The 144,179-nt window shown below is 30.2% G+C and overlaps 3 protein-coding genes across 4 annotated transcripts; 2 read left to right on the top strand and 1 right to left on the bottom strand.

Annotated features, from left to right (window-relative positions):
- The first annotated feature begins 61,586 nt into the window (after positions 1-61,586).
- LOC107439434 (calcitonin receptor) lies at positions 61,587-122,050 on the top strand. 2 transcript variants are annotated; one of them, XM_043039960.2, is made up of 14 exons: positions 61,587-61,769; positions 85,872-86,029; positions 91,173-91,372; positions 93,790-93,915; positions 102,515-102,609; positions 105,739-105,830; positions 107,360-107,504; positions 108,212-108,362; positions 110,960-111,020; positions 111,393-111,459; positions 114,112-114,197; positions 116,761-116,899; positions 116,983-117,024; positions 119,071-122,041. In XM_043039960.2, exons 1-14 carry the CDS (start codon positions 61,722-61,724, stop codon positions 119,233-119,235), a joined length of 1,575 nt encoding a protein of 524 aa, XP_042895894.1. In that variant the 5' UTR covers positions 61,587-61,721; the 3' UTR covers positions 119,236-122,041. The 2 variants fall into 2 exon arrangements, with proteins under 2 accessions (XP_042895894.1, XP_042895895.1); XM_043039961.2 differs by lacking the exons at positions 61,587-61,769; positions 85,872-86,029 and adding an exon at positions 88,599-88,754 and having other exon boundaries at positions 119,071-122,050.
- A 1,115-nt stretch (positions 122,051-123,165) lies between these two features.
- ClpP (Caseinolytic protease proteolytic subunit) lies at positions 123,166-134,311 on the bottom strand. The gene is made up of 6 exons (XM_043039959.2): positions 134,023-134,311; positions 133,191-133,364; positions 131,340-131,436; positions 129,616-129,803; positions 125,956-126,061; positions 123,166-123,390 (listed from the first exon to the last, which is right to left on the bottom strand). The coding sequence occupies exons 1-6, from the start codon at positions 134,053-134,055 to the stop codon at positions 123,266-123,268; spliced, it is 723 nt and encodes a 240-aa protein (XP_042895893.1). The 5' UTR covers positions 134,056-134,311; the 3' UTR covers positions 123,166-123,265.
- A 3,885-nt stretch (positions 134,312-138,196) lies between these two features.
- On the top strand, positions 138,197-138,670 carry LOC139425846 (uncharacterized). Its single transcript, XM_071181847.1, has one exon. The coding sequence runs from the start codon at positions 138,197-138,199 to the stop codon at positions 138,668-138,670; it is 474 nt and encodes a 157-aa protein (XP_071037948.1).
- The last annotated feature ends 5,509 nt before the right edge of the window (positions 138,671-144,179 follow it).

Below are 144,179 nucleotides of genomic sequence, written 5' to 3'. Positions count from 1 at the left end.
TTTCTTTATAGCCGGGATAGCCTGGTTGGTAGGGCACTAGGCCCATGTCCACAAGGTAGAGGGTTCCATCCCCGCAGGCCAAAGAATCCCCATGTATTAAATGGGGACTGATGCACGTTAAACCTATCAAGTCACAAAGTCCTCTATGTTCCCATAACAAATCATACCTCTGGGGGTGCTGATCCATAAGTTTCCTTGTCTTCTGAATTGGGTTCAAAATTACAAAACTAGGGAGTTGAACATTAGTAGTCGTAAACCCAAAATTGGGTCAGCTATTCAACGATGGTTATAAAATATAAAATAAAATATACAAGCATCTTAAAGTAATTCACATAGGCAATTTATATATAACTAGTGGGCTGCGCCCCCTGCTCGCTAACGCTTGCCAATTCCCGAAAATTGCTACACAATCTTATATGGTTTGCTTCGCAAACCAAGTTAGCTTCGCTCGCTACTAACTTAGATCCATTGCAAATAAAAAAAATTCTAAAAATTCAAAGCAATCATTCAAATCCATATAACAACTTTTTTTTCAGAAAAAAATTACATCTTTTTAATAAATACTAAGTCATTAAAATAAATTTGAATTCAAATAAATGACANTTTATGATTTTTTTTTTTGTTCCTGCTATGTTCGTGGATATAACCAAAAAAAAATAATCAAAGGCTGATAACTTATCTTACCATTCCATCGGCCATACACCCCGTTTTTCATGAACCTGATGTGCCTTTGTCTCCAACTGAATTGCCAGTCATCTCTTTAGAGTCTTAAGTCTCGAAACATCCAGAAATTCAAGGCTCTGATATTGAAAACTGTCCTTCTTCCTTGTGGGAGCCAGTAGGCATCTGCTCCAGTTGGACACTCGGTGTATTTAAAAGAATGCTATGAAAAACTGGCTCTCGTCCTGGACAAAATAAAATTTATCGTCCTCAGTTGGACTATTTGTGGTGATTTGAAAGTTATCTCCATGCTTCTTGGTCAACAAAGTGCATTTACAAAGTTCCCATGTTTCATTTGCGAGTGGGACAGCCGTAACAAACCTGATCATTGGGTCAAAAAAGATTGGCCGAAAAGACAAAATCTTGACCCAGAAACCAAGAACGGTATTCGAAGCAACTTAGTTGATGCAAAAAAAGTATTGTTACCTACTCCATATAAAAATAGATGTATTGAAGCAGTTTGTCTAGGCTGTTCCAAAAGATGGCGATTGTTTCGAACACATGTGCAAAAAGTTTCCAGGTTTATCCCAAGCCAATTTGAAAGGGGAATCTTTGTTGGTACAGATATCCACAAACCCATGAAAGATAAAGATTTTGAAACTAACATGACTGGAACGGAAAAAGAAGCTTGGGTTGCTTTCAAAGATGTCGTCAGTAAATTTCTGGATGACTACAAGGATCCTGATTATAAAGAAATTGTAATGAAAATGCTGGACAAATTTAAAATTTTGGGTAGCTCCATGAGTGTGAAAATGCATTTCCTTATCTCACATGTGGACTTTCCCCCCTAAAATTTAAGAGCAGTGAGCGAAGAACAAGGGGAAAGATACCATCAAGATGTCAGAGATATGGAGCGTAAATATCAAGAAAGATGGGACAAGAACATGCTTGCCGACTGCAGTTTGATAATAGCTTAAGATAGACTTGAGATTAACTATAAATGAAGATCATCAAAATTAAGTTTCAGAAGTAAACGAGTATGTACTTAAAAGGAAACTTTTTTCTTCTGTTTGTTTTGTGTTTTGTTTTAAACTTTTATGTAGTACACATGCACAATATATGCTATTCTTGGTCAATAGTCAATTTTACGTAAGTTATCTTAATAAAAATAAATTAAAGTGGGATGAAGGCGATTTTCTTCTAGAAACTGATGTAAGAAGTTTAAACACAAGGAACTTATTGTTTTTCTCTCGACTAGACGCGACTCGTACGATCTGGCAACAGTATTTTTTGTTTATTTTAACCAATAAAAAATTGGCAGATCACTCAAAAATCAATTTACTTTCGGTAGATTCAATTTTACATAGATCAAAATGACTGAAGATGACAATTACCAGATAGTACATGCAAAATTGTGTGAGAGAATTCCCTTCCAAATTGGATTTTAGTAAAAACATTAATATTGATTTTACAAAAAATCCTGATGTGATTGGGGAAAATGAAGGTCATTTTCGAAATCAGCACATCAAATAACATATAAATCAAGAAAGACATCTCTTGTATTTTTCAAAAACTTCAATTTCGCAGGCTTGTGTTATTAATGAACCTAGTTTCCCTAGTTTCCATATTATTTTAATAATGCTTTACTAATTGAAAGCATTTTAGGAAATCGACTTAATTTGTTATTTTTAAATTTAAACACTGCAGTTCTACAATAGTTAATTACTTTTCAAAGTACACTAATTTTAAAAATCTTAATTTTAACGCTCATTTAAGAAAAATTATAAAAAGGCGAAGAATTTGCATATGTTTTTCATTGTATCTAACTTTTTAAACGCAATTAGGAATATAAATATGTTTTAAAAAAGACCCTAATGGATAAATAATGTTTCTGAAGATTATAAAGTAATAAAATTATTACGAATAAATCTTTCTGTTTTTAAATTAAGGAGCTTTTAAAATAAATTGTAAACACTTAGTTTGTTTTAAAAGAGTTACTTGAAAGTTATCTAAAAATAACTTACTAAAAAGTTCACTGAAATTGTTGTCTTTTTTTACACTGTGCCAAATGACCTTTTAAAATTGTCAATCAAGTTTTTAGTCTTTTTTTTAGACAGTAAGAAAAACATTTTAAAACATTAACATTTTCTCTATCCGTTTCATAAAATAACTTCAGTCAAGGAGACCATATACTAAAATTACAACCAAGAGTCTATGAGATATGTCTCAATCTGTAATTGTTTTTATAACTGTCGTTGAACAGCCGACCCAATTTTGGGTTTACAACTACAAATGTTCAACTCTGTATCCTTGATTTTTAGAACCCAATCCGGAAGACAAGGGAACTTCTGGAACAAGTATTGGGAGAAATTTGCCTTCTTGGAGGACTTTTTGATGGAACAAACCCGCATTTGTGTTACATGGATAAGAAGACTACGAGAACCACCCACGGTTAGCCTGACAGCTAAGGGACTATAACCCATGATCCGTCTTCCACTGAGGATATTTCCAGTCAGCACTGAGGTCGGTGCAAGACGGATGCGGAATTCGTATCCAGCCATCGGTGGGATTCAAACCCGATTCACCTGATTGAAAGGTTGTTGTAGTTGTAGTTCATTTACGTCGCACTAGAGCTGCACAATGGGCTATTGGCGACGGTCTGGGAAACATCCCTGTGGATGATCCGAAGACATGCCATCACAATTTTGATCCTCTGCAGAGGGGATGGCATCCCCGCTTCGGTAACGCGTCGACCTGCACGCGAAGTCGAGCACTTTACGGTAGAACAGTTTAACGAGGACCAATACCGCACATCCTCGGCCCCTGCGAAGACTGATCCAAGTGGTCACCCACCCGCACACTGACCGTAGCCAGTGATGCTTGACTTCGGTGATCTGCTGGGAACCGTGTCTTAACGATTAGTCCACTGCGGGACCCTGATTGGAAGGCGAACGCTCTGTCCCCTGAGCCATCGCGGCTCCCAATCTGTAAATTGAACTTAGAAAAAGAGTCTCTTAGAAAGGTAAAATATGGTATAGTTTGTCTAAGCTAAGAACTCCTGCCGCACAAAATCTGAGGCAGTCTGGTGCTATGGAAACAAGAATGATGCATTTTAGGGAGGGTAGCTTCACTCTAGGACTAACACAATTGACCGAAGAAAATCATTCCCTTTCTCTCTCCCACCCGAGTTGAAACCATTCTAAAACAGTGACCCCGCACCCCTACTCGAAATAGTCATATATGGTTACCATGGTCACAGCCACAAGTCCAGACGAATGTCTGGGAAGATCTTACTTTTGACAAACTATAATTTTACGATAATACCTAAAGCATGGTGGCCGGAATAGAATCATTGGCAGTTTGAATACAGCCAGTCGAAGACTCCCCGTGTAGTAAATGGCGACTGGTGCTCGTTAAATCTGTATGCTCACAAAGTGCTCTATGTTCCCGTAGTAAAATATACCTCTGGGGATACTGAATTGGAAATATTCGTTCTCTGGTTCAGGTCAAAGTTACGATCTGTGGATGAATAAACGGATGTGTGAATGGATCCTCCCTAGGATCGGGTGTGATGTATAGGTGTGGTAGAAGTCGAATTATTGGCAATAGATGGCGCCACTGGAAAAGAAGAACAATCGCACCCCTTGCCTTAATAGCCTAAGGCAACAACAACAACTTAAAGCACGGCACCAAAACATAATGCCATAATAATTGGTAAAATTTATTTTTCAGTTTTGTATTCGTACAAAATGTGTGATAATAAGAGCTATACTTTTGAAAACCAGAATTTTTGGTAAACCACTGCCATACGAGCGGAAAAAATTTCCAAATAATTATTTTAGATATCGTATATTTTGGTTTTGATACCAGAATCGGGAAGATTTTTTTAGAACCTAAAATGCCATTACCAAACAATTTTCTTTTCAAATTTCAAATTACCATACATTGTAATTTTAACAATTTTTTTTTCTCCGAGTCAAGCATATAAAGCAAATTGAAACTTTTCAAACATTAGCCAAATATACCCATATTTCTAAAATATCAATAAAAATGCCTAAGTATTCTATAAAATATCTGCATATATTTTTACCAATAACACACATAAAAAAAAATATTGACCTTGAATAAATACACATTAAATTTAGTCCTTCGTAGATCGTCTTTTCCTTTTGAAAAAAGAGAAAAGGAAAATCACGAAATATGAAAATCGAATATTTTCGAATAAAAAGAGAAAAGCTGCGAATCGTCTACCAATTTGCATAATTTATTTTTCAACATCTATAATTCATCATTTTATCAATTCTTCTATAATGATTTGCATAAATCTTATAACTTCTTAACTCACAAAAACATAAAATTTTCTCATTAGTCTTAGAAGAGTATGATTTATTTTAAGTTACCTCAAACAATAAATCATAATGTCTGACAATTTCGATTGAGGTCAATGAGTTAAAAATGAGCTTAACAATGAGTTAAATTTTTAAAAAATACGCGTATTTTATAGGTCAAGATGAATAATCTAAAATGAAGTTTAATTCATCAGTATCAGACAAACTTTCCTTAGAGTATTTTGTATTTCTTTTTATTACTTGAATGTGCTTTACTTTATTTTAAAACATTTCCTTTAAACATAAATTCATAAGTCATTATCAATTTTCTGAAATATTTTTAGCTAGGTTTAATATTTACCCATTACAATTGAATTAACATGGACAAAAAGGTGGATTATATGTTTGTTTCAATTAGAATTTTATTACATATTCTTTTTAATGGGCCGGGATAACCTGGTTGGTACGGCACTAGGCCTTTGTCCAAGAGGTCATAGGTTCGACCCCTGTCAGCCGAAGACTCCGAATGCACTAAGCAATCATAAAAATAAAAACCTAAAACTCATAAAAAGAAAATCACTTTGAAGAACATAAAATTTCAACACTAAGGAAAAGAGTATAGTCAAAACTACGAGAATATGGTAAAATGTACCATGTTTCTGGCTCTATGAGAACACTAAAAAGCTCGTTACTTTTTACTGAAAAGCTTCGGTAACGATTTTGATAAAACTAACAATAAAATATGGTTTCATAATTTTGTCATGAATCCTTAGATTACATGATTATTCAGAGAACGTATGTTTTAATGGCTGACTTTTAAACTCAAAATATCCTTTGCAGTTGTTGATTAGCATATTTAAGATAAAGCCTTCGATTTATATTAAGGTAGCATATTAATAAGTCAAAATCCGACCATTCAATAAGAAGTTATTCAGATTTCTCATTTTGACTTTCACACTTGAAATACCCAAATAAAATTTACAAGAAAATTACAATTCTTTCAGCTTTTATCAATAAAATAATTAAGACAATCATTAATCTCAAATATTTTCCTTATAGCCGAGATGGTAGGGCACTGAGCCCATGTCCACAAGGTAGTGGGTTCCATCTCCGCAGGCCGAAGAATCCCCATGTATTAAATGGGGACTGATGCATGTTAAATCTGTCGAGTCACAAAGTCCTCCATGCTCCCATAACAAATCATGCTTCTGGGGGTATCCAGGAGTTTCCTTGTCTTCTGGAATGGTTCAAAATTACAGGGTTATGGAATTGAACATTAGTAGTCGTAAATACAAAAAGTGGGTCTGCAGCTCAACGACGGGTATAACATATAAAAAATAAAATATCCTTCTTATAGCATAAATAGTTCTAGGTGATATTATGATCCAACTTTTGGGTGAATTCTATAAGTTATTTTTATAATTCATAAGTTTTTTTGGTCTTATTTCCATCGTTGTCCGCTGGGTAATTGGACATTTTATTGCTTTACTAGTAAGCTAAGTCCTCTGATCGCTGCAGCGCACCAGCCTGATGATTGCTTCACAATAATTAATGTTTATCTACAAAAAAACAGTTTTATATACAAAACTGAAATTATTCACTTAAAATATATGTGAACTATTAAGAATTCTCCCCCCCCCCCTATCCAATGTCCAGCGTACATTTCTTTAAGTAAATTTTTTATTTTGTATCAAATTTGATTTACAAATCGTATAAAAGATCCTCATATGATTTTATTTCCTTTATGATTCTAGATCCTGTTGGAGAACATAAATAATTCTGCTTAGTAACAGTTGAATGTCAGAATTTCAACCATCTTTCAACCCTTCCCTTATTTTGAGTGAACAACAAAAACAGCAGAACGCCTGTTTCTGTGTCAACAATGCTCAGTACGGAAAGAACTGTATGAGGGTTGGCCGTGGGTTCTGTGCTATTTTTAAAAAGTTTTATTTTCGCTGCTCCCACCTCTCAATCTCGTTTCATCCAACAACAAAAAAACAAAATTTCATTTGGATCAGACAATTTCAACGCAAACCTCGAATGCCTAAAAATAGGAACAGTTGTCGCGAATTTAATATGTATTAAGTCCTTGTTTTTCAGCAGCACTACAATCTTTATTAGGTAACTAAAATTAAAAATTTGTATAGCATAAGAACTTATTACTTTGCATAGAACGAATTATGTTGTTGTTTCTAATACACTTGTCCACCAGCAAGCCTGCTTTTCTTGTTTTTAGTGGCGCCATCTGTGGTCAAAAATACGACTCACACGTTATGCCAAAATACCGTTACGACTCACCAAAAATACGACTCACACACACACACGTTACAGCCCATTTATAGGGCGGATCAATTCATGCAGATCGTAATTTTGACCTGAAACAGAGAAGGATGAATCTATAACTTATTATCCCAAGAGGTATGATCCCAAGAGGTATGAGAGGTATGTACCTATTATCCCAAGAGGCGGACGTGGAGGACTTTGTGACCTGACAAATTTAACGTGCGCCAGTCACCATTTACTAAACGGATAGTCTTCGTCCGACGGTGATCAAACTCATGACCTCTTGAACATGGGCCAAAATGATTTAATCAAAATTTAAAAACAAAATGTTTATTTTAGATCGGGGTAAGATTCTTCAATTCCAAATAACTGCTCCTTAACATGGTTTATTAAATAAAAAATATTAACTACTACTCGCATTATGAGTAAACACCATATACAGAATTTTCTTAACGACAAGAAATAGTTTAATACGAAACGGCTGAAAAAATCATAATCAATAGCTTTTCCATCTACTACAACTTTCTTAAAAGGATTTAGCTTTAATCTAATGCTATTCCAGAGTAATGCAAATGTGCAATTAAATTTGCATTAAGGAAATAGCTTGAGATTAAACTACCAAAAAAAAATGAGAGATGAAGTCAGAAATCAATATAAAATTGTTTTAACATGTTATTTATTTCCGCAAACTTATTTACCAGTATTTTTTTATACTTCGTTTACTAATTCTGAACTCATAAATTAATTTCAAAACTAAACGTTCCTAAATATACTTTCAATACTTATTCCATATATAATATTTATAGTGATGAAGAACAATAGAGCGAAAAAAGATAAATTATTATTGTTTGTTTAAATATGTATTAAAATACAATATTTTCATTTATGCTAATTTTTTCTATTCATAAGACATTTTCAGTAAATCAAGTTTCATTTGATGTTCAATCCTAAATCCTAATTTATTTATTTTTTTTAAAAAAAGATCTTTTTTTTATATCTTTGCAACTTACTGCCCTAAAGTAACATAAAAAGGAAAATTTTAAGAAAAAAATTGTGGTCAATTTATTCTAGAAAATTAATTTTTTTCCGAGGTATGTGTTTAACCAATAAAATTATAGTTCGGGCGAAAGTGCCTCACGGATAGAGCATTCGCCTTTTAATGAGATGAACCGGGTTTGAATCCCAGCAAAGGCTGATCGATACGAATTCCGCACCCGGCTTGCACTGACCACAGTACTAATGTAAATCATCTTCCAAAATGTCCTGTTACAGTTGGATACTTGCAAATGACATCACGCGTAGGTGCGAACGTATAAGGCAGCGAAATCATGGCATTTGTTCATGCCATGATTCAGTGGACAATTAGGTTCTACAAACACGCATGACGTCGCTTGCAGGTACCCAATAAAATCTGATCCGAAAATTGCTTCAGTGTAATAATAAACCAAGTATACTAGCTTTAACCATAACACGCTGTCTTGTTTATACACAAACAGCAGATTTCAGCTGTTCATTAAAAGGCGAATTCAGCTGTTATCTTTGCCTCGAGTTCCAGGAACCCAGTTCATAGGTAGATACTTTGTTTAGGTCGAACTAGAGCTGCACAATGGGTTTTTGAAGATGGCCTGGAAAACATCCCTGGGGATGCTCCGAAGACGTGCCATTGCAGGTTTGATGCTCTGCAGAGGGGATGGTTCCCTGCTTGGTAGCCTAACAACCTGAGCACGAAGTAGAGCTCCTTACGGTAGAACAATTTAACAAGGACCGATATCGCGCACTCTCGGTCCTTACGCAGGCTGATCAGAGTGGCCACCCATTCACTTACTGACCTCAGCCAGTGATGCTTGACTTCGGTCTTCTGCTGGGAGCCATGTCCAGTCCACTGCGGGACAGCAGTTGAGAAACTTTGACTCTTGATTTAATGAGTTTAGCTAGCTATAAACAAATATTTCAGTTTTTCTTACTCCTATTTCTTTTAAAAATTAAAAGCAATAAGTATTTTGTAACAATTTTATTTCCATAACAGCACACTAAACAAAAAACACATTTTTTAAGTACACGAAAACAATTTGAAATAGTGGGAGGAAAAAATTGCAAAGTGAATGTTAAACAAAATATTAACAACTTGCCAATGCCATTTCAATCTATGAAAACATTTTATTTTATTTTTTAACCAACAACTTACCTATTTCTGGGTTTGCTGCTATGAATGTTTAAGTCCATAGCCTCGTAAATTTGAACCCAACCAAGAAAAGAAGGGAACACGTGAATTAAGCATTGGAGCAAACTAGCCTTGGAACTTGTTAACGGAACTAACCTGCATTTTCGTTATGCAACTAATAAAACCAAAAAAACCTCCAAAATGAGTCTAATGGCAAGTGTGTTCTAGCTCATGATATGTCTAGCTCTGAGGTTATTTTGCATCAGCAATGTGGTTGGTGCAAGCTGTAAGTAGAATTGCTATTGAGCTGTAATCGCTGGAATTCGAACCTGAATCACCTCAATCTCAATGAGATACCTTCAAAAAATATTAAAGAAATATGAAATCTGAATCCAAATATTAAACTTTAATGAAGTTTTATTTAAAAGTATCTTAATTACACTACAATTTAAACCACTCATACATGTCAATCCATTTACATTACTCTTAAAGCGTGAATACATTGTCCCAGCTCAGACATCGCATAAGCATATTATGAGATAGTTTACGAACTTGAAATAAATCTGACTTGTAATATCGAGTTATAACTGGCAAAACTGATTATCCTGATGGAGAAATCAGCTTTACTGTGACGGTGTGACACATTAAGCAAATTATATTCATTACCAGTGGTAGCTTATTTCGATAGTTGAGATGGAATTGAAATTCTAGACAGGATTTTATAATCGTTATCTTCAATGTCCTATAGGAAATAATCTGCAACACTACAATCTATTTTGATTGCAAAATCAGGATACTTCAAATTCACATTTCCCGATACTTTTTATATATATATATATATATATATTGTGAAGAAGTTGATTACAATTAAACATTTAAAAACCAATTATTGCTTTCTTTCAGCTGCCGCTACTCTCATCGTAGTTGAGGTTGTCATCAACTCAGTGGCTTACGAAGAGCGTTTCTTGTCTGACAGACATCCAAAAGGGGCTGTTTGGTCTTATGGCTATTCATTCGTCCTCGCCTGGATCACTTTCGTCATTCTCGTTATCAGTGGTCTCACCTTCTTAATTTGCTCCAGGAAAAGAAAGGGGATACCAGGAACTGGAGACGACACTCCAAATATTTTGGGAAGAATGTGAAAAATGTATTGAATTGTCATTGAAACTTGCGCATATGGAGTCAGTTCTGGGCATTGAGGATTGTTTGCATTGGAAACTCGTAATGTGTGTTAAAGTCTAGTAGTACTGTTGTTTTGATGTNTATATATATATATATATATATGCTTCCACCCTATTTATATTTATTTTCAACGTATTGCATTACAATGTAAATCAATTGATACACGAACGTAAGCAAGTGTAAACCGGTTTCATCTGCGTAAAAACAATAAAGCTGTACAGTATCACCTGATAATTAAGATTTTACATAGAATCTTATAATGCGTCTAATAATTTGGCCTGGGACTATATATATACAGGGACTATATCATCTATTCTATCACTAATTTCTCTTTTTCATTTCTTCGTTTTATAAACTAAACTCGCTTTCTTAACATTTTTACTTTTTTGCTGAGTTTTTTGGTTCAGAACCAACTTAGTAAGTTTATTATTAATGTAAGTATTTACGCCGCATAAATTTGTAAAATAGCTGAAAAATTTTCCTTTAAGCATATACAAGTTCAACTCTAGACACTGTAATAAAAATTCCTGATCAAACTAGTGTTAAAAGTACTCAGGGTGTCAATACTTTTTACATTAAAATTCACTTTTTTCCTTAACATTTTACGGATCACGGTAATTTTCATAGTAATATTTACCGTAAAAAATCTCTATATCACTATAGTTAAATTAATATTACCGTGAAAATTAATGTCAAAATTTGACACTAAAATGGATTTAACGAACTGTTGCATTCAGGGTGCCACTTCTTTTTACCGTAATTTCTTCCAGAACTTTTTACTGTGTTTAATTCTGAGAATTGCAGAGAGGCTGGCATGATGTTTTTTGCTACAAGTTTAACAAATAATAATTCTTTAACTAATATATAAATTCTAATTATTTTTTATCCCTTTGTACTTTCTATACATTTGCTTATACCTCTTAGTAATTTCGAGTTTTTAAGTTTTATAGTCATTGCTGGCCAAAACAAAATGTAACGTTAAGTTGCAATGCCTAATACAACGGTGGATGGGCATTACGACTTTTTCGTGTCAAGGAAATTTTAAAATGAGATTATTTCAAATTACAATAATAACAACATTCCTTTTTCTTTTCCAACTCTACTAACCTCCCTAATGTATATGGGATTGTAAGCCACATACATTTTGCTTTGTATGTAATATACATGGGATAGAGCCCTATGTATATGGGATTCTCTACAATAAAGCTCCACGTCATTGTTTTCCTAGATTTCCTTATGCAGTTCATATTTTATTTTTTTCCAGGTCTTCATCAATCTAATCCAGCCATCTTTGGTTTGGTCTTCCTTTTTTTTCCTTTTGTTATATAATTTTCTTTCTGTGATTTTCATAGCTATGTCTATTTTCTTGAATCTTTCAATAAAGCACTATCCATTGTGTACTTTGAGACCGGGGTAACTGGGTTGGTAGGGTCTCTAGGTCTATGTCCAAGAGTTCGTCAGCTCGATCCCCACTGAAAGCAGACTCCCTGTGTAGTAAATGTTAACAAGTGCACGTTAAATCTGTCGGATCACAAAGTAAACCATGTTCCCGTATAAATCATGCCATATGGGGTACTTAATTGGAGACTGATCGTTCTCTGGTTCCGGTCAAAATTACGATCTGTGGATGAATGAATGGATGCATGAATGGGTCCACCCTATAAACGGGCAGTGACGTGTGTGCGGCTGAAGTCGTATTCTTGGTCATAGATGGCGCCATCCAAAAGCAAGAAACGCACCCTCTATAGTGCGACTTTCAGGAAAACTCCTCCAGACACCCGTCTCGCGTCGTGGTGGGTACTATGGTTACGAGGAGAAGATAATTCGAATAGGGGTGTAGGGTTGTTTTGCCTTAATCTTCGGATAGGACTAAACCAATTGACACCTTCTTTCCTACATTTCACCCTCATTAGAAATGTGCTCTCGCTTGTTACCATAGTAGCAGACAGCCCCAGACTTTTAAACTGGAGGAGTTCTCCTCAAAGCCGCACTATACCTTAAATTCGCTTGATTCCACCAAGCAGGATTGCCAGATTGACAAGTGGCATTATTAACAACAACAAACTTTGATAAATCTTATTATATTTATCTTTTTAAGGTATCAGACTTCGTGAAATTTCGGCAATTTCGACGAAAACTGGGGGGGGGATATTGTTATCCATACTTGTTTGTTAGTTTAATAGTTTCCAAGCTCCCTAAAAATTTTGATCTCTGACTTTTAAAAATAAATTTATAGTTGTTTTTTCGTATACTGACAGACGAAACCGAAACTGGAAATAATCTCCAGAAAAATAAACTAAAATGTTTTTTTTTATGCTTTGTGTATTTCAAACTTATTTTATTTGAATAAATTATGTTCTTAAGACAAAATAAAATTCATTTTCTTAAAAAAAATTTCTAATTATTAATTTTTTATTATCAGAATTTTCTTTTTACGTTTCTGGCTTTTCTTGCATTTTAAATGTATTTTCTGAAGGACGTCAATTTAGTAATAGTTTTTAAGAAAATCTTTTTTCGCTAATACACATTACAAAAAAAATTTTATTATGACATATTTAGAAATTTCGAATGTAAATTTTGTATAATGTTAGCGATGTTTCGAAATAAAAGCTAAAGTCTAGGTGTGAATTTGTTATTTTTATCAAGCTTCAAATAAGAATATTTTGAATTTATCCTTAAAAAATATTGAATAATATATTTTATTTTATATTTTATAACCGTCCTTGAACAGCCAACCCAATTTCGGTTATACAACTACTAATAACTAGCTTAACCCCGCCCCGCTCCCGCAAGGGGACATCCGGGGACACTCTGAAAGTTCGAAGTACTCGCAACAGTTCAATCACATAAGCAAACATATTCAATACGTATTATACGACTACCAATGTTCAACTCAGTTGTCTTGTAATTTTGAGCCCAATCCAGAAGACAAGCGAACTCCTGGATCAAGTATTGCACGAAATTTGCCTTCGTGGAGAAATTTTGATGAAACTAACCGGCATTTGCGCTACAGGGAGAAGAAAACCACGAAAAAACCCCACGGTTACCCATGATCCGTCTTCTACTGAGGATATTTTACGTCAGCACTGTGGTCAGTGCAAGCCGGCTTCGTAAGTCGAATCGGCCAGTCATTGATTTGAACCCAGTTCACCTCATTGGAAGGCGAACGCTCTATCCCCTGAGCCACCACGGCTCTAAATAATATATTTAGCCGTATTCGAGTTGTTGTTGTTGTTACTTTACGTCGCACTAGAGCTGCACAATGGGCTATTGGCGACGGTCTGGGAAACATCTCTGGAGGATGATCCGAAGACATGCCATCACAATTTTGATCCTCTGCGGAGGCGGTAGCCCGACGACCTGCGCGCGAAGTCGAGCACTTAACGGTAGCACAGTTTAACGAGGACCAATACCGCACACCCTCGGTCCCTACGCAGACTGATCCAAGTGGTCACCCACCCGCACACTGACCGCAGCTAGTGATGCTTGACTTCGGTGATCTGCTGGGAACCGTTTCTTAACGATCAGTCCACTGCGGGACTAGCCGTATTCGAAACAACAGCAACAAACAATGCTTAAATGCTATAAAAATTATAAATATTTTCTACAACATAAATGAAAATGAATGCCAGGTGCACTCTTTAGAATAAGAGTATAAAGTTGCGCTAGTTATTCCATTTTAATCGATAAAATAGTTATCTTGTCTTTAATCTTGCGCATTCAAAATCTAACTATTCTGGTGTCAGCATATTTCTTCGCATCAAAATATTTTGATAAGGAACATTAAACTGTTGAGAAAGATTGTGAAATAGAACAGAACTAGTTTAGAACATTGAACGTTGACAGTTCAAAGTGATCATTGTAAATACTAGAAATTGGATTGCAGAGAGTTTATTCTGTTGCCTCAAGGGCTAAGGATTACTTCATATATTGTTAAAGTAAAGGCAAACTTTGAATTACCTTTTCCTACGACAAATATGTTGAAACTAGTTTTCATACTTCACAAAATTCACAAACTACTGATATAAAATAATTTGGACACCCAAAAGGCATTAAATGTTATTGAATTACAAATTTGAAAATAAGAACAAGTCTTTTTTACTGAAGAGTTTTTATTTCTTGTCTTGTTTGATAAAAAAAACATTAAGCATTTTTGGATTTGAAATAGTATATAAGAACACAGATTTTTCTTTTTAATTGAGTTTCCTGCCTTGTGTTTTACTGAGAAAAAAAAACAAATGTTAATAATTTGAAATAGGAAATAATAATGCAATTTCTTTTTACTACTTGAGTTTATTTGCCTTGTTCTATCGGAATACCTTAAATATTCATGAATTTAGAATAGCAAATAAGAACATAATTTTTTGTGAATCAAGTTTTTTTTCTTTGTTTAATAAGAAGATATTAAATATCATCGCATTGAATACAGCAAATAGAAACACAATTTTCTTTTATTTCATTTAATCAAATTCGTTTGCTTGTTTTTTTTTTATAAACACTAAATATTATTAATTTAAAAGAGCTTTAATTTAGACAGATCGAACGCAACTAGCATAATTTCTTTTTTTTTAACCTTGTTTTATTAGAAGACGGATTAAGATCGAAGATTCGAGCATGGCTTCTTCTACCAACAGAGTTTATATACTTCCAAAATTGTTTTACTGCTAATAATATTAGATTGCTGTTGCGTAATGTTATAATATAGATCTTTCCTATTTTCTATTTTAATAAATATTTTAAAATCACTTTTAAATTTTTGTTTACCGAAAAAAGATTCGCTTACCGTCGGCTAGGACAGAACAATGGATCTTTGGTTCGCAGTCTAAACATCTAAACTGAGCATTAGTATTGAAGAAAAAAAAGAAAGTTTCCAAAAAAAATTAAAAAAAACTTTAAGGGTTTTTTTCTGAAAAATTCAAAAATTGTATTAGAAGTGTTATGTTACATTCTAATCATCATGGAAAAGGAGGCAAAATCAAATAAGGTTAGTTAGATTTATATAGTAGAAGCCGCCAACACATTGCTACGATTTTTATATTTTTATATCCGTCGTAGAACAGGTTACGTCGTAGAACAGGTTATATTTTTATACCCGTCGTAAGTTTACGACTACTAATATTCAATTCCGTAGCCTTGTCATTTTGAACCAATCCAGAAGACAAGGAAACTCCTGGACTAGTATCCCCAGAAGTATGATTTGTTATGAGTACAGGGAAGACTTTGTGACTCGACAAATTTAACGTACATCAGTCACCATTTACTACATGTGGCGGCGTAGATCGAACCCATGTCCTCTTGGACATGGGCCTAGTGCCCTACCAACCAGGCTATCCCGGCTTACATTGCTACGATTGTACAAATCCTTTAAAATAAAACTACAAAAAAAATGAATGCTCAAAGTGCTTTTTTTTTTTTTTTTTTTTTTTTTTTTTTTTTTTTTCGGCGTTTAAATGATTTCACTTTAGTGGAAGAAGAGAGCAGTATCAAAAAGCCAAGATTGTTTTTATTTTGATATTTAACTTTTATGTATTCGAAAACAAAAAAAACCTAAACTAAACCTAACAAAACCTAGAAAACCTGAACCTAATAAATAAAATCTGGGTCAATGATCATAAATTTTATCCATTTTCCGAAAAATTACCTATTATCAGATTAAATGCAATTTTATGGTAAATTTATTTTCTTTTGAAAAATTAAAGAAACCATTTTAATTAAAGATTAACACACTTAAGATTTTTTTCAGTGCAGTTTAATACATGATAGAAATCATTAGGTTGTTTTACAATTGATTATTTATTAATAGATATTATTCTTACTATACCTGAAAAAGCTCTTAATATATACGCAGTTATATATTATCCCAATATATCACTTTCCCTAGAGAAACACGATAGTAATTGCTCAAAAGTAAACGTATAACCAATCACAATACCCCAAGGGATAATATTTCTAATAATTTATTGGAATGAAACCTAATAAGCTAGATCTTCAACGCAAACAAAAGGAACAAAATAACTTCTGGGCGGCTAAGATTTTATCAATAATATCATACTTTGCGAACAAAACAAACGGGAAAAATCTAATAGGTAGCAAAAATGAACACTCTTAAAAGCACTGTAAGTATTTGCTGCGTATAAAGTGCAATGGGATTATGTCCTTTTTTATCAATATGTATTTTTAAATATCAAAGCAAATTTTTTGTAATTTAAAATTAACATTTTTAATGAATTGATTTCGAAAGAAAAAATTTCTTCATTAGTTTTCCGTTAAATGTTCGGTTTTTCATGTACCAAGGTACAATCATCAAGAATTAAATATATCAACGAGAAAAAATACACCTCGTGTTACTTTACGGTTGTAGGTGTGACATTTACTAATATTCAATGCAAACTTCTTGCCTCACTCGTGTTTCTTAACGGTTGTGGGCGTGAAATTTACTAATATTCATTGTAACTATTAGGTACTTCTTTCCTCACTTATCAAAACTGTATGGAACTAAACATTCCATGAGTTATTACCAATATTCTATAAAGAGCCTGGCTCAAGGGATAGTGCGTTCGCCTTCGAATGCGGTGAACCAGGTTCGAATCCCAGGCATAGCTAATCGATACGAATTCCGCATCCGACTTGCACCGACCACATTGCTGACGTGAAATATCCTCAGTGGTAGACGGATCATGGATTAGAGTACCCTTGCCATCAGGCTAACAATGATAAGTTCTCTTGGTCTTTCTCTACATGGAACTGCGTTCCATGGAGCGAGTTCCATGTGGGTTAGTTTCATCAAAATGTTCTCCACGAAGCCAAATTTCTCTCAATACTCGATCCAGGAGTTCCCTTGTATTCTGGATTGGATTCTAAATTGCAAGGCTACGTAGCTGAACATTAATAGTCGTAACCCAAAGTTGGATCAGCTTGTCAATGACGGTTAGAAAATAAAATAAAATTCCGGGTATGGGTTCCTATTCAAATTAAATCCTGATTATATCACTGGTTTAAAGCTAAAACGACACTTCTGCAATCACTTCTCATTCAAATAACGTGAGAAGTCAGTGCAGAAGTGTCGTTTCAGTTTTGAACCAGCGATATGTCCACACTCCCTCAGAAGTGTGTCGCAACGTTTACGCTACCCCTGTAATATATAATTTCGGCAAAAAATAGAATAAAAATGTCATTTAAGAAAAAGTTCCACAGTACCAAAGTACAAAAGTACCACCGACCACATTGCTGACGCGAAATATCCTCAAAGCCAGACGAGGTGTTAGAGTACCCTTGCAGTCAGGCTAACAGTGGGAGGTTTTGTGGTTTTCCTCCCCTTGTAACGCAAATGCGAGTTAGTTCCATCAAAAAGTCCTCCAATAAGGAAAATAACTCCCAATATTGAACATTAGTAATCGTAAACCCAAAAAAAAAACTATATTCTATAAAATTCTATATAATATTTGATAAAACTAGGTTCTTCTTGTTAACTTACAAACACATCATCTATCTACTCTATACGTAACGCACCAATACTCCAGTTAACCAAATATTTTTTGTGCCACTTTCCAGGGCTCCGTGTACCTATATTCTTTACACTTGACTCTTCCAATTTCCAAGTAACTATATACTTTTTTATTACTTACCAATGCCCCATATAACTGCACTGTTAAAAAGGGTTTCTCAAAATTCAGTGTAAATGTGTCAAAATAGCTAATAATCGAATTTGAAAATATTCATTAATAGTCGAATTTGAAAGTATTCAAAATCGAAATAAGACATTTTTAAGCAAAAAGCATGTGAAGGTAGAAATGAATGAGAACGATATTCGTTAGAAAAGGTCGAACCAAGGACTCCCGAGATCGAGCTATGATACATAGGAAACAAACAGGAAAACTCTAAACAACAAGTTGCTCTTACCACCATAGCTGTACACTCATTCTTAGGAGAGTTAGGAAGCTTTATATAATGGCTGCCGCAATGACATACGTTCCATTTGCTTGAAAGTTTTTAAAATGTGACAAAACAAGCAAAAAGTTAAAATTAAAATCACCTATCATCTGACTAAGCTATTATTGACACCATGTTTTTCAAATTTGCAACTATCATTTAACCATTGCATCTTTGTACCATTGAAATTGGAAATTAGTGCGTCATGATGTGTCATGGCGGCGGCCACTTTATAAAGCTTCCTAACCCTCCTTTGACTGGGGTGTACAACTATGGCGGTTAGACAACTCTCAGCTACGTACCCGGAAGACCTTGGTTCGACTCCTGTTGACAGCCAACGAACATTTATTTCACTCATTTCTGAGATTTTAAAATTCGACTATTTTTTATTTTGGAGCTATTTTGACGCATTTTTGCTCAATTTTGAGAAACCCTTTTTTTATTGTGTATGTACTTCCTATGGTATGACACTTGAAAATAATCCATGCGTCATTTACCAATATAGTACTTTATTTAAGTACTTTATGTCACTTATCAATTCACCATATAACCAAGTGCTCTATGCGTTGCTGTATAAAAAGTATAATAAACACTAGATTGCCTAAGGAAGTCATTTTGACTGCTTTTTCATTTCAATTAAAAAAGCAATGATGTATGTAATGAAACAATTTCTTAGAATTTTGTGACCTTTTGTACAACATATAATTTATTTTATTGTTAATGTATACTAATAACTTGTTATTATAACTGCAAATAATATAAAAAAATTAACTTTAAACAAATTTCTTCACACATTAGTTATTCTTTCACAATCCAATCATTTTGACTACTTTTGGGCAATATAGGTATATACTAAGTTTCAGTCTTTCTAGTGTTAATAACGATTTAACAAAAATTGTTAAAAGTGTTTNATTTTTTTTTTAATGGCGGGCACTTGGAGCTATTGTCCATTGGCCACAGAAAGTGCCAGAACTGCTAATTCTCTTTTCGTTACCCAGTGGGCACCTGTGGCGAAGCCACGGCGGTGGAACAGCGTCGCCCACGTCACACTACCACAACCCGTTTATAGGGCGGGTCACATTCACACATTCACACACAAAGGAGAAAGGACACAGAGCACAGGAGGGAAAGAAACATCCATGCCTTGCCCGGGATACGAACCCAGAACCTTTCTGATGCAAGGACAGTTCCCTGCCCCCTACACAGACTGGTCGACAGATCTAATATTATTGTAATACCGTTTAAGAAGTTTTAATTAAATTACCGTGTTTAAATTACCAATGCTGCTAATTTTACTGCTTAGAAGCATTTTATCGAAAAAAAAATTTAAAAATTTTAAATTGCAATTTACCTTTCAACTTTACTTGATAGTATAATACTTGATACTATAATACTTCAGTAATCACCCTATTCTATTTAGTTTATTCTCATGAAATGGAGATAATGTTTTGGCGGAAGGGAATAATTTTATTTAACGCCGTTTGGCGACAATGCATTTAGCATTTCTTTCTGAGGAAAATATTCTCTCAGCTTAGAAGTTCAGAGGAAATCGTGAACTTCCGAAAAGAAAGTAGTTACTTCCTGATCCAGATGGCTGATTTAATTCGTTCATAATATATCTGTATTAAGATAGATTAAATGAATTTGTATTATTCACGAATCGTTTAATCATTTTTTCATTCTCATGGGCAAAAGTAGAAACAAAAATTAATGCAAGCTATCTTCCTATCCAAAAAAATTATGACATTATAGATGGTTATTTGCACCATTTTGTGCAATTTTGATCATTATTTTCACGAACAAAAGTTATATTTACCGAGGTAATTTGCTCGCTTCGTATTATCTTTATCTAATTATCTTATGTATAATAATCAAGTTTTCGATCTTGTCTTCCAATTAACGCGACGGTGCTTGGAAAGTAAATTTCCGAAGCTTTTTTTTATTTTGATTTTCCTGAATTTTGATTTACGATCAAAAAATATGGATTCAAATTATCATTTTTTTAATTCATACATTTTAGGAGCAAGGGTCAACAGTTTCATCAACAAAAAATTTTTAAATTTTAATCATGCCTTCACCGAAACCACATTTCTTACACTCGTCTAATTCAGATATCAGAAACTATTCATCTGATTACTTTCATTCCTTATCTTTGATATTATAGACCATGGGTCTCGAAATTCTTTAGACTTAAAGCTACTCTGACTTTTCCAGTAAGTCCTTTTTTGGCCTTGATCCAGCCAGCAAGAAAGCCTCATTAAAAGAGGATTGGATTATTTTTACCTCAACTTCACAAAACTAAAGAAAATGGTCGTGTTTTGTGGTTTTGGGTGAAATTTAAGCATTTTCGAAGGCAATTCGATCCTTTGGGTAAGATATTTCGAAATAAATTCCCCATTTAAAATAAGGTCATTCATGTAAGTACAATAAAAATATACGATCTCATAGGGTACGTCGTTGAGTTTCTTGATTATTTTGACGGATTTACTCATGTTGAAAATTTTAAACTGAAAAATAGCGTGTCCGAAAGGGGATTAGCCTGCGAACCGTAGTTGAGGGAGGTATGTAACCCTTCATTTCATAAATTTATAATTTAATCCTTTTTTTTTTCTTTTTTTTTTCCTTGAAATTTTGAATAAAGGTTTTAAAACAAGAAATTCTGTTTTCGTGAAATACTTTTCTGCTATATATATCAAATTTATACACTGAGAAAAAAAAAGTATAGTTTAAACCAGTGGTTTCCAACTGGCGGCCCAGGGGCCGCATCCGGCCCGCGAATCTTTTTTTGTGGCCGGCGAACTAAAATATATTAGTTGTCATTTTTTGCGGACAATTTTCGTAAAAAATCTGTATGGGTTTAAAATACTTTTCTCGCTAATAAAGAACTTAAAATCTCTGTTTCTGCAAAAATTTAACATACCAACGTTGCAAAAAAATTTATTTCACAGGTTTTGCATTCAAGAAAATATTTATTCAAATACGAAAACTATCGTGTATGTTGCTTTTTTTTATTTCATTTTTTTGTATTTTGTGAATATAATTCAGCATGTGTGTATCAGAAATTTTCTAGACGAAATTATCCGATTTAACTTTTTGAAACTACTCATTTTGGACGAAAATATTTACACACACATTTGTAAATTTTAAATTTAAAATGTAAATATCTATTCTCTGGTAGTTGCAACAGATAAACCTCAATTTTCTCATTGAACATTTTGTGTGCTACTATGTAAGTTTTAATGCCAACCTTTTTAAATCTTTATATCTTAACAATTCGATATCTGTTGCACATCAATTGTTTAATACATAGGTGCACATTAAAGTTATTGTAACCTGAATTTTTTAATATGAAATTAAATATTTTTAAAAATCTACTTCTTATTTTAATTTGTAATTCAATACTTTTGTTTTGTACAACTTGGTAAAAATCTGACAGTAGTATTTAATGTTCCTTCAAACATAAAAGAATCCTACATAACATTTTGATAAAGTTGCGGCCCGCCATTTCATTTGTGTTTTTAATTGTGGCCCCCCGGCCTCATGTAAGTTGGAAATCCCTGGTTTAAACTATCATAATATGGTAAAATTGACCGTACTTCTAGTTCTATGGGAAGATCAAAAAGCTTGGTAATTTTTACCGAAGTGATTTGGTAACACATATGGCAAAATTAGCAATTAGATTTAATTTTATATTTTGTGTTAAAATTTGGTAAATGTGGTAATTAAATTTTTTTAATTTTTAGGTTTTTTTTTGCCAAGTGTTTGGTAATAACAACTATAGTTATGAAAGCCAGAATTTACAGCAAACGGTTATCATATAAACGGAAAAATTACTAAATGAATGGTTTAAATACCATATATTTTGATTTTATTTATTAGATTTATGGGGGGGGGGTTTATCAGAAATGTCATTACCATGAAATATTGTAATTTCAGTAGAATTTTTTTTTTAGTATTTGAATTTTTCTGTAGTGTGTTGCACACTTACAACATTAAAAGTATGCTAAACATATTGCATCGAATTTAATTGGCGGGAAAACTTTGGAAACTGTTCTAATCTTTCATGAAGCAAATTAATTACCCGCATTATCACATTTGAAATGTGCGTAGCCTTTACAATTAAGTATTTTATTGCAGCAATGGCAATAGAGGGTTCGCCTTTCAATACGGCGAACCGGGTTCGAATGCCAGTCGATACGAATTCCCCATCCGACTTGCACCGACCACAGTGCTGACGTGACGCTCCCCTTGCCGCCAGGCTAACCGTGGGAGGTTCTCGTGGTCTTACTCTCCACGTAACGCAAATGCGAGTTGGTTGAGTTCGTTAAATCGAAAAGTCCTCCACGAAGGCAAATTTCTCTCAATACTTGATCCAGGAGTTCCCTTGTCTGCTGGATTGGGTTCAAAATTACAAAGTTATGGAGTTGAACGTTAGTAGTCGTAAACCCGAAAATTGGGTCAGCTGTTCAACGACCATTATAGAATAAAATAAAATTAGGTACTTTGTACCTCTGTCTAAACACGTAACATTTTGTACAGTGTGATGCCTGGTCCTATCTTACATTAAGAACCCTAACTCCAACTGTTAAACACAAGCTGAACATTTTCAAAGCAAGAAGGCTTGTTTTCAAATTTGCAACATCATGAAAGAGCCACTTGTTCCATTTATAGTCAAATGCGGATGCAATAAAATCAATGTGGCAAATTTGCAGCAGCGTGTAATGACGGATTAAATAAGCAAGCTCTTTACAAGGTAGTTCAGGATCTTAGTATGTATATTTCTTAATTTCTTGTGAACCTTAGAGTTCTGTTTTTACGCTTGAAAAGCATTATTTTTTTTTAGAAAATTTCAATCTTGTTTGTGTTTGTGAAAATTAAAGAAATATTACATATCTTGGTATAGATATTTTTTCCCTTCCTTAAATAGCTTTTTGTAGTTTATTTTAGATCCTTCAAACTACACTGAGCTTAAACGTATTCTTAAAAACAAAAATACGAAAAGCAAAACAACAAAAAACTACAATAAAATATACTTAGAAATGCATTTTTAATATCTTCCTACAACATACAAAAAAAGAGATATTTTAATTATTTTTCTAATTGAATAATTCCAAATTCTCTCTGATAAAAATATATTTTGAAAGGTGTGTTATTGTGTTTAATAACATCTTATTAGATTTTATAACATACTTCACGAACGTTCCACAAACTAAGTTCCGTGTTTCCAAAAAACTTGAAGCATGGATCTTAGAATGATTTCTTTATAGCAAGCCACTGATAAATTAAAATTAATTGATAATTTGATGAAAATGACTACCTAAAATGATTTTATTAATTACAGAAATGTTTCCAAAGCTATCCTTAGAAATCATAGAATTTAGTTTCAACAATAAATTAAAACCGCTTCAGAAAAACGAACTTTAACTCACTCGACTAGTAGCTAAATATTTCTGGCCATTTTTTTGAACAAGGAACTCCAAACTTAAGTAAAAAAGACAGTAATTATAAAATTGATATTTATACGGAAAAACTTCTAATCTCTCAGCTAGCACCCGTCTATTTAGAAGTTAAAACAGTTTTGTCAAAACTACCATGATATGGTAAAATTTATGGTGTTTTTGGTTCTGTGGGAACAAAAAAAAGCTTGGTAATTTTTACCAAAGCGCTTCGGTGAAATACGGTTTGGTAATATGCGATAGAATCTGGAAAATAAATCTGTTACATTTGCTTTTCAGTTTTGTATTTACAGCAATAATAACTATAATTTTAATAACTAGAGTTTCTGGTAAACAGTTACCATATGAACGGGAAAATTATTAAATAAATGGTTTAAATACCGTATATTTTGATTATGTTATTATCATACAGTACATTATTATCATACAGAAAATGTATATATCATACAGTACGGTAATTTTACCAAAATGTTTTTCTTTGTGTGGAAAAACAAAAACTCAGGCTCAAGAAAATGAAAATATCATTTTTTTTTATTCAGCATCATTCTATTTATATTATTTTTTCTGCTTATTAAGGTTTCCTAAACACGAAATAATAAACGAGACCACTTATTAGACTTTGACTGGAATTGCCCGTGAATTTTATTATCTCGGAAACGATAGGAAAAAGAGAACTCTAATAATAAATGCTCGAATTGCTATGGAAACTGCTCCATTTTAATTGCATTTTCAAAGAAAATATGACAACTTTGAAGTCGGGGCACTCTTATTAGATTTAGAAATGTATATTAATAAGCTTTTCGAAACTACTTTTAATGAGTTAATTCTTTTATATGGTTTTATTCTGTACTCTAAGATTTATTTTAAAAAACAAAAAATTTAATATTATACTTTTAATGCGAAATTTTTTGCTAGATCAAAAGAAGCAAATCATCTCCTTAATAATTTTGTCTGAAAAATGTGAATTAAATTTTTAAAAAAATAGTTAAAACAGTAGAATAATTCCGATTCATTTAGTCAAGAACTTCTAACAAAGATTTTAAACTTTCCAAAAAAGAAGGATTTTATATAATAGGGTTTTTTTAGTTTTAAAAGTACCTTAATTCAAAATATTTCGAAACTAATTCTTTTTTTAGTAAATTAATGTAAATTCTTTGAATTTTTTGACCGACTCCGGTAAGCGATAGTTTATACTTTTCTCTTGATCAAAACTTCTTACCAAATCAAGCTCTTAAATTTTTTTTAAAAAATTTGCAAAATAAAAAAAAACGAATTATAAATCCAACTCACTCATAGCAAGCCCTAATTTAACGCAATGTCAGGTGTAATAAGCAATAAAAATAAAAATAGAAAAGTAATAAACACAAAGTGACAATTGAACAGGTTTTCTTGTTAGCGCATATTCTTATTCTATTCAACTATGTATTAAAAATTTTTTATGGAATCCTAATATTCTCTTTAACTTGATCTTAAATAAAATAAAAAGGATTAATAAGATCTTGTTTACCTTGCATTTATTACTCAAAATAAAACCTGACAATCAAAGTTTTAAAGAAAATCGATACCCATTTAGAACGAATTGTATGGTGAAATATTCTGGACAAGTCGAAATCGAAGAGAAAAAGAAAGAATTTGACGTTTGGAAATCAGGAAATCGTTATTTTCGAAAATTGACGGAAATGCTCCGACTTTCTTAAGAAACTTTAATGTTTCCACCCAAGAAATAAAATTTTCAGTACAGCATATTGACATATTCACGAATTTCCTATGAAGGTAACAAAACAAAAAGTTATTGATTTTGCCTTGCGACTCACAATTCTCAGGTTATGGACGTTGTCAATTTATATGAAAACTTTAGAGTTTCACAGCTTAAATGACATACGATAAGATGAAAATAATTAACGAACAGCCGTAAGTGACACTTTTTTAGTTGAATATTGAGATATTATGTATTATAAAAATAAATTAAATTATAAAAGAAAAGAATTAAATTTCATTATGAAAGAAAAACAACTGAAAATTATTTGAATTGTAAAGTACTATTGACTTGAATCATATATTTAATTAAAATTAATGTATATGTATGGTTTTATTTTTACTGTGTTGCATACATTAATATTATGTAAGTTGTCAATTTATTTAAAAACCTAGAGTTTCACAGATTAAATGACATACGATAAGCTGAAAATAATTAACGAACAGCCATAAGTGACACTTTTTTACTTGAGTATTGAAATATTATGTATTATAAAAATAAGTTAAATTATAAAAGAAAAATTAAATTACATTATAAGAGAAAAACAACTTAAAATCATTTGAATTGTAAAGTACTATTGACTTGAATCATATATTTAATTAAAATTAATGTATATGTATGGTTTTATTTTTATTGTGTTGCATACATTAATATTATGGAAGTTGTCAATTTATTTAAAAACCTAGAGTTTCACAGATTAAATGACATACGATAAGCTGAAAATAATTAACGAACAGCCATAAGTGACACTTTTTTACTTGAGTATTGAAATATTATGTATTATAAAAATAAGTTAAATTATAAAAGAAAAATTAAATTACATTATAAGAGAAAAACAACTTAAAATCATTTGAATTGTAAAGTACTATTGACTTGAATCATATATTTAATTAAAATTAATGTATATGTATGGTTTTATTTTTATTGTGTTGCATACATTAATATTATGGAAGTTGTCAATTTATTTAAAAACCTAGAGTTTCACAGATTAAATGACATACGATAAGCTCAAAATAATTAACGAACAGCCATAAGTGACACTTTTTAGAAGAATATTGAAATATTATATGTTATAAAAATATAAAAAACTGAAAATTATGTGAATTGTAAAGTACTATTGTGTTGAATCATATACTAAATTAAAAATTAAGATATGTGTATGTAATTATTTTTATTGTGTTGCGTAAATTAAAATTCTGAAAGTTGTCAATTTATTTAAAAACTTTCATTTAAAGACTTACGATAAGCTCAAATAAATTAACGAACTATTATCTGTCATTTGTTAGGCAGTCTTGGGTTATCCTGTAAATTTGTAAATGTTTTCTATTGTGTTATGTTTAACTGAATGTAAAAATGATTAAATATTATAACACACCATATGGCTTGAATTTTTTAGAAACCACTCCAATATATGACATCTGAGACCTAAAATAGGCTTTACGTTTACGCACTTATAAGCCATTATTAAATGTAGATCCACGTCTTTAAGATATCTTTCTGAAAACAAATAAATTAAAAATAGTTTTTTTTATCCCTTTTTTTGTTTTGAACTGCCCAAAGTTAAATATTGCAATACAACTTAATGAGAAAAACACTAAATCACGAAAACTTGGTTTAAAGAAAAGGTAGAAAAGCATAACTAATAAAAAATAAATAAAATTATTTTTATTAGCTGCTAATTTAGCATATTTTTTTTCAAATTGGAGTTTTTTTCGTTAACTGTATTATTTAAAAACATTAACTGCTTTTGTTTCAATTGTTCATAAATAAGACGTGTCCCGCAGTGGACTGATCGTTAAGACACGGTTCCCAGCAGATCACCGAAGTCAAGCATCACGGACTGCGGTCAGTGTGCGGGTAGGTGACCACTTGGATCAGTCTGCGTAGGGACCGAGGGTGTGCGGCATTGGTTCTCGTTAAACTGTTCTACCGTAAAGTGCTCGACTTCGCGTGCAGGTCGTCGGGCTACCGAAGCGGGGGTGCCATCCCCTCTGCAGAGGATCAAAATTGTGATGGCATGTCTTCGGATCATCCTCAGGGATGTTTCCCAGACCGTCGCCAATAGCCCATTGTGCAGCTCTAGTGCGACGTAAATGAGCTACAAGCACAACAATATAAATAAGACGAACTTTAAATATAAAAGTTTATATACCTCATTTTGGCTTATGAAAATATCTTCCATGTAATTATATATTGCAAAATGTATTGATACAATCTTACAAATCGAGAGATTTCAGGTAGAATTAATTGAAAAAATATTTAAAATTATAAGTTCCTAAATGATGTAATTAGACATTTATTTTTAATATTTCAAATGCATAGAGAATATTATATTTGGAGATGCAAATGCTCTAACTATTTTCCAGATTAAAATGTTTTAGACTCTTAAATACACTTTTGGACAGTTCTCGACAATTTAGCGTAGTTTCAAACAATTTTAAAGAGTAAACATTAAGTGTCCTGTCCAAAAACGATGTAGAATATTTAAAAATTTAATCTTTTTTTTCCACTAACCAATTATTTTTTTCCTAAGGTGGTGATTATTTAAAAAGTATATTAGTTCATAGAATAGTTCGACAAATATTTTTCCAAGCAAATATGCATTAATCAATGAAATTCTGCTATCCAGAGTATAGCTAATGTTGTTGTATGTCTAGTAAATCAAATCTCATTCGGTGATTACTTTCATCATTATGAAATAAGATCAAAGTTTCGGAAGAATCGTTTCCTAATTATCTCATAAATTTATATTCCCCTTCATATAAATTTGACTGTGTGAAATACTTTTCTACTAATTAAAATTTATACCCAATTCATGCTTGAAATTTAACTCCATAACTTTGAGATAAATTTGAGAGATAGTTGAGATTCTATACTTGTTTTTAAGAGACAATATATTTAAAACACATTTAGGGTAAAAAGTTTTCTAACAGATTGAAGGAACTTTCGACATTATATTCAGGCGACTTTTATAAATATCTAGTTAAGTATATTTTAGTTTAATCGAAAAAGTTTAAAAATCACAAAAAAATATTATATATTTATAATTAACAAATAATAGTTTAATTTAAAAATTTAAATTTAAACTTGAGAACTTTTCTACTTGAAATTGCTAAATATATAAAGTTTTTTCATAAAGTAATGTCTAATAAGCCATTTATTGTAGTTTGGGTTGCATAAGCTTATAAAATAAAAATCGCATGAGAGAGTTCATTTTTTCTACCAAATTAGGTAAATAATTATTATTTAAAACAGTAATGCCAACTTTGACATGAATCTGAAGAGGAAGGAAATTTTCTCCAGATCCCTGTACCCATGGTACTGATCAGCGACAAACCATAGGACGGTGGATTAGCGGGGTCAAGTATTGAACCCAAAGTCAGACCGGAGTCAGATTTTCTAACTACTGGGTTTACCACGATCAGTACAAACTCTTCCGCCCTTCTATAATTATCGATGTTAATAATTATAATTAATATTAATAATTATCGTTTTTTTTTCTTTTGCTTACTTTAGGATAATTGCGTTCTGTATTAGGTTGAAAACAAAACTTGTTTTTCAATAGATGCTTTTTCAATAGATGCTTTTTCAATAGATGCTTTTTCAATAGATGCAAATTCAGAGTTATAAACTGAATGCTCACAACATTTAATATTTTAAAGTTCAAAATGGATGGTCGACTTGTCGTACTCCAGAAAAGGCGGTAGGTACCTTACAAGTTTTCGAAATTTTTACTAAATAGACAGAAACAACTTATAGCTTGCATGGAAACTGTGTTGTTTTCTTCGAAAAAAATGTTCTCCTGAAGTTTTTGAGAATAGGACTTATTCTAATCCAAGTCTTAAGTTTGAAACTTTCAAATTAGAAAAATATATAAATAAAAAAGCTTTATCTTCTTGTAACACTTTCAAATTTAACAATGTGACAAATAGAATTTTTCTGAGAAAGTTTTAAGACTTCTTTAAAATAATGAAAAAAAAATTTCCAAAAGAAGCTTAAGTAAGAAATCATTCTTAGTTAGGAAAGAAAGGAAAAAATAATTTACAAAAAGTTTTCTTTAAAGACAAAGAGTAGGAAAAATTGAATTCTCTTATCTCTGTTTTTTTTTTACAAAATACTTCATCAAATGTAGTTTGTGCTTGATGCAAATTTCACTTTCCGAACAAAGTTATTTTTTAACCAAAATAAACACTCTTATGAGTCTATGCAATCTTTTATCTCAAATAACTAACTATTCCAAAGAAAGAGGTATAGTTATTTTTATTGTGAAAGCACTTGAAAAACTATTTTGTACTGAAGAATACAAATTTTTAAGAAAAACAAGATGAAAAAGCGTTTCCTGGCTTTTATAAATTTTATTAAAAAATTCTGAACTTCGTCAAACAAAATCAATCGGTAAAAAGGGAAGAAAGAAATTGTTGCAAGATTTAAAGACGAAAAAAAATAAGCTTTTAAACTAAACTTAACTTAAAACTATGTAGGTGGTGGAAATAAAGGAAAACAAACCAATGAACTGAACTGAAGGTAAATTTAATTATGATCTATCAACTATACGAGAAACAATGTTATTTTTTTTATTGCTATTAAAGCGCAACATAAAGAATGAGAAAAACAAAAGAAAAAAACGCATAACTTTTTCTCTTATCATTCGATACGGAATAAAAAATTCTGGAATAAATTTTATTGTGTGGTAATAACTATTCTGGTTGAAAAAAACACATTCTTAATTAATAAAACTAGTATTTAAATCATTCATTAGGTAGTTTACCCTTTCATCTGATAACGGTTTACCGGAAATCCTGATTTTCAAAGTTATAGTTATTATTTAGTAAAAAATACAAAACTGAAAAGCAAATTTAACCGAATACGTAGCTTTTATGTCATGCTCTAAGGTATCATGACAAAATTAAAATTTCCACATTTTACCATATTTACCAAATTTTATGACATATTATAAAACCATATTTTACTGTTTGTTTTATCAAAATCATTACCAAAGCACTTAAGTGAAAATTATGGAGCTATGTGGTGTACTCTTAATGCCTAAGCCGATTTACAAGGCTTTTCCTCTCCCCCCTCCCTAAAAAGAAACTGCTAGAATGGCTTATATCACTCAGAGCAAAATTTTATATTATTCTGCGTAATAAGTGTTCATATTTAATATTTAAAAAGATAATAAAATTTTTAAAAAAATTTCTTAATTTAAAAAACTTTTTTTTATTATTTTAAGGAAAATTTCAGTAAAAATTACAGTGCTCTTTGGTGTTCCCATAGAGCCAGAAACACTGTAAATGTTAGCCATACTTTTTTTCTCAGTGTGCAATCTTAATGCATTAAAACTAGACCTTGTACTCAGAATAAAATAAGTAGTCAGTATAGAAATTATGAAAATGTATACGCTACGAAATCAGACACAGAAACATACCTGTACTTTCCGATTAAATCTATATTTTTTCTATAGATTCGAATTAGTATTGCAGAAATACAATTTTAAAATGAAAATATATCATATTTAATACAGCACACGCCTAAGGATTTTTTTTGATCAAATAAAATCGATGTAAATAGAAATATCTATAAATATAACAATGTAAAAATAAAGACAACAGTTTGCTTTTAAGCCCTTCTGCCAACATTACAGAATAAAATTTCGATTTTAAAAGTCTTAAGACATCGTAAAGTTCAAAAGAACTACTTTCGTCTTCTAAATAATTCACTACTTTTAAAACAGACATGATATTAATTTTCTACAATATTTCATTTTAAATATGTGTAAGGCTCCATGTCAGGTAAATTTTTAATAACTCTGCTCTCAAAATGCAAATATGCTAGAGATAACAAGTTTTGACACATCGATCTCTATATGTGTATACATATAGGTGCGTTTAATATGAAGCAAATCGCTTACTTATGCAATATGTTTTTAAGGAAAACCGGAATAAAGAATTAAAAAAATTACAAACTTTAAACTCTACTTCTTACTAAGGAATAATGAGGTAATATGCTTCAGTAAATGCAATAATTTCGAAAAAAGTAAATGCAATAATTAAAAAAATTCTGGGAAAATTACCGTACTGTATGGTAATGACATTTTTGCATAAAAAATTAGCATTCTAGTTAATAAAACCAAAATACGAGTATATTCTATTAAAACCATTTATTAGGTAATTTTTCCATTCACACGGTAACGGTTTACCGGAAATTCTGGTTTTTTAAAATTGCAGTTCTTATTATCACACATTTAGTAAAAAATACAAAATTGAAAAGTAAACTTATCCGAATAAATGGTTTTTATGCCATTCTTTTAGGTATCATGATAAAATTACCAAATTTCAACACATTTACTAATTTATATCACATATTATAAAAGCACATTTTACTGTTGATTTTACGTTAATTAATTAAGAAAAGAATTTCGGTAAAAATTACCGAACTTTTTAATGTCTCACAGATTCAGAAACAAGGCAAATTTTTAGATATTCTGGCAGTTGTGATCATATTTTTTTTCTCAATGTGTGATTGTTACGCAATAATTTTTACTTTTAGTTTCTAAATGATAAATAGATAGTTGCGACAAAATAAAATAGAAATATTCAATTAAAGAACTCCAAAATGTTTATTCCAAAATATGCTCCATATGAACATTCTACTTAATAATACGGAAAAAAATAACATAAAAAATTACTCCGCATTTTTCCCTATGACGTCAGAACTCTTTGTCTCTTATATGATTTTTAAACCTATTGTTCTGTGTAATAAGGTGATACAAGTCTTGACGCGCAGGTTTTTGAAATAGATTTCCCGAACTCGATTCCTGGTTTGGACTAAGTATTTATTCCGCCGGCTCTTTAATTTTCTGTATTATTTTCCAGTTAGTTCTTTTAATCGATTTGATGCATAACGCTTAATGCTTTTGTATCCTGAAACGAGTGGAACATATCAACATAATTTCTTCATTTTTATTACATATAATGCTTGTAGTACTTCCTAGGAAACAGTTTACTTAAAAACAAAGAAAACTTCTCGAAATTTCAAGATCATGTTTTTACAGTTAATTTTAACACGAATTAAAAGCAGAAAAAATTGAAAACAGTCAGAATTCAATTTTTAAATGAAAAAACAAAGTGTGAAAAAATTCAAGTTAAAATTTAATGCCTATAAAATATAAATATTATAATATAAATAAACGATATTATAGTTTGCTTTTACACCCTACTGCCAATATTATAGAAGAAAATTTCAATTGTAAATGTCTTAAAACTTTGTAAAGTTCGAAAGAACTACTTTCGTCTTTTAAATAATTCACTACTTTTAAAAGACATGATATATATTGCTTATAATATTCCATTTTAAATATGTATGATTTTATGTCAGGTAAATTTTTAATAACTCTGCTGTCAAAATGCAAATAGGCGAGACTTGGCAGATTTTGGCAACACATCGATCTCTATGTATGTGCTTGCGGGTACATTTAATATGAATGAAATAGCTTACTTATACAATATGTTTTTAAGGAAAACCTGAATAAAGAACTGAAAATTTTATAAAATTTAAACTCTATTTCTTATTAAGGAAAATTTAATGAGGTACTATGCTATAGTAAATGTATTATTTCAGCTCATACTCGTAGAAAAAAAATACTGGTAAAATTACCGTGCTCTATGGTAATGGCATTTCTGAATTTAAAATAATCATCATTCTAGTTATGAAAACTAAAATTTATGACGTTTAAAGCAAACCGAAAAATTCTGGTTTTCAAAATTGCAGTTCTTATAACTATATATTTAGTAAAAAAATACAAAACTGAAAAGTAAATTTAGCCGTATAAATGGTTTTTATGCCATGCTAAAGTATCATGATTAAATTACCACATTTACTACCAAACAGCATGGTAATAAAATCTTATTTTATTGCTATTTTTACCAAAATCATTAAACAAAGTGCTTTGATAAAAGATACTGAGATTTTTAGTTTTCCCATAGAACTGGAAACATGGTAAATTTTGCCATTTTCCGTTTCGCCATTTACTTATACTTTTTTTTCAATGTACGATTTTAAAATTGTTCTAGGATCAAATTCTACTTCCCTCTTTTCCATGTTAACTTATAGAAACTTATATGAATATGAATTCTATATTAAGTTTCTAATTAATGTTTTTGAATACTTTTTGTTTAGTTACAATCGTTAAAATATATTTTCCGAAAATAAATCACATAATTTTAAATATTTGTTATAAACAAACATTTGAAAGAAAAAATTCTAAGGAAGAAAAAAAAATAATAAAAAAAAANTGTTGCGACTTACTCCTAGCTCCATGGTCGCCAAGCTTTCGGTCGCTGCAGGGAAAGCTCGTGATATGCCTGGTCTGTTTCAGAATGTTTGTCTATCTTTTCTTCGCCGTTGTACTGCGTGCATAGCTGCTGCCGGCCACTGTTTTGAACACTTATTGCCATTAAATTTTCTTTTATAACTTAACTTCATCATTCTTTAGGTGTTTTTGCCTCATATAAGAACATAAACTTAAACGCCCTCTAGAGGTTTTGCTTTCGACCATGCATTCTTTGATAAAAATTGTTTGCTTGGGTGTGTACTATCACTTCCTAAAATTTTGCCCATCTTTTTAGTACATAATAACTGACTACAACTAAATTAAATTGAATATATATATATATATATATATATATAACTGTAGGTGCATTAAATAAAATATGATCAAGTTCTATTTTATTTTTTTCTATTTTACGAATTTATTGGGATATTTTTTGTTTGAATTTGAATTCAAGAAGTTTGGATTTCTTAACAAAATTTTCACTAATTATTTTATTCTAAAAACGGACTTTAAAAACAGAAACAACCCAATTCTACTTATGAGTAGATTCCTCACAAGAACAGCACTAATTATAAAACGTTTGGAAAAACTCCAATTTTCTTTTTTTTTCTTGTTATTTTTCAAAAAATCACAGAATAGTACTTTACTCTGGAATATTTTGGGACTTCTGGCTGAGCCCTAATCACTTTTGGGACCCGGGACTATAGGCCTAGTAATACTCTATAGCCTCTTTCATAACTCGGCTCTTCATGCTATTATGGAAACATTTTAACAGAACAATTTGGAAGAAAAACCATTTCATTTTGTTTTCCATGTTCATTCAGGATTTTTATCTTCTAATACTTCCGTATAACTCTTTAAATTTCAATTATAAACTATAAATTAAATAATTAAGCAAAATATTAAATTAAACGCTTTATAAAGCTAATAAATAATTTAAAACGGGTTCCCAAAAAAATATTTAAAAAACGCTGCATTTAAAAAATAATGATATTCAACTGGAAATGTTTTCTATGATCAGTACTAATAAGTTAACTGCTGTCTCTATGTTCTCGGAAATGTGTTTCCCTGAAAATAATTAAGTAATTACATCAGCAGAGTCAGCATTCAAAGTCAGCATCAGCATTCGCATTACTATCAGGGCTATAATGTCCGAAAAGTGTGTGGTGCTGCCATCTATGTGTAAAAGATGCTACTTCATAAATCCATTACCTAAACTTCTTAAGGTATCTTTAAAATCATAATTAACATATAAAATATATTTTTGAGAAATGTATGAATTCGTTTCAAACTCTGCTTTTATAAAGCTAGTGCATTGTAATAATAATCCCTTGCAATTTTGTCCCCTCCCAAATGTTCAGTTTTTTTAAATAAATTATATTTTTTGCTTCCAAAAAATACTTCAATTGCAAAGTAACCAGGGCCATAACTACACCGGAGACAAGGTCAAGGGATCTCCTTATGAAAGGTCCACTTCACATTTTCTTAAAAATTAGGTTTCTCTGTTTTCCTTTACAGGAAAGAAATTGTGTAAAGATAGAAATGGAGAAAAAAAATTTTGAATCGCTTCGAAAACTCTTTTTCGGACAATATAAAATATAAAAATTTGTTTAAAAATGTTTTATACTTATTTTTCAGCATATGAATATAATTTTAGAAATTTTGACACTTATCCTTTCGCATGATATTAAAATTAAAGTTCTAATTTTTACCAAAAAATTTTAAAAAATTATTAAAGTGTCCGCTCTAAGGCTACCTCAACCGCAACTATTATTAAAAAGTAGAAATCCAAGGAGAGCAAGGCCTATAACCGAAACAGACAATAGTATAGAAATGTTGTCTACGAGGAATTTTTTAACCTGTCTCTTATTATATTTGCTGCATTATCGATTTTAGAGTATTATTTATATAGAGTACAAAGGTAAATAAAAGTTTTTTTTAAAAATATTTATAAATATTTCTTGCATATGTATATGTTTTCAGAAATTTTGACAACTATCCTTGATATTAATATCAAAGCTCTATTTTGAAATTGCTGCAACATCTCGAAATAATGAAATATGTTAAATAAATCTACCAATTAACTAATTATAAGCTTAATCTACTGATTTTTGCTGATTTCAAATTAGATTTGTAGTGAAAAGCAGTTGTGTTAAGGCTATTATCTCATAACACTTTGCACTTAAGGCTACTATCTCATAACACTATATGCGTTTTAATAATTTTTACTGATTCAAAATATCATTGGTTTTATTGTCTATACTTTTTGCACAAAAAATTTTTTTTACATATCAGCTCTTAAAAGTTGAAATGCGCCTTTGAGTGAAAAGTTTATGACAAACATTTTTGCATCTGGGAATTTAAACATTAATTGAGTAAAAACAAAATGCATTGAGAAATTTTTTGGGTAACGCTAGTTTTAATGAAGTTTGAAACTGTTTCGACAGTCTGGGGGTAAGAAAAAATTAAAAAAATGTTTTTGGATACAGAAGAAACTAGTTTCCTGTCATATGTTTCATTGATAATAGTTAAATTAAAGGCTAACAAAAACACTTTATTAAGTTTTTACAATAAATTTTAAAATAAACTGTGTCGACTGACTTAAAAGTAGGCGTTTTAAAATTATGTGAAAAATATTTAGCTCATCAAAGAACGTTTGAAATTTCTTGTAAATTTTGGAAATCCAGTTACCAAGTGAAATCAGCAGCTCTTTATTGACATTTCCAAAGAATTAAGGATATTTCATTCTTTTATTTCAAATCCCTCCCTGGGCTCCCAGTCCAACCCTGTTGTGCGGTATGGTTTGTGTGATAATGATATGATACGAACTTTTGAAGAAATATAATAAAAACATATTATATAATATTTGATATTTTTATTATATTTTTTAAAAAAAAAGCTTTCGTTACAATTTTATAATAAATTCCTTTATGCGGAATATTCTCAAAGGCCAGGATGTAAAGCAGGGTTATATAACCTAATTTAACCAAGAGTCAAAAGTGATCCGTAAAACCTTTCAACGTAAACTCAAAACTTTCTTAGGTGCTAATAAAAATATACTGAAGAAAAAAAAAGTTTAAAAATTAGTAGAAAAAACTCTTTTCAACAATGGTTCCCAAAAACAGTGGTTACCAACTGGCGGTCCGCGAACTAAAATATGTCAGTTCTCATTCTTCTGTGGACAATTTTCATAAAAAATCTATATGGCTTTAAAATACTTTTCATTCGCTGAAAGAAATCTAATTTCTCCGTTTCTGTGAAATTTAACATACCAACGGTGCAAAAAAATTTATCTCTCAGGTTTTGCATCCGAGAAAATGTTTATTCAAATACAAAAATGATCGTGTATGTTGCTCTTTCTTATTTCGCTTTTTTTTTTTTTTGTATTTTGTGAATATAATTTAGCAAAATTTAACATACCAACGGTGCAAAAAAATTTATTTCTCAGGTTTTGCATACGAGAAAATGTTTATTCAAATACAAAAATTATCGTTTATGTTGCTCTTTCTTATTTCGCTTTTTTTTTTTTTTNTTTTTTTTTTTTTTTGTGAATATAATTTAGCATGAGCGTATCAGATATTTTCTCGAAGAAATTCTTCAATTCAACTTTTTGAAACCATTAATTTTAAACGAAATAATTTACATTTGCAAATTTTAAAACGCGTAAAAAAGGGAATGAATATCATGTTTTATCTAAATTCCTTGGATTGAATATCGCATGAGCGGAAAAAAAAATTAATTTCAGATGCTCGACAATTTTTTTGTTTTAGGGTGATTCTTTGGAAACATGAAAATTCGGAACAAAAAATTTCTTCAAATTTAAAGTCTTCAAAATAATCTTTGGTTTTTTGCATATTTTTTCAGTTACATTTATCAATATCTTATAGACAGCAGTGTAGTTTATTGACATTTGCTCAAAAAAAATTAAATAGAAATTCACCAAATTTTGAATTCCAGGAAAATGACATATTAGCCTAGAAGTTAAAAAAACAGTTATTTAACTTAAGCCTTTGTGTTAGAGGAATTGCTTAAATTAATTTTTTTATCCACTGTAGAAGGAATCAAAAATGTTTTTGTTGCTGATATGTACACAATAAAATTGTGTATAATAATCAATCAGTAAATAAATAAAAACTTTGATTACATTCAAGCATATTACAATCTTACATAAACTTGGTATTAGGCTAATATTTGCTATCCTCTTTGCATTCAACTGTTTAAAAAATTTTCTGGTAACTGTTTTAATGCCCTGGCATTCATAAGCCTGGAAAATGACAACCAGAATAACAATTTGCCATTATATAGCATTTGAATTTACTTTAACATTTCGGTAGATGCTTACATTCCGCAGAAAACAACAAGATTTCTTGAAATATTTCAGGTAAATCTATGTAGTTTATGTTTTTAATGATTTCAAGAAGACAGGAAAATGACAACATAAAAACCTTCTCAGCATGAAAAAATTTTTGAAATAGGTTTTGAAGCTGAAAGTTGGTACTTTATTCATGCTATAAAACATGTTCAGATAGGATGGTGTTCTAATCAATCTATTAACATAAGAAATTGATTGCTGGCTCTATCTATTTTGGTTATAAATCACTAAATAAAAATAGCCAGGAAAATGACAGATTTTCTTGTGGCAAGCAAATTATTGACAGAAAAATTTATTTTCAACAAAGTTTTTGTAAATAATACCCTCCGCATATATTCTAGAAAAACTTACAACAGTTGAGTTAAAAAAATTAGATACCGTCATTTGGGGCTACTTTGTGCAAATTCGAATTTGGCACTTTTCAAGTGCCAAATTCGTTCAGTATTATGCTTTTTTTACGTTAAAAATGTGTGGAATTTGAAGATAGAAGTCTCCTCTACTACTATAAACATTTTTTCGAATTTTAAAACAATCTTAGAGTGTGTTTTGTTTATCCAATGTCAACAGCTTTCCGAGAACGTCAGACGTCGAAAAGTGTGCGTGGAAACTTTAGCTGTGAAATGCAAAGACGTTGATAAAACAATCGTCGTAAGTGCAAATTTTTTTATTTATATAATACTAAACAATTATATCATGTTAGCGCTAAAAAATTTTGAAAATTAATAACAAATAAACGGAAAATGAAAAAAATGCATTGTGGGGCTACTTTGTGCAAAGTTTCATTCGTTTTTTTTTTCGACAGAAAAATGGTCAAACGTTATAAAAAAAAATACCTGGAACGAGAAACTACCGTGATTACACTTTAGAAAAGCTGCAACAATGTTTGCAAGCAGTTGCTGGTGGTATGTCGATTGCAGAAGCTTCTCGGAAGTACAAAATCCACAGAAATACTATCTCTAGTAATTCACAAGAAACGCGTGAAACGTGCTGTGAAAATTATTATTTTTCTTCCACAATTATTTTTCTTCATTTCAATGAATTAATCAAACGATTTAACACATAAAAATATATTTTATAGGACATCAGGTGATTTTGACAGAAACTGAAGAGCAAATTCTGTCATGTTCATTCTAGCATGTTATGTTCAAATTTATCAATATTATAAATGTTAATAAATATGTAATAATTATTATTTTTGAAATTTCATCTACTTCAATGTTCAAAAATGTATATGGTTTCCTTTTGCTTAAACTCAAATGTTTTGAAATAAGCATTCTTTTTATGAAAAAATTCTTTATAAAAAATGGTTTTTTAACGTTGAAAATTATTTTCAAACTAATATCTTTACATATCTTGATGTTTTTGTTATTAGAAATGTTAACAATTAACTTTTTTAACAATTTTATATCAATATTTTACTAAAAACATGATTATTAAACTGAATTCCTATCGCTGCATAAAGTAGCTTCACTTGGGGGCTACTTTGTGCAAGGTATGTTTTGACTTATTATTCGTAAATATTACATACAAATAATGCCAATATTGATCAAATTCATTCGTCTGAGTCCAGTTATGAATGCAATATCGATAAATTTTGCTAAAGTTTCAATTAACATAGTTTTTTTACATGTCAAAGTTCAAAAACTGCGAAATCTTGCACAAAGTAGCCCCACATGACAGAATTGAAAAATTTATGGGATGTTTTGAAGTATTATTTAAATAATACCTACTTTCCAATAATAACAATATATATTAGTGGAAATATTGTTTGTAACATACCAGGAAAATGAGATTTTGAAATTCAATTAAATTTTTTGAATATACAAATCAGCCAATGCTAGTTCAAGGTCATTTTAAAATACTAACAAATGCCGCAATGCTATTTATTAAGCAGCAATGCTATTTATTAAAACTTTAAACAAAAGTTCTTTTAGTAGTATAGGATTATATCTTGAAGCAAGAGACTGTAAATTATCATATTTGGTGAGAATCATCAACCTACGTATTATCAGTAGCAGGTGTTTATATAACCAGAATCTGGCGTATTTCTCTTTACTGGCAAACGTGGCTTCATGGTTTTTATAACCAATGTATGTTTTTGTACTGTCTGATTAGCCGGGAGTAAGTGAAAAACCGCAAAAAATGTAGACCTCCACCAATTTTTTTATTTATTTTTTATTTTCATTTTATTTATTTTTAAACACATAAAAATGAAATAAAATGTAAAAACAATAGTTAAATTTTCTTACGCCCTACTAACCAAAAAGTACTATGAATTTTTCCAATTTTTTATTTTATAACCGTCGTTGAACAGCCGACCCGATTTCGGGTTTACGGCTACTAATGTTCAACTCCGTAGCCTTATAATTGTGAACCCAATCCTGATGGTAAGGGAATTTCTGGATCAAGTATTGGGAGAAATTTAGCCTTTGTGGAGGACCTTTTCCACTGTTATCACACTATTTCCAAAACATTAATGTTTTTCAGTTTTTATCACAATATTTCGGGAGGGAATGCATACATGGGATAGAGCTTCCGCCTTCCAATAGGTGAACAGGGTTCGAATCCTAGCGATGGCTGGTCGATACGAATTCCACACCCAGATACGAACCAGGAGTTCCCTTGTCTACTTGATTGGGTTCAAAATTACAAGGCTATGGAGTCGATTATTAGTTGTCGTAAACCCGAAATTGTCCCGGCTGCTCAACGACGATTATAAAATAAAATATCTCAGAAAATTTTATGCTTTTCTCTTTTTATCACAATATCTGAAAAAAATTATAGTTTTTCGCTTTTCATCACAATATTTCTTATTTATTAATCTGTACAACTACCTAGGAATGCAGATAATGGAATAGTATTCATGCTGTTTTTTTTTTTTTTTTTTTTTAACTCTTTTTACTGTAGATTTTTTAAATATATTGGAATGCTAGACATCTGCTAAAGAAATTTTATAATTCATGTTCCTTGTCATTTTGTGAGACCTCACTCCTTTCCTACACTGTAGGAAATAAAATTAAAATAAAGTGCAATTCAGTAACTTAAGTAATAATTAATGTAAATTTATAATCATTCAAATTCATTATTATTAGTTATTTTTAAATAAAAATTATTAATTAATGAAACTAATTAAAATTAGTATCCTAGTTAAGGTAAATAGCTATTCAAACTTTTTACCTAGAGAGCTAGAAGAGTCATTTGATAAGACAAAATGTCTGGGACAGTTTCCTCACTGTGCACTAGCAACGACACGATGTTTTATATACAAACTTGGAATGAAATTTATCCATGCAATTTTTCTACTTCTCTCAAACTGATTTTTTTAATTCATTTTCCCAATAAAACATTCTTTTACAATTACATTTTTTTTAAAAATAAATGTCATGAAATAAAAAATTAAAAACATCAAACGAATATAAATATTTTTATTATTAAAATAAGTTGCAATGTGTCATTGCATTTATCTTACACTGTTTTAGTTCTCATAACCTCAACTAATTCGATATATGGTTAACAAATGAGTATAATTTCAAATAAATATTTAGATAAATAATATATTTGTTTTAAATACATTGCAAAAAAAAATGATTGTCTAGATATACGATGAGCTGTTTCTTACCCTATAATCAAAAATCCCAATAAATATTTATAGTTATTGAAGTATAATAATATAATATAATAATTTTGTGCTTATGGTAGCCCGATTTTTAGAAAAATCATATGATTCGTTTGACCAATGAAAAAAATTGCAAAGTCACACCAATTGCTTTGACCAATCAAAATATTGGAAAGTCACCTCATGTGTCTTGCCGAATGAAAATGTTGGAAACTGATCACATGATCAAATTCTAATATTATAGATTCTTTCTTTTGAACTTGAGACACTGCCATTGAAACTTGACAAGTTTTATTGTGTGACTCAAAGTGATAAAAAAATCTACTTTTTCTATTCCAACGCTTTGTTTTCATATTTCAACGCTTTCTTTAATGGATTTCAACGCTTTGTACTTCGTTTTCATGGTTTTTTACTCTCTTTTCAGTTTAATCTATTCATCTTTTTGGGTCGGTGATTTATTCTGTCAGCTGAAATGCTTCTACGATCTCTTGTTTTGGATTCATGTTTTTACCAAGTACTCTTGGAAACTGAATGGTTTTAAAACTGAGATTGATACATTTCAAAGGTTGAATTTGGTTTTTTACGAGTTGAAGGTTTTTTACTGGTTCCTTTACCTTGGTTACAAGGTCATCTCAGTTTCCAGTTTTTGNGCACCATTAGTTCAATGTGACTTTATTACAATCAATTAATTTTTTGGTGGTTCGATATCATTTCTATTAATTCTTAAGAGATTCAGAATAGTATATTGGTTTTTGCCGATCTCAGATTTTCTTATTTGAGAGTTGGTAAACATTTAAGCAATTAAATGAGTCTTAAATGTTTATTATCCTAATTTCTCCATCAGACATTTTCTTTCATTTAGTACAAAACTATTCACAAATCATAGATTCAATTTTAATTCTTTTAAATCATAAATTCATTTTTCGATAGGGGAATTTCATTATGTTTAAATTTTAAATTATTTGGAATCGTTTCTTGGTTTTGTCAATAAATTGGATTAGCTCATTTTAGCGTTGATAAGCTTTCAAGCTATTAAATGAATCTTTCTTTTTCAAGATTTTGAGAACTAGTGTTTTTGCTGACTATGTATGTTTAATAAGTATTTTCTTTCTAGGTTATAAACTAAAATGAGAATTATCACGAACTGGAATAGTAAAGTGACTCATACAGTAAAAAATTATTTATAAATCGGTACGTACCTTTAAAACTTTTCACTAATGGAATCATGAAACTAAAAGACAAACTAATTCAGAAAAAATAAATAATATTTATTAGTATCTTGAATTTAATTGCGGTACATAAAATACAATTCCTTTTGATTTTCATTCTTATGCTAATATTAAAAATTTAGTTCTTATAATGAACTTATTAGAAAGATTAAATCTCAGTATCTCGAGATTAATTTCACTCTAAACATGATTTCAAATATTTATAACAGCTAAATAGCAGTTAGATTAATTTTAATAGTGTTTTACTAGTTGTAGTTTAATATTGTACATTTTTCAATTTTTACTATCCATTTTTTTAAAACTTTATGCTTTACTTTATATTCCTCATTGTTGAGAAACGTATGGTAAGCCAATTTAGTTGTCAAAAATTTCATAACCAAAAATAATTATAGTTTCAAAACTTACTGAAAGTATTATGTACCAAAGTAGTAGTACCACATTAAAGTTATTACTAGTGCATTTTAAGGCAAGTTTATTTAATAACCAAAAAAATTATCATGTTTAAATTTGTCAAAAAGGATTTTCTATCATAGTAGTACCACATTAAATTACAGTCATTATTTGTATCTTTTACGGCAATCTGATTTAGTACCCAAATATTTTTCCTCGTAGTTAAACTTGCCAAAAATATTGTATTCGCATTAGTACCACATATTTTCAATTAAAATCATTGTTAGCACACTTTAAGTCAAATGTTTTAAATTGTTTATATTATCACTAAACTCGCCAAAAAGCTTGTATTCCACAGTAGTACAACATTATTTTCAATAAAAAATATTGGCTTTTGTTGTTTGTACACTTTTCGGTAAGCCTACTTAGTAACCGAAAAGTTTATATCTTAGCTAAAGTTGCCAAGAGTATTATATACTTCTGTAGTACCACATTATTTTCAATTAAAATTATTAATGGTACATTTTGTATTCTTAGCTATCAAGGCCATATTAAAAGCTGAATAAAATGTAAGGCCCGTTTTAATTTTAAAGAGGATTGTATTAGATGTTTTCCTCACAAGCTTATGCCGTTTCTCAAAAAATAGACAAAAAATTTCGTCATCTTTTGAATTCATACCTTCATCCTATTTTATGAAGAATCTATCGAACTTGTAAAGAAATTAAATGTTCAAATCTTTTAATCAAATTCCACAAACATGTACATGGTTTTTATTTAAATTAAAATGAAGTTAGAGATTTAATTCTTCGTAGATCAAATGTACATTCTGAAAAATAAATAAATAAGTTTAGATTGAACAAATATTTAAATTAATAGGTATTAAATTAATATTTAAGTCAATTGCTTTACTATTCCACTTTTTCAAAAATATTTAGAGGAGTATGGGAAAAATTCGGCGATTCTGTCATTTCCATGTCTTTATGTCTCTTCGGAGTTTATTTATGTAATTCTTCCTTTTGGCACTCTTGAATTCAAAATTATTGTGAAGAACAACTTGCATACAGGCATGTGTAGTTTTAAGTATTCGATAAGTTTATCATTATAAGTTTAGTATGTAAGCAAAATTTACCCTGACATCATTTTGGCATTTGTTTGATATTGCTTTGCATTAAAATATCTAAGTTTCATTTGGCATTCTGGTTATCAAAATTACTTGTTCAGTTGTTATTTATGCTACTGTATTTATTTCGTTATTTTTATTTACATTGTTATTTGAATGTGGCAGAATTCATAGATCTACCCTGTAAGAATATATTTTCATGGAATGTACGGAATCAAAGATTCTTTTACTCCTCGGAGGGCTGTTGACCATGTTCTGGCTACTTATAAATATGTCTGACAGCCCTCTTGGGGAACTATTTTGATTGCTAAACACTAAAATAACAACTATTCTAAGACCCAGTGACTATGACAAAACTTCAAAAGTGGTAGATTTTACTGATAATGGTCGATGCTCATGATATAAAAAAATCGACCTATTGTACATCATCAAATATTGTTCCCGTTGTTTAAGCAGTTAGAATAAAATAACCTCGCCTCCACGCTTGGCGTTCCCCGGGCAACATTGTGATACAATAAAGGGAAGCAAAGATTATTTTGTATCACAATGGCTAAGAGGTTATATGAAAAAGTGGACATTTACTAAATTTAGTATTATTAAAACAATCTAAGAACCTAATAAGAAATTTTGTTGTAGCTGACGCATTTTTAATAGAGTCACCACCATTTCAGAGTTATGTTTCTTCGGATCCCCGTGCCATCTATATGTAAGTAAAATTATCAGATTGGCTGACTTATAACTGAAAAGACTGCTAACTATTGTAAGAAGAGCCATTTAAATGTATTAAGTCTGTTTAAAAGTACTGAAAAAGCAATGTATTGAGAAAAAAATCAATTAACACTAAACAATTGGCGATTATTTGAACAGGTATAAATCAAATATTAAAATTATTTATGAAGCATCCAACTGTAGTAATAACAGTTTTAATTTTATGTGCTAAGTGATTAAAGTTGCCAGCCAATATTTATTTTAAATGAGCGGCTGGTTAAATATCTAGTGCCAATAACATCTGTAGGGGAGAGTGGGGTCAATTGTAACATTTTTTACTTAACTATTTTTAACTAACAAAAAATCCATGTGGTTATCAGGNGCTCATGATATAAAAAAAATCGACCTTTTGTACATCATCAAATATTGTTCCCGGTGTTTAAGCAGTTAGAATAAAATAACCTCGCCTCCTCGCTTGGCGTTCCCCGGGCAACATTGTGGTACAATAAAAGGAAGCAAAGATTCTTTTGTATCACAATGGCTAAGAGGTTACATGAAAAAGTGGACATTTGCTAAATTTAGTATTATTAAAACAATCCAAGAACCTAATAAGAATTTTTGTTGCAGCTGAAGCATTTTTAATAGAGTCATCACCATTTCAGAGTTATGTTTCTTCGGATCCCTGTGCCATCTATATGTAAGAAAAATTAGCAGATCGGCTGACTTATAACTGAAAAGACTGCTAACTATTGTTAGAAGAGCCATTTAAATGTATTAAGTCTCTTTAAAAGTACTGAAAAAGGTATCGGCAATGTATTTAAGAAAAAAGCAATTAACACTAAAGAATTGGCGATTATTTGAACTGGCATAAATCAAATATTAAAATTCTTTATTTATGAAACATCCAACTGTATTAATAACAGTTTTATTTTTATGTGCTAAGGGATTAAATTTGCTAGCCAATACTTATTTTAAATGAGCGGCTGGTTAAATATCTAGTGCCAATAACATTTGTACCCATTTGAATCCATTTCTCCTCTTTTTCAGTATTTGCAGGAAATCTAATTTTTTCTTTAAGCCATTGGATCAATTTTATTGCACAATATTTCAATCAGTTTTTTTTTTAGAGTTTGTTTAAGCAAATATACAAACCTTTGCCCTATGGGAACTTTTGCCTTATGGGAATAAAACTAACTCCATTTTGTTCAGAGGTTTTTTGTAATCGGTGGAAGTATGGTGCAAAATTGAATACAATAAATTTATTGAAATATCGAGAGAACGGTTTACGAACGGTTATATTTCGAGGTAAAAAAAGGTATGTATAATTTTGAATAGATTATTTTACATAGAAAAACAATGTAATAAAATATATTATTGAGATTGCTAATTTATTGATGGGGGGGTTGATTGCTTGTATGATTTTATTTTAATAATTCTAATTTAATTGTATTTAAAGCTTACGGTTAATCTCTCGCCAAGTGAAAGCAACACAAATCTAAGAGAAATGCACCAACGTAAATAAAATGGAAATGATTCGAACCTTGGGTGGCCCTGTAGCACTGTAGGAAACACTCACGCTTTAGGCACAGCTTGGCGCGGTAGAGAATAAACGCTTTGAAAACCGCAAATATGGTAATCCTATCTATTAATGCGTCACACCTTATCTTACAGCAGAGTGCAACCCTGTTTCGTTCGTCTTGGAAAAGAATGGTTGATGTGGATTGAGAAGCTATTTTATTTGTGTTAAACTTGTCCGAAAAGCAGTTAAAAATTTAATCGAACTTAAAATTTATCAGAATTCTAGATATAGAATCAGAAAACGTAGGTCGCCGAATTTTCTAGACTAGGACAAATTTTTTTACGATCGTAATGAATTTTTTATTTTGAAAGATGCAGAGCTGCTTATTGTGAAAGATGTATTAAAGACTTAGATATTTTTCTTTAATATCTGTACACGACTTCATAATAATACCAAAACAGTTTTGAAGATTTCTTAATTAATAAAGATTCTAGGTTAATTAAGTGATTAAATTTCCAAGATAGTATTTAATACGTCATTTATATATAAGAAAATATGAGAGAGTAAGAAACTAAAAATAAATCGTTTACTTCAGTGTTTCATGTAAAATAGCTAAGTAGAACTAATTTTTTTTTATATTTATGCAAAGAATTGCAAAAATATTGCTATTATATTTTACCGATACATTTAAATGGACAAATTACACATTAATCATAGTCTCAACTACAAAGGTCACATTACATTATATTCACAATGCATGTTACTTTTCAATTCTCTACTAAATACTTTTCAGTATGTATGTTCTAAGTAACTTTCAGGTAATATGGTGAAGATATTTCAAAATAAATATGTTTAATATAGATTTTATTTTTGCATACTATTTGTCAATTAACTTTATGAAGTGGACCTAAAAATTCACTAACTGCTGCACTTTTTTTCACTTATTACTGAGTCTTAATTTACAAGTTACAGTGTAATTATGAACAATTTAATAAATTGGTAAGCGGGGTTGGTTAATTACGAAACGATTGTGCGACTTATTTTTAGTTTCTTCCATTTCTGAAAGAAATACCAAGTAATTTTTGTGCTTTATGTATGTTTAATGTATGTTTTGTATGTAGAATGTATGTTCTACTCTCGTGTGCCCTTGCATAGGGCGGATCGAGATAAGAAAAAACAATAAGCAATAACTAGTGGGCTGCGCCCCCTGATCGCTAACGCTCACCAACNATTGTGCGACTTATTTTTAGTTTCTTCCATTTCTGAAAGAAATACCAAGTAATTTTTGTGCTTTATGTATGTTTAATGTATGTTTTGTATGTAGAATGTATGTTCTACTCTCGTGTGCCCTTGAATAGGGCGGGTCGAGATACGAATAAACAATAAACAATGATGGGGTAAACTATACTTGAGGGTGCCTCCGCCAAGTTGTGATCGCGATTGATCGCCAATCTGAGCGATGTTGAAAACCAATCGTGATTCTGATTGGTTTAAATTTTAATCGTGATTCTGATTAGTTTAGAATTTAGCGTTGTTTTTAAATGAATTTTTAAATGTAATTTCAGGGATCCGTTAGTTCTACTTTGGATACCGGCTGGTAAGGTTATTTTTGCTTCTGGTACTAAAAATGAATACTGTCAATAAGATAAATCTTAAGATTCTGTACGATTTTAATAACAATGAAGAAAAAAAACAGTGATTGACTGGTGTATGAATGAAGGTTTAATTAGTAATAGATATAAATCTCCTGTTTGTGGGTTACCATGGCGTTCCAGGCAAACAAGTGTGGCGCCAAACATAAGTCGCCAATTTCGCCAAGGGGCATACTCAAGCATATTTTCCCCCAATAATGTATGCTTCAGCTTGTGATTTTTTTAATAATTTTTTAGCATTAAAATTTGTTTGAATATTTTCGCATCCCAGGTTCAACGAGATCTTTTATTATTTTTTTATACTATGTTTGACATTAATGCGTTGTCATAATTATAAATCATAAAATAATCTTAATATTCGATAACATTTATTACATTAAACTATCTATAAACTATTTTTTATTGCTAGAATGTTATTTTAAGGTCTTAATATTTCATCTTTCTCATTTCATATTTTAATCTAGAATTAGCACGAAATTGCTTACACCCATTTTTTGCTGCCTACAAAACAAAAGTTATCTTTGTTGAGGAAGTTTGAAACCGGAACACCTCGTCATTCGCGCCAAACATTTACGCGATAGTTGCTGATATTATGCATTCATTTTCTTCAAGTAATTACTTAAGTTCTGAAACTGAGTTCGTAATTAACATCATAAAATGACTCATATAAAATTTCATTCCTTCGGTTCAAGAACTTATAAATTATTTCTTAATTTAGATAGCTTATCTACATCTAATATTTCATGATAGTGAAATTATGAAATAAAGAAACATTTCATGTGTATTTCATTACTTCTTGATAAGTTAAAAATATTTGTTGAAATACTGGATGATTTTAATGTAAATAAATCAGGCACAGAAACTGTGAAATCCATTTAGGTATAGTTGTTTTTGCACTAAATTACTATCTATAAAATAATCAATAATAATTCTGAATAAAATCAGTTACGTATTTTTTAAAAACAGAATAATAATGTTGAATAAAAATAGACTTAATTAAGAAAGTTAAAATTTGAAAATATGACTTTTTTCAAAATATTATTACTTAAATGTTTCATTTGATTTTATTCGAATTTATACTTTGTCGTTTAAATTTACATAGTTTTAAATTATTCAAAATTTTGAATATCCTATGATTCAAATTTATCTTGATTTTTATTAAAATATAGAATAATTATTAAGAACTACACTGGGACACTTTCTTTCGCTACAAGGATATTTAAACGGACACTGGATATTTTCACAATGCTGATTTGAAACCTGAAATCAGTTTCTCTTTCTAGGCTAAAGCTTTTTTTAATCAAGTAACATTTTTAGTCTATTTTTTGTCGAAATGTACAAGTTTAAAAACGTTTTATACAACGAAGGATCACACAAACATCTAGGGGAATTAGGACATGCTCTCAGGATTAACACTGCATAGAGAATCATGCCGGAAATGTCGTCATATGCCACTAGGAGCTCTTCCTTATTATGAATTGTTTCTTCGTTTGCTTCTGAACATGTCACAATAGGGTACCTCCTCTAGCCGCACACGACGACATTTCCGGGAAAGAGATCCTATGTTTCTTAATCTTGATGATGTGCCTTAATTCCCTAGAAGTTTGCCGTGACATTTACACGATTTCATTTTTTATAGAATGTTTTTTAATCTGCACATTTCTACAAAAAAAATAATTTAAAAAAAATCTGTAGCTTTATCAGAAAAACTAATTTTAGATTGGAAATCCTCGGATCCATATTAGGTAAGATCAAGTATTTTGCATAAATGCAACAAAAAAAATTTTCTCCGGTGTTATTTGTAGTACCATTAGTTACAATTAGTACATTTCCATAATTAGTACATTACCATTAGTACATTTCCATAATAAACTATTGAGATTAAAATAAAGGAAAAAATAAGGATTTTCCTATTTGTGACCCTATTCTGACAGTAAATAATCCAAAAGAAGATAAGTTTATGTTCATACAAAATACGTTTTTATGCTGAATTTTTTAAATTAATTAATAGTTGAAATTGCAATTAATTCACATATTTGACGCCAAACATCTTCAAGATAGGCACTAGTACGAGAAAATCCGAGGATTAGAACAAAGGCTATTCAAGGGGATATCCTATTTTCTCCTCTTAGTTGACTGTACATTGTACATACCGCACCGCTAAAAATAAAAAATAATCTGGTAATAAAAATCAAAATATTTCTTAGTATTTAATTACTTAATATGAAAATATTAAATATATAAACAATTCATTTGGTAATTTTTTCCTTCATGTGGTCACCGAAAACTCTAGTTTTCAAAATAATAGTTCTTATTGTCAAACTTATAGTAAAAAAAACAAACTTAAAAAATAAATTTAACCAATAGTTTTTGTTTTCAAAAAAATAGTTCTTATTACCAAACATATGGAAAAAAATACAAAACTAAAAATACATTTAACCGAAAATTTTGTTTTCAAAATAATAGTTCTTATTCCCAACAAATCGTAAAAAATGCAAAACTGAAAAATATATTAAACTGAAAATTCTGGTTTTCAAAATAATATTCTTATTACGAAACATATGATAAAAAATACAAAACTGAAAATAAATAAAAACAATTTACATAAAATTCTAGTTTTCAGAGTAATAGTTCTTATTACCAAACATATAGTGAAAAATGCAGAACTAAAAAATAAATTTTACCGAAAATTATAGTTCTTAATTACCAAACATATAGTGAAAAATACAAAACTAAAAAATAAATTTAACCGAAAAAAAATGGTTTTTACGCTATGCTCTAATATATCATCATCATCATTACCCCACCACGACTAAGCACCTAAGTATAAGTTTTAGGGCTCTATCCTTTAACGGCCTTGCCACGTAGTTTTGACCCTGATCAGACGACGTGTACAGCATCTGAACTGGTACCCCTCTCTCCAAACTTCCACACCACAGCCAATAAGAGGACTTTCAGCCACGGCAGAATCAACCTGCCTCTTGCTGCGTATACACACCTGTTGCTTCGTCGGCCCCCCTCCCTCTAAAGTGTCATGATAAAAATACCGACTTTTACCACATTTACCGAATTTTATCACAGATTATAAAACCATATGTTATAGTTAATTTTACTGATATCATTACCAAACAGCTTCAGAAAAATTATTGAGGTTTGTCAAGGTTTGAGGTTTCTTAAGATGTTCTCACTTATCATAGAGTCAGAAACATTGTAAATGTAACCATATTCTGGTAGTTTTGAGATTACTTTTTTCTCAATATACTTGTACCAATTACAAAAAAACTTCCACTTTCAAAAACTCCAGAACTTTTTTAACTGTGAAAGGATAACGACAAGTATATAATAATTATGCGAAATAATTTTGATTTCTAAGATATACACACATATGATATAACATCACATTATGATATAAAGTACACACATAATATAAAGAACACATTATGATATAAAGTACGGACATTAATGCAGTATCATCCGTGAAATCCATTTTACCATAAAGTCCATTTTTACCGTAAATCTATTTTTATTGTGAAATATTAATGCATAATTTTTACAATTATATTTAATTACGTGATGCAGCGATTACTGTAAAAATTACAGTTCTGTAAACATTACGGCGAATCTTTTTTTTTTTCTTGTTCCATAAGATGTCCCGATAAAAATAGATTTTACCAGAATTTGATCCGGAATTAATGCAGTGCACAGAGAAAAATTGCAATCAAAATTAAAAGAATTTTGTAAAATTTACGTCGTTTCTGTTTCTAAGGGAACACAAACAATCTCGGTAATTTTTACCGAAGTTCTGTGGTAATGAATGTTAAAGAAATTAGCAATAGAATATGATTTTGCAATGTGAGATAAAATTTGGTAATTTTATCACGATACTTAAGAGAAAGGCATAAAAGCAGCATTATTCAGTTAAATTTATTTATCAGTTTTGTATTTTTTGCTAAATGTGTGACAAGAAACATAAATTTGAAATCCAGATTTTCCGATAAACCGTTAACCATATTACAAGAACGGAAATATTACAATTGAATGGTTTGCTTTATATATATTTTGGATTTATAAACCAGAATTAGGTTTTCTTTTCTCTAAAAATGTCATTACAATTCAGTTTGATAATTATACCAAAAAAAATTTCTCTTAGCCGAAAGCTCACTCTCCTAAATGTTTATACAATGGATCATATCATTATTTCCATATTTTTACCTTGTAAGATTACTTGTGGGAACCATGCTCTAAGTTCGCTAGCCTGCCTCCTCATTTAACGGAAAAAATTTCTATGATATAATAAAAAATTCAAATTAGTTTAGCTAAACTAACCTTGAAATGGAATTATCTAAATCTGTTTCTGGATTCCTTATAATACAAAAATGCACACACATACAGATATTCATTTCCAAATTCAGTAAAAATGGTTTTTAAAAAAAACGATTTACCACTTACCCTTTTTCACTAGTTTATTTCTTATGGACGCAACAGAAAGCTGACAAGTTTGCTTTATTTTGCTAAAAAATATTGAGTTTAGAAATAAGTATATCGAAGAATCCTAAACAGTAAGATTTTAAAGAAAAATAAATGTGAGTTATATATATGAAACAAATGGAACATATCTGCGCGGAGACAGGCTTCCAAAACAAAAGACATATTCCACCTGCAAGTAAGAACTATAGTTAAAAAAATATTGGTGAAGCTTGCTGTTTCGGAATTTCGAAATACCTTCTTTTAAAAAAAGTTGGAACTATGTCTAGTTTTCCAAAAAGAGCTTTTTAAAAAAGTTGCTTTTAGTAAAAAGTTACCCATTTAAGATCTACAGAATAGTTCAAATAATATTTTCAAACTGTTAATTTAATATTCGCAAATTATTTCGCCTTTGCAAAACAGCAAACCATTAAAATATTTTACTAAAAATAATTTTATTTTTAAAATTCATCTTTAATATGAAAAGCATTTATACATATCATTACTTTTATAATTCAATAAATTATTTTTAAAAAAGTTTCACAAAAATTCATCAACATCTAAATTGAATAAATATGTAAGTTTAATAAACATCTGAGTTAAACAATCATTAAGTCTAATCAATACTTAATTGGTCAAATTTTCCATGTATCTGGCTATTTAATTTTGGTCGAATTTTCCATGTTTCTGCCTATATGAAAACACCAAAAAGCTCGGTAATTTAACCAAAACACTTTGGTACTGATTTTGGTAAAATTAAAAATATAATTTTGGAATACGTGATAAAATTTGGTAAATGTGGTAAAATTGGGTAATTTTTATCGTACACCATAGGGCACGGCATAAGAACAATTTGTTAGGTTTAATATAAGTTTTGTATTTTTTACTAAATGTGTGGTACTATAACTCTGAATACCATAATTTCTGGTACACCATACTCTTTTGCATATGAACAGAAAAATTACCTTATGAATGGCTTAAACACAGTGTATATTGGCTTGATTAACCAGAATTATGGTTTCCTTTAACATAAATGTCATTACCATACAGTACGGTAATTTTAACGTAATTTTGTGGTAATAAGAACTATAACTCTGAAAACCATAATTTCTGGTACACCATACTCTTTTGCATATGAACGGAAAAATTGCCTTATGAATGGCTTAAACACAGTGTATATTGACTTGATTAACCAGAATTATAGTTTCCTTTAACATAAATGTCATTACCATACGGTACGGTAATTTTAACGTAATTTTCCTTCTCTGTGTAGTAAAATTTAAATCCCCTCATCTTGAAAAAACTTAGATAAATAAATTTAAATAGTTAAAAACTGTAAGAAAGAATTTTCAGACATTGACATACAGCAAAAACACATTCACTTAACAAAAGTGAATGTGAATAAATGAAAAGTGAATGTAATTTGGGACACATTTTTTTTCTGTCATCTGTTGAAAACTTTTTTTTTTTGTAGTCACAACCCACCTTTTTCAACTTGACATCAGACCTAGTAATTTTGAACCCATTTAAAAAGGAATTTCCATGTTCAACGATTTGACATATTAGCCTATTCGAGTGGGCTGAAAAAAGAATTTTTTTTTCTTTTACTATCACTATGATGTGGAAAAATTTATCTATGGAACACTGAGGAAGAAATTCCGATAAAATTACGAACTGTATTATAAATGCATTTCTGGTTTTAAAAAAAATCAAAATTCTAGTAATAAAACCAAAATACACGGCATTTAAACCAATCATATGGTAACGGTTTCAATTCGTTATGATGACGACTTATTGGTTAAATACACTCTATAACAAAAAAATCGACGCACCTAGAAGGAGTTGTCCGATTGAAACGAAAATAGGTGGATAGGAACACAATGTACAGAATAGTAAATGATTACAACTTCAGAACAATTGAATAATTTATTGCAGAGTTACAGTAACAAGTTCAATAAGGTGTTGATCCGCCTCTAGCCTGGATACAAGCCATGCCACATGGCGTGGCATAGACCGATAAAGCTGCCGGATGGTCTCTTGCGGTATTTCCTGCCAAATTCGATCCAATTGTCGAACGAGGTCATCAACATTCTGTGCCAGATGGAATCGCCTTCCCATCATATCCCAGACATGCTTGATGGGAGAGAGATCTGGTGATCTGGCAGGCCAAGGAAGAGTTTGACAAGCTTGCAGACAGTTCATAGCAACAAGTGCCGTATGTGGTCTGGCATTGCCCTGCTAAAAAACCAGCCCAGGGCTCTGCAAAAGGAACGGTAGCAAAACAGGTCTTAGGATGTCGTCGACGTACCGCTGTGCAGTAAGTGTACCTCTAATGACGAGCAAAGGGGTCCGGCTGTCAAAGGAAATGGCACCCCAGACCATAATGCCTTGTTGAGGGCCGGTGTGGTGTGCAATAGTGAAGGCAGGATCCTCCCTCTGCCCTGTGCGTCTCCAAACACGTCTTCGATGATCGCCAGGACACAGTTGGAAGCGGGATTCGTCGCTAAAGACTATACGTCCCCAGTCGGCATCATTCCAGCCATATCTGCTCAAAACATTCATGCATACGAAATTTCAAAGCAATCGGATGATTGCTTCTTGGTGCGTCCATTTTTTTGTTATAGAGTGTAAGTTATATTAAAAAATACTTGCAATAAAAAGAATCAGTTGAATGAGTATACACTAACACACAAATTTAAAAAAAAAAAAAAAAAAAAAAAAAAAAAGTTTTTGTTCATGCAATTTTTGTTCATTTTTGACAGAAACAATGTAATGTGGTACTGTGAGTGTCTTTCCTTTTTACCGGAATTTTTTTCAATATTATTCTCTGAAAAAAAATTCTTTAAAATATTATTTTCTCCTATATAATTCTTCTATATATTCTTATAAAAAACTTTTGCAATAATTTAAATATTCCTGTCAGTAGGCAGAATCATATTAAATTTACTCTAAAAAATTTTTTGTTTATGAATTTTAAACTCAATTTTAATCAGTTCTTAAAGTTTAGATCTGTGTAATGTCCTTACTTTTTGAGAACTGTCCACACGAAACATGATAAAATTGAATTTTTTTTGTGGCAAGTCGAAAGAACTAGTCACCGCTTAGTAAAGAGAACTAGTCACCATTTTGATTTTTCTCTTTTGCACTGTAAAAAAAAATCAGAAATGTTTCTGGATATATGGATCCGCTACGGTGCATGTCCTTTTCAAAAACGTGTCTTAATATTTCGGATTCCTCAAATGGGGCTAGGCTAAAAAAAATACCATTCGTCATCTATCAAAAGGTACCTTAGAATAAAATCAACATGCCTCATATACTAGTGAATTGGAATTTAATAGTTGTAGTGGTACCTACGCTGCATTATTCCCCCACCATAATTTTATCATCTGAATTCGTTGAATGTATACCACTAGTTGATTCACTACTGTTTTGCGAGAGGCCAGGAGAGTTGGATTAAGAACACCAAGATTTGAGTACTGGTCGTGAGAACTGTACTAGGATCACGGTTGTGGGCGTAGTCGCTCCAGTATTGCAATTAGTGGTCGAGTATGTACAAGCCCCCGTTGTGTGTCATCGAGACTGAATAGCAACAACGTGAGAAGGACAATGACGTAGTCACAAATAGCAAATAACCGTGAACCATCCCTTGAACTAGGCGGGTTTAAATCGAAGGAGGCGTTTCAGTTAAGGTAGGCATGTCAGTCGAGGCAGGCGCATTCACATCACATCCACAAGTCACCCATGTGAGGCTAGGCTACCGACAATGTCAGCAGTCAGAGCAGCGATGGCCCAGGGGATAGAGCGTACGCCTTCCAATGTGGCGAACCGGGTTCGAATCCCAGTCGATACGAATTCTGCATCCGGCTTGCACCGACCACAGTGCTGGCGTGAAATATCCTCAATGGTAGACGGATCGTGTTCTTCCTCTCCATGTAACGCAAATGCGGGTTAGCTCCATCAAAAAGTCCTCCACGAAGGCAAATTTCTCCCATTACTCGATACAGGAGTTCCCTTGTCTTCTGGATTTGGGTCAAAATTACAAGGCTAAGGAGTTGAACATTAGTAGTCGTAAACCCATGAAAATGGGTCGGCTGTACAACAACGGTTATAAAATATCAGCAGTCATCTATCAAAAGGTACCTTCTGATAAAATAGAGTTAACATGTCTTTTACATAGTTGCCATCTCTTCCCGTTTCCCCGGAAGATTATATTTTCATATTTAAAGTGGTAACGAAAATGTTATTCCATTAAGCTTTTTGAATTATAATAATAATTATAAATGAGTTTGACCATCACTGCATAAAAGTAATAACCATAAATATATAGAGCATATTGGTCTTTACAATAACGAATAACAACCTGGTCAAAATATAACTATATTTTTTAAGCAAAATTATTTTTCGGTATTTGTTTGACTTCCTCTTCGAAAATCCATTCACGGAAAGTGTGATAGTATCCTTCTATGCTGGTAAATGGGTTTTCATTACATGTAGCGATAGTTACATTGCATAACTTCGCCACAAGAATATTTGGGTAGACTATATTTGTGGGTGTCCCTTGATTCTCGCCAAGTTGTGATTGTGGTTGATCGCCAAGCTGGGCGATGTTGAACCCCAATTAGTTTAGATTTTAGCGTTACTTTTAAAATGTTCAACGGTATATGTAATTTCAGAGATCCTTTAGTTCTACGTTGGATACCGGCTGGTAAGGTTACTTTTGTTACGTCACTCTCATAAGATGACGTCATTCATTTAAAGTGTAAATATTAACTAAAACGATTTTTTAGCCTGTGTATATATGAAAAGTGTGAGTGGCAACAGAAAGAATGTTGTNACAAAACAGTCGACATGCAATAAATTAATATCTCTTGACACTCCGAAGTAAACACAAACATTAATCTTTTGAACTCTTTACTAAAAAAAATGGTAAGAGTAGGTAGTAATGTATGAGTTCACTAAATAAATATTGAAGTTCTTTGAAGACTTACGCGAGCTTCACAATTTTTTTCAACCTAATAAAAAAAAGCTATAAAAACTGAACATTGAAAAATCTTTATTGCCTCATTAACCAGAAATCCTTTTTCGAACTTTCTTTATTTTATCTGTTTCTACAAATGAAAAAAAAATTATCTCAAGATTTAGCTTAAGCGAATTATCATTCTTTTTTTTCCCCTTTTTTTTAATAAAATGGAGGTGACTTTTCTAGCAACAATTTTTTAAAGGCACTACTGCAGTGACAAAATAAAATCATGGACTAACTAACATTATTAATTTTTAAAATGTAACTACATGCAATATAGAATTGATATCGTTATTATTTTTATTGGCCTACAAAAAAATACTATCTTGAACCTATAATTAAATTGTTTGGAATAGAATTGCAGAAACCGAAAACTATTGGTATAGTACAAGTATGTTGTGCTTACATACTGCAAAAAATTTCGGAACAAATTATGTTGTAAATTACCAGCACTCTAAGTGCATCATACGTAAAAACCATTTTACAGTAATAGCCATTTTTACCGTAAAATTTTACACCGTAATTTTCACAGTACTATTCATTTAATTTGAGTGATTCAGTTATTTTACCGTAATTATTACTGTAAAAATTAAGGTGTATCAAATTTTGTATTTGTTTTCCAAAATACCTATTGAATGCTTTAAAAAAGTAGTTATAAAATGCACAATGCAAATTGTTAGAATAGATAAGTGATTTGTAAAGAACACTTACTCGCCTATTGTGTAAGAACGGTTTGTAAATGCTGTAAATCCCCCTACTATGAGCTCTATTGCTTGTAAGCAGTATCCAAATGTGATTTTTTAAAAAGAAAAAAATGTCAAAAAAATAAGATTTTTTTTCTGTGTTAAAAATTAGCATTAAATCTATTACTATTCTACTTATTTATCTTCTGTTTTTCTGGAGTTAATTCTATTACTATTTCACTTATTAATTTTATATTTTACTTTACTAATTAAAATTATTACAAATTTAGCTAGAAATAATAAAATGGACATTATTTGTTCCTTTCGGTTTCTTCGCTCTTTTCTATCTTTCTTCTTTCAAAGCTTATTTTTCAGAAACACCTCCATCTTTATTGTTTACTAGAAAAATGAGATTCGAAAATAGAACAATTTCTCGAATGATACACTAAGCCAGATCATATATAAGTCTTATGTCGTAACCGAAAATTCTGGTTTTAAAAATAATAGTCCTCTTTATCAAGCATATAGTAAAAAATACAAAACTAAGAAATAAATTTAACAGATAATTTTTGTTTTCAAAATAATAGTTATTATTGCCAAACATATGATAAAAAATACAAAGCTAAAAAATAAATTTAACCGATAATTTTTGTTTTCAAAATAATAGTTCTTATTATCAAACACATTGTGAAAAATGCAAAACTAAAAAAACGTTTCCTTTCGGTTTCTTCGCTTTTTTTCTTTCTTTCTTCTTTGCAAGCTTATTTTTCAGAAACACCTCTCTCTTTATTGTTTATTCGAAAAATAAGATTCGGAAATAGCATTATAGCTCGAATAATGCATTATGCCAGATCACGTATAAGTCTTATGTGATAACCGAATATTATAGTTTTCAAAGTAATAGTTCTTATTACCAAACATACGGTAAAAATACAAAACTAAAAAATTAATTTAACCAATAACTTTTTTTCAAAATAATAGTTATTATTACCGAACATAAAGTAAAAAATACAAAACTGAAAAATAAATTTAACCGATAATTTTTGTTTTCAAAATAATAGATCTTATTACCAAAAATATGGTAAAAAATACAAAACTAAAGAAAAAACATTAAACCAATAATTTTTGCTTTCAAAATAATAGTTCTTATTACCAAACATATTGTGAAAAATGCAAAACTAAAAAAAAAATTCCTTTCGGTTTCTTCGCTTTTTTTCTCTCCTTCTTCTTTGCAAGCTTATTTTTCAGAAACACCTCTCTCTTTATTGTTTATTCGAAAAATAAGATTCGGAAATAGAACAATTTCTCGAATGATACATTATGCCAGATCACGTATAAGTCTTATCATTTATTTTCCATCAGTAAAAGCCTTGGAGTAAGGGCAAACGTTGGAAGCATCACCAAAGGAAACAGCGGGGTTTCGGTGACCTGACGTCATCCAATGCTTCCTTTCTTTTTTGTCCTACAACCAATAGCAACACCAACACAAATAGAGATCATAAGAGTAAAATATACAGGAAGCTTTAAAACTACTAGCTCAGTCAGGAAATTTGCTGTTCTCAAAACAGTTCAAAGAATTTATAGGGATGTGACAGCTATTAGCTGACTCGCGGTTTTTATTTTATCGTGTGGCGAGGTGTGATGTTTATTTGTTTGGGTCTTTTCCGCGAATTGTGTATTGAATAAAGTTTTTCAGCTCCCTGGATAATTTTATGCGGAATTTTTAGTGAATCAAATGTATTTATTGTGATATACTCGGCTCGAATTTATTACAAATATATATTGAAAAAAAATATGATAGGAATCGAATGCTATAATAAACTTCTACTATAACGTTAGAAGTATTTCATTAATTAAAATATTGTTATGAATCAATCATAAGAAAATTATTTTATCTACATTTGCTATATATTTTTTCTCTAATAAATACAGCAAACGATTTCGAAGATTTTAAGCGCGTACTTAGTGAATGCTGAAACAGAATATTTTGGTGATTATTATTAAGATAATTATTTTTACAATTACCTGCCCAAGAACTTGATCAAGAATATTAATGAGATAAATGGTTTCGTGGTATGAGCATATTTTCCATTAAGCTTTATTACGAAAAATAATTTCAAAATATCGTCCTTACATTATGGAAAAATTTGTCCCCAAAATTATTTATAAAACTTAATTCCAAAATATCGTCTGCACGTTATGAAAAAACTCGCCTGCAAAAAATATTGTTTAAACACTGATGATTAACATCATATTTTGTGATTTAATTAGAAAAAAATAATTTGACGAATTTTAATTTATTCTTATAAAAACAATATGTTGTGCTATAAAATCAATACATATCTACCAAACTAGTTTTGAATGAATCATAGTCGAATAAACAGGAAATAAATAGTTCGGTTTAGTATGTTGCACATTGCTTGTCAGTTTGAAAGCTTTACATGTTTTTGCACTTGAACTTTAAATCAGACGATCGTATTTAATTCCATTCACAATTTGGCAAACAATATTCTTTTGCGTACTTAATTTCAGCGTTTTTGTGGCAATATCTTGTTTGTGTTGGAATGAAATGAATTTTTGAGTAAACATCGGTTTGGAACACTTTCATGAGCCAAACGCAGAAGTGCCTCTGTGATAATAGAATGTTTAGATAAGGATTTTTCATTGTATTCTAAACGTAATCAAGAAGAATAGAAATATAATCGTCTTTTTTTAAAGATAGATACCGTGATAAATACGAAACTTGGAGAAAAAAAAGAATATTGCATTTATATTATTTCGAAAGGAATCACTGCGGGTGGATATCAATCACTGTTCAATGTTAAAGAAATAAACCAGTGTGAAAAACAAATGTTTTCAACGAAATGAATTCCTCTGGAATACAAATTACTGTTCTTCTGACAATTATTATGGTGAGTTCTTGTTCTTATTATTTTATTAATTATTTCAGAAACATCTTGTGCTGATTCTAGAATAGTCTTGCATACGTTTAATAAAATATTTTACAATTCTATAGGTTTTAAGTTTTTCTGAATAAATAAAATAAGAATAATGTAAACTGTATGCATACAGCTTATGTTCATTCTAATTTTCACATAAAATTAAATGTAATGTAAATTACAGGGAGTAAAAAAGCACTTTTTAACTTCACTATAAGGGGGAAAATAGTATATTCTAAGAAAACTGGCCGTCTTTGGTGACCAGTTTGGTCACTTCTCAAAATTATCTTACAACATATAAAATTTAATGATAACCAAGCCGAATACAGAGCACAAAAGTATTTAAATATTCTAACAATCTTTTCAAATCTTTTCTCCAATCCCAACACCTTAAATAGTTTCAAACAATTTATTAATCAAATTTTTCACAGCTATCGGTTGCCTACAGAAGTACTTCGATTTCAATTTTAACAAATTTCAAGAGATGCCCGCGATATTGTCAAAGTTCTTTGTGTATTAAATTTTAATAATAATTTAAAATCTGCCCAGCAGTCACTAAATCAATTAAACCACCATCTAAATATGTGTTGGACATTTCAGCTAAGAAGGCAGCAGAAATATTAAAATTATTCGTATCTCTGCTGTGATATAAGATCGAAAACTCATCAAATTGCTCCATTACGTGATGAACTACTTCCTCACGCATAAGTAACATACAAATATAATACGTTCACGTATTATATTTGTATGTTATTGTTCGAAAAAGGCAAACTCTTTAACCAATATTTGGTATGCCAGTATGAGGCACCGTTTAAGTTTAAAATTTCTAGAGTCGTTTTAGAAAGGATCAAAAAGTAAGTTAAATAATTACTTCCTAACTAAGTTTTTATTTCTATAAAAATGCGAAATTATTATAAATAAATACTAAGCGTATAACTAACTATACTACTTAAATTATTACTTAAGACAACCTAACAAATTAAACTTAAATAAATGCTTAACCAGGGGTCTATCCAGACATTTTGTGAAAGATCCTGTTTTTGTAAAATTGAGAAAAAGCTTTATAATTTGTGAATATAAAATAAGCATTAAGTCACATTCTTTCAAACAGGATCCTACTTTTGTGAATTTGNTAGTTTTGAGATTTTTAAAAAAATAAACAGCTATTGCTGCTACTAAATTAGAGATGCAACATACAAATATTTGGTATTTAGCCTATGCTGCTCAACACAGAATATTCATTTCGGACGAATAATGGAAACAAAATCACTCACAATTTTTATAATTTTAATTGACGTATTTTAAGTAATACAACTTAGTAATGTATCGCTTTAAATGTGTTACGCATTAAATAAACTTAAACAATTCTTAAATTTATAATATTTCATTTAAAAATATGCCAGAAATTGATTTTTATTTACATAAAATTCTATTAATTAATTTTATGAATAAATATGAATTGATCAATTATTCGTTTTCGAAAAAAAATTAGGATTTAATATTAATAAGAATGCGCACACGATGTTCTTAAAAGTAGAAATATTTTCTTATTATACTGCATTTGGAATTTAAACTTAGGGAAACTTTGTCTNTTCGTTTACATCTGTATTTCTTCCCCCCCCCCCCCGAGAAGGGTTTATTCGATTAACAAAACAATAGTGAAGATCAGCAAATTTGTGAAAGGTCCGATTAAAAGATAAATTATTTTGTGAAGGGTCCGTTTTCACGAAAAAATATTTTGTGAAAGGTTCCTTAACGGACCCAAATTTCTTCTAAACAGACCCCTGGCTTAACATATATCATTTTTCACTCTACTCAAATTACTTGAGTCAAAAAAAATTATTAAACAAACTAATAAACATATGAACCTATTGAAATTATCAATAGAAACTGTTGCCAATCGATAGAAAAATACTCGATTTTATTTAACCACGTATTTAGAATACAAAAAAATATAAAAATGAAAAAGTGTTCATTTATCCACATTTTTTTGCCAAAAACTTAATGTCAATTTTTTTGTTTATCTAAGAATTGTATCAAATAATATCTTCCTTTCGAAACTGTTTTAAAATGAGTTCAAAACTCTTAAATACCATAAAACAAATTGAAAATTAATAACAGCGATATTTATAAGTCACGATGCTTTAAAACTTAATTTTAAAAAATCACTTATTTAATTTTTTTATATTTTTTCAACTCTGCAATATTTTATATTAGTTACTTATTATTTGTATAAATCGACACAATTGAAGAGTTCAGTGGGAGAACCAGGTAAGTGAAATTTATGGGATATTTGTGTAAGTGAAAATAACAGAAAGTTGCCTAACTATAAGTATATTTAATGTAGCAAAATTGTTTTTACTTTCACTTTAATCTTAAAGTAACTCATACACATAAGTTTTTAGTATGCATGCCTGATTTTATTATCAAATTAGATAGTGGTAAATAAAATAAGACAAAGAATTATTCCGCCTTTTAACAAATAGGTAATAAAATTTAGAGACCCACTTTCTTTTCCTCTCCATCTTACCTGATTATAGCTTTTCTGAAAATGTCACTTTACTGGTTTCTCTACGAAAATCATCAATTAATATAGCTAATATAAATTCATTTTCATCATTAATTTATTTTAATTTGTTGCCCTTCTCGGTGGCTTTACGCTATTATATTAAGCAAAACGTAGCTTCAAAATTTTTTGCATCATTTAATTTTCTCCAGTTCATATCCCTTTCAAGGGAACGTAAGACACTGGTTTCAACAATATCGGTATTAAAACTGCTTAGTATTGGTGCAGTTTTAATAAACACCAAATATATAGATATAATTCTTTATATTAGTATATTTGGTGCTTGTTGCGTAATCCTTCAACATTTGAGCTTTGTTCGAAATATATTTAGCAGTGGCAGCAAATTAAAGTCGAAATTCAAGAAACAAATAGATTTATTTAAAGACCTTGATAAGGACTTTGGAGGATGACCATTTATCTTACCTACATTCACAGTTTAAATACTTATAAGAAGTGATGGAAAACGTTCTTTTAATTCTAAATTATTAACACACTATCTTTGCTACCAATGGAAAAATATTTTTTTTAAAACTACGGAAAATCTGTCGTAGAATTCTTATTAAAATTACACCAATAACCATAGTACCAGTAGTACATATTACCAAAATTAATTAAACACAATTTGCGTACGACGATTTTCTACGGTTTCCATTAACCTCTTAACCGCAAACTTTGCTTTTTATCACGTAGCTTATTCTTTTATTTCAATTAATAGAGATTAATAATATTAATTGATCATTGATATCAATAATAATATGGCGAATAATAATATTCCTACAATGAATAAGTAACTTAGCAATTAACTTAACTCCATTATCTTTGCTTTTAGATAAGTTATTTTTAATTTGAATTACTACAGCATGCATACTGAATTATTATCAGCATTCATTAAGCAGCATTGTTATCAATAATAGCAGGGCATTTTTTTACCGTTCTTCGAAACGAAGAAGTGCCTTTACTCCTTCAATTTTGTTTTTTAGTACATAGCTTATTACATCAATATGCATAGATTACCTAAATTAATTAACACGTGGCAGCTACTTTATACCCAGTAATGTAAAAAGCATTTTTTGACGTTTTTGTTTTGTCAGCACACTAGGTAGTAATGTTTGAAACAAACATAGTAATGTATTTTTAAACACAGTAAGATGTGAATATTTTCTCTAAGGTCACGGGATTTTAACTTGTTATTAAAGTCACGATCCCTTAGGTACTCCTATTCAGGGCAATCTAATACCACAAAGTTGGTACTTGCTTTCTATACATTCTATTGCAGTAAGACTTAAGTAGACCATGACTAGTCAAGAGTCATTGGCATCAATAATAGTATGGCGTTTTTTTACTTCTCTCCCAAGGAAATCAATACTACTTTCCCATTGATTTTGCCTTTAAATACATAACTATTTTTTTTTCATTTTAATTACCTTTGATTTTAAATTATTTACTTTTATGGAAATACGTTTTAAAAGAATTAAACAAAATAAACACGTGGTATCCCACATTAATGTTGATCAGACAATTTATCTAACTTAAGTATTAAAATACGTGCAACAATTTTTTTGATCAAATAGAGCTCTAAACAAGCAAATAACACTGAAGATATATTCAAAATGTTTGATAAATTGAATTGTCTAAGGCTAATTTAAAACAATGGATATCCCTTAACCAATCAGAAAATTCCTTTTCGTTTTTTGCTCATCCCGCTCGAACGATTTATTGTAGAATATTTTAATGTCGAAAGTGGCCTTCCTCATGCTTCAAACTATCTGATTGCCCAATTTCATCACTTTCGGCAGGATGGTTTAGGCGTCTGTGAAGGACACACACAGAGACATACATTTATATACTTGTATATATATATATTGCACTTCATGCAATGTAATTTACAATTTAATGCTTATTTTTTCCATATTAGACTACGAACACTTTCAGAGCCACGGGATCTCAGGGAATAGAGAGTTCACCTCCCAATGAGGTGACCAAAGTTCGAATCTTAGTAATGGCCGGTCGTTGCGCCTGCTAACTACTTAATCGATGCTGACGAAACATATATCCTCAGTTATTAACAAATCATGGGCTAGAATCGTTTTTCATTTTGCTAACGTTGGAGGTTTGCATGGCTTTTCCTTGCACGTAACACAAATGCAAGTTAGTTCCATCAAGAAGTCCTCCTCGAATGCTTGTTACCCCCAATGTTTGAGAGGGGAGTACTTGTCTTCTGGGTTAGGTTCAAAATTACAAGAAAATTACAAGCTGAACTACAGTGATGCCTCTTGAAAGTGTGGTATAACGTGTATTAAAAATTGGTTCAACTTGAATGTTTTATTATAAGATTGTATCAACGAATTTGAGCAATGGGGTTTGAGTTATTACTATAATTTGGTAAAAATCTTTAACCGATTTTACTAAGATAATAAAATACGCTATAAAGAATTCAGAATTAAATTACGGTAAAAAGACCCAGCACTCAGGGTGCCAGTACTTTTTACAGTGATATCCTTTTTTACAGTAAAATTTTCCGGAACAAAAAAACAGTTGTACCGTAATTTTTACNGTTTATTCAGAGAAAGTACGTTTTTGTGTCTGATTTCGTAACTTAATTAATAGTTAGCACTAATTAATTAGCATATTTGAGGTCACCCCCGGGAACCATTAAGATTGACTTTTAGTTCGTGAAAATCCGATCATTAGAACGAAAGTTATTCAGGGTGATATCTTTTTTTTTTTTGCGGACTGTACATCGGTAGTTATAAAATATAAACACCTTCAGAAAAATCGATATACGGTTGAAAAATACTGTCAGTACTTTGAACCAATCTATCATGCAAGTTTTCTAGAATGCTTCGATGAACCTTGTTTTTTTTAAAGTTGAACTGTAGTAATGCCTCTTTAAAGTGTGGTATAACGTGTATTGAAAATTGGTTCAACTTAATATACCTTTATTGTAAAAGACTGTATCAATAAATTTGAGCAATGGGGTTTCAGTAATTACTATAATTCGGTAAAAATTTTGATCCGATTTTACTGAGATTATTAAACACACTGTAAAGAATTCAGAATTGAATTACGGTAAAAAGACCCGGCACTCAGGGTGGTAGTACTTTTTACAGTGAAATCCTTTTTCGCAGTAAAATTTTATGCAACAAAAAAACAGATGTACCGTAATTTTTACAGTAATATTAACTTTAAAATCGCAGATCAATTGTAGGTAAATAAATATTACTGTAATAATTACGATAAAAAAAGGATAAAATTTTAAGGTAAAAATGAAATTTACGGATGCTCCACGCAGGGTGCCAGTACTTTTTACCGGAAATTTAAAAGTGCATAATCGCATTTCCTCAAATCCATCATCCCAATTCATTCACGCTCTTTATTTGTTTTCAGGCTTTTCTGTGAGTCTTTGAATATAATCCAAACAATGAATAAAATATCATGCCCCACTGTTAATCAAAGTCAAGCTAACTTTATTACAGAAACGGAAAAAAATCTCTTTAGCTTTTTTGAAAGCATTAGAAGTGGAAAACGCAGCATCACGTGAACATTCCGTCATACTCTCAAATAAGGCGAAAATATTTGATTAACGAAAAGCCGAAAGAGTAATATAGCATAACTTGAAAGCCTATTTGTTGTATCATCCATTCAAGAAACAATTACCATGCGAAACTACTTATATTAAGATGTAATTATGATAATATTGAATATATTTTAATAGTGTAATCTTTTGCCGATGCAAAATTTTGCCCTTCTTTTTGTTTTAAAGAGATATTTCGAGCATGCAATATTTACCCATGTTACACTGAAAAAAATATCGAATCAAATTGTAGTAAAATGTGCCGGCAGTCAGAGTGCCAGTATTTTTTACCGTAAAATTCATTCTTACCCGAACATGTTACGGAACGAAAAATCAAATAAACCGTAATTTTTACAGTTACTCTAAAATACTTAAAACATTGTAATTAAATATTTGACATACCGTAATTTTTACAGTCATATTTACCGTAAAATCACTGAATCACTCTAATTACATAGCTAATTACTGCAATAATTATGGTATAAATTTTTACTGCAAAAATGAATTTTACGAATGCTGAACTCACGGTGTCGGTAATTTACACCATAATTTGATCCGGAATTTTATACTGTGTACTTTACTATGTGAGGTAAGATGCAATGAAAGTTAAATTCTATCTTCATGCTCGATGAGTTATCCCTACAGCTCCGTTCCATTAAAATTCCATTTTAATAAATTTTCCTTTTTTATTCCAAATTCGATCCCTCGAACACTCCTACAATTAACTCAGGGTTTCCATGTAGTAGGTTATAATTGAAGTTGCTTTGCACAATAAAGAACTATAGTTATTGAACCTACCGAAGATAACCTAAGGTTTAGGTCACAATAAGCTAAAGAGCAACAATAAGATCGTGATTGATATATAAGGAGACAATGAGTCATACACAAATATAAAAACAAAAAGAAACCTAATCTATGTTTTCAGCTTTTTAATTTCTTTTAAATCTTGCAGTGGAAGCGATACTTATTGAAAGATCGAAAAATCGATGAAAATACCTGTCTTAAAAGAAAAGAAAAAAATTTGTTAAGTTGTCCAGTGATTAAAAATTGTGAAAATAATTCAGAAAACTGGGTTTATCTTGAAAAAATATCTTTATGGACTTTATTAAGCAAAGAAAATAGACGGGAAAATATGTTTCAAGATTATAAAAAAGTTAAATCTGAATTTATTTTGATGAACTGTTGTCAATTTGTCAGTTTTTAAACGAAAAAATTATTTACAGAGAATTTGAAGATATATAGAGGCGAGAAAAATATGATGATTTTAAAAATTAGAATAAGAACATTCCAGTATAAGAACATTCTAGAACAGATGCTCTGAAAAAAACGGGAAAAAGTGATGCTTCGAAAATGATGATCTCTAAAGTTCTTAACAAGCAATATATATACAGATACATTGAAATATGAATTTTAATAATTCAATTTCTCTTGTTATATTGTATACATTGCTTTCCTATTTTCTATAAAAAGAATATGATGGCATAAACTTTTGAGTTTCAAACATGCAACTTACAAATTTAATCAGGTATAGAATATTTTAGCACTAAAATTGCCTTAATACATATTATTTTATTCAATCACTAAATTTTAAAATTGAAAATTAGTAAACAAGTCAGGAAACTAGCAATTTGCAAAATCATTGAATTATACTAATTGTGCTTTTTACTAAAGTATTATTATTTAATGAAATAGAGAGCATAAAGACATCTTCTAGGTAATAAATTATGCTACTGCAATGAGTATAATTAATTATTCCACAATCATAGTTACCTGTAATCGAAATTACAATTATAATTAAAATTAGAAGCAACCGTTATGACATGTTATCAAAAATCATTATTACTCCTAATTATAGTTCAACATTATAGTAGTAATTGTGATTGTGGCTGTAATCGCAAATTATCTTCGATAATTGTCATTAAGAATGAAATAAAACTTAGCATCGAGCATGGAGTGATTTTCAAGCCCTTATTTTGGAACAAACCAAATTTCGGAACAGACTGTATAATCTCGATTGAAGTAGTAACATTTAATGATAATTATTTTCAGCCGCAGTTGCATATCATTGATTACTTATTTTCAAATACATTTTGTCTTAAATACATCTGTTTTTTACAGAAAACGTGAACGGAGAAAAAAATTCTTAAGAAATTACCCCTTACCGTATTATAATAGTATTTCTAGTTAAAAGAAATAGTAATTCTAGTTAATAAAACCAATAATACGGTATTTAAACCATTCATTTGGTAATTTGTCTGTTCATATGGTAACGCTTAACAGTAAATTTCATTTTCACAAACAGTTCTCATTACATCACATTTAGAAAAATATACAAAACTGAAAATTAAATTTGACTGAATAAATAGTTTTTATGCCATCCTCTAATCTATCATCACTACCCAACCATGGTCAAAAGCTCCTATTCCCATTTTTAGGGCTCTATCTTTTAACGAACAAGGTTTGGGACTTAGTTTTGACTATGGACAGACGACGTGGACAGCACTCGAGCTAGTACCCATCTCTCCAAATTTTCACACCACAACCGTGCTCTATGGTATCATGATAAAACTAACAAATTTTACCACATTTACCAAATTTTATCATGTATCCTAAAATCAGTTTTATTTATTAATTTCCCCAAAAATCATTTCCAAAGCGCTTCGGTAAAAATTATCAAGCTTTTTGGCCTTTCCGTAAAGCTTTAAATAAAGTAAATTTAACCATATTCTAATAGTGTTAACCATATTTTTGTTTTCTTAGTGGGAATGCAAAGTGCTTTTATTCATTGAAACTAGGCAAAACATTTAAAATACGCGTTCTTTAATAATGAAGTGGTCTCCCATTAAAGATGATTAGTAAATACCCCTACAATAATTGAAGATAGCCGATAATTGAAAGATAATTCCAGTTCACCATACGAATGAAGATCGTCAACAATTGAAAGATAAGGTTATCCATTATCCAACTGAAACATAATTGTGAAATACTATAATCTTGATCATAACTTTAAGGATGAGTCATTCGTGCCTACTCTTATCTTGTGTAACTTTTGAAGAGTAGTTTTACTCCCACACTGATGAAAATGCATTTAGCTTTCCAACTGTTATGAGTTTAATTAATATTTCCCTCTATCAGATAGAAGCTTTTATGAGTAAAATTTTCTTTATTGCTAAAGCGCTTGATTCTTAATCATTGCGTCGCAGTTGCATGGGATTGGAGTCATGAGAGAAAAAACTACAAAAAGATAAAATAGTAATAAAAAAAAGGGGGGAAGAAAAATAATAATAAAAAAAAATAATAACAAACAACTGGGACGAAAGAAGAAGAAAAAAGGATAAAAAAAAATTTAAAAATCTGGAAAATAAGAAATTAAATTTTTAACTTTTAATTCTTTTAAATTTTTTTATTTTAATTATATTTTAATTACTTTTTTCTTTTCATTAATCCTTAATTTTTGCATATTCTCTCCATGTAAATTCTATGAACTTGTAGCTTATGCGCAGTATATAGATAAATAGATAGATAGTTAGATAGATAGATAGATAGATAGATAAATATAGATATATAGATGTAGAAAATCAGTCTCTGGAAGTCAACTGCATCATCTCGCTTTGCCTCCCAATATCGATTGTAAAGGGTTTTTTTTCTTCAAAGAAGGACACTCTTCTAAATTATTTTTGTCCGTTTCAAAATTCTATTCGAAATTCGTCTCGCAGAAATTCAAAGTGCATGAGTGTCTAGTATAAATGTTAATGCGGTATAGTTGTTTGGCGAGAAAATCATGTCTGGTCTCCAGACGAAATGCAATAATTACGGAGGATCTAGGAAAATCTGTAATATCACGGATCGAATATCTAAACATTTTATTCTTAATCTCTAAAGTTAATTTGGCGTCAAATTTTTCTTAGTTTTATTTTCAATACTTCTCTTTTTTAATGTAAATAGTACGTTACTATTATTTAACTGTAAAATTTCTGCACCATTTGTATGAGCAAAATAGTACTCTCAAAGCGTTTTGTCGCTCCTGTATTTTGTTATCTCCTAAACAATTTTGTTGTTCGGAAATCTAGTGCCGATTTAGAGGGAAAATTGAAACGCATGAATTTAAATTTTTGTACAAATTTATTAAACTATGTAAGGTTATCCTATGTAAGGTTATGAAACTATTTAAGGTTTTTAAACTATGTAAGGCACTGTTCATTCACTAAGTGCGAAAAACATTTCTACATCTTTCATACAACTTTTTTCCATGTGAGTTTTTTGTTCCAGCGAAAAAAGAGAAGTTTTTTTTTTCCATAAAGAGAATTTTTTTGATGAAAGAATTGGAAAGATTAGTAATCAGATTAGTAATCTGATTAGTATCGCTTTGTGTTAATGGTGGATGTCTAAAAACATCCCAGTCCGAGCTGCAGCAACTTTAGTCGAGTTATCAAAACTACATACGAGTTATCAATTACAACACTCTTTCGACCTAGAATTTTTTTTTTAATTCAAAAGTTTTTAATTCGTATAGTTCAGAGCAAAACTTTTCAAACTCTCGTCTCTTACAGTGAGTAAGCCTATTATTTATTACTAATCATTCTAATGCACTCAGCTTTTTTGTTCAGTTTTATTTATTTTTTTGCTTCATTTTACAAAGCTTTTTCAATACATGCAAATTATGGCTCGTAATATATTGCTGTAAAGTAGCACATAATAGAAAAATGTTTAAATTGAAAAAGCCCCAAAATGTACATGTACGAATCAATATTTTTCTTTTTAAAATTGTACTTAAACATAAAAATATTAAGTTGGCTGTAAAAAAATTTTATTTTTAAATACACTGGATCAAAATTCCGGATCAAATTATGATAAGAAGTACCTGCAGTCAGTGTGCCGGTAATTAATCCATTTACCGTAAAATTCCTTTTTGCCGGAACATTTTAAGGAGCAAAAATCTGATGTACCATAATTTTTACTGTAATAATTACAGTAAAATCGTAGATTCACTCTAATTAAATATTACGTCAAAATGGATTTTACGGATGATGCATCTAATGTTACGGTACTTTATACCGTAATTTGATCCGGAATTTTTCACAGTAAACGATATCAAGTGAGAAATTCTCAGTTAAATAAAAGCGTGTTGCTGATTCAATTATGTTAATTACTCTAATGAATTTATATTATTTATTTTCTATTTATTGGCAACTAGCTCAGAGGGAGAAAAACAGTATTTTGTCTAATTAAGCTGGTTAATTTATAATGCAGATCATTTGACAAATTTGCATGTATGTAAAGCAATTCGTTCTATGATGACTCATTAAAGTTATAATTTTTTTTAAAAAATTTGTACCAATATTAGGAATTTCGGTATTCAACGCTTCTATTTTTGAATCGAACTCTATGAAAAAGTAACTAGAATGCAAAAAAATATGCCGCAATTAAAGAAATGCATTTTTTTTTAATTTAGAATAATAATAACTCCCTTTACTTTATAATCTTGATGATTCAATCTCTTGACTTGAACAAGAAAAAAAAATTTCTCACTGTCCTGAAATCATTCTATTTCTAGTATGAGCTTCTGTAAAATATGACAACGATGACGGCCGTCGTTTCTTAACTAGAATATAAAAATAATCCAGTGGCTTGGCATCAGATATCTTAAAAACAAATGAATAAAAGGAAGCATGCAGTAACATTTTCAAGAAAATTTTAAATCTTAGATAAGATCGTTTAGACCTGGCACGCCCTTATTTTTTTTATTTTTAACCTTCTGCATGATTTTTTTAACACTGAGCAATTACATTTAAAAATTGGAGAATACAATAACTCTTATATATGTACACTGAAAAATATTCCGGATCAAATTACTGTATCAAATTACTAGAAAATCTGGATGTATCATATGTTAAATCTAAATTTACTTTAAAATATTATACCATAATTTTTAAAGTATTTATTTAATTAAAGTTATTCAAAAATTTTATGATAATTAATGTAAAATTTACGGTATATCCGTGATTTTATCAAGAATTTTTTACAGCGTAAACTATTTGGCAGAACTATATCTTATTTTAATATTTATAATCTATCAGCTTATTTATTATGATATATCTATTTTGTTTTAAAAATATTAAATGATGACAAATGTTAAGAAGATAACTAGATTNTCAAATAAATGACATGTAATTCGTTAAACCTATTAGAAATGTGCTGTAGTATAATTCGTGATATAAATCAAAAATCGTCAAATAAATTCGTAATATATAAATTCGTGAAAAAAGCGCTTTCCACAAAATACTAAAATAGAGATCTATCGACAAAGACTACTCACTTCTGCCTAGCTTAATAGTATGAGATTGCCACAGCTGATGCTCCCTGGTTATTTAAATTTCCGTATTTAAAAGCGCTATATGTTGAGCCACCTCAACTAGATTTGGCATGGATTTTCAGCGGCAATCATTGGTCGATTCGTCGTGTAAGACAAATAGTATCGTAAACAAAACAAGGCAAACGTTGCCACCTGCGGAAAAGAAATACAGCTAAAATTTGGGAGCCATGTAAAAGAATTATATATATTAGATTTTTAAAGTATTTATTTAATTAATGTTATTCAAAAATTTCATGATAATTATTAATGTAAAATTTACGGTATATCCTTAATTTTATTAAGAATTTTTTACAGCTTAAACAATTTGGCAGAACTGTATCTTATTTAAATATTTATAATCTATAAGCTATTTTATAATAGATATATCTATTTTGTTTTAAAAATATTAAATGATGACAAATATTAAGAAGATAACTAGATTAAATTATTAACACAATTAAGAAAATAGTTAGGTTAAATTATCAAAATTAAAGAGATAATTAAATTATTAAGGTTATAAACAGATTATTTAATAAAATTATAAAAATATTAGGAACATGAGAATTTAAATTATTAAAATTATTAACAAAATAAGTAGACTAAATTAAGACTAAATGGACTAGACTAAATAAAGATTAGTTAAAAAAGGTAATTCATCAAGATTGGGAACGAAATAATTGGATTAAATCATAAAAGTTATTAACAAGATCCTTTGATTAAAATTGCGAAATTATTAATTAAATAATTAGATTTAATACAAATGAATAAGATCGACAACAATGTAACTAGACAAAAACATCAAGATTAATGAAATTTAAAAAATATTAGTTATCAGTATTATTAACTTGACAATTGAATTAAATAATTGCGTAGTTAAATGGATAAAACAATCAAAATTATTAGGAAGATGCTTAGATTATTAACGAGATAATTACGTTAAATTATTAACCTCAATAACTTTTTTCTTATACTTTGTTTTAAAGCGTATTCGTCACTTTATTCACCTCACAACTTCTTTTTAATCGTATTTACAATCTTCAGATTTACTTAATCTTATTTTCTGTTTTTACCTTCAGCGTGTTTTTAAGAGTTTAAACCTGTTTTTCAATATACTACATTATTCAATACAGTACATTGTTTTCAACATATGTATTTGGCTCAAAATGTACCAGTTTATTTCATTGGTTGCAATATTTGGATGTTTGTAAAAATATAATTCAAAAAATTTTTTTCGAAAATTTTTTATCATGTACTTAATACTGAGTTTAGATATTTACTGAAATGATATAATAATATGTAACGGATATCCTTTCGGTTATGGATTACGTTATTTCAGCATATATAAAAAATTTTATTCGTGCAGAAAAACAAGTAAAAAATTACTCATAATAGAATAATATTTTTATTATTGTACCTATTTTTTTCAAAGAAAAGCAAACCAGAAAACATCTAACAGTATTAAGAATTTTATGTTTTTCTATACATAAAACTCTTTTTAGATGGTTTTCCTCTTTTCATAAAGCTAAATACAACTTCACTCTTTTAAAGACATTATTAATATCAGTCACATGATTTTTGTAAAATATACACAGAGAAAAAAATTCTGGTAGAATTACCGCACTGAATGGTAGTGAGCTTATTGGTAAAAAAAATAATAATAATAATTCCAAAACTAAAATATACGGTATTTAAACAATTCGATGGTAATTTTTCTATTTCTATGGTAACGGTTTACCGTAAATTCTTGTTTAAATGTTTATAGTTCCTATAACCACTGTTTTAGTTACTTTGGTAACCACTCTTTAGTTTTAATGCACAGCTGAAAAGTAAATTTAATCGAATAAATGGTTTTTATGCCATGCTCTAAAATGGTAAAATTATCAAATATTTCCCTATTTTATTGTTAATTTTGCCAAAATCATTACCAAAGTGCTTTGTTGAAAATTACTGTGCTTCCTGACGTTCCTATAGAGTTAAAGTAAATTTTACCATATTCTAGTAGTTCCGACCAAACTTTTTCTCGGTGCGATAAGTGCTAGATACAAAACTTATTTATTCCTTTATTAAAATGAGTAAAATTAAACTTGCATAGCTAAATTCTTCTATATGTATTTAATAGTGCAATGATGATAATACTGATAAGAAAAAACTGCAACCTTGCTCTAATGCATCCAGTGAATAACTGTCACTTCTAAAACATTATTAAATACTAATTATTTCCTCTTCTCAGATTTGTCTCATCCTTTTGACTACTCAACAAATCTAATTACAAAATAATGATAGTTGTGTGCAATATTTCCATTTTCGTCTTTTTCATCTTTGTTGTTTATGTTTCTTTTCTTCTTCTTCTTTTCGTTTCTGTTTTGTTTTTTGTTTTTCCTTCTTTTTCTTTGAGATTTTTGCTTTATTTACTATTATTATAAGGTAACTCGCTAGTCTATTTTTCCTTAATAAACTATGAAGAAGAACTTCGCTATAGTATGAAAATACGTATGCAAGGCATCATGCAACTTTTTTAATTGATTTTTAATAAATAATTTATACAAGCTACAGTTTTGTTAAAAATAATATGTAATCCAGATACAGTTCTAAGCTCAGCTCAGTATAATAATATTAAGCTGTTCTATCTTTTGAATGTTTTTTATTACTAGCGTTTTTATAGTTCGCTTTTGCTCAAAAATAGTATAATTATAATTTAGAATTTATCTTTGAATAATTTATTTCATTGCTTTTTATTAAAACGTGAATCATGTAGTTAGTTTTCAGCTTCTTGCCTGTTTTTGTTTAAAATATTATAATTATTATTTAAAATTATCTTTGCATAATTTATTTTACTGTTACGTGCATTACGTTGTCAGTTTATAGTTTGTTTTTGCTTAAAAATAATATGATTATAATTTAAAACTAATCTTAGTATAATTTAAAACTAATCTTAGTATAATTTATTTTATTGCAAGGTGAAAACAATTCTAGAAAAATTCTGGTAAAGAAATTTGTTTAATAAAACCATATTTAAACCATTCATTGAAACTTTTTCCTTTCATATGGTAGCAGTTTACCAGAAGTTCTGGTTTTCAAAATTATAGTTCTTATTACCACAAATTTAGTAAAAAATACAAGATTGAAAAGTCAACTTATCTGAATATGCCATTCAGCTAAGGTATCATAATAAAATTATTAAATTTTATTGCATATTATAATACCATATTTATTGTTAATTTTACCGAAATCATTACCAAAGTGCATCGGTAAAAATTACCAAGCTTTTTGGTGTTCCCATGGAGCCAGAAATATGTTTGCCATATTCTGGTAGTTTTGACCATACTTTTTTCTCAGTGTGAAAAGTGCTAGAAACAAAATTTATTTATATCATTTTTAAAATGAGTAAAATTAAAACTGTATATCTAAAATCTTCTATTTATATTTAATAATGTAACAATGATAATATTAATAAGAAGATCTATAACCTTGCCCTATCACATCCAGTGAATAACTGTCACTTTTAAAGTATTATTAATTAACACTTTTAAAGTATTTTAAAGTATTATATCAGATTTTAAATTTTTCTCATCCTTTTGACCACCCAACTAGTCTAATTGCAAAATAATGATAGTTGAGAATAATATTTCTATTTTAGGGTTTTCTTTATCTTTGTAGTTTACATTTCTTTTCCTTTTTTTCTTTTTTGAGATTTTTCTTTTATTTACTACCACCGTAAGATAATGAGCTAGTCTATTTTTTTAAATAAACTATGAGAAAGATCTTTGTTATTGTATAAAAAATATGTATGAAAGGCATCTTGCTATTTTTAATTGTTTTTTAATAAATAATCTACACATTCAACAGTCTTTTTAGCAATAATATACAGATACAGTATAAAAGTTGCGCTTATTAAAATAATATTAAGCTGTTCTACATTTTGTTCTTTTTTGATTTCAAGCGTTTTCATAGTTCATTTTTGCTTAAAAATAGTGCAATTAAAATTTAAAGTTAATCTTTATACAATTTATTTTATAGTATTTTATTGTTACGTGCATCATGTTGTTAATTTACAGTTAATAGTTTGTTTAGCTTAAAAATATTATGATTATAATTTAAAATTAATCTTCGTATAGTTTATTTTATTGCTACGTGCATCATGTAGTAAATTTATACTTAGTTTTTGTTTTAAAATATTATGATTACAAATCAAAATAACATTATGTCATGAAGATTAAAAAACATGTTTTAAAACTTCATAAACTGATCTTTTTACGCAATGTGAGGATTTAAGGGCATGTTAATACGGTTCGCAAAGTTGAAGTCGTGGTCTGTAGATTTATTCCGAAATCCTAACAACTGTATATAACTGTGAAGGTATAGAACTTTCAAACGTTTTAACATCTATAGACTGAACACATATGCTTAATTTAAAAAAAACAGACAGTAGTATCATGTTTTCATAAAATTATTGCTTTGAAACATGAATAAACACTTATGCATAATTCAAAGAAATCGAACTATCATATCAGGTTCCAATAAGATTATCACTATTACAAATATTGTTAAATCAGAACCTCTAGATAACCTAACAGTCAATGAGGATTTAATTTTATTTACAAAAGATATTTTATCAAATAAACCATTTTTTATCAACGAGTATGAATGTTATCGCCTCAAAAAAATCAAAACTCTCAAAAAGAATTCTAGGTTCTTGACTTCTGGTCTTGTAAAGTAGATTTTTATGCTATTGAATTGTCGAATTCTAATGCTATATTTTATATCTATAAAAAGCTATCTTTTCAAGCATGAAAAATACATAAAATTAAGAAATATTTAATTTTAGTTAGCAATTAAGTCAATCGATTATTAGAAATTTTAACATTATACATTTTAATTTTTAGAATGTTACGGCAATCACGTTTTTGGATAAGTGTCATTAAAGCTACTAGCATTGTTTTATAAAGTTTAAGTATTTACAAATACTTACGGCACATTTCTTACAGGAAAAGTTTCAGATAAACTATTTTTTCCAACAATATTTTAATTTTATATAATTCTTGGCATATATGTATGCATTTTCTAAAAAGTTTACGATCACTTTTTAACATAAACAAGTTTCAGATGACTTCCGAAATGCAAAGAATTAAATGAAAATAGCAAAATGTTCACAATATTGTACTGATATATGATATATACATTCGAAATTTAAACAGCTTTGGGCTGAAGTTTTTTAGAAAACTTTTCTATAAATATTTCGTGACGTATATGGATATTTTCTTACAAATTGACGCTTTTTAAATTTAAAACAAGTCTTATCTGATTTCTGCATTGCTAAAAATTGTAAAATATTTACAAAAGTATTCTTCCTTTTGTTAGCAGTATATCTAACAGTCAACGAGGATTTCAGTTCCTCTGAGCTTTTGAATATTCTGGACTATACTGTGAAAAATTCCGGATCAAATAACTGTAAAAGTCTGAGTGCAGGATCCGAAAAATCACTTTTACTGCAAAATTCATTTGAACCTTAAAATTTTATAATGTAATTTTTACAGTAATATTTAATAATTACAGTCATTCAGAGATTTTATTACAGAAAATACTGTAAAAACTACTGTATGATAGCCTTTTTTGTTTCATAAAATATTACAGCAAAACTGGATTTTATGGTAAAAAGTACTGGCACTCTGAGGGTCGGTACTTTTTACCTTAATTTTTTTACAGTGTAAAGAAGCTTTTTATAATTTTCCTATACATATTTCTTGACATATACGGATATTTTCTTACAAATTTAAACATTCTTTTTAATATAAAACAAAGATTAAATGAATAGTGCATTGCAAAAAATTATAAAAATTTGCAAAATGTCCTTCCGTAATATTACTGATATACACTGTAAGAAATTCCGGATCAAATAACGGTAAAACGTACTGGCACTCAGGGTGCCGGTGCATTTTACCATTAAATCTATTTTCACTGGAGTATGTTACGGAACTAAAAATTTGATATACCGTAATTTTTACAGTAATATTTACCGTAAAATCACTGAATCACTCTAATTAAATAAATATTACTGTAATAATTATAATATAAAATTTTACGGTAAAAATGAATTTTTAGAATGCTAAACTCAGGGTGCCAGTACTTTATACCACAATTTGATTCGGAATTTTATGCAGTATACTTTGCTAACGAGGTAAAATGCTATGAAAGTTAAATTCTATTTTCATACTCGATCCCTACATTTCCATTCCATTAGAATTCCATTTCGATGAATTTTCCTTTTTTATTCCAAATTCGATTCCTCAAACATATCTAAAATTAACTCAGGGTTTCCATGTAGTGTGTTATAATTGAAGTTGCTTTTCACAATAGAAAGCTATAGTTATTGAACACCGAAGATAACCTAAGTTTTAGACAACAATAAGCTAAAGAACAACAATAAGATTGTGATTGATACATAAGGAGACAATGAGTCATACCAAAATATAAGAACAAAAAGAAACCTTATCTATGTTTTTAGTTTTTTTAATTTCTTTTTAATCTTGCCGTGGAAGCGATGCTTATTGAAAGATCGAAAATTCGATGAAAATACCTGTCTTAAAAAAATATATTTGTTAAGTTGTTAAGTGATTAAAAATTGTGAACATAACTCAGAAAACTTGGTTTATCTTGAAAAAATATCTTTATAGACTTCATTGAACAACGTAAAAAGACGGGGAAATATGTTTCAAATTATAAAAAAGTTCAATCTGAATTTATTTTGATGAACTGTTGTCAATTTTTAAACTAAAAAATATATTCACTCCTACAATTTACTCAGGGTTTCCACGTTAGGTTTTTTAGGTTTAGAATCACTCTAAGTAAATATTACTCTAAAAATTGCGGTATAATATTTTACGGTAAAAATGGATTTTACGAAAATAGATGTTACGGATGATGCTCCCAAAATGCCAGTAATGCACACGGTAATTTTATACAGTGTATAAGTTTATAATTTGACATGCTTTAAACGAAACTTGCTAACTTCGAAAAAGTTTTATGTACATATAAGTATAAATATATAAGTATTCTCTAGCAAATTCTTGCTCTTTTGCAATTCCGCCTAGTGTTAACTCTATATAGTTCAGAGCCTTAGCATATTCTGATCGAAACAAGCTTTTTTTTTAAAAAAAAATTTCGTTTAATATTTTTAAAAGGTATGGACATTTTCTAATTAAAGGATATTGACTTTTTAATATAAAAGAAGTTTCAAATCATTTTTGAGTAATTAAATTATAAAAAATTCGCAAAATGCCCTCCGTTATGCTAGCAATATACCTGCTCTGAATTTAGTGTATTTCTGACTGTACAAGGTTCCTCTGAAAACTTTTTATAAATATTTCATTACGTATAAAGGTATTTTCTAAAAACTCCACTCACATTTTTAATACAATCCGAGTTTAAAACAATCTCTGCATTACAAAAGATTATAAAAGAATTGTCAATGTGTCCTCCTTGATGTTAGCCACCTAGGTGTTCTTAATTAAATGTTTTGGACTAAACAAGCCTTTTTCTTGACGTATTTTGACGCATATGGATAATTTCTAATAAATGGATGCACTCGTTTTTACATAAAATAAGTTTCAAATGAATTCTGCTAAGCAAAAATTATAAAAATTTCGCAATATATTCTTTTAATTTTATTGATATGTATGCTTTGAATTCAGGTATACGAGCTTTTAGCTATATAGTTTTGAACTGTACAAAGCATATTTAAAAAAATTCTGAAAGTCTTCTTCTTTCAAATCCCCATTTCTAGCCTAGCTAGACAAGGTCCATGACATTGTTCACCTTTAAAAAATCTAAAACAAGTAAGGGTCTTTCAATTAAGTATTGTTTTAAATGACCGAGGCAGTCCAGTAGATGTTCAGGGGATGCCTGGGCCGAAGAGCACTTGGTACAGAGGGAAAAGCACTTTTCTCCTCCAGAGTACCTCAGTGATATCAGGTGTCCACAGCGGAGACGTGTGATGGCGGTTTGAGACTGACGGTCTTTGTCAGCTGTCAAACAGCTACCCGGTCTGGTACCCTGGTACCAATTGTGACTGGGTGGAGTGAGCCATGCTGATTTATTTTTGGCTTTAGCAATGGAGAAGAGCTCTGAGGAGGTAAGAGACACTGGAGGCGCAGTGGCCTCAGCTGCACCTGCCTTGGCAAGACTATCTGCCATTTCATTGCCTGATATATCTACGTGTGAGGGTATCCATTGTACATGAATTCGACAATATTTGGAGAGGTGTAAAAGTTTACAAAGGATGTTCGTGCTAGTATTGTCCCTAACTCTGTGCCAGCTAGCCAAGTGCTGAACAGCGCGCCTACTGTCGGTAAGGATCCAAATATCTTTCGGAATTGAAAGAGACAGTATTGAGGCAAGTCCATCATCGATGGCGATAAGCTCGCTCCTAAAAACGAAACAGTGGTCCGGATTCCTTTTCTGGATCTTAATTTCGCTCATCTGCGTTTTTATGAAGATCCCACTCCCGGTGTGATTGTCTTCGTCCTTGCTTCCATCCGTGTATATTTGAGCAGCCTCCGTTGGGATAGTGTAGATTCTCACAAGTGTTGCTTGTCTAAGAACTGCAGGGTGATCATTTTGCTTGTTGACAGCCACCGGGAGATCGGTGTTGAAAGACACCTCCGAAAGACCTTCCGCAGGGTCCTTGCTCTGTTTGAGGAAGTGCTGTTCCACGTTTCCAAAAGTTATGTTGGACGAAAATACTTGGGCTGTAATATTTTACCATGCATGCCCTTCTTCGGAGGCTCAAAGGTTGCAGGTCAGCCTCAATCAGTACAATATCACCAGGACAGGAATTTCGGAGGCCAGTGATGATCCGCGCAGCTCTGAGTTGGATTCTCTCTAGTTTTTGCAGATTTGTATGGGAAGCACAACTGTAGATAGGGAATCCATATTCCAGAATAGGCCGTAAAAGAGTGATGTAGGTGCTTCTAAGGGTCGAGGCATCAGCACCCCAGTCTCTCCCTGATAAGACGTTTCCTTGCCTTTAGTACAAGATGGTCGATGTGTTTATTACTTAGAATCTCTGGATCTAAGACAAATCCTAGATATTTCGGGTGTTTTTCAACTGCAAGTGGTTGATGGTCCAACATGATATGAGGTTGATAATTGTAGAGTTTCCTGTTGGTAGTGAAAAACCCCACTGTGGACTTTGAAGGGTTAAAGCACATTTTGTGACTGGTGGCAAAAGCACTGATGTTAGTGAGTACTCTGTTAATAGTGTCCTCAATTTGTTGTAGGTCAGGGCCTGAATTCTAGAGGACAATATCGTCTGCAAAAATGCCAATGTCGTAGTCTTTAGGTATGATGCTCTCGATTCCTTTCAAAAAGAGTGAGAACAGGGTAGGACTTAACACTGACCCCTGAGGGACTCCTTGGTGTAGTTTAAAGCTTCTAGATTTACAAGTACCATTGAACTTGACTTTGATAACTCTATTCCTTAAAAAATCATAGATCCAATTCAGTGCTCTTCCGTTGATTCCGAAAACATCAAAAAGTTTGATAATTAATTTTTGATTCCACACTCTGTCGAAAGCCTTGGAGAGACCTAAGAAAGCTGCAATGGTATGGTGAGTGGGTTTCTGTTGTGGGCGTCCCTAATCTTTTGGCAGAAGTAGAGCACCTGGTCTGTGGTGCAATGTCCCTCTCTGAAACCATATTGTTCAGGAGGTGAGAGGTTGTTCGCATCCAGATGGTAAGTAAGCCGTTTGAGGATCATTTTTTCTATGATTTTGCAAATAATACTGGTAAGAGCTATTGGCCTATAGCTCCCTGGAGAGGTACTTTCTTTGTTGGGGGTTTGTATTAAGTATATTATAAATATTTTTTGACATATATGGTTGTTTTCTAACGAATTGTCGTTTACTTTGTAATATAAAACATGTTCCAAATAATTCCCGCAAAGTTATAAAGAATGTGCAAAATGTTTCCTCGTATGTCATTGATTTTCACATTCTGAATTTAGAGCTTTCTTTAAAAGATCTTGTGAGTATATCTCTTGACATATGTGGAGAGAGACTTTCTAACAAATTTGCGTTCATTTTTTACCATAAAATAAATTTCAAAAGATTTTTACTTATCAAAAATATTATATGAAATTCTCAAACTTTCTACGCTCCGTTTTGGGAGACCGTAAAAAACATGTCACTACAGTACCGTCATATTAGGTTCCATAGTACTAAAATTAAATGTCTTTCTTAGTACATTTGGTACCTATTAAAACAGAACCTATAGCCACAATAGAAGTTATAATAATTAATTTTAGTAATACCTTTTAATAAAATTAATTATTCAATTGGGTCAATAATATTATGCGTTTTTCTTATAGTTAACAGAAACAATTAATTATCCTTTCTCCATTAAATTTGCCTCTTCGAACCTAACTTGCACTTCAATTGCCCTTGATTTAAAATTACTTAGTTTTATAGAAACACGTTTCAAAAGCATAACTATAAATAAATTTATCACATGGTTTCAGATAACTATAGTAATGCTAATTTGGTGACTAAACCACGTCCACGTTAATTATTGAGCTTAGGTGATGAAATGAATAAAATAAAATTAAATTTAAAACAACGTTCAATACACTCCTTTTTTGATTAAACATAGCTGCAAGTTAGCAAACATTACTAATTTTAGCGTAAAAATTTTTGAGTAAACAGAATCGTCCGTAATTTAATTTAAAACAAAGGCTAATGATAAATCAGTAAAAAAAAATTAAAGACATTTTCCGACCTGTCTCCCGAACGATCTTATTGAAATTTTTAAATTCGCTCTTTTATTTTCTCTATTCTTAAAAACTTTTTCTTTTGTTAATATTGATGTAGTGTTTGTTATATGTAGAATATTAACAATTAACTATGTGTTAGTTTTTAAAGACATTCTTCATTTAAAATAAAAATATTTTACTAAAATTAATTTTTTTGTCTCTACGACGTAATAAAGAAATTACGTCTCTAGCAAATAGTTTTAACAAATGGTTTTAATAGTCCTACGTCACCATTTCCATTCAAGCATTTAGTTTCCCATTACTTCCTTTATTGACATTAGCTATTTTGAATTCAGTTCAAACTCTGCAAAATAATTTTAAAAAATATATTTGTTTTTATTTATGATGTTATCAGTAAAATAACAAACCTAAAAAGATAACAATGACAACAGTGTTATCTCTTACATTTTTTTAGTTTCACAGATATAGTTTTAGTAAAGTACGGTGTATTTTATTTAAACACAAACGTATGACACTAATGATAAAACTATTACAAAATTACTTTATTTAAATTTAATTACACAGGAAAATGCAAAATATACCATTTCTTACACTTTCAATTAGTTTTTAATGATTTTTTTATTTAAAAAAAAACAAGACTCACTTCCTGTGCATCAAACAATCATAAATATGCCTATTTAAAAGTAATTCTATCAAATGTTTGATTCAAAACATGAATATGTAGTTCAGTTATTTATTTTGAAAATTTAGACCTCTTAAAATGAGAATGAAAAATGAAAAGCTGAAAAATATTATTTACAACAGGCTTTCTATTGCAGATTTTTCTAATAAAATACGTGGAAAGCAGCCGAGGAAAAATGAGAAATCAGCATTTTTGTCGAGTGTCTGGCGGTACTTTATTAAATCCGGACAAATTCGCCCTATTTTCATGTGCAAGCTGTTATAGACACATGGATGAACTTCTTTTTGATAATGGGTAAGCATTTCTTTAACTATTTTAAACTGTTTGTCTTTATAACTTAAAAATATTTATGGTGGTTTTTAAAATAATTGAGTCAACAAAATACTCACTACACTCAATTACTTCATAGCATTGTATTATATTTTGTTACGGTTATTATTTTTTTTATATATTTTTATATAAATATTTACATTACGGTAAAATATTTCAAAATATTGTTTTATATGTTGTTTGTAATTATTATTTTTAAATTTCTAAATAAATATTTACATTATTGCAGGATAATTTAAGATATCGTATTTTTTTTTATATATATATTCCCATATAAATATTTAATTGATACATTTTTGTATATATCAATGTATGTTATAGAAATTCAAACAACACTGGGGAATATTTTTGTTTAATTTTATTTCTGTTGAAGTGGATTTTTTAACAGGTCTCAAATACTTTCGTAACATTGGATTAAAAACTGCAATCAGTTTCTCCTTCTAATCTACAGTTTTTTAAACAACATTTTTAGTATGTTTTTAGTCCAAATAAAAAACGTTATACATTGCAGGGGATTAGCATAGTTAGGGCACATTACCAGGATTGAAATTGCATAGCAACCCATGTCCGGAAATATCGTCATACGCCACTAGGGTCGCTTCCCTGATATGAACTGTTTCATCTTGTACTTTTGAATAGATAATAAAAGGAGATAGTGAAGTACCCCCAGCCACGTACGGAGATATTCTCGGGCATAAGTTCGCATGTAATTTTAATGCTGATAATGTGCTCTGTAACTCCCCTAGAAGTTTGTCGCAACGTTTATGTGACCCTCTGTTATATATAACGTTCTTAAACTGAAACATTTCGACAAAAAAAGACACTAAAAATTTAATTTTAAAGGAAATCCGTAGCTTTAGGAACAAAATTTCATATTTGAAATTCCCACACCCGATTTAGGCAAGATCAAGTGTTTGTGTAAATGCAACACAAAATTTGTTCCCCAGTGTATTTATGTTGTGGAAGTATAAATAAATCTGATTAATTTATTGATTTAATGAATAAAATTAATAATCATTATTATTTTCTTTTAAAAAATGTACTGGTTTTAAAATTGTCATAGTGTTTTGATCCACATATTAAATTGCAAGTATATGTAGCTGAAGTACCACTTCTTAAAATCGGAGAAACTAGGATCCAAAATCAGATCCAGTCTTTTTTCTAAACTTAAAAAATAAAAAATCTACATTTTTCAACAAAGTTAACTTCAAAATTTGTTTTCAATAAAGTGTTATGTTCGACAAAGTGTGAATAACGATTTTTCAGTGCAAAGCCAATTTCTTGATCGCGCTCAAAAAGCAGGCTTTTAGCTGAAAAATCTTTAAATTATTTCTTTATGAAAGTTAAAATCTTAGTAAATATTAAATATAATTTAAATTTCGCTTATAATTCGTGATTATTTTGCATTAAATTCAACTTTTTTCCCCTAGTTCTTTCTCTCGTTTACAAATTCACATTTTTATAGTATCTTCGTAACGCTTGGCTACTATTATATCATAGTTTCTGGTACAAACGTCTTAAAACATTTCATATTTTTAATCTCACTCTACATCTCTAAAATTTTAAAATATCGAATCAAAATGTCAAATTTTATCTCAAAAAATGAAAATAGGTGTTTTGTTTCTTCAAAATACCTACTTTTGGTGCAACCTTCTACTGATATTTGGTGCAACCTTCTACTGATATTTGGTGCAACCTTCTACTGATATTTGGTGCAACCTTCAACTGATATTTGGAGCTAGTGAAAATACCAAAATGTGGTAAAATTTAGCTCCATTTTATGTAGCCAGCAAATTAATACCAATTTTTGGTGCAACATGACTCAGAATTTTTAACAGTGTAAATGGCAGCACTATACAGCTGCATAACCTCCAACTGCTACGGAATTTCCGTAGTTTCAGAAATCTTCTTTTCAGACGGTAGCAAAATTAATGTCTTAATATTTAAAAAAAATTTATTTTAGCGTAACTTGTCCACTATTACTTATAAAAGTGCAGGCCATATGGCTAGATTCTTAAGTTCTGATAAAAGTTTTATGAGAGATCCATTTGCTTTAAAAATTTCTACTTTGGTTCGCTACCACTAGAAAGAATTATTTTCAAAATCTNAAAATAACAAACCTAAAAAGATAACAATGACAACAGTGTTATCTCTTACATTTTTTTAGTTTCACAGATATAGTTTTAGTAAAGTACGGTGTATTTTATTTAAACACAAACGTATGACACTAATGATAAAACTATTACAAAATTACTTTATTTAAATTTAATTACACAGGAAAATGCAAAATATACCATTTCTTACACTTTCAATTAGTTTTTAATGATTTTTTTATTTAAAAAAAAACAAGACTCACTTCCTGTGCATCAAACAATCATAAATATGCCTATTTAAAAGTAATTCTATCAAATGTTTGATTCAAAACATGAATATGTAGTTCAGTTATTTATTTTGAAAATTTAGACCTCTTAAAATGAGAATGGAAAATGAAAAGCTGAAAAATATTATTTACAACAGGCTTTCTATTGCAGATTTTTCTAATAAAATACGTGGAAAGCAGCCGAGGAAAAATGAGAAATCAGCATTTTTGTCGAGTGTCTGGCGGTACTTTATTAAATCCGGACAAATTCGCCCTATTTTCATGTGCAAGCTGTTATAGACACATGGATGAACTTCTTTTTGATAATGGGTAAGCATTTCTTTAACTATTTTAAACTGTTTGTCTTTATAACTTAAAAATATTTATGGTGGTTTTTAAAATAATTGAGTCAACAAAATACTCACTACACTCAATTACTTCATAGCATTGTATTATATTTTGTTACGGTTATTTTTTTTTTATATATTTTTATATAAATATTTACATTACGGTAAAATATTTCAAAATATTGTTTTATATGTTGTTTGTAATTATTATTTTTAAATTTCTAAATAAATATTTACATTATTGCAGGATAATTTAAGATATTGTATCTTTTTTTATATATATTCCAATATAAATATTTAGTTGATACATTTTTGTATATATCAATGTATGCTATAGAAATTCAAACAACACTGGGGAATATTTTTGTTTAATTTTATTTTTAATTGAAGTGGATTTTTTAACAGGTCTTAAATACTTTCGTAACATTGGTTTAAAAACTGCATCGGTTTCTCCTTCTAATCTGCAGTTTTTTAAACAACATTTTTAGTATGTTTTTAATCCAAATGAAAAACGTTATACATTGCAGGGGATTAACATAGTTAGGGCACATTACCAGGATTGAAATTGCATAGCAACCCATGTCCGGAAATGACGTCATACGCCGCTAGGGTCGCTTCCCTGATGTGAACTGTTTCATCTTGTACTTTTGAATAGATAATAAAGTGAGATAGGGAAGCACCCCCAGCCACGTACGAAGATATTCTCGGGCATAAGTTTGCATGTAATTTTAATGCTGATAATGTACTCTATAACTCCCCAAGAAGTTTGTATCAACGTTTACGTGACCCCTAATATATAAAACGTTCTTATACTGAAACATTTCGAAACTAAAAATTTAATCTTAAAAGAAATCCGTAGCTTTAGGAACAAAATTTCATATTTGAAATCTCCACACCTGATTTAGGCAAAGATCAAGTGTTTGTATAAATGCAACAAAAAATTTGTTCCCCATTGTATTCTATGTTGTGGACGTATAAATAAATGTGATTAATTGATTAATTTAATGAATAAAATTAAAAATCATTATTATTTTCTTTAAAAAAATTACTAGTTTTAAAATTGTGATAGTGTTTTGTTCTGCGTATTAAATTGCAAATATTTGTCGCTGAAGTATAACTTCTTAGAATCCGAGAAACTATGATCCAAAATTCCAAGTAGTTCTTTTTCTAAACTTAAAATGCAAAAAATCTACATTTTTGACAAAGTTAACTTCAAAATTTGTTTTTAATATAGTTTTGTGTTCAATAAAGTGTAAATAACGATTCTTCAGAGTAAAGCCTATTTTTTGAACACGTTCAAAAAACAGGCTTTTAGCTGAAAAATCGTTAAATTATTTCTTTATGAAAGTTGAAATCATAAAATTAGAAAGTTAATATCAAATATAATTTAAATTTCATTTATAAGTAGTGATTATTTTGCATTAAAACCACCCTTTTTTCCATAGTTCTTCCTTTCTTTTACAAACTCACATTTTTATAGTACCTTCCTAACACTTGGCTACTATTATATCATAGTTTCTGGTACAAACGTCTTCGAACATCTCATATTTTTAATCATTCCACATCTCTAAAATTTTAAAAATAGAAATGAAATGTCAGATTTTGTCTCAGGAAATGAAAATAGGTGCTTTGTTTCTTCAAAACGCCTACTCTTGGTGCAACCTTCTACTGATATTTGGTGCAACCTTCTACTGATATTTGATGCAACCTTCTTCGGATATTTAGTGCAACCTTCTTCTGATATTTGGTGCAACCTTCTACTGATATTTGATGCAACCTTCTTCTGATATTTGGTGCAACCTTCTAATGATATTTGGTGCAACCTTCTACTGATACTTGGTGCAACCTTCTACTGATATTTGGAGCTAGTGAAAATACCAAAATGTGGTAAAATTTAGCTCCATTCCTTGTAACCAGCAAATGAATACCAATTTTTGGTGCAATGTGGCTCAGAATTTTTAACAGTGTAGATGGCAGCACTATATAGCTGCTAAACTATCTCCATTGTCCAGTTAAATTTCATTTTTAAGGTTTTGAAACCATTTTAGTTAGAAATGGTTAAAAAAAAACAGTATAGTTTTACATTCAAAGTTTTTTAACCATACTAGTTATAATCAGTTTCAAAACCGTAAAGGTCAGAAAAGTGTTCTTTACCGTAAACTTTACGGTTAATTGGATGGACGGATTGCTGGCGGCTATTTTACATTAATTTTAGAATAAAAGTTCTAACAGTGATTTATAACCATTATTATCTTTTTTTCGTTCCGGTGAACATCTTACTTCCCTTATTATGTTTAACCTTGGGCACCTAAAATACTGACACTTTGTTTCTTCCCTCGCATGCTTACAAAAATAGCGAGTAATTTTTAATTATTCTGAACATCCTTCCAATCTGTTCCAGAACAAAACTTGTGCTAGATGGCACGGGAACGGGTCTGAGAAACGTCAAAACAAACGAAGTTTATGAAGCCACCTACACAGACCCATCAAGTCCCATCTTCAAAACATTTAAAACGACAAAATTGAAAAATTTATGGATCAAATGCTGCAAAGCAGCGGTAGAATGCTGCGACATGATGACAAGTACCCCTCCCTCACAAGGTGAGAATTTCACTTAAACTGATTTTATTACTTCTTGTTTCCTTTTTCTTTTTTTTTTATCAAAAGCATGCAAAGTATGGTACATTCATGCAGTTATTGCTTATAAAGGTGTTTTTATATTTTTGTACATATATTCTTTTATATTTTTAATAGGTCGTTAAAAATAAATATCTCTTTTTAGAACATTGAAAAATTAGAATTTAAGTACAAAGTTCTGATCATTATATCATATTATGCAAATTTCACTCACATAATGTTTGGTTAACTCGTGTGCACAAGTGTAGCATTCAGTACAATTAGAATAGCATTAAATTCAAAATTCCGGACCAAACTGATCAATAAAATACCCGAATAAGTGAGACAATGAGTTACTGCACTGAGAAAAAAAAGTGGTCAAACCTACCTACATGGTAAAATTTACCGCGTTTCTGGTTCTATGGAAATACCAAAAAAGCTCGAGAATTTTTACCGCAGTGGTGATAATTTTAGTAAAATTAACAATAAAATATATTTTATTGAAATAAGATAAAATTTGATCAATATGGTAAATTTTTTTAATTTCATCATGATACTTTAGAACATGGCATGAAGTCCATTTATTCCGTTAAGTTAACCATTCAGTTTTGCATTTTTGACTAAATGTCTAGTTATAAGAACTGTAATTTTGAAAATCAGATTTTCCGGTATCATTACCATACAAACACAAAAATTACCAAATGAATGGTTTAAATGCAGTATATTTTGTTCGTAATACCAAAATTTCGATTTTTTTTTTTTTAAAGAAATTTCATTGCCGTCCAGTATGGCAATTTTACCAGAATTTTTTCCTCTGTGTGATATTTAGTAAAGATTTAAGAGAAAAATCTGTATTATTTACTGAATTGTTGTAAGTATTTTTTAATATGATAACTTATTTAAAGCTAGTAAGAAGCACTATCTATCTTATCGTTATTATCACTGTGCAACAAATTTAAACTTTTTTTTCTGTCCCCTGAATAAAGCTATGTTATTCTATATAAACAAATAATACTTGATTCATATGTCAAAACCCAAATAATCCATCACGTACTGCTTTTACAGGGGGAAAGTAGACCAGCGTTTATTATTTTATTTTATAACAGTCGATTTTTTTTACTCGTACCGTTATTTTATAACAATTTTTTTAACACTCGACCCAATTCTGAGATACTACTATCAATATTCAACTCCGTAGCCTTGTTATTTTAAACCAAAGAAAGAATAACAAGACCAAATATTCAGAATCAAGCATTGAAACAAACAAACCTTCGTAGAGAACATTTTGTAAGAACTAACCAGCATTTACGTTAGGAGGAGAGAAAAACCAGGTAAACCTCTCACGGTTAGCCCGATAGCAAGGGGGTACTCTAACTCATTATTCGTCTACCACTGAGGATATTTTACATCAGCTCTATGGTTGGTGCGAGCCGGGTTCAGAATTCGTATAAACTAGCTACCACTGGAATTCGAACCTGAGGTATCTCATTGGGAAGCGAACGTTCTATCCCCTCAGCCAGCGTTTTTTTTCCCTTAATAATTGGCGTTAAACCGCGGACCCAATTCTGAGTTTACGGATATCAATGTTCAACTCCGAAACCTTGTAATTTTGAACCCAACCCGGAAGACAAGGGAGCTTCTGTATTAAGTATTACGAGAAACTAACCATGTTGGAGGACGTTCTGATATTCTGACTAACAAGTATTTGCTTTACACGGGAAAAAAACCGCGAAAACTACCCCGGTGAGCCCAAAAGCAAAGAGACTCTAATCTATGATCCATCAACCACTGATTTTACGTCAGCACTGTGGTCGGTGCGAGCAGGGAGTATAATTTGTATCAACACGCCACCGCTGGAACTAGAACCTGGGGAACCTCATTGGGAGGCGAACGCTCTATCCCCAGAGCCACCGCGACTCCTTCACCAAGCATTTTGTGAATTCCTTGAGATCTCACACACACATTTCTTAATGCATCTAGGAGCTCAAAACTTCGAGAGGGTAGATGAAGTTATTGTCGCCAAGATCGCCAAGTTAGTGATGGTCCTACTGTTCATGAGGTCCCCTTCCCTTTTCCTTTACGGTGTTATTGTGTGCCATTGAAATACATAAAGTCACCAAACTAGGTAGAAAAGTATGTAATTGTTACACAAATTTCAGTGAATAGTAATTATTAAGGTGTTATTACGTGAATTACACAAATCATAATTACTGATTAAACAACTACTGTTAAAAATTTACTTGAAACGCATAATTTCATCGAAAAGGCATTGTTATAGACAAGAGAAGATATATTGATTAAAAAAAGTTATAAAATAGATGTATTAATTAAAAAATTAACCTTAAAATTTCTTTTTAAAAAATTATCCGGAAATCAGAATTATTTTTTTAATTATCTTATAGATCCATATGTTTGTCCTCGTACTTGGGATGGTTGGAAATGTTGGCGAGATTCTCCACCGGGCTCCGTCCAGATGGAAAGATGTCCATCTTACATTTACTTTCACAGTGATGAACCCCAATGCTCACGTAAGTTATCTAAAAATGCTATTATACTTTAATCAAAAAATCTTAATTGTTGTTAAGAGTAACATACTCTTTGAAAAGAAATCCATAAGCATTTTCTCCTTAACGTACACATAAAAATTCTCAATAACTTATAAGTTGAGTTGGATTATAACATTATGTATAGCTTTAAGTGTAAGGTTTACATTTCCCTCTCTGAAAAATCATTTGATTCCAGATGTAAATTTTATTGGGTAAAGAGGCACAACACGAAAAATTGTATAGTTTCATCTGCTGCAAATAAATAAGTTGTATCTGATTTGATTTAAATGATTAAATTGAAGTTTTAACTTATAAAAAGCTTCAAATTAATATATTGCATAATTGCATTTCATTCAAGTAATTAACTTGTAGTTGATTTTATTTAAATAATCAAATCTAAATTTTAATGGATAAAGAGAAAAACTTAAAATGAATGCATCTTCTTTAAGTATTTAAATAATCAGATCTGAATTTTAGAAGATAAAAGACCCAATTTAAAAAATTTTGTTATTTAATCTATTTCAATTAAATTTACGTTTAGTTTGATCTAAAAGATCAAATTTAATTTTATTGAATAACGATCTACAAATCGAAAAATTGCATAATTCGTTGCATCCCAGTCAAATAAATAAATTGTTCAACAAAAATAATGAATAATAATTTGAAAACGCATTCGTAATTAATAAACCCTTTTTAGCTTATATCTTAAGTAAACAAGTTTTCAACAAAAAAATTAGGATTAAAATCAATGCTGCTGATTAATTAGGATCAGTGGATGTGGGTTCGAATCCCACCGTTGGCATGGATGTAACTGTCTCTCTCTCTCTCTCTCTGTTCTATGTCCTTTCTTCTGTGTAAATGTAACTCGCCCTATAAACGGGTTTGTATGACGTGGCGACGCTACTCCACTGCCGTGGCATAGCCACAAGTGCCCGCTGGGTAACGGTAAGAGAGTAGCAATTCTGGTATTTCTGAGGCCAATGGGAAATTGACCCAAGTACCGCCATTAAAAAAAATATTTAAATATTAAAAAAGGTAGAATGTACTTTTAGCTCAGTTGTGTTGCAGATTTCGGTCTACATAGCTCAATGTGCTACAGCAAATATTGGGTAACTGCAACACAACATGATACATCAATACTTATTTTCATGGTTACTTTTCCACCAATTTTTAGTAAATTTTTTAATTCTGTAAATTTTTTATTCAGTAAATTTTTTAATGTAAGTAATTAAAATTTATAATTTTTAGTATAATGTGAAAAAGTTCCGGATCAAATTACGCTAAAAAGTACCGGTAGAATTTACCGTAAAATCCATTTTCACCGGAACTGAACAGAATTTTTACTGAACAAAATATTTGATATACCGTAAATTCTACTGTAATAATTACCATAAAATCACTGAATCATTTTAATTAAAAAATATATAACTGTAAAAATGAAAAATTACAGTATAATATTTTACGATAAAAATGGATTATACGATAAAAATTGATTTTATGTTAAAAATGAGTTTTACGGTAAAAATGAATTTTACGGTATAATGGATTTTATGTATTACGTATTACAGAGTGCAGATTTGCTAATTTGATTCGAAATTTTTTACAATGCAATGTATGAAGGCTATTGTGCTCTTTACTTTTTTAATTGCAATTGCTGTGAATAAAGAAAAATCATGCACACTCTCAGAAATAAAATTCTCCCTTTTGACGATTCAGCAATCTTCCGTTAATTTTGAGAATCATTACATCACGAAGTCACGTAATTTGAGACGAAACTCGAACTCTCAAGTATATGACGAAAATGTTTCCTCGTCATTTAAATGTGCGAGATGTGTTAACTAGAATGACGAAACTGGAATGAAGACTAGACAATTGAAAATATAGTGACAGAACAAGCCAATCGACTTGCATTGTGGTCATGGAGTACGACTCGAACCAGGATGATCACGGGTTAGAACCCCGCTTCGGGCATAAGTCTATGTCTCTCTGTTCTATTTATATATTTTCTCTCTGTTCTATGTGACCTTCTTGTGTTGTATAAGTGACATTGCTCCACTTATACTGTGCACGCGAAGTGATAATTAGAAAAGGGAGATACATTAGGAGCTACGAGGCCCTTTTTGGAAGAAAAAAGTAGAACATCGAAATATTTCTTTAATTTTGACGAAATTTGTTTCCTTTAAGAAATGACGACAGTTATTTCGTCACTTTGATGAAATTTTTGCTCGGAGCATGAATCAGGTAATGATTTCGTCAGAGACGAAGAAAGTTTCGTGAAGTTTAAGTATCCATTTTTTAACTTGCTGCGAAGGTTGAAATTTTAAAAAAAAAAACGGAATAATAAACTGTCGAAACGGAATTTTTTTTACAGTGAACTTCTGTTTCTAATATTATAAATTCTTACTAAAACAGTTAAAATTAACTCATTTATATTAAATCATTTACTCTCGCTGTAGTTGTAAGCATTTCATTTAGTCATGACTGAATACCAATAGCAGTCTATTTCAAAGCAAAATGACTCTAATTTCAGCAATCATACAACACATCGATAATTCAAATACACCAGATTTTTCGACAATTCTGATTTTAAATTATTTTATATAAAATATTCAATCATTTTAAATTTTTTTAAAATTAGCAAATTCCCAACACTATTTTTTCACATGTATTAATAACAATCTTTAGTTTCACTTTTTCGCACAATAGCATAGCATAGCAGTCATTTATTAAAATTGGCTGCAGTAAGTTTCCTTCAGCCAATAGTTCACAAGATCAATAGTTAAACCCTTTCATCTGTTGTCCGATTAAATTGAATCTATAGTATTGCAGACACAGGAATACGTAAACAATCCTTTATTGGAGAGCAAAGCACATTCCACAAATAACTGCCTAATCAATATCATATATATACGTTTATAACAGACCATGGATATTAAAAGATAAGATTAATCTCAACAAATTTATAACCTTTATACTACGAATTATTTTAGATTACGTTATATTTATTTAATACCTATTAATGTGATAAAAACATTGCTAAATTTGGAATCATTATGTTTTTTTTTAATTTCTAGAAATTTAATATAGTTTCAATTAAACGAAAGTTAATCTACCCCGATAAACTAAAATTTCTATTTATTTCATATTATTCTATATTTATGCATTAAAAGCAGAATATCTAACTGTTAAGAACAAGGCTAAATTTTAAAACATAATATTGTTTAAAATTGCTGCAAATTTATTAGAAAAAGTTATAACGGATTTGTTTTAGTTTTAATAAAGTAATGAATTTAGCGATAGTGACTTGAGCTCAAGAACTACAATTTTTTCCTGTCCAGTAACAGCTCTACCACAAATTGTAATGCATTAATTTCGAAATGTTTTTTTTTCTAGATAAATAATGTGATTACCTGTGTTTTTGACAAAAATTTTATGTCTTATCTTTTTATCTTATTATCTTTTGACACATTTTCAAAAAAACAATGAATTAGAACTAAATAAATTATATGAAAATAACATTAACATTGAATTTTTGAAGAAAAATTCTAAACATTCTCAATTAAATCTTAGTAAAAATAAAAAATTTATACTTAGTTCAAAACGTCGCCAATATTACATGAAATCTGGATACAAAATATCAAAGAATTTTAAATTGAACTTTTATTATAATGTGTGTTAGCATAAAAAAAAAATTTCTCAAAATCAACCTTCTGCATTTAAAATGCAAGAGAATTCTGAAATGTAGGAAAATTTTGAGAACAAAAAAAAAATTCATAATTCAAAAATTAGTTTCTGAAAATGAATTCTATTTCTCTTAAAAATATAATTTATTGAAATAAAAAAAATTTAAATATTCAAAGCAAAAAAAAAATAGTTTCGTTTTCGGGAGTTTACTTCCGTTATCGGTTTCGTCTACCCGGATGCGAAAATGACGTCATTTCTAAAACTCGGAGAGAAAAGATATAAAGGGTTTCGGGAAGCTAATGAACTGATGTTCAAATGTAGATAGTAAAAAAAATCGGAATTTTCGTCGAAATAGTCGATTTTCACCCAGACATCAGCCAGTCCCTCATAATGGGCCCCAAGCAAACACTTATTTTACTTCCTGGTACGACCACAGCTGACCCTTACTATGCCCTTCGAATACTAAGTCAAATTGCAATGCTGTTTTCCCCTCAAGATGCAATCTTAATAAATGATAAATGCCACAGTTATTACATCATTGTATTTTTAAGAGAAAAAAGCCTGTTATTTATGGGGCCTTTTGGGGGCAATTTTTTAAAATGAAAACAGTTTTTGACCCTTTATTTGATCATCAGATCCTTCTCTTATTAACAACGATCAAATTTGGGTCGTGTCTAAACTTCTAAGCATTCTACAATAAGTAGATATAACACCAAACTACATCACTTATACTATATATCTTTCCTAATTTTAAATTACCTCCTTAATTACAAATATCATTCACAGCTAAGTTGTAATTGATAATTAAGAGATGACAGCTACTGCGGATTTTCTGTAATTTCTACGGATTTTAATTAAAATGACAGTGTTGTACAAATAGAAATTTAGCAGCGTACACAATTTAAAAAAAAAAAACTCTCAAAATTGGACTAAAATGCATCAAAATAGCTCCAACAGTCGAATTTGAAAGCTCCGTGTATTCAAAATTAAAACAGCATATGCTTATATTTAAACAAAATGTGATGGGAAGGAAAAATGTGTGCAAGAAATGTTCGTTGTCTGTCAGCAGGATTTGGACCAAGGAACTACAGGTTTGTAGTAAGATGCTCTGACCAAAGGAGAAGTCCAGCTCTCCGAATAAGTAACGAGGAACTGCTGGGTACGGCATGCTCTACCAAGAAAGTAACTTACTGGAAAAACAACGTGCTCAGATTTCGAAGGGTATCGTATGTACTGAGAATCATAGCATGCGCATAAGAAGCATATTGACAGACAAGATCTATGTTACCTGAAACGATTGTGCGTCGGACGAGCTGCATCNCCCTCGGTCCCTACGCAGACTGATCCAAGTGGTCACCCACCCGCACACTGACCGTAGCCAGTGATGCTTGACTTCGGATATCTGCTGGGAACCGTGTCTTAACGATCAGTCCACTGCGGGACGCTGCAAATTTATTAAAACGGAAAAATTGTAACGTATTTGCTATAGTTTTAATAAGGTTATGAATTGAGCCATAGTTTCAAATATCTTTACAAATATAGAAAGTAAATATGCATGAATTTTTGCAATAAAAGCTTCAAATAATAAATTCAGGATATGTCGATAATGCAAGATTTGGGCAATGTTGCCAAATAATAAACACAGATGCACATTTGCGCATTTATAATTAATATATGTGCACATTCTGCATGTGTTTTTCCTAGCTTTGTAGTGATTAAATATAAATTTCGAAATTCACACTAGGAATTACAATATTTAAGTAGTCAAAATTTGCATGGATTACGATTCAAACTTTTCCGATCATTATTAAAATATTAACAATAATAAGAGATAATTCCATGCAAAATACGAATTTTAGTAAATATTCAGTAAATATTTAGTAAATATTTAGTAAATATTTAGTAATTTATTCAAAAGTAGTCAAAAAAATTTAATTGAAACGTATACACTTTTACATAATTTTAAAGAATGTAGTTTTAAATGGCCAAATACAAAATTTGAGTGAAATTGGTCAAATAGTTCCTGAGAAATCAAATTTTGAAAAGGTCGTATGTCGTTCGTCGGGGGGGGGGATGCTTATTCAGAGATCTTACGTTTTTGTGTCTGATATCGTAACTTAAAATATCGTCTTCTCTAGTTAATTAACATAAAAATATATTTGAGATCATCACCTTCAGTGGGTCGATAAATGAGTACCAAGCATGCTTGGGAACTAAACCTGGGGGTTCCGCGTTCGGCTGACCACCTGACCGGAACATCTGCTTCTGCACCCCAGAGCCCAAGGTCAAGAAAACTGAGATGGGCACAGTAGGCCTTGGCCCTCTAGGGCTGTCGCGCCGCTGAGTTTAGTTTTTTGATTTTCAATATATTTTAAGGTGCCCGACTAATTTCGATACAATTTTGTTTAAAAAAAAGCTCAATTGAAATTTTAATTTTAATTTTGGTAAGCAGGGGTCCAAAAATTATAAATTTAAAGAAAAATTTAAAATGCATAAATTATTTTTTTAAAATAAGGGCAAATTTGAGCTCATAAACTATGATTTTTTTTCTGCTTAGATACAACTCTACCACAAAATGTAATGCATAAATTTCGAAATGTTTTTTTTTCGAGATAAATAATATTAACCTGTGTTTTAAACAAAATTCTTAAAAAAAATTTCGAGAAAACAGTAAAATATAACTAAAAGTATTGTTTAATACTTAATTTTTAAGGAAAAATTCTAAATATTCTCAGGTAAAGCTTAATAAAAGTAAAAAATTCATACTTAGTTCAAAAAGTCGCTAATATTATATAAAATCTAGATACAAAATATCAAAAAAAATTTATATTGAACTTTTATTGTAATGTGTGTTAGCATTAGGAAATTTTCTCAAAATCAACCTTCTGCATTTTAAATGCAAGATGCAATTAACCAATGCAATTTAAATGCAAGATGCATTTAACCAATGCATTTAAAATGCAAGATGCATTTAACCAGTGCATTTAAAATGCAGGAGAATTCTGAAATGTAGGAAAATTTTGAGAACAGAAAAATTAGCTTCTGAAAATGAATTCAATTTCTCTTAAAAATATAATTTATTCAAATAAAAAAAGGTTAAAATACTCAAAGCATAACAAAAAAATTTAATTTCGTTTTCGGAAGTTTACTCGGTGGCTATGGTTTACTTCCGTTATCGGCGTCGTCTACCAGCGTACGAAAATGACTTCATTTCTAAAAATCGGAGATTAAAATATAAAGGGTTCTGGGAAGCTAATGAAGTTCAAATGTAGATAGTAAAAAAATCGAAATTTTCGTCGAAATAGTCGATTTTCACCCAGACATCTGTCAGTCCCTCATAATGGGCCCCAAGCAAACACTTATTTCACTTCCTGGTACGACCACAGCTGACCCTTACTATGCCCTTCGAATACTAAATCGAATTGCAATGCTGTTTTCCCCTCAAGATGCAATCTTAATAAATGATGAATGCCACAGTTATTACATCATTGTATTTTTAAGAGAAAAAAGCCTGTCATTTATGGGGCCTTTTTGGGGCAAATTTTTTTGATGAAAACAGTTTTTGACCCTTTATTTGGTCATCAGATCCTTCTCTCATTAACAACGATCAAATTTGGGTCGTGTCTAAACTTCTAAGCATTCTACAATAAGTATATATAACACCAAACTGCATAACTTATACTATATATCTTTCCTAATTTTAAATTACCTCCTTAATTACAAATATCATTCGCAGCTGAGTTGAAATTGATAATTAAGAGATGACAGCTACTGCGGATTTTCCGCAATTCCTACAGATTTTAATTAAAATTACAGTATTGTACAAATAGAAATTTAGCAGTGTGCACGATATAAAAAAATAGCCTCTCAAAATTGGACAAAAATGTATCAAAATAGCTCCAACAGTCGAATTTGAAAGCTCCATGTATTCAAAATTAAAACAGCATAAGCCCATATTTTAACAAAATGCATAGTCTCAAAAGTGATGGAGAGGAAAAATGTGTGCGAAAAATGATCGTTGTCTGTAGGCAGGATTCGGACCAATGAACTACGGGTTTGCAGTATGATGCTCTGACCTAAAGGAGAAGTTCGGCTCGCCAAATACGTAACGAGGAACTTCTCGGTATGGCATGCTGTACCAGAAAAGTAACTTACAGGAAAAACAACCTACTCAGATTTCGAAGGGTATCATATGTACTAAGAATTAGCACATGCACATATGAAGTAAATTGACAGTCAAGATCTATGCTACCTAAACCGATTGTTTGTCGGGTGCGCTGCATTCTGGTTTCCGTTCCTGATTGATTCCTTCTTTTTACCTCAAAACGTGCTGGCAGATATTTATCGATATGGCTGATATAAATGAATTCTCAAACAAAGATCTTAATAAGTCGTGCAAAAATGCTGCAACAGTCAAACCATAAATAAAAAGAGAAAACGTATCCTCTCCTCCCCAACCCTAGCAGTGGTTGAAGGAGAGGTGGATGTAAACCTGTCTTAAGAAGAGCCTCTACTGCTATGCCCCTGAATGTTGCTTTTTACTTTATACTTAGGAACCGTACCAACCCTAGGAGACACGTTTACTATGTGTCTATGGAAGCTAACCTTCTTTTCCTCTACATATTCTTCGCTCTAACTACCATATACATCCCAATCTAGAGACATTTCGGAAACTCTATATTGTGGCCACCGCTATGATATGTCATAACATACTAATTTCTAATTTCAGTGGTACAAAGGGTTGCAATCTGTTAGATATGGTTCCAATAGCTTAGTCAGGAGATTAGTAATTTTAATTTCACAATTTTTTGCTTATTTCGCTAAATCTTTGAAACTTTTAAGCAAATTGAATGTATGTCATGAATGTATGCAGCTAAAGTAAATTTTTATTTTGTAGACTATGCAACTAAAACTTGTTGGGAAAATGCCACTTGGTTTAGAAACTACAAAGGAAATGAATACAGCGATTTCTCTACTTGTGGTCGAGGTGAGGTAAGAAAAGGTTAAAGAAACAAAATTCCATCCACAATATATTGTTGTAGTTGTCACTTATGCCACATGCCAATACCAGTAAGCCTGTTTGAAATCAAGCGAATTTTAAGGCAGATGGTGCTTTTCTTGTCTTTTCAGTGACGCCATCTATGGCCAAAAGTATCTCCTTGGCTATTTACACGTCACAGCCCATTTAACCTTAATCCATTAATTCATTCACAGATCGTAATTTTGATCTGCAACCAGAGAACGATCAATCTCCAATTTAATACCCCCAGAGGTATTGATTTGCAATGGAAATTTGGAGTACTTTGTGACCCCGACAGATTTAACGTGCACCAGTCACCATTTAACACAGAAGGTTCTTAGGTCGGTGGAATTTGAACTCACGTTCTCACGAACACGACCCCAACATCATACCAGTCAAGATATCTAGGCCTTATTCACAATATTGATAAAGCGTTTAAAATATTTTATTAAAAAGTAAATCAATGGTTTCAATTTTAATTATTTTGCAAAATTTTCAGTTTGTAAAAAGAAACTTGCAAAAAGTTTTGATTTAAAAAATGCTTCGAACTATGACAGAAACATTAACAGGTTTAGTGATAATGATATAAGTTCAGTAATATAGTTCAATGTTTATTGAAAGTATGCGTCTTTTAAAAAATCAATGCTGCTGATTAATTGGGTACTTGCAACTTGAGAAGAAATGAAGTAATTATTTCTAACGATGAAACTTAAATCAGATTTAATTGGATGCTGAAAGCGACGTCACGCGTGTGCGTCGTACTTGATTGGCTTCTGAATCGACAAATGCCACGATTTACCCTATGATGACGTCACTTCTAGGTATCTAATAACAGTATTAAACATTTTTTTTAATTTCATTTTATAATAATACCTTACAAAATGTTACGGAAAGACTTAAAGTTCGAAAAGTTACAAAAGTAAGAGAATTTCTAACAAGCTCAACCGTGATATTCATCTTCAAATGTTAATAAACATTCAAACATTTGTTTCTAATCCCCGAATTCAGGGAAACATAAAAAAATTTAACAAGCTAATTTACTTACAAATAAAATCGTAATGTTCATTTTTGTGTAAAATAAATATTCAATTCTACGTATTCAATATAATTTTTAAGAAAATAAAAGCGTTGCCACAAGTTTTAAGTATTACTATAATTTTATGGTTTACTTTTTTAAAACATGATAATTTTCAGAAATGCAAAACTTGTATTTAATCATATACTTTGTAGACTTTAAATAGATTCTGAGTCTTACAAAAAATTTTACAAAAAATCGTTTGAAACGGCTAAAAGAAAATTCTTTTATGGATAATTGATTTTCTAATGTAGAGACAACGCTACACTATTTTTCTTTTTTTTTACGCTATTTGTTATCGCTAAGAATTATTCTCCAATTTCATTCCGCTTGAACTTCTTGTTTTTGTAATGACTGGAGGCACTCTTCAAAGTGCTAGAGAAACCCCAATAGTTCTCGAGAACACCTTTGAAGAACATCTGTCTTTGAAAAAATAAAAGTTGTTTTATTTCGAGCTTATGCTTTAAAAATAGGCACTGAGTTAAAAAGTATCGTCAAGATGGTACCAGAATATGGAATATTTTACCGTGCTTCTATGGAAACACCAAAATCTCGGTAATTTTTACCGAGATGCTTTGATTATGTTTTTGGTAAAATTGACAATACAATATCTTTTTTATAATATATGTGATAAAATTTGGTAAATGTGGTAAAATTTGGTAATTTTATCATGAACCAATTTTTTTGGGTACGGAGCCCTAAATAATCCACCTTTTTTTAGCGAAACCCCATCTTTATAAAGATAGTTTAAGGCTCATTATGCTCATTATTATGCTCATTATTATCTATGAAAGACTATATTTAAAATACTTAATTAGAATAATGAATATTTTTTATTGTTTTATCATTAATAATCTTAAATTAAGTTTTATGCCTGAAGTGAAATTTGTAGTCCTTGTGCTATATTTAGTCTAGTTATAAATTTGTTTCTGGTGTATAGTATATACACCAGAAACAAATTAATATCTAGACTAAATGGTTAACTTTATTTGGAACTTTTCAGATTTGTTCTACTAGATGTGAGGTAAGAAGAACTATAATTTTAAAAACCAGAATTTTCAGTAAAGCGTTGGCATATAAACGAAAAAATTACCAAATTAATGGTTTGAATACCATCTATTCAAATATCAACCAGAATTGCGTTTTCTTTACCAGAAACGTTATTACCGTACAATACGGTAATTCTACCAGATTTTCTTCCTCCGCCTGGGCTTATTTAAAATTAATTAAGAAAATGACATTTTTATTTATTACTATAATCATTTTATATAAATATGCTACCGGCAAAGTATGAAATCCGGCATTGTATAGAATCCCTAGGCATTGTATAGAATGACTAAAACTAGCCGGCAAAGTATGAAATGATTTATACTTCACACATTGCCTAGGCATTCTATAGAAAGCCAAATGAGAAACCGGCAAAGTATGAAATAAACGTCTTGATGAGGTTATTATGTAAATGATGAGCATGTTACTGTGAATGACCGAAATCGGTGGTTGTTGACTTTCACCGGTGAATGTTGACAATCACATAGTCACTTTGGTGAATGTCCCAAATATTTATTACATCCGATTTGATATTAACTTATTCGTGGATATAATTACATTTATTCAATATTTTGATGCTTACTGACGATAGATTAGAAGAAACATCAGTGTAGGGTATACCGGGCAATGGCACTTGACCTTAAAAAAAACATCAGTATAGGGTATACCGGGCAAATGTATACCAGGCAGTGGCACTTGACCTTAAAAAAACAATGCCTGGGGAAAGTATGTAATAATTCTCACATTTCATACTTTGTCTAAAAGCATCCGGCATTCTATACAATGCCGGCGTTTCATACTTTGCCGGTATCATATACATTTTATGTAAATAAGAAAATTCATAAAATTGACTGATATCAAGTTACAAGAAAAAAGTACTTTGTTTGTAATTTGCATCATCTGATTCTGTAAGAATTATTTCCTTGCTCGTATTGAAAACAATATTACCAAAATTAAAAAAAATTTTTATTCATTTTAGGACATTAAAATATTATTGAAAACTCATGTTATTACTTTTGGAATATCTATAGTACTTCTGTTGCCTGCTTTAGGAATATTCTTTTACTACCGGTGAGTACTTTTTTCAACAGTTTTAAAAAATATGTTATTTTTGTTATTCTTGTTGAAATTATTCCAATTTTTATGAATGAATAATTTGCTTTAGCTGTTTTTTTTACATTTATGAAGAGGCAACCAGGAATAACACTTGCAAAACATTATTTTTTTTTTCGTAAACAGGGTGTTCTGTATTTACCACCATTAACATTTATTTTAAAAATAAGTTCAGAAAGGAAACTGGAAGAACTACGCACGATAGGGGTCGCAAATTGGTATTTTGATGAGAAAGAATAGAAATGTATTCATACTTTGACTTATCATTACTGAGGTCAATAAGAACAAAGGAGGGACTAAAATCATTTAAAACTAGTTCCTCTAGATGTGAAGTTTAAAAGTTGTTTCCCCACTGTAAAAAAACTAACTCAAACTGCAGTGGAAAGTACTGGAACCCAGAGGGCAGCATCCTTAATTTTTTTTTTATTCATCCATTGATAATTATTTAATTGATGTGATTTAGAGATTTTATAGTAAATATTACTGTACATAAAAATTACGGTATATTAGATTTTTGCTCCCTAAGATTTTACTGTAAAAAGTTCCGGCCTCCTGAGTGCTGGTTCTTTTTACCGTAATTTGGTCTGAAATTTTTGACAGTGAAGGAAAAGACGATTGTTTTCCTAACAGATAAATAATTTGGTTTTATTTGATTTAAATTACCTTATGAAATGAATATTATGTGATTTTAATATATAAGAGTTTAGGAAAGTTTATTCTATTTCGATATTTTCAAAGTTTTTGGACATTATGAAATTGCTGTATCAATGCTTCTTAGCATAGAATATTGAATTGTAAACATTTCATTATTGTTGAAATTTTATCGATTTTGCTCTCAATTTCAAAATGTTTATTTCTATAAACTCCTAACAGCTTTTGGTCCGATCTCTTGACAACTGCTCTGGTGTGATCCGTCGTCATCAATGCACTGTAAAAAAATCCAGATCAAATTACGGTAAAAAGCACCAGCACTCAGTGTGCAAGTACTTTTTAATGTACAAAAATCTGGTATACCGTGAGTTTTATAGAAATATTTACGATAAAATCTCTGAATCACTGTAAATAAATAAATAGTGCTGAAAAATTGCGGTATAAAACTGCACACAAAAAATCGGATCATAAATTGGATTTAATAAATGCTGCACTCAATGTACCAGTACTTTTCGTCTTTATTTGATCCGAAATATTTTACTGTGTAAACAATACAAATTATTAAAAAAAACGCAATTTTTAATTGTAGAATGGCATACCAGCAATTACGTAATAATGTATACCCTCAGCAGTTAGAGCTTAGATGAGTGTCGGAAATTGTCTCTAACATAATGTTAATATTTTAGAGTGCAGACAGATTTAGCAACCGGTCTTCGCACCACACTTCCCAACCATTACATTACGTGGTGATGTGACTGTACTTTGTGACTATGAGGAATTTTTGATAATTTTTGTGCTTCTAAATATTAATTGCCATTCATCTTTTCTTATTTCAGACAACTTCGAGTGTACCGAATATTCATGCACAAGAATCTCTTTATCTCCCTTCTACTTTCCTCCACATGTGTGGTAGTATTCGAAAGTTACTTTCTTGTCGATTCACTTCAGAGCCCAGATGACAATATTCTCGAATCGAATGAGGTAGGAGCATTTATTTTTCATTTTCTAATATTGGTATAACCTCTGTTCAAACTTGATTATAGTTAAATATTTGCGTTAGTGATACGGTGGACAGCTCATCACATTTGCTTTTAGAATCACTGTCAAAAATGAAGTAAAAAGATCTATGCACATTGGAGGCCTCAAATTAATATTTGAGAAAGAAAGTAACAAAAATGCTGTCAGAATTTGACATATAGCTTGTGAGATAGGTAGGACCGAAAACATTAAAAACCTATTCAATTTGCGGATGAAACACATCGGACTTGAAAGTTGAATATTAAAAACATCTCCCTGTTCCATCAGAAAATCAAACAGATTAATTTTATCTTTTTTCATCCCGCTTGTCTCGTTAGTGATTCGATTGATTTGGATAGTGATTTTATTCTTTCTTCACTCTTATATTTATTTAAGACAGCAATATAAATAATTTTTAACTTACTTTTTTGACAAGAACTCTAAATCCATTTGAAGCTAGTAAATCGTAATTGATATTGTTTTTGTTTTTTTTTTTTTTAATATTGTTTTTTTTATTATATATATATAAATGAGAAAAACTTTTAGGATTGATCTCACATGAGCAAAATACTTTTTCAATAAAATATTTTAGTGATGCAATTTTTTTATGATTAATAAATTCTTAGGTTACTAAATTAAAAAGATAGGATAAAATAATTTCTCATTTTTAGGTTGGATGCAAAATATTTTACACAGTGACAAAATATTTCAGATTAACGACATACATGTGGATGTTTTGTGAAGGATTCTATCTTCACAAACTGATTGCTGCAGCTTTTGCCGAGCAAAAAAGCACACTAATTTTCCACGCTATTGGATGGGGTATGTATTTACTAATATTTGAATGTCTAATTATTTTAAGAATATTTAGTTCTTCTAAAAATTATCTGGTTCTTCCGAGAGAATGTAATTTTCAGATAATATATAGTCCTTCTAAAATTATATAGTTTTAAGAATACCCATTTATTAGTCTAGTTCTGTTAAAAATATTTAGTTATTTTCAGAAAAATATCTAATTTTTTTATGAGTATCAAGTTCTTCTGAGAATTCCCAGATCTTCAAAAAGAATATCTAGTCCTCCCAAAAATGTGTTGCTTAAAAATACATATTTATTAGCCTTTTCCTTTCTTTGTTCTTTTAGAGTTTTTGTTCTTTGTTCTTTTATCCAGTTTCTTTTTTCAAAAAAAAATAATAATAATAGTCGAATTTTTTAGAAAATTCTCATTCTTTTAAAGGAATATCTAGCTTTTTTTTAAATTATTTAATTTAAAAATTAAGTATTTTTTATGTTTTTATGTCTACAGTTCTTTAAAAATAATTAGTTTTTTTTAAATAAAATAAAAATAATCAGCTCTTTTTAGTATATTAAGTTTTAAGATACATTTACCCAGATAGCACCGTTACCAGATTGCAGCAAAAATGCGACAATCACAGAAACTCATTTGGAAAGTCACATGTGACCTCTGCGACGCCGATGCGTAAATTATCGAAGGTTACTATGTCCGCCTTTGGAGACGTCACATTTTGACGTCATTCAGACGTCAACACGAGACACAATGAGACATATTACTGTCGCCGTCTGACAAGAATATGACATGCTCATGTTTCAACGTAGTCCCACAGTGACTATTGAGACGTAATTATCACAATTTCTCCACATCGTGACTCTGTTGAGACGTGAATAAGTCTCATCTTTGACACATCGTGATCCAGCTGAAACGTGAATATGGCACACTTTCGTCCTTCGGTGATCCTGTTAAAACGTAAATATGACACAATCTCGTCACACTGTGACCATTTTGAGACGTAAATAGGTCACATCTACGTCTCATGGTGAGATAACGTCACGTATCGTCACATGTGAATTCAGTAATGAGTTTCCATGACTGTCGCAATAATTGTAACTTGTTAATATATATAGTTCAAAATGAAGATAAAACAAAGGAAAATTACAGACATAGGAAAAAGGAGTGGAGGGAAAGAAAAATAATAATAAAAAAAAATAACAAGCAACTGAGGGGAAAAAAAGGATGAAATTCTTTTAAAAAATCCGGAAAGTAAAACATTTAATCTTTTCATCAGCCCACACGATTATATCCGCAAAAAAGAGTGCTTTCTGATATTGTATCAATATAGCCAAAGCAAAATATATTAATACAATAGTGTGAGGAGTACTCAAAAAAAAAATTTCAAAAATTACAACAAATAAAATAGAACACATTAAGTAAAAATAACACGTAAAAACAGAAAATAAAATAAAAGAAAAGGAAAAAACAGAATAACGAGTAGCGAATTCAAATGTACTTACATGAACGGGAAATTTTTCAGGAATGATTTAAAAATATATTTTCGTAACAAGTGTTACCAGATTGCAAAATATGAAAACAAAAGCGCAAATTGAGCGTAACAAGAGGATTTTTGTTTTAAAGTGCTGTTCTTACTGCATTGCTGAAGTGCGTTTGATTTGTTAGTTACCAAGGATGGGCCCGAAATGGATGTGCGCAAGGTAATATTATGCTGGATAATTTAAAGAAGTTGACTATAAACAATTTTAGAAAATGAATATTTATTTAAGAAAGAAATATGAAATAGAGAAAAGAAACATGAATTGCCTGTTTTGCACATAATTTTAGCCACGGATTTGCCCGAAATGGATTTGCACATGGAAAAATTATATCAATTAACAATATGTANAATAATTATGTGTTGTAAGAATGATTATTTTCCATTTTTTATAACACATAACATATTTTATTAATATATTATTTTTAAAAAAATAGATTTTTAACATAAATATTAAAGAAAATAATATATTTGCTGAAAACTTTAATAATATTTGTACTAATTTAAAATATCTGAATGCATGTTTATGCAGCTCAGTTCGTTTGATATATCTTTTAAAACTTAATTTTGCTAAAAGTTATTTTTTTATTTTTAACTGCTATTACCATAGAGATAAAATTTTATTTGGAGCTCTTAGCTGGATGACAATAAAGGATTGCAGGATTTATCGTCATATTATCATAAATGGAAATATATCCTCAGTCAATATTTTGCCGTGCAAGCTTGATTGCTCACATTTATTTAGAGCTCAGTGCCTAATAACAGTTTAGAGTTCAAATCGCCTCCTTTGCGATACAAGTAGAAGCTATAATAATTTATCGACAATCCATCTCTTCTGACGTTAATGAACAAACGTATACAAAACTAAAGTAAAATTTAAAAAATAAATAAATAATAATATGAGTAAAACATTTTTAACAATTATCTCCTTTTTTACTGTGTATCATCAAACTATTTTTTCTTGTTAATATTCATGAAAAATTATGTTTGTTAATATGTTTGTTAATATTCATGAATTAACTTTTTACTCTATTTCATTATGTTATTTAACTTATTACTTTTACTTACTCCTTTAGGAAGTCCCATTATTCCTGTAATAATTTGGGCTATCGTTCGACACTTAAAGGCAGATGAAATGTGAGTAACACATAAATTTATAAGGGTACACTGTAAAAAATTCCGGATCAAATTGCTGTATAAAGTACCTCCACTTAGGGCGGCACATCATCGGTAAAATCCTTTTTTATCGTAAAATATTATTTTTATAGTAATATTTATTTAATTAGAGTGATGATGATTTAATGGTAATTATTACTGTAAAAATTGCGGTATATCAGATTTTCTGTTCCGATAAAAATGGATTTCACATTTAAAAAAAAAAAAAAAAAACAGGAATATGAGTGCCGGTACTCTTTACCGTTATTTGATTCGGAATATTTTACCATGTATTCGATTTTTTTTTCTTTTTTTTTTTTTTTAGAAATAACTTATTTTACAGTTATGTTACAGGTGCTGGATTGTACCAACAGATCAGTATGAGTGGATTCTACTGACTCCAAAGCTGATAGCTTTAGTGGTATGCATTTTAATTTCAATCCGATAAATAACAACGGAAAAATAGTCAATCAATTAAAATCTAAAAATGATTAATCAATTAAGTAACTGGTTAATTTTAAAAAAAATGGAAAGAGATAAAAATGCATGGTTAGCTACGTTCTGCTTCGGAAACCAAAGAATTTATTCTCGCAAAAATTCAAAATTAGTAACAAAATTCGCCAACATGTAGCGCTGCTGATTATATAAAACTGTAAGACAATGTTTTCAAAATAAGCTATCTTTGCAACAACAACGTGGTGTAGTCTGAGGACAAATTTGCCTCTTGAGATTGTAGAATAAATGCAAAAATGTGATTGTTGCAAAATTGCAATAGTAGATTTTTACAAAGAAAGAAAATAAGAAGAAAATAAACTCATAAATGTAATTTTAAAAAAAAAAATTTTTTTTTAAAATTCAATAAATTTAGCTAAATTAAATTTTTTAGTCATTTTTATAATCAAAAAAAATATACATTTTATTTTTTTGCCTCTTTTTTTACGCTTTGTAGAATATTTTTAAAGCGTATTTCATCACATTTTGGTCCTGAAACAAGATTTGCTGGAAACAAATAATAACATTTTATATGCCATAAATATTCTAAAAAGTAAGTACTACTTTTCTTAGAACTTTATAACAGAAAAAACAACATTAAAATACACTTTTAAGTGATAAAATTATAGCTAATGCTGTCCAATAGATCGGCCTAGTTTGTCTTATGTTAAACAGACATCTCAGCAAATATTCAGTTGGAATCGTCAGAAAATAATGTTTTATACTTTCTCTAGTCTGTAACGCCACCTGTTGCAAACCTTTATAACTAATTTTAAAAACTGATCAGAATATACCGTCTTGTTTCGTAAGCAATACGCAGTTCACGATACATTCTTATGTCTTTTCGTTTCACTCTAATTGATTTTTAACTGTTGGTTAACCTGTTGGTATTTCGGTAGGAATGGCGAATGACCAATATAAATAATCAACCAAGAATCTTTTATTGAAAACTTTAAATCATATTTTCTTCAAAAAATTTCATATTTTTTAAGCGATTTGCCATTTTTTATAGAAGGGGTTGCTTCAAACAAATTGTGTACGTTCATGTTTTATTTTTATTTTTTTCTGATAATATTATAAAATGCAACGAAAAAATGCGTTATCCACCTTATAATACACTAATTATTTCCGATTTTTAAAAGCCAAAACCCGCTGAATCTCTTCCATTTCAAAATATATCTACATCATCGTTGCTGCCTAAAACATTGCATACTTTAACAGATCGGAGATTTTAAACTATTTTTAATTCTTATGTAAGTTAAAATTCATTTTTTAAATTTTTTCCATAAGATCCGGCATTTTTCGTAGAATATATGCCACTAATTTGGAGCAAAAGGTTCAAAAAAATAGAGGCTTAAAACTTGTATTTTTATACTCTATTCAGTCAGTCTGTATGGGAAAAGCAATAATATCACAAAATATACAACACGACCTCACTATTATAAGGAAGAAATTATAAGCGCTTTCAAAAACAAGCTTATTTATCATTTTAGCTGTTTTATAATTGCAATTTCCCTTAAAATGCGTGCCGTTGGCACTATATAAAAATTAATTCTTTTATCATTTAAAAAAAAACTTCTTTTAAAATATGTTGTTTTCGACTTTTTGTTTACAATTTTAAAAAGTCATTATATTAATGACTTTTTTAAATTGTAAACAAAAAGTTTCCTCCTTAAAAAAATTCAGAAATGAGAAGATATAACTGAAAAGGTTTTATTCTTGACTTCAATCAGGAGTCTAAAGAGACAAAACACTATTTTTTTTTCACTTTTTTTCATAGCTAAGATTGAAATGAGAAAACGAAAACATTGTGCTCAACAGTAAAACTTCATAAATTTCCAAAGTATGGGAAGAAATTTTAAAATAATTTTTCAACTTTTATTTATAGTTAAGTCGCTATTGTATGTTTCATATGATTTTCAACACGTTGTATCATGTCTTACTGAAGTACTCATTTCCATATCTTAAAATGCAGGATCAAATCGCCCAAAGTTGTATGAATATGTTTGCAAAAAGTGTATTTCAGTGTGCCATTTTTTATTCATTCTCAGAATAATCGTTCAAATGTTTAATTCTAATATCCACATATTAAACTTCAGTATCATGAGAGTTTGTTCCTTAATTTAAAAAGCACTAAATTGAACTATTAATGCGTAATGAAGCGTTGGAAAGTCGTCAGATTGAACTACTATTATGAAATGAAATGTAGGAGCGGCATAAAGTTGACGAATAATCATGTAATGAAATAAAAGAAAATCATTAGGTTGAACCCATATCATGTAATGAAATGTAGGATAGGCATTAAGTTGAAAAATAATCGTGCAATTAAACGTCAGAAAATTATTAGGTTGAACCACTATCATGTAATGAAATGACTATATTAATTCCCTGATTATGCATGACATTAAGAATCTATAAAATGAACTTTAAATCAAAATAGATTTCATTGGAAAGTTTATTTACTCTTTTCTTAAGAATAAAACTGCTTGTTAGGCTTCCAATTATTTCCCTTTCCTACTTTTTAATAGGTACCATATTTCAACATATTTTATTTAAAATGTTCTAAAATTTTCTATTTTAGGTAAATTTTGGGTTTTTGGTTCACATTGTTCAAATAATAATTACAAAACTACGATCCAGTAAAGTTGATGAGCCTGCTCAGTTTAGGTAAAATGAATTTTTGTTTTAAATAAAATAAAGCCTAATTATAGTGTGTAAATATATGAAATATAAATATAAAAAAAAACTATATCCTGCACTAGACTTCATTATACTTTTCTTGTCCGTTGTCTCTCCTTAAACATTTATTTTTATTTATTTATTTATTTTTAATTTTACTGCAAATCACGCATTTGAAGTATATACCTAAATTCAGATTCAAATATTCCTCTTCTATATAATAATAATAAATAAACCACTCCTTTTTCCTAATCATCATGTTTTTATCAAACTGTTACTATTTACTCTGACACTTAACTAGTTTCTAGAATTAACACAAGAGGGCAAGCATAATATATTAATACATCTTATTGTCTAAGTAAAAATCGTAGTGTGTTTCATCAAAAACTCTCTTTTGAGCAATTTTATAGATGTGGCATGTGATTATATTGTCTCAAATCTTTTCAATTGGAATTGAAAAAGCGTTGATATTTCAAAATAAAAAGAAATCGCATTGCAGTAATTTTTAACTAAATTATTTAATACAAACTAAAAAAAGTATATCACGCATTGAAGCAATTTAAAAGCCACACATTTTTATTTTAATATTCTTCGCAGTCAATCATCGTTAAGTCAAACCTCAGTTTTGCAAAGTTCTATTCTAGAAAAATTCTATTTCGAATCTCCTTTACATACAATGCTAAAAAAAAGAAAAAACTATTTCAGCGAATTTCATTTATTTATTTTTATTTATGTATCATTTATCGGTTGTTGCTTTTTTCGATAACTTTAATTTTTTGAATATAGAATAAGAATAAAAAAATTAGAATAAAAACATTTTAAAAAAATAGTTCATGCAAATAGAAAAGTTATTTTAAGATTTACTGTGATATTTACTTCACTTTAAATTCATTTGCTTTTTTCCCTTTCTTCTTTCATTTTAAAATACAAAGAAATGTACCTTAAAATGAAGGGGTGTAATGAAAACACATTGACAACAAAGTCTCGATTGACCCCCTAAGAGGGCGGTGAAAATGGTTTTAAAACAATTAAACAAATTCCTGTAATTTCATAAAATGGAATTCAGTAATTTTATAACCGATGATTATCCTGTAACGGTATGCATTCAGTAATACGCTTTATCCTAGCGTTTCAACGGCAGATGACAAACATTTTCTTGTACAAAAGAAAACAGATCCGTAATGTTGGGCATATCGCCTTTTCACCCGATCTACTTAAAAGTAATTCTATCGCTGTGCAATAAGCTGCATACCAGAGAGCGGTTCGTAAAAATAATGAGCCTAATTATTTGACAGTAAATGAGCTTATTAACTGCTTTCTTCATTTCTCATCAAATTTGATGAATATGAAAGAAGCATTTCAGACTCTCCGTAGGGAAAATGAGGAAATAACGCCATTCATATTCATGAACTTTATTTTTTAATAAAAACAAATGAAGAAAGCAGACTTCACAGCGAAAAATTCCAGATCAAATTATGGTGAAAAGTATTGGCACCCTGAGTCCCGAAAATCAATTTTTACCGTAAAATTTTATACCGGAAATTTTACAATAATATTTATATAATTTCGGTAATTCTATTGTGAATATTTCTATAAAAATGACGGTATATCAGATTTTATGTTCCTAAAATTTTACTATAAAAAGTTCTTCAACCCTGGGTGCGGGTACTTTTTACCGTATTTTACGGTGTTGTTTTACCTGTGCAAAATTGAAAAATATTTTTTTTTAATAATTATTAAGGTATTTGTCATAAAATAATTAATAATATCGTTAATAATATTTTAATATTTTTTCTCAAATTCAGTTGTAATTGTAGTACATTTACGTCGCACTAGAGCTGCAAAATGGGCTATTGGCGATGGTTTGGGAAACATCCCTGAGGATGATCCGAAGACATGCCATCACAATTTTGATCCTCTGCAGAGGGGATGCCAACCCCGCTTCGGTAGCCCGACGACCTGCACACGAAGTCGAGCACTTTACGGTAGAACAGTTTAATAAGGACCAATACCGCACTCCCTCGGTCCATACGCAAACTGATCCAAGTGGTCACCCTCCCGCACACTGACCGCAGCCAGTGATGCTTAACTTCGGTGATCTGCTGGGAATCGTGTCCTAACCATCAGTCCACTGCGGGACAAAATGGTATAGCCTTCTCAAATTCAGACAAATGCTTGAATATATCCCCATCTCCCCAAAATCGAATCTTTTTTTATCTGGTGTCTTCTTGAGATACTTAACCATTTCCTCATTTTTCAGACACCCTGTGTAATTAATAAATTAATTAATAATTTAGTAGTAATTATCCACTATCCATTACCACTAGAAATAAATTGGTAATTTTTTGGAATTGTTAAAAAAATGCGAATTGTTCCATTTCCGTTCCATCCTAATCGCATTGTTCTATTTTTTTAATCGATCCAGAAAATTAATTTTGTTTTAAATTTAAAAACCTTCTAAGCACTGTGAGGGAGATATTGTTTAATATTCACTAACATAATAATATACAGAAATAAGTAAACCCCCTACTTTTTTTTAATTCTATTACAGAAGAGCGGTTAAGGCAACAATGGTTCTCATACCTCTGTTCGGTTTGCATTTCCTTTTCCTCAGTTACCACCCAATCAAAGGTGATTGCCACATATTGTTAATTTACAGTATAGCTCTTTACTCGTTAGATGGTCTACAGGTAACAGTTATTATCCATTTCTCTCATTATAACTCATCCTATTTAGTTTCTCTCTTACACTGAATTTTTCCCTTCCATTTCAGGGGGGCATTGTGTCTCTCTTATTTTGCTATCTAAACAACGAGGTAAGTCAAACATCTTATTTTCAGTCATAAATTCTTAATTAACTCTTACTGGAAATTCTTAACTTAAATTGATTCTCAATTCACACCTTAGCTGATTTCATTAGCCCTTTGACGCAGAATTTTTAATAAAAATATTTTTCATACTTTTTTTTCTCATTATTTTGTATTGATTAAGGTCAAAATAAGTAAAAAAAATATTGCACTTAGTATTTTTATAATTTATAGTTATGAAATACAGCATAAAACACCAGTGTCTTTTTTTTCTTCCTTTTTTTTTTTTTTTTTTTTTTTTTTTTTTTTTTTTTTTTTGCATTTAGGGCAAAATCTCCTAAACACGGCTCATTTTCAAACAATAATTTCTTAAATTTGCACCGATTTAGATCTAAAAGAAACATTTTTTCATCATTGAAATTTCATTGATTTACTAAATCAATTATTGATAAATTTTTGAATATTAATGAAAAAGATTTTTTTAAACTACTTTTTTTTTATTTTAGTACATAATTTCCATATTTTAGCGGATTCTTCTTAAATTACTATTAGACTGATTTTTTATGAATTAAAAAAATATCAAAATATATTTTTGCTTGTAATTAGAGCGTCAGAAAAAGAAATATATATAAACGAAACATTAGTGTCCCATCTGCGTCAAAGGGTTAAACCGTGCCAATTTGCGTACTTAAAACAACTTTTAAGGTTTCGATGATACCAATTCTTGAAAAATGTCTGAGCGAACCTTTTATCAAATTGAGGAAATTGCTATCTTTACTTAATTGAGGATGCGAGTTTCGCATTAGGCTTTGTGCAACTTATCAATGAATACAACTGTTAGGAATATCAACATAAAGTAAAAAGAGTATGAACTTAGAGACAGCCAAGAAATAAACCCAGGAAGCCTTCTTACCAAATGAGTGCGCAAAGCCCTTTACCATCCCGCCATACAAAGTGATTTTAAAAGAATGTTTGTAACTTGCCTGATTATGTCACCACGAGTATACGTTGTCCTCGTTTAATTTTTTATCCAACTTACTTTATTGAAGTGATATTTTGTGAAAGCAAGACTATGTCCTCACTCCTCGACAGGTTTTGTTGCTGAGAGATACCCCTGTCTAATTTTACCACCACTAGATTATGTCCCGGCCTATTTATATCAATACGAGTATAAGTTGTCCCCTATTAATTTTCTATCTATGATATTTTGCTAAAGCGATAATTTATTAACGCAAGATTATGTTCTCGCTCTTGGACAAATTTTGCTGATAATATTCCTATCAAACTTTGGCTCCACGAGATTATGTCTCAACCTGATTATGTCACTACGAGTATTTGTCGTTCCCCATTCATTTTGGCACCTCAATTATGGATGGTGTTTTCTACACTAGGGAACGCTGCAAGCTCGGGACTGCCTAAATTTACGGGTTACTGTTCCAGTTGCATTTTAAAGCCATTTGGCATCATTGTGTTTTGAGATTCTTGCAAACAATGTGTTTGATTACTTGTTACTTATGTTTACAATGCTAACAATACTTGTGTTTACAATACTAAAAGCGTTAACACTAACGTAAGATGGTGCACAGCTTGCAACACGAACAAACAGTAATAAACAAATGGAAAGAGGCGAAATCAAGACTGCCAAAAAAGCGAGTTATTCAAAATCTAGCAACCATGTCACTTTTTTCAATAATAAATAACAAAATAACTAAAACAAATTTTCACTCCCAACTCCCCAGAATTACATATTAACATTAATATCTTATAAAATACGGCAGATTTGAGCTCAGAAATTATCTAATTTATCTCTTTTATTGAAAACAAAATTATCCGTTTAAAAACATCGCCCATCAGAATAACATGTAGTAAGCAGCTGCAAACTTTTTAACCGGAACAAGANAGTTGTAGTTTTAAAAAAATGGCGTTTACAGGCGGAGGGAATTATGAATAACCTTGTACATCAAAGCGATATTTTGTCAGAATGAGATAATTTCTCATCGGCATTTTGAAATCAAATACATGAAAATTATTTTTCTTTTTTTTTTTCTATTCTAGGTTATATATTTAATAAAGCGCTCTTACAGACAAAAGAAACTGGAGAGAGACATAGCAAATAACGCGAACAGTCGCAGAACACGTGAATCTCGGACTTCTCTATCAACAAACATCGTATCTGTTCATCAGGAGGGACCTTTGTCAAAATCACTGAGGAAGAAATGACAAAAACTGAGAAGGTGCGAAGAGCACCTTCGTCGAAAATACAAGCCTGTACTCGTCACAGCTCTTTGATCGATTTTTGCTCGGCGGACTACGCACATTGTGATTGAACTAAACAGGGGCAAAAACTACATTATAGAAGAGATATACGACTTTATATATCTGATATACTTACCAATTGAGTAATAGAATGACTTCAAATAAATACGTATTAATTATTTAACACCGTCTAATTGAAATGTGATGATGCCATCCCATTGAAGACATCTTCATATGAATTAAGATTACTTCATATATATGACTTGATATGTCTGATATACTTACCAACAGAGTAATAGGATGACCTCAAATAAATACATATTAATTATTTAACACCGTCTAATTGAAATGTGATGACGCCATCCCATTGACGATATCTTCATATGAATTAAGATTAATTCATATATATGACTTGATTTGTCTGATATACTTACCAACAGAGTAATAGGATGACCTCAAATAAATACGTATTAATTATTCAAAACTGTCTAATTGAAATGTGATGATGCCATCCCATTGACGACATCTTCATATGAATTAAGATATATATGACTTCATATACATGACTTGATATGTCTGATATACTTATTAACAGAGTAATAGGATGACCTCAAATAAATACGTATTAATTATTTAACGCCGTCTAATTGAAATGTGATGATGACATTCCATTGACGACATCTTCATATGAAATAAGATTACTTCATATGAAAGAGGCAGTAACTTTGTTCTTAAACTTCGCCTGATACCGTGGTGTCGTTCTAAAATACGAACACTTCTTACCCGTCTTTGATCTTGATTGAATCTTTTTCGGACAACGCACATTATGATTGTTTAACTCCCTGGACTGAACAGAGGCTAAAAAAAATCAGCACAAACAAAATACATGTCTTGATATGTATTCTTATACAATTATCAACAGCGAAACAGGATGACCTCAAATTGAATACGTATTAATCATTTAACATTCTCTTATTACTACGACACATAATTAAAATGTTGTTATTATACCATCCCATTGATATAGCATAATGACTTCATATGAACTTTGTTCTTCTGTAAATCATCTAATTATAGTGGTATCGTCGAAAAAACAAACCTGTAATCGTAACGATTCTTTTTCGAACTAAGCACATTGTAATGTTTTAACTCTCTGAATCGGACAGAAGGAAAAGCAACATTACAGACAAGAAGTGCCAAAATACATGACTTATTTATATATATGTTTATTTTGTTAGAATCATTAACACTATAATAGGATGACCTCAAACAAATACGTATTTATTATTTAACATGGTCTTAATACGATATTTCAGTGAATTCATCTTATTTAAAATTATAATGATGTTATACCACTGACGTTACCATAATATAAAAAGATTACTTAAACTAATAATCATCTAAATACATTAAGGTAATGTGATTTCATTAAGGCATACTAGTACATACTAATAAGGTAATCACACAATTTAAAAGTATTGCTAATCATACAAATTATAAACTGGCACATCTGCCGAGTTCACTGTGTTTTATTTTTATCAAACAACATTCAAGAATGAATTTTCAGCTAAAAATTTTAACATTTCAGTAAATTTTAAAATTCTCCCATTTTTCTTCCTTCTAGCAGGAAAAAATTACTCTTTTCTGAACTATAATAGTCTTTAATAAAAAGAGTTTGCAATCAGAATAGTCACAAATTAGTAAAAACTTACTTGAATTTTGGCCAATATGCTTATTTGGTATATAAAATCTAATGCAAACAGAAGATTTTTGTTAATTTGTGCTCAGGTTTCAGAAAAATTCTAATGGCTTTTACATACTAATAATAAAAAATTATGAGTTTTGATTTGAACAGTGTTCCTTAAAAGCTGCCCTTTAATAAGTATTTTTATATTCAAAATCTAATCGATCAGTATAGATCTCACATATGATAGATGGTATAAAAATTAAAACCGAGTTTATCAATTATTGGTTCGTTAGATGGTTCTTTCACTTAAATATAAGTTTCTTTTTGTCTTTAAAAAAGCAAACAAACAAATAGGAGAAAAATGTTAAGACTTTTTTAATACATCACTGAATTGATAGAACACTGCAAAGAACAAAAAATAATAATTTTTTTTTTCATTTCTTAATTACAGGCTTAACTGAATTATAATTATTTGTTCCATTTTTTTTGCATCGTTGTATAAAATTTAAATAACTTAAAAGTTTTTATGTATTCGTACCTTGTATTTGCAAATTCTGCAACATGCATGATCGATTAAACAGAATTTTTTTCTGTCTTCACCTATAAATTTGGATTTATGAGAATAGCTCTGCAGATTCACAGTGTAAATTCTACTATCGAGTAAATGTGAATTTCAAATGCCTTAATTTTTGATGGAAAATCTAAAAAAGTATGTCATAGTCAGAATCTAATGAAGAAACACATGTATGGTTGTATGGTTTTTTTGTTATTTAACTGCATTCCATAACTTTTAAATTAAATGTATGGTTTTTTTGTTATTTAACTGCATTCCATAACTTTTAAATTAAACTATATAGGCAGCACATACGTAATTAATATAAATGTTTAATATCTTGCATGCTAAAAAACCATACAATGTTTTATGCATGCTTGTATATTGATCAATATTGCCAAATATGTAAATACCATAGAAAATTGTAAATAAGTAATGTTTTTGTATAAACGTTGACAATTTGTACAAATGTAAAATATATTTGACGCATTGTATAGTAAAATTTTATTTTCAATAAATAAAATTGATTTATATGTTTTTTTACAGTTGTTCTTTTAATATCAGTTTCAACAATGTGAATGCCTATCATCTTTCTTTCTATCTTTTTCTTTTAGCCTGTAATAGTATATCACTATTTTTATTTATTTATTTATTTTTTATAGAGTAACAAAAATCTAATGCTCTTTTATTATTTTTCCATTTAATAAAACATAAATCTTACTCCCTTGAAATGTTTTATGCTGATATTTAATACATCAATCTTTTTTACTAAAATGGTGCAACTAAAGATTTAAAAAATTGTACCTATTGTATATTTTTTATTATTATTATTTTCTATAAAGCCATAAAGTTTCACTTTGTAGCGACACATTTAAAAATAGTTATTAATAACAAAAAACAACCCATCTTTATGCATGCTAATAAATTTATTTTAAATTTTTTTTGTAATACATCAGCTAAATTCGATTAACTCCTTTGAATCTTTTCTTTCTTAATGATAGGATATTTTTTAAAATGAACGTTTTGTTATAGCGATACTTATTATACATTAAAAAATTATTATTTTGTTAGCATGATGTAATATTTATATTTCATAGTGTCATTTACATAGGGAAGAGTTTAGTGATTTTTATTAAACAGATGTTAAAAAAAAATTTAAAACTCACTTCCAAATTCACCACTAAATAGCACAGATTACATAAAAAAAGTTTATTGAAAACTCACTTGAAAATTGACTGCTAAAGAGCACAGAATACATGAATTTTTTTTTATGAAAAACTCGATTCGAAATTAACCGCTAAAGAGAACAAAATACATTTTTAAAAAATTATTAAAAAGGCACTACTGTGGTTGTCTAGAAAGAAGATTGTTTTAAGTGTTAATAACATTAAAAAAAAGAGTTCTATAATGCATCTAAAAATGAACGAGTCATTCTATTAGAAATAACAGAAAAATTGGAAATCCCATTTAAATGTTAAGATAGTGCCTGAAATATATATTTAATACTAAAAAAAGGCTTATTCTATGATGGTTTAAATTAAAAATTTAAACAATGGTCAAAGGCATAGCATGAAATTTTTAAAAAAGCATGTGTTATCTCCTTAAACTGTAAATCTTTTAACATCACAATTCTTCATACAATGAAACAAAAACATAAATAAATATTATTTTATTTAGCCTAGCCCTCTACTAATCAAACACAAACATATGTACAAAAATGATGAAATTTTAATACATAATAAATGATGATTACATTAGCTAAATGGAGAACCCTTTTTATCGTCCTCCATAACAGGAGGCTTAGATAATACAGCATCAATAAGTCCAAATTCTTTAGCTTCTTCAGGATTCATGAAACTATCTCTCTCCATGCTTTTTTCTGTAATAAAAATAGCAGAAATAATATGACTTTAAGGACATTATAAGCGAAAGTAAAATATGTTATTTTTACTAGGTTGATTTTTCTTTGGTTATTGAGGTTGATTCTTTTGTTTATCTCAAAGCTCCTGTTAATAAACAGAAGAGAAGAAGCAATGATATTTCTCAAAGTATCACAAAAGCTAAATCATGCTATACAGTTTTTAGAAAGTCTCAAAGATGTAAATTGATGCAAAACATGACAAAGGAGCATAAAGAAAGATCTTAACCCTTCGAAGCAGATGGGACACCGGTATCCGTTTTTCATATTTTTTTACACTCTAATTACAAGTAAAAATATTTTTTAGTATATTTTTATCATAAAAAAATCTAATAATTACTAAAAAATTCTGTTAGATTATTGGAATAATATTTGTATTAAAATATAAAATCCAAAAAAAGTAGTTTGAATTTTTTTTTTCATTCAGATTAAAATATTTCTCAATAATTGAGTTTACAAATTAGCTAAATTTCAATGATGAATAACAGTTTTTCTTAGATCAACATAACTGCAAATTTGAAAAATCGTTGTTTGAAAGCGAGTTATGTTTGGAAGATTTTACTTTTAACATGGAAAAAGACACCAGAAGCATTTGATGTAGTATTTCATTACTATAATTATTAAAGTGCTAAATATAAAATTTTTCACTTATTTTAACCAAGGTGCGTAACCAAATCTTTCAACAAAAAATAAGCAACTTTTAAGTACTTTTTAAACACTCATAATATATTTTTAAGCACTATATATATTAACAAAATACACAATAACTTTCTAAGACTTTACATGATCATGATAAAATGACTAGTATCTGACAAAGAATTCTTTGCTTAATTATATTAACCACCATAAAAAGATCAAGAGACTTTTCGGTTTGATTTTAGAGGGTGGAAAATGAAGCCTGAAATTGAGAATATCTTGCAAAATGCAGCAGAGTTGCTCATGAGAGTGCTAGAATTTCACCAAACTCAGCTCAGTAGACGCACATGCGGACTCGCAAGTATTTCATCAAATATGGAAAATTATTAGCGTCTTTATACGCTGTGGATCAACGGTAGGCCGAAAAGGATTGTGGTTGAATGAATTATGAAAACGTTGAATAGAACAATGTGAAAAACACGCTTTTGCATGCTGGTGAAAATCGACAAGGTAAAGAAAAAAAATCTCGTTTTCGAAAAGGGAAAATAAAGTATTTTTTAAAAAGACCCAATGAAAAAAGCATCTTTAAGGGCTTTTAAAAAACGAAAAGCGAAAGCAAGCACCTTAAAGCACGTTTTAAAAACGCTACGCACCATGTTAACTTAAATTAAAACAAAATAATGAAATGAAGATAATGTTTAATAAAAATTCCGCATCAACAGAACCATAATAGACAGAATGGGACAAAGTAAGTTTCCTGACGAAAAATAAAAGTGACTAGTGAAAAATAAAACAATGGAACAAGGATTATGTAACAAGGAAATTTTCTTCTAATAATTTCTTTGCATTTTAATATTTTGAAGTATTTTCACAGCAATTAAAACTTCATGATTTACTCTAGGTTTGCCTAAACTTACTTTTTCTTTCTTTTAAAATTTAAATTAGTTATGAAGGAGAGAAAGTTTACAAAGGAAATTTTCTTCCGCGATATGGCGTCCTCTTAACTTCTCTAGCACCTGAGTTCATATTAGTAAAGCAAATTTAACTTCAATTCTGTTTACTCTGACAATACTGCATTCACTTTTCATTAAGGAAATTTGAGTTTAATTGCATGAATAGTTTCTTTATATCATCTACCTATAATTTTATCCTTGGGAGGAAAATTCAAGGCATCAAAAACATGCAGAGGTGCTAAAACATCTGATGAGACGGATTAAAAATTTTTTTTAAGACGTATATCTTTGCACACATTTTATTTAAATCCTAATTAAAGAGCCATGATGGCTCAGGGGTTAAAGCGTTCGCCCTAGAATTAGGCGAACCAGGTTTGAATCCCAGTCAATACGAATTCCGCATCCAGCTTGCACTGACCACAGTGCTGATGTGAAATATTCTCAGTGGTAGACGAATCATGGGTTAGAGTTCTCTTGCTGTCAGGCTAACTGTGGGAGGTTCTTGTGATCTTCCTCTCCATGTAACGCAAATGCGGGTTAGCTCCATCAGAAAGTCCTCCACGCAGACATATTTCTCCCAATACTTGATCCAGGAATTTCCTTGTCCTCTGGATTGGGTTCAAAATTACAAGGCTACGGAGTTGAACATTAGTAGTCGTAAACCCATAAAATTGGGTTGGCTGCTCAACGACGATTATAAAAAATCCTAATTAATGACTAAAATTCTTGCTTACCAATTTTAATATTTGTTTACAGCAAACTGTGGGGTAGTATGGTAGTTTGATGCACAATATTTTTCAAGTATAAACTTACTTGCCAACCCTAAATATAAGCTTGCTAATAGCAAGAGAGTGGAAATTTCGTGTCCTGATTTAAAATATTATATGTTTTTTCATCAAACTTTTCCTGGGAAGAGAAAATTTCAATTAATACTTACCAATAACTTCTAATGGTTGTTTTGTATGGTCGGCGTACAATTGATTGAGTCGTTTCTTCAATAATACAATTTCTTTTGCCTGTATCTGAATGTCAGTTGCTTGACCCTATAAAGAGTAATTGGCTATTTAAAAAAAAAAAAGCAATTTTCAAAACATTTCAATTTTTGTGTTTTAATTATGAAAATTAAATATTTAATAAAAATAGGGAGAAATCTTGAGTTTTATAATATATTTGATAAGGATCTATCATATTATAAACGAGAGCAAAACTAAATATTTGCCCTGTACTAAAACAAGCTTCAATAACACTCATTGAAAAATATAAATGTGAGGTTGTTGACAATATCGTTTACTTGGTTTCTGTAATCAACAACAGGAACAATATTACAATGGAAATACAAAGAAGAATTACTATAGCCAATAAATGTTTTAATGGAATTCGAAAATACATAAAATCTAATGTAATTCATAGAAAAACAAAGTTTTATCATATAAATCTCTTTTAAGATCAATTTTAACATATGCTTGTGAAACCTGGACCATATCNAAGATCAATTTTAACATATGCTTGCGAAACCTGGACCATATCTTGTACAGATGAGGCTATGTTAGGTACCTTTGTGAGAAAGGTCTTAAGAAGTATTTTTGGAGGAGTTCAAAAAAATAGTGTGTGGCTTAGATCAAATCTAGTGTTTTATCACTTATATGTTATCTTATATGTTATCAAATTTTTTATGGATAATGGTAGTTCTGGAAGAAGTTTCTCTAGTTATTCCCTTGTTTTCTAGTGAATAACATTAAAAAAAAGCGAATTTTTGAGAATAAAAAGCTTAGAGAGAAACTAAAACTAGAGAGTTAAAAAAAACTAAAAGTTAAAGCAAAAAAAAAAACAAATAAAACCAATGCAAAAGTACTGATTTTAAAAAAAAAATTGCTTCTAATAACTGAAAGATAGACCATATGAAGAACAAATTAAAAAAGAATGAAGTAAAATACATTAAAAACTTATTTTAATGATAAATACCAAACCGACACAAAAAAATGACAAATAAGTAACTCAATTTATGTTATTCATTTAATTGAAGTTAAGCAGAATTATAATAAACTAAATAAAAACCAAATAATAATAAACCAAAGATTTTTTTTAAATCACCAAACTAACTAATATAAAACCATACCGAATTATAAAGAACAAAAGAAAATGATAAAATACAAGGAAAACTTATTCATCAAATTAAATAAAAATAATTAAAAATTACCGAACAAAAATGATGGTCAAAAGAAGTGCTAACACAAATATTAAAACCCTGGACTAGGCAAGATAAAATGAGAACAACTAAATTTTAAAAAAAATCTTTATCTTAAATCTCATGAATAAGAACAAATTTATTGAATACGAAATTCATTGCAAACAAAGAAAAAAAAACTCAAAGTGTAGTGAAATCAGAAGTGCATCACTTGTAAAAACAAAAAGCTGTAATCTGCTTCATAAAATGCATTGCCTTTGAAGTTTATGCCCATAAATAAAATTTTTAAAAAAATTATATTCTATCCTCATCTTAAACTGTGTAACATGTACTTTTAAATATACAGGAGAGTAAGTAGGAAGTGCAGCTCCCTCCTAAGCGGCTATTTTGTTATCCAGTCTAACCTACCCTTCCATCACATTTGACTGGATAGTCCAGAACCTGCTACAGTGAACTACGATATCCGATACAACAATAACTCCTCCATTACGATACAAGAAACGAATGAAATAAAAATAAAAATATGACCACCGAAGCCGGCATCTTCAGGGGGTACCGGCCTCGGTAGCCATTAAAAACAAAACCATTTCTGATTAAGGGAGAAGCAAATGCTTAAAATATCTTCCTCAGTACCCCGATGGTTTTGTATAGAGGTCCAGGAAAAACAAGATACATTCAAAATAATTAACAAATTAAGAAAAGAAAATCAATCAAAATCATCAGAAAAATAAAAACTCACTAAGTCACAGGTCAAGCATCAACTTCAAAAGCAAGTAGAGGAAAAGAAAACACTAAAAACTGAAAAACCAATGCCCCCTATTATAATGCGTAGAAGAGGTTTAAAATGAAATGGAAAAGGTCAGGAGAAAGAAATACGTAGACAAATTAATAGACCATTTAACGTAGACAAATTAATAGACTCCATTACGATAATGTTTTGTGGTCCCGACAAACTTCCACATGAATTAATGTTATCCTCCTCTCAATATTATATTCTCTGAAGCAATTAAAAGATTTTTTCCCCAAATTTCAACCGTATTTTCTCCATTTATTATTGGTTTTCAAATAATGCAAAAAAATCTTATTTTATCATCTTTTGCGATTTTTCCATTTTTTCTGACAAGAGAAGACTCACTGCTGACCACCCCAAGAGCTTCCATTCTTAGAATTGCCACCCTTATCTCTTAAGAAGTCACAGATATAACATTCCTATCTGATTTCATTTCCTTCATGTCAAAGTTGATCATGAAAAGCATCACATCAACACCTGAAAGATAATTTTTTTCTGAAGAGGGTGGGTGGAGCAGCATTCACAAACGAAAATCATTTTCGTACTTTAAACTCAATGCATACTTTGTTGGTTGACTTAACAGTCAGAAAAATGAAAAAACAAACAAAAATATTGGATTATTTTCAATAAAAACGGTTTTCAGGCATGCTTGCGTTCCTATTTTATTTCAATTTTTTTCATATTTAACCATAATTAACACTCTGCAAATTAATCTTTTACGTAATACCGTCAAACCCCGTTATAGTGAACATGGTTTGTAATGAACTCCCAAAAATAATGAGCGAATTGCTCGCTCCCGTGCCTTGACATACACGTATAACCAAGGATATAGTAAAGGGATATGGATATAGTGAACCAAACGAAAAGAGGAAATTGGTTATTGTGAACTTTTTTCTGTCTTGGACTGATTTTTTTTCTTCATTTTTTACAATTTTGAAATTTCTACATAAAATACATCCCGTGCCTTGATATACACATATAACCAAGAATATAGTGAAGGGATATGAATATGGATATAGTGAACCAAGGGAAAAGAGGAAATCGGTTATTGTGAACTTTTTTCTGTCCTCGACTGATTTCTTTTTCATTTTCTGCTATTTTTAAATTTCTACATAAAATACACATACCGATTTTTAAAACCATCTACGTAAAATGTAGCCATAAGCATTTTTTGCATATTCTATATCAGTTTCCCATCCCTAAATTTTTGTACGCAAGGTAATAAAAAATAAAAGTTAACACATATTTTGTTACAACATATTGTTTCATCATTTTTGTATTTCTTTGCATTGGTCATTCATTTTAATAATGTGTAATAAAAGAGAGAAATTCGGAGAAATTAGTTAAAACTGTTTGAAGTAAGGATATAGTGAACTCCTGGTTATAGGGAACTGAAATTTCGGTCCCTTGACGGTTCACTATATATAATTCGACTGTATATACATTTATAGTTAATACATATATAACATTAAAATTTTTTAAAAAAGTATATAAGCCCTCGATATAACGACAATACAACGATATAACAACAATCTTAATTCCTCTACAACAATATATTTACTTGGTCCCAAAAATATCGTCGTAGCCAGGTTATACTGTATATTTAAAATGTGCATGCTTACAGCTGCTTGACCAGAAGGCTGGTGAATCATAATTCTTGAGTTTGGTAAGGAATGCCTCATTCCAGGCTCTCCAGCACAAAGCAAAAGGCTGGCCATGCTACATGCTTGACCAACACACCAAGTTGAAATAGGAGGCAAAATGTACTGCATTGTATCATAAATTCCCATGCCAGCAGAGACTATCCCACCTAAAAATGTGAATGAAAAATTTTAGTAAAAATCCGAAATGAAATCAACATTTATACTAAACTCATAAAATAAAATGTTTTGCAATTCAAAAGACAAATATCAGGAACTGAAAAAATATATAATCAAGGGAACCCACAAAGAAGATCAAGACAGAGCAGTTGCAACCTCCATACCAGAAATCCAATAAATAAAAAATTCCATTTTGTTTTTGTATGTTATCATTTTTTATTTTAAATAGTTAAAAATGATACATATAATATTGATTATAATATGATTCATAAACAAAACTTAAAGGTTATATTTTCATTTACTACTGCAATTACTTATAAAACAACTGTACTTAATTGGCTAATTTGAAAATACGTGAAGAAAAAAAAAATTTAACAGAAAATTAAAATTTCAAGAATTCACATTTTTATGCATTCATAACATATTTAAATTAAAGAATATAAATAAAGCATGATTTTCGTTAGTTTTTGTTTTAAAAATTAAATAACATTAAAAAATTTAAATTTTTGTAAAATTTAGTTGGTTTAAGTGTTAATTAAATTTATCATAAATTAGGGAAAATTTTTAAAAAGAGTTTTAATTAAATTATCAAAATTGCTAAAATGTCTAATGTGCACATGTAAAGATATTAATTATGAATAAAATATATAAATAATAATATATAAATAAAAATATATAAATATATATTTATAAGGTTTTTTTAAAGATTACAATGAATATTTTCCCTGATTACACTCTTGAGAAAATTTCTATAGGTGCCCTTGCGCATAATACATATTTCTTGTCCTAGAATTCAAAGCTAAAACTTAATCAGAAACCTGCTAAGCCAAAATTTCTAATTTAATGTAAAGAAATAATTTCCTTAAAATTACCAGTTACATTTCTTTTTCTGCAAATTAAACAAAAGAGTTTACTTATTAAGAAAGCTAGCAAGAAAAATATAGCAAGATTTAATTTCTTCATTCTGCGGTCCTCGCCACTCTCACCGCCAGCTTGGCGATTTAAGATCTTCAGATAAAAGCAACCCAGTTATCCTAGTGATATATATTCTGTCCTTCAGAGGAAGAACAGCCACTTACATTTTAAACTTCTTCACTAGCTAGCTTGGTCGCAGGACGACCCATAATGTTTAATTTAGTTTATGTTATATTAATGTTTGTGTTTATGAAATAAATATGTTTTAAGAGAAACTCGCATTTCGTACTCACTTCAATTCATTTAATTTCTATGTTAATCAATGTCTTATTTTTTGCTCCTGATAACATCTAGCAAAGCACTTCACATTTCCGATCAATAAAATACTATTTTTAAATAAAAATAAAAAAATTTACAAGATATTACACAATAGTTATGAATGCTTCAATATTTACTCTAAGTAAATCCTTATATTTCAATATTGAAAGAAAATATTTTAATATTAATAAAAGATATATTAAAAATTTTATGGCTTTACAATAAATGTTGGTTTTAAAAGCAAAGTTAAACACATTTTAAGTATTGTATCCTAGAGTAACACAAAAAATTACCAGGACTGTTGATATACATATGAATCGGCTTTTTGCTGCTCTCCGATTGAAGAAACAAAAGTTGAGCAACTACTAAACTAGACATCTCATCTGTGACCTTTAAATAAGGAAATAAATATGCAAATCTACAACACACTTAACTTAATCTATCTTAACTAGAGAAACTATCAATAACTTAAATATAAATGTTTTATTTAAAATGAAATGTGAGTATTTAATTAAAATATTAACAAAAAAAGATAAAATTTCTAAATACTAGAGATACATTTTTAGGATCAACACTTTAAGGCATTGAAAGAAAGTGGTTAAAATACTGCCCTGCTAAAATATTTTTGTAGACAGCATGAAATATATTTCTTAATTTATAACCGTCGTTAAACAGCCAACCCAATTTTGGGTTTACGACAACTAATGTTCAACTTCATAGCATTGTAATTTTACCCCATTCCAGTAAACAAAGGAGAATTCTTGGATCAAGTATTGGAAGAAATTTGCCTTAGTGTAGGACTTTTTGATGGAACTAACCAATCACATGGAGAGGTACAACAGCATTACATGGAGAAGAAAACCATGAAAACATGCCACAGCAAGGAGACTCTAGCCCATGACCCGTCTACCACTGAGAATATTTTAAGTCAACACTGTGGTTGGTGCAAGGAGGGTACGGAATTCGTAACGACCAGCCATGACTGGGATTTGAATCCGGTTCACTTCATTGAAAAGCGAATGCTCTATCCCCTGGGCCACCACAGCTCCATGAAATCTATAGGTGGTAAGCTAGTTATAAATATCAATTTACAATGCACCTACAAGACTCACTGCAATTACCCTGTTAAATAATGTTGGCAGTTTGGAAAAAAAAAGCATAGCACAATTTTCAATAGGCATACCACAGGGACGTCAGAACTGTGAGGCAGAGAAGGATAATTCCTCTCATTTTATAAATAAAGGGACACAAAATTTTTAAACTAAGAGGGGGGTTCTAAAATTACAATTTTTCACTCAATATTTGTGTGGTTAAATTCACAATTTTAAAAAAATAGATAATTTGTTTGTGTCTGAGTTCTAGAAAGAAAGTTTCAAGAGAGCTTTAACAATATCTGTGGTCAAAATTGCTACTAGATCATCCCTTACTCATTCTCCGCAGAGGAAATATACGCCTCTTTTGCTAACCGAAGGGGAAAATTTTGATTTCAAATGTCGTTGAGAACAGAATAAAAATGGTAGCGAAACAGAACAAAAAGAAAATACTGTTAAATGAAAAATAACTAATTTACAGGTATACAATTTCTGTTATGAATTTTATTTTAATTTTAAAGCAATTCGAAACATAAAGTTAAAATTGCAAGCTTGAATTCTTGATAGCCATCTTCTGAAGTTAAGATCATACGGACACTGTTCATATATATATATAAGGCCAGACTTACTCACACAAGGAGGAAAAGAGCCCACCCCTACTCATGAAATACTTCTGTGGTCACTGGCATATCACGTATTTTTTTTAATTCACATATTTTTTTTAATTTTCAACTAAATAATTCTACATTAAAAAGTTGAACAGGCGAAAATTTCTAAATTTCAATTGTGTAGTTACACAGACACTTCATAGCCTTGTTAAGAAGTAGTTAAAATACTAAAAAGTTAAGCACTATTAGCAGATATTTAAACAATATGTATACCTTTCACATAGGCAAGTATAGTTGCTAATTAACGTAACTGTTATGAAGAAAAAAAGTGTCTTAAATGTGAGAGTAAAAAACTTTACATCAGAATTAATGTTTGAAAAATACTTAAACCTAATATTTTTCTTTACCTAAAATGTTTAAAAAAATTATTCAAAATCATACTTACTGGACCCATTAAACAAATAATTCTTTCTTTTAGAAGCCTAGAATAAATATCATATGCTCTTTCTCCTCTTCCTGTTTGTTCTATTACCATGGGAATCAATGGTAAAAAATTTTGAGAACTTCTGTGGAAGCATCTTGGAACATTTTCAATAACTGGAGCAGGTATTCTTGAAAACTTAAAATTAATATCATAATCAACAAATTATAGATACAACTAAAAGTTAAAACGAGAGAGGATTTCTGTATCGTGATCTGTGACAGAATAATCACAAAGTCTTGGCAATTTCCGGGTGTTGGAACATCACAGAAAGGGATCAACTTGCAATTGGTTACAACTCATAGTCACCTCTGGGCAAACCTTTACATGATAGTTTTTTAAAACATTTCCCGCTTAAAATCAATTTGTTATCTTGACGATTGTAGTTGGTGCGGCAGATCACGATACCAAAATATCTAACTAAACAAACAACAACTAAAAAACTAAACTAAATAAACAATAAAAGTTTCGTACATTGATACAAAACTAAAACTAAGCAAACAACAAAAACATTGTAAACACATATAGTAAACAAAAGTTTAAAACAAATTTTATAAAATAATTCAAATTAGATTGTTTAACAAATACATTTTACACAAAGTTAACATTTATTATTTGTTCTGAAAATCAAATCAAAGGACTACATTCTTAGAGCATTAGAAGTCAACACTTTAAAAAAATTACACTTTTCTAGCTCATTCAAACTCTTATATAAACTCTTAAGATATTTTCAAATATCAACAAACATTGAATGATAAAATAACAAAGAAGAAGAAATATTTTAAACAAACATTACTTTTTTTGCAATCGTTTTAAGAGATGCGAGCATGTTTAATTATAGCACTTGCTTTATAGGAAAATTAGAAACGTTTTCTAAGCGGCAGGTCCAGGTCATAGGTTAAAAAAGCCAGACGAAAAAACGAGAAAAGCTAAATAATTTGCATTAAATGAAGTGATTGATAAAATCATTGATTGATTGTTTGAAAACACTTTAAACTGTCTATTTCTGTAACATTTTAGATTCAATTAGGGTTAGGCTCAGCTTTATCTACATGCGTAATTGACTCATGCATAAGGTTAAGAGTAATTTTCACTGGAGAAAAAATCGCCTGCAAAAGAGATCCTAAGTGGTAAATATTTTCCACCAATCTAATTTTCATTCGCGTGCGATTTTTTGCGTGTGTAAAAACCTCAGGTAAAATGAATAGTCCCTTAGGATATTATAAATCGGATATAATCGGTTTGTTTGTTTGTTTTGTTTGTTTTATTCATTTACGTCGCACTAGAGCTGCGCTATTACGTATGGGCTATTGGCGACGGTCTGGGAAACATCCTTGAGGATGATCCGAAGACATGCCATCACAATGGATATAATCGGTAGAGTGGTATGTACTTTATTTACATCGCTCTAGAACTGCACATTAAGTTATTGACGACAATCTGGGAAACATCCCTGAGGATGATTAGAAGACATAGCATCGCAATTTTGATCCTCCGCAGAGGGGATAGCTCCCCTGCTCTGGTTCCCCGATGACCTGAGCGTTATGGTAGAACAGTGTAATGAGGACTGATACCGCGCACCCTCGGTTCCTACGTAGGCTGATCAAAGTGATCACCCACCCGCTTACTGATCGCAACCAGTGATGAAAATATTTACCCCGACCTGCCCCAATTGAGGGCATACGGGTAAATGTTTATTAAAAACCAAGTAAAAAAAACATTAAAGAACATAAAATACAAAAAATGCATAAAATACATAAGATACAAAAGTCAAATGGCAACAGCCTGTAAACTTTGCGGGCGAACAATACTCTTGAACAAAATTAGTTATCTCAATTAGTCAGAATATTAAAGGCACAAAATTTAAAAACTAATCATAGGGCAAATTGCCTATTAAGGAAACAATTAATCGAGTTACAAATAGTAAAATCAAAATAGTGTTGAAATAGTAAAAGTGGATTAAAATGGTATGAATGACGAGGACAGTTCAAATCCAACCTAAGAACACCATGAGATTTAAAAAAAAAATTTTTAAAGTCACTAAAAGTCCAGTTTCAAGGATAGTCATCCCGGCTAAAAATCAAAATCGCCGAACCAGAGTCTCCAGTGATGAGGTAATTAAAGCGAGAGAATTAGAGTTGACTCAGGGGATATGGAAACGCTGATCCATACGGTAGTTGGACGGCTAGAGTTAGTAAAAATTTACAGTGGGTTTAATGTATCTTCCAAAGTTGTTTTGATAATGTCTTTGATGATTGATCTGCAGGTCAGGTTAGAGTAAATCTGGTGTTCTGTTTTGTTGTGAAAATTGTTGCCTCGTCGTGTTTGAAATTTAGGACATTGAAAAATTAGGTGATGGATGTCTTGTTGTGAGTTGCAATAAGTACATGGGGAAGATTTCCCGAAAAATCTTGCTTGGTGTGTGCCAAACACGCCGTGGCCGGTTAAGAACTGATTAATATAAAAGTTTGCCTTTATTCTTGTAGTTTTTGGATCCTTAAAAAATTTGTAAGTCTGCCGTCCTTTTGTACTGTTGGTCCAGTCCAATTTCCACTGAGCCATAATATGGTTGTTGATTATAGATTTGATCTGAATGGGGGTCAGCCAGATAGTATTTTCTATGGTGTCAAGTCTGATGGCTTCTTTGGCTAGTTTGTCCACCTCCTCATTGCCGGCATGCCCCGCGTGTGCTTTAATCCAATTCAGTGAGATACTCTGTCTCCAAGCATGTTTTATGTCATGAACAATCGTATTTTTATGTGTGGGGTCAGCCAGTGCATGCAATGAGGAGAGTGAATCTGTATAAATTGTAGTTTGTTCTTCCTATCGCAACCAGTGATGCTTGACTTCAGTGTGCAGCTGGGAACCACGTATTTATTATCAGCTCACTGCGGGACTGGTATCCACAGGAAATCACAAGCCAAGCTATATAAGGGAAAAACCACAAGCCACAAGTTATCTTTTATTTCCTCTAAAAATCTGACTCTATTTACAAAAACCGATTTTAAGTGAAGTGTAACGTAAAGACCTTCTAATTAAATGGAATTCACGCAAAGCGACCTCCAAGGTATTCTAGTCCCCTCCTGGTAAAAAAATAAATAAATAATAATAATAATAGTAAATTTGAGTAATGCTAGAGATTGTTGATCAAATAATATAAAATTCAAGTATCAATAAAAAAGAGTGAGTTCGCATACTGATTAAATGATAGCGAGTTCGAACACCGATAAAAAGATAGTGGGCTCGAGTAAGTATAAAAAAAGTGAGTTCGTAAAATTTTCAAATGATAGCGTGTTGGAGTACCGATAAAAAGATTGTGGGTCGAGTATTGGTCAAAAGAGAGTGAATTACAGGAGTACCGGCGTGTCGATGATATTGGGTTCGAGTACCTATAAAAAGAGAATGGTATCAAATGATTATTGAATTATATTAAATTCGAGAACTGATCAAATGAAAGTGTGTTCGAGGAGGACCGATAAAAGATGGTGAATTCGATTATTATTCAAATGACAGTAGGTTTGAGTACTCTGAAAAGAAGAGAGTCGGATTCGAATACTGAAAAAAAGATAGTGATTTTAAGAAATGATTAAATGATAGTAGTCTCGAATATCAATCAAGTGACAATGCGTTCCAGTACCGATAAAAAATAGCGAGATCTAACTGACAATTGATTGAAGTGCAGATAAAAAAGATTTATTTTTTATCCATATCCATTTCATTTTATCATTCCGAATATAATGCAATGGATAGCAGGTTTTATTAGCATTGATCAAAAGAGAGTGGGTTGGGAAACTGATTGAACGGTAGTAGATTTTAATACTGATCAAATGAAATCGGGTTTGAGTACTAATAAAAAATAGTGGATTCAAGTGCCTCTTAGAAGAGGGTGGGTTCGGATACTGATCAAATGTTTGCGAGTGCGAGCACCGAATAAAAAAATAGTGGGGACGAGCATTGGTCAAAAAAGAATGTAATCGAGTATTTATCAAATCATAATAGATTTAAAAACTTAACGAATGAAGCCAGTTCAAGTACCCAAAAAATAATTGATTTGAGCACTGATCAAAAGAGAGTTTGAGTCCCGATAAAAAAGAGAGTGGGTTTGAATTTCGAACAAAAAAAAAAGTTTTTTGGAAATTGATTAAATGATAGTGGATTCGAGTACCGATTACAAGGTAATGGGTTCGAGTAATGATCAAATAATAGTAGATTCGAGTACCGATAAAAAGGCAAGTGGCTCCGAGTACAAGGGCGCCGGCAGCGGGGTGCAAGGGGGTGCACTTGCAACCCCTGGCTTTTTTTAAACAATTAAAGAGTATAAAATTTTTTTTATTAAAAATACTTTTATTCAAAAGCAAATAGTTAAGCAATTATTTATACATAACACTTAAAAATTGTTTAATCAAACAAGAATTGTAATAGTCTTGTTAGCTGTCCAAATCTGTTTATAACATTTTCAATGAATTCTGAGTCATCTTTGATTCTTTTCTTATGCACACTGAGCATGCACAAACTACTTAATCTCTAACTACTTAATTGTAGTACCGATCCCATGTTTTCATGCGTCGCATTGTACTAAAAGTGCGTTCAATAGTGCACGTAGTAGCTTGAAGAGTTAGGCCAATTTTGATTGCCTCCGCTACAGCTGGATAAAAAGGTGTGGCTTCAATATCTAAATCGATGTATTCGAGGGATTCATAAGAATTTTCTCTATTCTAACACATTTCGGATCACGTAAATTCGTAATTTTTTAAAAATATCTTGTTAACAATGAAGAAATGTACAGGCATAGGAAAACATAATAGGAACATCTTCTGTGAAAGAATGGAGTCGTTCTCGACCGTCCAATAAGCGGTGGGCACGTGTCGCAAGAATGTGCCACCTAGTGGTGATGAAAGGCAAGGTATCTGTCTAGCATTTGGCAGTGTGAGATTTGCAAGAGAAAAACCTATTTCTAGCAAAACGAGATTATGTCTGACCTCTCTGGCTTTAAAAGAGGCATGATAATCGGAGCTCGCCTGACAGGAGCGTCCGTGTCCAGAACAGCGAACCTTGTAGGTGTTTCAATGACCACTGAATCAAGGAGTCTGTCGGCATACACAAAGTTCTGTAAGGTGTCTTCGGTGAGGCACAACAGCGGCAAGAAGTCGAAGTTGTCAGACCGTGATAGACGGGTGTTGAAGAGGATAGTCGCTCGAAAACGCAAGACAACACTGCCGGTGATAACATCCGAGATGAATACCCACCTTCAGAACCCTGTATCCATGAAAACTATTCAACAGGAGTTGCATGCTGCTAACATCCATGGCAGAGTAGCTATTCAAAAACCGTTAGTTTCAGCGCGGAATGCTTTGAAGAGACTACGGTGGGGCCATTCTTGCAGATCATCTTCACCCTATGCTTCATACTCTCTTTCCAGGAGAGCGTCCTGTGTTCCAAGATGACAATGCCCCTGTTCACACGTCTCACTGTGTTCAAACATGGTTAAATGAGCATAATTATGAAGTGGACCATCTAACGTGGTGTCCTCAGTCCCCTGATCTCAATATCATTGAGCCTTTGTGGGGTTTTTTGGAGAAAAAAGTCCGTGCTCGGTTTCCTCCTCCACGCACACTCTCTCAACTCGAGACAGCCCTGCGAGGAATGGCTGCAAATTCCAATGAACTTTTGTTCAAGACCTTTATTTGTCAATCCCACGTCGAATGCAAGCTGTCATTCAGGCCAAAGGTGGCCAAACTCCTTATTAATAAAATATTTTCATTTTTTCACAGGTGTTCCTATTATTTTGTTCTATACCTGAATCTTGAAAAAAATTAATAGATGAAAGTATATATAATAACAAAAAAAAAAACGTAATAACAGAATATTTAAAAAAAAGAAAAATTGGGGGGGGGGGTTAGTTTGTTAGACGGTTGCACCCCCTTTTATATTATTCTGCCGGCGCCCTTGTCCGAGTACCTACAAAAAGATAGTGGATTTGAGAACTGAACAATGATAGTAAGCACGAGTACGGATAAAAACATCGTTAGTTCTAGTATGGATCAAAAAAGTATATGGTTTCGAAATTGGTCAAATAATACTGGGTTCGAGTACCGAGGAAAAGACAGTGGGTTTTAGAACTTATAGTAAATGATAGCGGGTTTGAGTGCCCATGAAATGATTGGACAATAAGCTTCCAAGTCATTTCCACGGATTAGCATAGGGTGCATAATGAGACCTAATCATGCCGAAATACGTGGCCCTTAATTCGTCGATAATTTTGTGGTTTGGAGAGGCAGTGTAATTCGTTTTAAGAATACGTATATCTCACAAAGTAGCAATTTGAATTGAATTGAACGTGAGGTTTAATGTCACCAAGTTGCAAACTAAGAAGTTGATATCAAGAAAAAATATGGGACATTATGTATATTTAGAGCATGAGTTATCTTGACTATTATGCCCAACTGTGACAATTACAATTATGCCCAACTGTGCTCAACTATTCCTTCGATAATTTCTCGACTTGTTTTCATGGTCAAGCATATTGTAATAATAAATAAGGACAAATTTGAAATTTGTTGGGTAATATTTAGGGAAAATATAGGCTTTCATGTCTATGCAAAGAATACAAAAAGAAAAACAAACTTTAACAGAATATAATAATTTTATAATAAAAAGAAAGAATGAGGTTCCATCCCAGCGGTGGCTGGTTGATGCGAATTCTGCTCCAGGCTCGCACCAACCACATCGCTAACATGAAATATTCTATCCTCATTGGTGGATGGATCATGGATTAGAATCTCTTTGCAGTCGGGCTAACCGCTAGAAGCTTTCGCGGTTTTCCTCCCCACGTAACGGGGGTTAGTTCCAGCAAAAAGCCTCAATTCTTGATCCACTTTCGTTTTTCTAATTCTACGCAGTATAAAGACAGAATTCTTGTTTTTTCCTAGCTTAAATATTAATTTCAGGCCAATTGTTTGTCCATTTTATAACTTTATTATTTTTTTACAAGTATTCTATAAGTGTTGTGGGCGGTAATTACGGAACACCTTGCATTTGTACAGTCATCTTTCGTTATATCATGTTTGTCGAGAAAGGATAAGAAAAGCGCGGTACACACGGATTCGAAAATAAAAATGCTCCCAAAAAACTATTGAAACTATTACCGTTAAATATCACATCAAGAGATAATAAAAAAATTAAAATCCATTTGCTAATAAAATTCGAACCAAAATTCGAACAGAATCGATGGAATATTTCCTGAGAAATCGAATTTTAAAGAAGTCGTACATTTAAAATTCGATTTCTCAGGAACTATTAGATAGATTTCCTTCAAATTTTATATTCTAGCATGTAAAATTACATTCTTTAAAAATTAATGTAAAAAAAAATTGTGCACTTTTGCTGCTCAAAACTTTTTTTGACGGTTATAAAATAAAACAGTGAAAAATGATGAATAATTATAAAAAAAAGTTTTAGAATGGAATTAGTTATGGAAAAACGAATTTTATAATTGTGTGCGAACATTCCTCGAAATACTTTTCATTTCAATCTAATTTATTTTGTTCATTCAATAAAACTTTTAAACGCTTTGAACTAAAGAATTTCTTAAAAACATGTTAACATTCTTCTTTATTTGTATTTTTTTATAAGTGTTTGAGATAAAAACAGATGTCAAATATCACAAACTTTATAGCTGAACAAAAAAAAAGAAAAAAAAAAGAAAAAAAAAGAAGTAACAAAGAAGGAAATTTAATGACAACATAAATCACCTGCGTCGCAGCGATAATCAAATCAATATTACATAACTATTGTTTTATTTTCGAAATAAAAAGGTGTTCATGAAGACATATGTATAAATATTTCTAGAAATCGCGTGGCCAGCCGCGTTTCCTGTAATATTTATACCCGCAAGCGTTATTACAAACTGTTAGCAAAACAATCGAGGTCTGAAACTAGCTTAGTCCACTTTTAGTCAAAATGGTCGTTTAGATTTTTTTTCAGAACTTCTATAGATATACTTTTTAACCTCATAGGAAGTTTTTATGAAGTAAAATCAGAATTTTTTAAACAATAATTCAAAAACCAAATAAATATAAATATTAAAAACAAGAGCTTAAATTTTTGTTACTATTTTTTTTTTAAATTTCTTTTCTTAATTTCCTTTTTTTTCTTTAAATAAATAAACCTCAGAAAGAATCAGTGCAATTGGTTTTCTTCCAACCAAAATATAAATAAAAAAACGTTCTTAAAAATAATTCAAAAGAACTGAGACGTTATTTAATGAATACAGTTTTAAAATAATTATGCACATGTGTTTTTCTTAACACTAAAACCATTTCCCCCCTATTCTTATTGTCATGAAGTATTTTTCTGTTAAGTTAATGTTAAAATTAATTGAACCTACGTTTTAATATCACGTGAATTAAATGGAATATTGAAAAAAAAATATTTTAAAAAAAGAAAGAAACAATTGAAGCGGGAAAAAAGAACTAAAATGTTTTTCAGGATGAAGAAATAATCATGGAATCCCGAAATCCCGATTTTTCCGGAAACAAAAACATTAACCCAAATTTTAATAACCTGGAAAAGATGTGTTTTTTTCCTTCTGTGAAAATTCGAAAATTATTTGAACTAGCTTTGAGACATAAGAATTTATAACTTAATTAAAAAAAACTTGCTAATGCAACTAGACATTTACTGCATTTACAATTATACATTTACTAATTAAGATACAATGTCCATAATAAAATACATTAATAAGAACAATGTGAGAAATATAGTAATTGAGACATAATTCTTTAGCATTTAATGCAAGGTTGTTTATTCTAGGCTCTATTTTATGGAATTCATAAAAAAAATTAATTCTAATATGTAATCAGCTGGAAGAAGAAGAAAAAAAAATATGGGGATATTAAAAGCTTTGTTCAAAGTATTAGCATCTATCTTTTATAACGCAATAAATCTAAAGTATTTGAACAGATGATATTACTAGCATTATTTTAAAAACAATAAAAGTGCCAATAATAGAGCATATGAAGAACTGGAACAATGTCAGTCGGCAGTTTCTATTTTCAGTTAGATGATTTAATATCATAGGTTTTTCGAGTTTTGAAGTTCTTAAAATATTCTTACTTTTCTGCATTCAGAATAATACTTCAAAAAATCTAAAAAATTGTTTTCCTTGATTTAAAGGAAAAATAAAAGAATGCATATTTTAAAAGCGAAAAGGTCTGCACTATTAAGATACCTTTCTAAAAATAATACATTTATTATTGTTTTGTTTTTTTCTTTTTTAAATATTTTTTAATCATGTAGGGGAAATGAAATAAATTTATCTAAAATCGACTTTTTATCAAGAAAAAAAAAATCTCGTTTTTTTTAATTATTTTTTTAAAGCTTTATAATGTGTCGAGTGTATAAATGTTATTTTTTGAAAATATTTATTTTAAGAGTGCACATACAGTTATAAGTATATGAAGAGAACAAATCACATTCACATTTCTAGCGAATATAGAATGTTATAAAAATATGGTTTTCTAGAAAACCATATTTTTTCTAATCCCATTAGAACCTCAGAAACTATACATCCTATTTTATTTTTCCTTTAGATTATAAATAATTATTATTATAGATTTATTATAGGTAATCAAATCTTCCAAAATGCACCATAATTATTTATAGCTCCATTTATTACATATTCGTGTAATAATTGAGACTAGAGAATTCAGTATATTATAATAATTCTGAGCTTCATTCTAAAGATTTCGAATGAATTATTTATTATCTCAAAAATCTGAAATGGATATCAGATTAATAGTTTTTAAGGCACAGATGGAACAAGAATAATTTTAAAAATTTTTTAAAGATTTCACTTAATAAATAAATAAATAAAACATGGAATTGGAAATTTTAAGAGGATTCCGCCCTTCCTTCAAGCAAACGGCTCTCTTAACTATTCACATAATATTTACGGATTAAAATTAAACATAATAGATATTATATAGCTTAAAAATTACGATTAAATTTAGATTTCATTTCAATTATTGTGATTGACCCATGTGATCTCTTGGGCACCTATATTGCATCACAATTTTAACATCTAAAAAATTTGGCGTAGGTTTCAAACAATCATTTACAGATTAAAATCGTTATTCTCCAAAAAATTTTCATTTAGAGGCATTTTAAAATTATTTGAAGAAATGATTAATGCAATTATGACAAATTTAACAAAGCGTAGATTTCAGATTACGCGAGTTCTTAAATAAATTTAAATCTGTCGAAATAATTTCATTCGTTTTCCCTGTCTTTCCATGAATTTATTCCATTTATCACTATGATTGCGTGTTAATCCTTTTGTTCTTTTTCATCTAAAACGATTAGATAATGATCTCGTATTACATTTAACGACCTTGACATGCTCAGTAGGAGGGGGGGGGGTAATGTTTAAATCGTCGTTCTCGCTGTCATGTCTATTTTCAACCGGATTCATACTTAATCAAAATTAACCGCCTCATTTTTTTTTTACAAATAGGGTATTTATGCAGATCTTTATTACAATGCTTTGTATTTATCAATTAGAACGCTTTGCTCTCTTTTTTTTTAAATGTTTATTTTTATTTCACCGATTTGTTCCTTTTCAGTTACATGCGTCGTCTTTTATAAATAACGTCTGCATCTGCACATACATATCACTACTAAGTTTGAAAGTAAGTAGTGCGTAAACTATGGTTAAGGGTGTTGATCAAATGAGTCAATGCCAATCAGTTAGCTGACGAAAATTGCTTCATTCTCATTTCAGTCATTTAATATGCAAATAAGTTTAATAATGTTTTGTTAGGTCATGTGTTTTGAGCTATTTATTTGCAGATGGTAGGCTTTTATTTTATTCGAGCGAAAATTCTTAAAAAGAATTTTTGGAGGAATAAAATGTGGTGAAATTCAATGTAGAAAAAGGATATGTATGGAACTTTA

This window comes from Parasteatoda tepidariorum, chromosome 6 (genome assembly GCF_043381705.1).
Source record: "Parasteatoda tepidariorum isolate YZ-2023 chromosome 6, CAS_Ptep_4.0, whole genome shotgun sequence".
Taxonomy (NCBI): domain Eukaryota; kingdom Metazoa; phylum Arthropoda; class Arachnida; order Araneae; family Theridiidae; genus Parasteatoda; species Parasteatoda tepidariorum.
Note: the sequence above shows the minus strand (reverse complement) of the source record. Positions and strands in the feature narration are given on the sequence as shown.

Excerpts from the sequence above, each read along its gene's own strand:
- LOC107439434 (XM_043039960.2), top strand. The coding sequence starts at position 61,722 with ATGAATTCCTCTGGAATACAAATTACTGTTCTTCTGACAATTATTATG. Across the intron at positions 111,460-114,111 it reads CAAAGCTGATAGCTTTAGTG|GTAAATTTTGGGTTTTTGGT; the intron begins GTATGCATTTTA and ends TTTCTATTTTAG. Across the intron at positions 114,198-116,760 it reads GATGAGCCTGCTCAGTTTAG|AAGAGCGGTTAAGGCAACAA; the intron begins GTAAAATGAATT and ends ATTCTATTACAG.
- ClpP (XM_043039959.2), bottom strand. The coding sequence starts at position 134,055 with ATGCTCGCATCTCTTAAAACGATTGCAAAAAAA. Across the intron at positions 129,804-131,339 it reads TATGTATATCAACAGTCCTG|GTGGGATAGTCTCTGCTGGC; the intron begins GTAATTTTTTGT and ends TCACATTTTTAG. Across the intron at positions 126,062-129,615 it reads AGCCTTCTGGTCAAGCAGCT|GGTCAAGCAACTGACATTCA; the intron begins GTAAGCATGCAC and ends TACTCTTTATAG.
- LOC139425846 (XM_071181847.1), top strand. The coding sequence starts at position 138,197 with ATGTCTGACCTCTCTGGCTTTAAAAGAGGCATGATAATCGGAGCTCGC.